Source organism: Eublepharis macularius, chromosome 5 (genome assembly GCF_028583425.1).
Source record: "Eublepharis macularius isolate TG4126 chromosome 5, MPM_Emac_v1.0, whole genome shotgun sequence".
Classification (NCBI taxonomy): Eukaryota; Metazoa; Chordata; class Lepidosauria; order Squamata; family Eublepharidae; genus Eublepharis; species Eublepharis macularius.
Window position 1 is genome coordinate 69546151 of NC_072794.1, and position 144179 is coordinate 69690329.

The 144179-nt window shown below is 41.2% G+C and overlaps 2 protein-coding genes across 2 annotated transcripts; one reads left to right on the forward strand and one right to left on the reverse strand.

Moving 5' to 3' along the window:
• Positions 1 to 318: 318 nt before the first annotated feature.
• FPGT (fucose-1-phosphate guanylyltransferase) lies at positions 319 to 17112 on the reverse strand. Its single transcript, XM_054979626.1, has 4 exons — positions 17020 to 17112; positions 12438 to 12605; positions 10762 to 10854; positions 319 to 2652 (listed from the first exon to the last, which is right to left on the reverse strand). Exons 1-4 carry the CDS (start codon positions 17096 to 17098, stop codon positions 1208 to 1210), a joined length of 1785 nt encoding a protein of 594 aa, XP_054835601.1. The 5' UTR covers positions 17099 to 17112; the 3' UTR covers positions 319 to 1207.
• A 185-nt stretch (positions 17113 to 17297) lies between these two features.
• LRRIQ3 (leucine rich repeats and IQ motif containing 3) lies at positions 17298 to 77922 on the forward strand. The gene is made up of 8 exons (XM_054980374.1): positions 17298 to 17384; positions 28527 to 28827; positions 32142 to 32465; positions 34761 to 34894; positions 45616 to 45784; positions 48846 to 48981; positions 66814 to 67528; positions 77409 to 77922. The coding sequence occupies exons 2-8, from the start codon at positions 28564 to 28566 to the stop codon at positions 77605 to 77607; spliced, it is 1941 nt and encodes a 646-aa protein (XP_054836349.1). The 5' UTR covers positions 17298 to 17384; positions 28527 to 28563; the 3' UTR covers positions 77608 to 77922.
• The last annotated feature ends 66257 nt before the right edge of the window (positions 77923 to 144179 follow it).

Sequence of the window (144179 nt, forward strand, 5' to 3'; positions counted from 1 at the left end):
CACCAGTGGAAGTGGGGGGGGGGGGCTGCTGACCCTCCCCCAATATTGTTCAGTTTCTGAGGTCCCCTGTCTCCCAGGAGCAGTACTTCATGGAGCTCACTGGGAGGAGCAAATTGCCAAAAATTACCCCTTTCTCTTCTGCTGGCAGTAGTTATGTTGGTGGAAAACCACCTTTGGATTCAGCACTCAGAATCTGGCCGTTGACTAAAGTTACAGCACAAACACTCACTGTGTTTATGGTTGTGCTCTTTTCAGTATCTACTTATAGGTAAGATGAGTAAATGAACTACACATACATTAAAATAACAGAAAAGTATGTTTTAGTTAAAGAGAAAGGTACTCTTGAATATTTTATTTGAATAATTTGCCTTATTGCAAGAAATGATAATGCCAGGGTATATCTAGTATATTATTAATATGTCCATGATAAACAACTTTACAGAATGTTCCAGAAGCTTGCACTGAAAGCAACACGCCTTGAAATGACTTCTCCAAATTTAGACCTGGTGAATCAAAAAAAAAGTTTTGTGCGGAAGTATTATTATATTAACTAGAAAAGTGTAATGTTCAAGAGGCACGGCTTCATTGTTCAAGATATGAAAAGGCATATATAGCTTCAGATGTTGTACTCCAGTCTATTTTGCCTTAACTCCTCCCTTGCAAAAATGGCATTCAGTGTGGAGCTTGTTTCATGCATAAAATACAGAATTATGTTACGAATGCACTCACCAACTTTTCTTTTGAAGTTTCAGTACTCAGCAATTTAGAAAGATACTTTCAAATACACAGCTTTTTTGGTCACTTCAAAACAAACAATCCTGAGTAGGTGAAGGTGTTGTTAGAGCTACCATTCATCTTTCAAAAAACTTTTAAGTGGCTTGCAATCAAGCTTCTAATTAATAAGTTCTGTTTCCCACTAGAATTAAAATCCAAAAGTTTAATAACATTCAAGAAAATTTGCCTCTTTGTGTTTTTATAGATTTGAAATATTTCATTAATTTTTTCATCAAAAGAATAGTTTATCTGCATTTTTGCATTATTAATGTTATGCTACAATAACACTGCTAATGCTATTTCATTATTTCTACTTCACTGAAACACAATAAATGTGTCTGTACCATTTGGTACTGGGTTTCTCAAAGCTTGAAAGCAATAAATCCTCTTCAAAACTAAAGAACAGGGGAAGCCATACCATTTTCATACATTTTTACAAATCAGATTTCTCTTTCAGTCTCTGCAGAGTGATTTCTTCATAAAGTTGCTGCCTGAATCTCAACATGTCTTCTACATCTTTGTAGTAAAGCATTTCTTCAATAGACAATAGTTTAAAACCACCCAGCTGAAAAGGTGACATTTTCTTCACAGAGTTTAAAATCGCTAATGACACTTCCACTGAATCACTTAAAGTGGAGCAAACAGGGAAAATCCGAACTGTCCATAAATCTAAAGATGTCTGGTGACCAGAAAAGAGCTGGTCTGAAACTCTCAAGTCCCAGAGCTCTAAGCATTGGTCAAGGCTGACTCCAAAATAATGAAGTAGGTGTGTATCAGACAACTTTGTCACAGTCTTTTTCAAATCATCTTCTGTTCCAAACACCATGCTTACATACATTACTTGTCCATCAATCCTCACACTAATTGTCGTTATGAAAGTGTTTGGTGGTAGGTGTGCTTTGATATCAATGCAACAACCACTGATAACACTGTTAGTTCCCACAGAAACCTCAGATCCCAGCCTGGAGTACTCAACTAATGAGCCCGGTGCAACAGAGCTCATGGGACCAAGTATGCTATGAATAATACATGCTGATTTCTCCAACCCTTCTGCAGTCTTTGGACAGATGCTGAAAACGTTTGGCAGCAAACCCATTTCCCATTTCAGCTTTCTATCAGAAGTGAAATGAAACAAGCACTCGTATGTGGTCCCAATGTGACAGAATTCGGAGTTATTTAAGAGTATAACATTGAGAGGCAATCCTTTTAGAAGACTAAATATTTTTTCTCTGGTTTCCACTAAACACAATTCTTCTTTAGAGACGTTTTCTATATTTCTTGCATAATCTTGTGTTGCTCCAGGTCCCAGTGCCTGCAGAAAGTCACCATAGGCATCTATTTCACAGTAAAGCTTGCCCATCTGTTTATAAAATGTCAACAACAGTTTTGCAGTGGAGTGATCAATGTAAAACAGACTATCTGTATACACATACTCGGAGTTGAAGAATCTTGAGTCTCCCATCCCTCTAGGAGATGTATGACTCATTACACATACTGCTCCAGACTGACGCATGGTCTCAATGCTAGGCTTATGCAGGAAATGGTTACAAGATCGGTATTCAAGTTCATCCTTTTCTGTCAAATGTGAAGATGGCTCCAATACAAATACACCATGAGTCATACCAATGGTCAAACTGGAAGGATGAGCTAAAGCAGTAAATCCAGGCTGATCAAATCTGATTAAGTCTGTTTCTCCAATATTATAAAGTTCAATATCATCTGCACAAGTAATCAAAATGCCTGGATTCATTTGGATGGGAAAATCAATATACATTGCCAGTTTTAAATCCAACATCTGGTAAACTGGGTTTCCAAAAGGCAAAGCTGTAAAAATTTTTCCCAGGGCACTTGCATTTGGTAAACGCTTACTATAGCCACCTTTAAAAAAACAAAAAAATTATCATCATATATAATACACAAACGTTAATCCACATAGACACACACATTAAAAGACTTAGAAGGCTTATGTATAAAACAAATGTCAAGGAGAAAAGGTTAGTACAAGTTGGCTTTCCTCATTCTTTTATCACTATTTCTTCCACTTTTTTCCCCACAGTGAAACAGTTCTGAGAAAACACCATTACTTGTAAGACTGCAACAGCGCAATCCTAAGACTTTCCTGGGAGTAAACCCCAATGACTAGTGAGATTCTGAATGGTCCTGTTTAGAGCTGCACTGTAAATTACCTAAAACACATACCATGGGAAAATGGAGGGAAAAGCCATATTTCCTAAGTGAGATAAGAAAGAACAGTAAAGTTTTCAAAATGTATACTATTCCATGGGCTCAGTTTAGTTCCAATATTTACAAAAATTATCATAAAACTGAGTGGGAAAATAATGACAGACTACTGCAAGTCATGCCTAACATGTCAAAATATGGGCAAGAATGGGTTTAAAGCCCAGGCTCCTTTGCAGTCCCTTCCTATCATGGGATAAGCATCCCAACAGGTAGGGATCGACATAGTAGGCCTATTCCCAAAGCCTACTCAGAGGGGCAAATGGTTTATTCTGACTTTAGTGGACCATGCAATGAGGTACTTGATCAAGTTATTTTGTCAACTGGGATTTCTTGCAGAAATTCTGACAGATAGTGGGCACAACTTTTTGTCTGAACGGATGGAATGTTTGTGGAAATGCTGTTGGGTGATACACTTGAAAACTACAGTTTACCATCCTCAATCCAATGGACTGACTGAGAGGTTTAATGGGACATTGAAGGGAATGCTAAGAGCTTATGTGGACACTCACCCCCAAGACTGAGATGAAAAACTACCGTAATTGCTATTTGCATACAGGGAGGTACCCCAGGAATCTACAATGTTTCCCCCTTTTGAACTTATGTTTGGCAGAAAGGTCAGGGGTAGACATGGGCCCGAACCGAAAAAATTTAACGAACTAGTGGTTCATGGTTCGGAGCAGACAACGAACCCAAACCAGTGGACCACAATGAACTTTTCCTGTTGCCGAACCGGTTCGTGGTTCATGGGAGTCAGAACGGCCCCAGTTGGACTTAGAGAGCCCATATTCCCAGGGAGTGTTTAACAAGCTCTCTTCCAGCCATTACCTAAGTTTGGTCAAGATTGCAATAGGGATCCAAGCTCCAATTAAACTCTCTCTGTCTCTCTCCCCAAAGGCTAGCAAGTAGCAAGCAACAGCTCTGTCACACTCCACCGCTTGCTGAAAGTGAAACTCAGCCTGGGAGCCCAATGCTTTCTATAAGCTGAGGTCCCATTGAGCAACACAGGAGGTCTGTGGTTGGTCATCAGAGCTGCCTGTCAGGGTTTGCAGGGATGAGATTGGAGTGCCCATGGCTACAGAACACCCCTCCCCCTCCCTCCCCCGGGTGTCTTCTCTCAGGTTGTAACCACTTTGCAGCTCTATGGTTGGAAGGAAGACCTGCCAATCAAGGTAAGCTGAGCTTCCATTCAGGTTTCCAGGGTGACAGAAGGAGTGCAGACAGAGTTCAGGCATTCCCTGGCTCCATTCCCAAGGGAATTGATTGATGGTGCCTGACTGTCTGGCTTCATGAACTGCGGAAGAATGCCCCGAACCATGCCTCTAATGAACTCTGGTTCGTTGGCCATGGACGCTCACAAACCACTGTATCGCGATCAGAAGATTGGGTGGTTCGTGGTTTTTTTTGGTTCGTTATGTGGTTTGTGCCCATGTCTAGTCAGGGGACCTCTAGATCTGGTCAAGGAAAGATGGGAAGAGAAAATCCCAAAGGCAAAGCAATCGGTGGTGGACTATGTACTATCTTTCAGAGAACGTTTGAAGGGGATGATGCATGTTGTTAAAGAGAACTTGGCCAAAGCTCAAAGCAAGCAGAGCAGTTGGTATGATAAAACAGCGAGGTCTCGCACTTTTAAGATAGGGGACAGGGTGATGGTTTTTCTGTCCCTGCGCACAAATAAGTTGAAAGCTGCATGGGAGGGACCCCATGTAATTGTGGATAAACTGGATGATATTACATATGCAGTGGCTATGGAGAGGTCTGGGAAACAAACTAAAGTGGTGCATGTGAATATGCTGAAGCCATTCCTTGAGAGGCTCATGATGTTGCATATAACTAGAAAGGAAGGAGAAAATGAGATGCTGGACGATGGCCCCTTAGATGTTCTGGCACACTTCTCAGAGCCTGCACAATGGGAAGAACTGGTGTGGTCTATGGGAATGTCCAGGCACAACAAGGAAAACACCTTTTGGTTGCTACATCAATTTGAGGACCTTTTCCAGAAAGAAGCAGGGAGATCAGATATGGCAAAGCATGGAATTGACACTGGCACACATGGACCCATCAGGTGCCCACCTTACAGAGTCAACGGTAAGCTGTTGGCAGATATTCGAAAGAAGGTACAGGGAATGCTAAGGATGGGAGTTATAAAACCCTCAGTAAGTCTCTGGGCAGCTCCTGTCATACTAGTGGCCAAAACGAATGGCTCAATTAGGTTTTGTGTGGACTATCGAAAGTTAAACAGTAGCACAAAATTGGACGCTTATCCTATGCCCAGGGTAGATACTCTGTTAGATATGCTAGGTTCTGCCAGGGTGATATCTATGGTGGACTTGTGCAAGGGGTATTGGCAGAAGGAACTAGAGCCAGAGGCAAGGGCTAAAATGGCCTTCATTACCCTAGATGGACTGTGCGAGTTCATGGTGATGCCCTTTGGCCTTAGAAACACCCCGGTGTCCTTTCAAAGGCTAGTAAACAACTTGTTAAGGGGCATGGCAGACTGGGCAGTGGCCTACATTGATGACATTGTCATTTTTAGTAAGGACATGGACTCGCACCTGGAACATTTAGCTGAAGTGTTGGAGGCCATATGATGAGCAGGCCTCACTATCAAGCTGAACGAATACCAATTTGGAATGCCAGAGGTGGTGTACCTTGGACATAAAGTAGGGAGTGGGAGAAGCACCTCAATGTGGGACAAAGTGGAGGCTATTCAAAAGTGGGACGCCCCAAAGACTAAAAGGCAGGTCAGAGCCTTCTTAGGACTGGCCAACTATTACAGACGGCTTGTCCCAAATTTTGGAGCAATTGCAGACCCACTCACCTCTCTCACTCCTAGCTGTCAGGTGGCTTTTGAGCAGCTGAAGGCAGCTCTGGTCTCTATGCCAGTACTCAGAGCCCCTGACTTTGACAAAAGGTTCATTGTTGCCACGGATGCCTCAGACAATGGAATTGGGGCTGTTCTAATGCAGGACTGGGATGGAACCAAACATCCTGTGGCCTATCTGAGTCGGTAACTTATTTACCAAGAGAAGAACCTGTCCTCAGTGTAGAAGGAATGTTTGGCAGTTGTATGGGCTCTGGACAAACTTCGGCCTTATTTGTGGGGACAAGAGTTCACCCTCCTAACTGACCATTCCTCCTTGCAATGGTTACAGACTATGAAGAACACCAATTTGAAATTGCAGAGGTGGTCCTGGAGGATCTAGGAATACAACTTCAAAATTGAGCACATTGCCGGACATCATAATGTGATTGCATACTTTCTGTCCAGAACAAACGTGGACACTTAGGGTGTTAAGACTTTGTAAGTTGGGGAAACTTTCTGATTGTTACAAATGTTATGTATTGTTAATGGGTTTCTCCCAGGATACTTGGATTTTGCTATGGGGTTCTCTCTGAACGAGGATACCCTTCTGGCTCAGAATCTATGGAGGGGGAGGTGTGGAGAAACACCATTCTGTTGGTGAATTTAACTTTCTAGGTGCTGCAGGAGGGAGGAGCCAATTCTGGAGTGGAATCTGATTGGAGGGAGAGTGAGTCAGTTGGTGGGGGGAGGTTGGAAGCTGACGGTGGCTGAAGAGAGAGAGATGGCTCTGAGGGGAGTTGTAGGTTTGAGTTAAGCCCGAGGTGACAAAGTATCATGCCTGCCCTATACAACATCCAGCTAGGGCATGAGTATAGAGAAAGAGGGAGAGAGATTAGGGGTTTTGTTTTTTCCTTGTTATATATTGTCTTCCATTCACTACATACTTGTCTGGGTGGAGTTATAATTTTAAATAAATTGTGTTGATTAATGAAAGAATGAAGACCCTCTGTTCCACATAGTTCCCCAACCACTTGGGTCTGCTAGAAGGGGAGAGAGAGGTCAAGGAATACAAAAGGATGTAACCAGAGGGAGGTTAGGAGGTTGTCCCGCCTAACCAGAACCCCATACAGGGACAGTGGTGGTCTAAACTCCTTGAGAAATTGCAGGAGAGATGGGCCTTATTAACTTCTTTTAGAAGGCCATTCCAAAGGGCTAGATCTCCTACAGATAATGTTGGTGAACAGGCAGGAATGGGACATACTTGTGACGATTACCCCCAGTGGCCTCAGAGTAGGCATGACCCCTTTAACAGTGAGTGGCAGCCTTACAGCTCTCTTTCCTTGCTTATGCTTGCAAGAAATATGGCAACCAGAGACAGGGCTTTTTTCAATGGTGGTCCCTCACCTTAGGAATGCTTTCCTCTCAGGGGCTTGCCTGGAGCCTACCTTGCTGTCCCTTTAGGCACCAAAACACTTCTTTTTACCCAGGTTTTTAACCAAGGGTCTCATCTTTTTTAGCTCCCTTGTGGTTAGCTCATAGCCTGTGTACTGTTTTATCAATATCATTTCAGACTACTCTGTTTTTAGCGCTCGTGTTTTATTGGCTGTTTTTATTGATACTGATTTTATTGATGTAGTTTATTCTTATTGATATTGTTTTTTAAAATTATTTTTACTCTTATTTGCATCATTCTATTTTACTGTTTTAGTTCTGAGCTCCCTTGAATAGGTGTGGAGATGGCATACAAGTTTCCTAAATTAATGATCCTGCAGCTGATCCTGACAATTGTCACATTTTGCACCAATTGCGAATTTCCAAATTGTCTTCATAGGCAGCTCTCTGGAGAGTGTACTGTAATAGTGAAGCTTCGATATTACTGTTGCATGGATCAACATGGCCAGATTTACAGCTAAAAAGAGGAGGAAAGCTGATGGGTGAAACATAATTGGGAAATGCTTTTTTGGCCACTGTGGATATCTGTTTCTCCAACAGGACTACAAGCTGTTCATGGTGTCTTACAAAGAAAACCCCATCTAATGCAGAGAGTAAGATTTCTTCCAAAGCAGATGGCTTACTGACCAGCATCACCTCTTCTCTTGCCAGGATTCAGTTTCAGTTTATTATCTTAGCCACAGGACCAAGGAAGTGGCCCAAAATACAGATGGCAGCATCTGCTGGTTTATTTAACGCTATATATAAAGCTTGGTTTCATCAGTTTACTGACTAAACCATCTTAGACATTTGATCTTTATATCTAATCTCCAAGACACCAACACTAGCAAATGATTTACTGAATCAAAAAACTGCTTACAGGTCCAGAATGACCAGTGAGGAGGTATTTGCCTACTTTAAAAGGAGATTGGTCAACAAAGCCATCTCTGTCCCAAAGTTAGGCCTGAAGCCAGACTGAAACACTTCAAGAGAACAGATATTTCTATAACTGCTCAGTTACTATCCAGTTACTCCCAAATGGCAAGTTATATATTGGCTTACAGTTAATTTGAGCATTCAATACAAGCATCTTCAACAAAGATCTAATTACTGATTCCTTAAGCACCAAGGAAACGTGCCTTGACCCAAGAATCCAATCCTTCGTAACACTGTATGTAGCAACTCCTTGTAAGAGCTCATGAGCTATGATGGGCAAGAGTTCAAACTAGATATTGTAGCTCTCTTATAACCCGGAACTCTGTTGACATGAAATGAGCCATACAAAAGCAACCAGATAGGGCAGCAGACAACCCTACTGCAGAAACTAAGTTGGCATCCAGGTCAGATCAGATCTGAAATATTTTATCAGCAAAGAATCACACAAAAATATCACAGCAAAAGGCCAAATTCCCATTTGTCTGTGACTCCATGTTATGAGTTTTCAAAGTCCCAATTACCATGAATAATTGAGCTGCCACCTCACAGGCTTTCAAATGAATTTTAAAGTGTATTGTGTTAGATTTAGCATAAGTTTTTCACCACCATTGCTCCAGTTGCCTTCCAGCCTTTTTCAGATCCCTCAAATCTGAGGTAAAACACAATGCAGGAACTCATCAGAATCATCTGAGAGGGCCCCAGGAAGCAACCACACCAACAGTCTGTGAGGGCCTGTCATTCCAAATTCCTGCCAATGACCCAATCCAGTCGCCATCAAAGTTTCTAAAATCCCTCAGGGCATCTTGGAATCTATAAATTTCCAATACAGGAATGGAACTTACAAGTATGGTTAGTGAAAACACTGCAACGGAAGAAGCATCCAGTGATTGTGTGCAGGATGTTTCCTGGCAGTATATAGTTTTCTGACACCCAAGATACTCCTCATCTTAATATCAGCATTAAAGGATAAAGAGCTATCAAGGGCATTAAATAAGACACTGGATCAAAATAGTGGGTACAGAAGTGCTTATTTTACACATAGATGAAGAAGACCAGTCTGGGCCACAGGCTGACAATGTGACATGGGCTATATTGACAAGACTTTGCTTCAGTTTCTGTAGCAATGCTGATGTGTAGCAATTCATTCATAGACTATTCAGTTCAAATAATACATTTTTATTTAATTCCTTAATTTAATTCCTTAATTATTTAATTCCTTAATTTAATTCCTTTAATTTTTATTTAATGTATAAACCTGCAATCTGAAGTACACTTACTAGGAAGAAAGCTTCACAAGCTGAGTGGAACTTGCATCTAAGTACCATTCTATCATGTTTTTATCTTTCCCTTCTTCTAAGTAACTCAGAAGGGTATACATGATGTTTATATGCAGGGCTTTTATTCAGCAGGAACGTGGTGGAACGGAGTTTCGGAACCTCTCGAAAATGGTCACATGGCTGGTGGCCCTGCCCCCTGATCTCCAGACAGAGGGGAGTTTAGATTGCCCTACACACAGCCCTGCGGTGCGTAGGGCAATCTAAACTCCCCTCTGTCTGGAGATCAGTGGGCGGGGCCACCAACCATTTGACCATTTTCTCCAAGGCCAACCCACTGAGTTCCACCACCTCTTTTCCCAGAAAAAAAGCCCTGTTTATATGTTTAGGATTACACTTCAAATATTAATGTTAAAAACTTCACACTTAATATACAACTGTCTCCCTTACTTCCTTTCTAAAAAGTCCCTTATCACAAATAAAATGTCTATATGTGTAAAGAGAACAGATTGAGCTGTCTCTACCTGGGATATTGTTATACCATCTATTTACCTGCAATAAGACATTTTGACAATTAGAACAATTTTAAATGGTTATGCTAAAAGGCCAAAGTGCTATTTTTACATAAAGTGTCATATACATGGCCCAAACAAAGATATAACTTATAAGGAGAGTTGGATAATTAGGGCTATAAAAAGGAGACAACAGACTCGTCAAGCCCAAATCAAAATCAGTAACTTTCTTGCACAAAGTAACATTACTTAGGAAACCAGCGTAATTATACGGCCACTCCTCAATTTTAAAAAAAGCGTGTATCAGCTTGCATAACACTGCAGATCTTAACCACACTGGGAAGTGTAATTCACTAGGCAAACAGCAGACTTTCAAATTTTGAAGAAAGAAAATATCAATGTGTATGCTCCACATTATGCTCAAATCCAGTGCAAACCAATGGTACATACAGCTGAAAACATGACTATTTCAAGTGTACTGAAAAGTCACCATGTGCTGAAGGCTTGTGAATCCAATATTACGTATCACAAGTAAGGCCCCATCTCCTTTTCAACTCTAGCTATAGTTGAGTGAGATTTTGTTGAATGCTGGTACTGATCACTCTTTATTCCTCTTCCTCTGAGGTGTTGAAGTATCCAGAGGCCAATTTTGATAATCTTTTCAGACAATCTAATTTGAGCTAAATTTTACATCAGGGAAAACCCCAATTCACCTTCATTTTTATCTTTTTCTCAAATTTGTTGTAAAATACATAATACAAGAAAAGCGTCATTCGAAGGAAAAGATTACCAGAGTGGATTAATAAGACAGTAAGAGAATCCCATTTATCACCATAATGCTCTTCCAAGCAACGAAGGACATGGAGTGTTGATCCACCATTTCCTACAAAACATTTTAATTCTTCAGTTAGAATAACAATATTTGAAAACAGGATAAAATGTCAAGGATATTCAACTTGTGCATTTGTCTATTAAACTGGGCTGGCTCGCCATAAGTTTGATGACAAGTTCATCTCTTTTGGAATCTATGTCAGTTCAAATTCCTACTTGGCTATAAAGCTTGCTGAGTGACCTTGGGCTGGTCTCTGTGTCCTGGCCTGACTTATGTCATAGGGATGGGAACACCTATATGCTGTCTTGAGGTTCCTGGAGGACAAGTGGAATAGACATATGATTTGTTTCAGCATTGTTTCAGTTTGGTATTCATATTTCTGTTAGTATTCAAATATCTGCAATCCATACCGTATTGAATTGTTACTGAACATCTGAGCCATCGATTTATTGACTCACATTGTGTAATCCACCTTGAGTCTCAGTGAAGAAGGAGGACCATAAATACACAGATATATACGTAATAAAACAAACTCAGTTTTATATTGGGTGAAAAGATATTGCAAGTTTTGTTCCAATTGTGCGTTTCTTGATAACATCAGTCTGATTTTAGACCATTTATATAAATGCAATATATATGAACGTTTATAGATTTCTATACCTTACTTTAGATAACAATTTAAAAATGATGCTATATTATTAATATATAACTGCAATCACTTCGTAAAAAAATTACAAAAATACAGGATTCTATTATGGTTGTAACCAGAGAGAAACCCAGAAAGTATGGGCCCTTCCATAACTGGCAGCGGGGAAACTCTGATTGTGTATATGGGAATCCATTAGCAGATAATGACCTCATTCGGTTAACTCTGAAACCTAATGACTGCTGTGATGTCAACAGTATACATCAAGTCACACAAGACAGGGAAAGGTTAACCATCTTATGAAGGTTTTCATGATCTTCTGAGAGTAGCTCTTTCCTTATATCAAAGGAGAATTGGCTGAGAATTTTAAAAAATGTTTAGATGTAGTGCTGACCAAAGGGTTGCCACCAAAAACAACCACCACCATCCAGTTCCTCCTCCTAAGGAAAATAATCTCACAATCCAAGTTGCCATAAAATCCGATTAGAACGCATCAAGAATACCTAAACTAGGATAAACCTTAATGAATCTAATCAAATACTATGTTGTCCAAAAGAACATCTGACGCATTAATACTGATGGGAGTTACACACTTGAATCAAAAGAAGCATAATAATTGTATCTGAACATATTTTTGGAAATTTAATTAATATAATTCAGCTTCTAATGGCATTCTGGAAATCTTTCAGCAAAAGAGATACAGCTGTCATAATATGCACCAGAAGAAGAATCTTTTTGTCTGTCTGAAAATTAATCAAATTTTAGTGAATATTTAAACTACAAACTGGCTGAGTATCTGCTCACTAGAGGACTGAAAAGTCAGAGACCTGCAAATCCAAGGGTATTATCCAGCTGTTGTTTAAAAAAACCCTACTAATTTCAATGGAAGGGAATTAAAGCACTTGACTGTGGTTTGATTATGCCTTTTTTACTTTTCTGTGTAGAAATTCGCTTCTAGTATTAACAGGAAATGGTGTAAAGAACTTACCAATTTTGGGTCCAGGGGGATCTACAAAAACATGGTAATGAACACCAAGAGGTAGTTCCTTTCTCTTCAGCTTTTCTGATAACTGTTGTTGGTATGCAATTTCCTGGTTTTTGTCAACTGCTGTTATTACAACTACATCCCAGAATTCCCCAGTCGGTACAACTTTACCTGTTTGAAAAAAATAATGTTATCATAAGAGACGGAAAAACTGCTTATGTTAGAGATGTCCTGAAAGTATGCTGATGCTCTTAGTAAAATAAGGTCCATGAGGCTTGAGAAAGCTGAATTGCTGGATTAACTGGTCCACTAGATAAGTCCTCCAGCAGTGTCTCCCAAGTCTCACCAGCCAAGCCTGAAGCCTATTTAAGGGGCTACTAAATCAGGCCTGCCCTGCCTGCAGAGTGCAACACAATATATCCTGGTGCTTCAGCTATGATCTTCAGGCAGCCTCTTGCTGGCTTTTGGTTTTAACCGAAAATGTTTTTAAACTACTTTTGTAAGCTGCCTTGAATAGGATTGCCAGGACTGTTTGGGGGGACTGTTCACAGAAAATGTTTCCCCAAAACTGGACACCTGGCCCCTCCCCTCCCCCACCACCTGTGCAGTGCCACTGCCAGCCTGGAGAAGCAGCCAGTTAGCCCAGGCGCCCAAGCAGCCTCCTGCAGCTGCACAGTGATATCCAGGAGTGACCAGCCAGCCTGGGCACTCAGGCAGCCTCCTGCAGCTGCACGATACTGCCCAGGAGTGATGCCCGGAAGTGTGAGGGGTCAGCATGATGTCACTTCCTACAGTGATGGCACCATGCTACCTCAGGAGTGTGCACTGTGCATGCATGCGAAAAGTTAAGTCCCTCCACTTCTCGTGGGGTCTAGTATTAGTATGGTCTCCATCTGACAACCCTAGCCTTGAACCACATGTAAAGGTAGGGTATGAATGTTTTAATAAATAAATACATAAGGGTGCCTATTTCCCTTAGTTCTTGTAGTTTAGCTGTGCAATGTGGAGAAATATGTTATAACAAAACATTTTTATTTTATTATTTATTTTATTTAAACCATTTGTATGCTGCCTTTCTGCCCAATTTGAGCTGTCAGTTAAAAGAGAATAAAAATGAACTTGTAAAAAAAGTGCACCTAAATAAAACTGACAATTAAAAACAAGCTAGAAAGATGGTAATAAGGGTACGCCAGACGAAACAAAAGTCTTTACCTGTGGGCAAAAGACAACAATCAATGGGGATACATGAGAAGAGAGAATTCGGTAATTTTGGTGCCGTGATCGAAAAGGACCTTTCTCGGGTTGCCACCCATCTAGCCTCAGATAGTGGGGGCAGTCAAAGTGGGGCCTCTGAAGATAATGGTAATGGTTGTGTAAATTTGTATGGAAATAGGCCTTGTCATGTAGATCCTAGGCCATATAGGGTTTTAAAGGCCAATACCAGGACCTTGAATTGTCCCTGGAACTAGACTAGAAGTTGATACAAATGTAACAAGATTGGAATATTAACTCTGAACCTCTCCAGACTGCATTCTTGCTCCACTATTCAGTACTACTGTAGTTTCTGGACATTTTAAAAAGGCTGCTTGACATCAGATCAAGTTATTGCCATATACAAAGCCCTGCATGGCCTTGAACCCTCATATCTTAAGGACTGCCTCTCCTCCTATATCCCACCATGACAGCTTTGTTCATTTGTTCAGGGCCTTTTGCAGGTGCCACTCTGCAAATGGGCAAGATCTACAACCACTTGTACTCTTAGCTTCCTCTGTTGTAGGCCCCAACTTCTGGAATGGTCTACCTGGGAAGGCCGGAAGGGCTCCCACATTCATTCTGCTAACTAAAATAGATGTGTTCGGGAGAGCTTTTCTATAAAAAGGAATAGGACTGTAACAGACTGGTTCAGGAATGAGCTTTATAAAGGAAAAGGGACTGCGGACAATACAACTGTATACAGGATGTATTTATCTGTTTGTGATATATATTATCCTGTTGTCACTGCATTATTTTTTACTAATGTAATAACATTTCTCTGCATTGCATCTGCACTGTCTATCATGTTATGCTTGTTCATATTTCTGTAATCCTAGTCCTAGTACACTACTTTATAGATGTCTCATCACAGTGACTGTAGCAACCTACACTTTGTAGTCTGTTTTGAGTCTTACTGAGAAAGATGGACTATAAAGTCAGTAAATAAATTAAGAGTGAAATTGTAAATAGAGTTATTCCAGTCTAAACCCTTTGAAATCAATGGGCTTAGACGGTAGTAACTCTGCTTAGGATTTCACGGCATATGTACCATCTTGGCAAGATCTTTCTTTTTAAAAAGTCACTTCTGGAGGAAGCTGAATAATGAGTGTGTGTCTGCTTGATCCTTTTTCCCAACCTCTATTTCCCCACAGTTCGGACCACACCAGTCACTCTACTTGGTGAGATTTACTTCTGAGCAAATGTACTTTTGACTGTATGCAAAGTTCTTTGCAACTTTTCCCACGGGGATTTAAAATTGAAGTATGTGTTGTGCCCCTACTTTTGCATTACTCTCTCCCCTCAATTGCATCCTTCCAGAGTAACTTTTAAACCAAGGAAGTGGCCTTTGGACTAAAGTTACATGCATTTGCTCCTAATGCGTACTTTGACCCTATGCTCCTAATGCATATTTTGGCCCTACGGTACACAAAAAGATTTCCAAGTCATAACCTGGGGTATGTCTTGTACCTTACCTTTAAAAGCATCACTGAACTCAGAAACAAAGAGGCTATGGGCCTCTTTGGGACAGCCACACACTCTCAGCGTTGCCTAATTCACAGGGTTGTTGTAAGAATAAAATGGAGAACAGAGTAACGATGTATGTCACTCTGGGTCCCAAATGGTACAAATGACGTAAATAACAAAATAGGAAATTAAATTATCTTTTTCATTCTTTCCCTATTCCTTGTGTTCCTAGGACGCTGCTGAAAAATGCTTTTGTATTGTGGCAATGCCTACCTATAGTACTTGCATACCTCTTATCTATGAGTTGGCCTTCTGGATGCAATTCAGTTGATCCAAATAGCAAATGTTAAAATATCCACACAGAGATACAACCATACAAAAGCATTTTGGGCAGCCTCATATGTGGGAGTTGTCATATAAGAATCAACCACATACTGACAATTCAAAGGCATCTCACCTCCTCAGGTCCCTGAACATCTAAATTTCCTGCACTTCAAGTATGGAGAAAACTCGAGTGAACAAAATCCACCAACTGTTGATTATTTTTGAAAAAGTCAGTACTTTGTCAAGAGCTGAGAAGAGATATTGGAAGGTGGCAAGGGGAAGATTTTGTTGTCTTCCCAGGGACATAATTTATTAATGCAAGGGGAGTAGATCATGGCTAGGTGCCTGGCTACATATTCAGGCTCTCTGGAAACCCAAATGTTTCTCTACTATCCCAAAATGTAGGGGAGGTTGTTTTGTTTAAAGCACTAACAGCAGGATCCTAAGAACACTTTCCTGGGAATAAGCTCCATTTAATAGACCTGAGTAGGATTCTGCTTAGGACTGCTCTCTTGTTCATCTTAATTTTTGCCTTTCAAAAGAGAAGGAATATTTCCTTGCCTAATGGAAGGAGTCATGTATAGGGCCTCTCTTGCTGCTGGTGAGGTTTGTTGGGACAGTTTTTAGCGTTTTCTGGTTGCTATTGGAGGAGGAGGAGATTTGCAGTTTGAGAATTAACTGTTCCCTCTCCTCATAAACATCAGAAGATTTAAAAAGAAAACCTAAGCTTTACTGAGACATAATTCTTTCCCTCAGGCAAGGAGCAATTTCTATTCAGTTGATGCCCTGCCTGTCAAAAACAAAACCTCATCCCACGTTGGTAACTTGCAGAACTGTTTTCAGGCAAGAGATAATAATGAGATAATGAGACAGAGAGATAATAATGAGCAGAGATAATAATGAGCACTGTTTTGGGATGAAATTGTTCTCATATCGAGAGGGGTGGGGGCTCAAACTGGAATAGGACGCCCTTAGAGGAAGGAGACGACTGAAATAAAAAGAGTTCCTCTTCCTACTGTGTTGTCCCATGTTAAGTATTTGCATTTCCACCCATCAGATCCTTAAAACTCGTCTGTGTTTTTAAGAGACGCGGACGCATTTTAAGCGTGTGTGCTAGGCAAGTTTTCTTAGAAGTCGTTGTATTCAATGGTATTTACTGCGAGGAAACGGTGGATAGGATCGCTGCCCGAGCTTCACACTATCCTTATCAGCTCTGGCGCTCTTGCAGGCTACGCCAACCTATGCTTCTCACAACAAAGAAGACTAATAGGCGTTCTCCCCCTCTGCGTTCTAACACGGGTGGGCGACAAAAGGGAGACTTGCTCAGTAAAACGCCCATTCGACGGAGTTGCCACGGCGACGTGTGCAGTCGCTCCACCCTCCCGGGCATAGAGAACGAGATCGCCTCCAGTTGGTCGCCTCGCTTTCAAGGCCGGCCTCCGATCCGGGGTAGGAAGGCAAGGCAAAGCAAAAGGGAACATAGTTGGGAACCAGCCGCGCAGTGCCGAGTCAGCCAGACCCCCTCCCCGGCGCCCGACTGCACCTCTCAGCTGGGCGAACTTCTTCAGCCGCCTCTGAGTGGCTTGCCGCCGCAAAACCTCCAGCTTTTCTCCAATCGGCATGGCGCCGCTTCTCCTCGCTCGCTTCCGGAGTGAGACATCCGAGGCCACCTCCCCTTCCCCGGTAGCCGTAGCGGGCGGGGGTAAGGAACGAGGTTGCCTGGGTAACCGCTAGGCGCTCCAGGCGGCAGTCCGAGCTTCTGGAGATGCCGCCGCCTAGGAAACGGGCGGGGCGGTGAGTGGAGCTCAGAGAGCGGCTCCAGAGGAAGGAGCGCCGGTTAGGCGAGCCGCAGTTGAGCCTTGATAGAAGCGGGGGAGACCTGCTCGCTTCCTTGTGTTGAGGACAGAGGTGAGGTCAAAGCCTGTTAGGACGCTTCTGAAGTATAGGCTGCTGAAATAATAATAACTGCACGTGAATACTGCTTTTTAGACAGATAAGTGCCCCATTCTCAGCAGCGAACAAAGTCAGTGCAGCTGGGGAGCTGGGGCTGATACCCAAGTCCATCTGCAGAGCTCATGGTGGTAGTGGGATTTGAATCAACAGAGTACTGACTGATGGCAACCCAACCACTGAACCCTTATATTACAACAGCTTTGGTAGCATAGTGATCAAGCAGGCTTTGACCCGCTTAGGACACTTGCACCCACCATAAACCCCCCTTTACAGGTTTTGGGATTTACAGGCAGTCACATCACCCATCTAACCTCTATTTCTTAGGAAGAGAGTCCTAACCAAAATCCGCACTGGGTCTACCCTCTCATAGAGGTTCCACCAGACGGGCAGCCAGTTCCCTCTTTTTACTTCCCCACATCCAGCTACTGCAAAGGGCTATTAGGGAATGGGAAATTAGAGTTTAACTTCTTCTAATATGCTGCCACCATTAATTGAACTTGGCCCATTTGTCGTGACCAGAGTGTTTCAAAAGTTTGTGTATGTGTGTGCGCGCGCGTGCTTTATTTCCCCTCAGCCAACAACTTCACACCAGCCAGGGTTAAAATAGAACAAAGAGTAACTTACATATTTAATATAAAACATAGGAGTGAATTATTTCAAAATTCATAGATAGATTGTGGTTAAACCAGGAAAGATTACTATGTAAGAGAACATGTATTAATAACCAGCTATCTTGGTTGTTGGGGGTTTTCCGGGCTGTATTGCCGTGGTCTTGGCATTGTAGTTCCTGACGTTTCGCCAGCAGCTGTGGCTGGCATCTTCAGAGGTGTAGCACCAAAAGACAGAGATCTCTCAGTGTCACAGTGTGGAAAAGATGTAGGTCATTTGTATCTACTCAGGAGGGGTGGGGTTGAGCTGAGTCATTCTGTAAGAGTTTGCCAGGGTGTGGAATGCTAATGGCGGGAGGCTTCACTGTAACCTGAGGAGGTTCTTTTGCATATGGATTGGTGCTTGATGTGCTAATCTTCTCTGCAGGGCTATTGTCGGGTGTGGAGTGTTTTGTTGGCCTGGTGTTTTTCAGAACTGGAGCCCATGCTCTGTTCATTCTTAAGGTTTCTTCTTTCCTGTTGAAGTTTTGCTTATGCTTGTGAATTTCAATGGCTTCCCTGTGCAGTCTGACAAAGTAGTTGGAAGTGTTGTCCAGTATTTTGGTGTCCTGGAATAAGATACTGTGCCCTGTTTGAGTTAGGCTATGTTCAGCCACTGCTGATTTTTCAGGCTGTCCAAGTCTGCAGTGTCTTTCATGTTCTTTTATTCTTGTCTGGATGCTACGCTTTGTGGTCCCGATGTAAACTTGTCCACAGCTGCAGGGTATACGGTATACTCCTGCAGAGGTGAGGGGGTCTCTGCTGTCTTTTGCTGATCGTAGCATCTGTTGTATTTTTCGGGTGGGTCTGAATACTGCTTGAAGGTTATGCTTTTCCATAAGCTTTCCCATCTGATCAGTAATTCCTTTGATATATGGCAAAAACACTTTTCCTGTAGGTGACTGTTTTTCCTTGGTTGTTTGATTCATCCTGGGTTTGATTGCTCTTCGGATTTCATTTCTGGAGTAGCCATTTGCCTGAAGTGCGTGGTTTAGATGATTAATTTCCTCATTGAGAAAGCGCGGCTCACATATCCGTCTTGCACGATCCACTAATGTTTTCATTATGCCTCTTTTCTGTCGGGGGTGGTGATTGGAGTTTTTGTGTAAGTACCGATCAGTGTGAGTTGGTTTCCTGTAGACCTTGTGACCTAACTGAAAGTTTGCTTTGCGGATGACCAAGGTATCCAGGAATGAGAGTTTTCCCTCACTTTCTTTCTCCATTGTGAATTGTATGTTCAGGTGGATGTTGTTGAGATGATTCAAAAACTCCCTCAATTCTTCCTCCCCATGGCTCCAAATGATGAATGTATCATCCACAAACCGGAACCATACACTGGGTTTGTGGGGTGCTGATTCTAGAGCTGTTTTTTCAAAATGTTCCATGTAGAAGTTTGCTATAACTGGGCTGAGTGGGCTCCCCATGGCCACCCCATCCATCTGTTCATAGAATTCGTTGTCCCATTGGAAGTAACTGGTTGTCAGACAATGATGGAATAAGGCTGTTACATCCTCTGGGAAAATCTGATTAATCAGTGCAATAGTGTCTTTTACTGGAACCTTGGTAAACAGGGATACAACATCAAAACTGACAAGTATGTCTTGTGGATTGAGTTTCAGAGAACTGATTTTGTTGATGAAATCTGCTGAATCTTTGATGTAAGACGAGGTTTTCCCGATGTGGTCCTGCAGGAGATCTGCCAGATGTCTAGCTAATTCATATGTCGGTGAACCAATGGCACTCACAATGGGTCGGAGTGGGACTGAATCTTTATGTATTTTGGGGAGTCCATATAGTGGGACAACGAATTCTATGAACAGATGGATGGGGTGGCCATGGGGAGCCCACTCAGCCCAGTTATAGCAAACTTCTACATGGAACATTTTGAAAAAACAGCTCTAGAATCAGCACCCCACAAACCCAGTGTATGGTTCCGGTTTGTGGATGATACATTCATCATTTGGAGCCATGGGGAGGAAGAATTGAGGGAGTTTTTGAATCATCTCAACAACATCCACCTGAACATACAATTCACAATGGAGAAAGAAAGTGAGGGAAAACTCTCATTCCTGGATACCTTGGTCATCCGCAAAGCAAACTTTCAGTTAGGTCACAAGGTCTACAGGAAACCAACTCACACTGATCGGTACTTACACAAAAACTCCAATCACCACCCCCGACAGAAAAGAGGCATAATGAAAACATTAGTGGATCGTGCAAGACGGATATGTGAGCCGCGCTTTCTCAATGAGGAAATTAATCATCTAAACCACGCACTTCAGGCAAATGGCTACTCCAGAAATGAAATCCGAAGAGCAATCAAACCCAGGATGAATCAAACAACCAAGGAAAAACAGTCACCTACAGGAAAAGTGTTTTTGCCATATATCAAAGGAATTACTGATCAGATGGGAAAGCTTATGGAAAAGCATAACCTTCAAGCAGTATTCAGACCCACCCGAAAAATACAACAGATGCTACGATCAGCAAAAGACAGCAGAGACCCCCTCACCTCTGCAGGAGTATACCGTATACCCTGCAGCTGTGGACAAGTTTACATCGGGACCACAAAGCGTAGCATCCAGACAAGAATAAAAGAACATGAAAGACACTGCAGACTTGGACAGCCTGAAAAATCAGCAGTGGCTGAACATAGCCTAACTCAAACAGGGCACAGTATCTTATTCCAGGACACCAAAATACTGGACAACACTTCCAACTACTTTGTCAGACTGCACAGGGAAGCCATTGAAATTCACAAGCATAAGCAAAACTTCAACAGGAAAGAAGAAACCTTAAGAATGAACAGAGCATGGGCTCCAGTTCTGAAAAACACCAGGCCAACAAAACACTCCACACCCGACAATAGCCCTGCAGAGAAGATTAGCACATCAAGCACCAATCCATATGCAAAAGAACCTCCTCAGGTTACAGTGAAGCCTCCCGCCATTAGCATTCCACACCCTGGCAAACTCTTACAGAATGACTCAGCTCAACCCCACCCCTCCTGAGTAGATACAAATGACCTACATCTTTTCCACACTGTGACACTGAGAGATCTCTGTCTTTTGGTGCTACACCTCTGAAGATGCCAGCCACAGCTGCTGGCGAAACGTCAGGAACTACAATGCCAAGACCACGGCAATACAGCCCGGAAAACCCCCAACAACCATCGTTCTCCGGCCGTGAAAGCCTTCGACAATACAACCAGCTATCTCTTTGCTGCTTCTCTTTAGCAGTCTCGAAACCTCAGTTACACTGCCTTCCAACAGACTTTCAATTGTCATTGACCCAGCATTCCATAAGCTCTCATTGGCTGTTTCCCAGGAGAGGTGGAGCTGGAACCAGTCCTGACTATCACACAGGTGTAGGAGAATTCTCCCCAGATTCCATAGCACAATCAGTTGTATCAGGTATAAACAATGTCTGCATCGTAGATCTGCATATATATATTACACATTGGGGCAGATTAGCCATTAAGACCACTGGGGGGAGTCTGTTGTGGGCCCATGGCCTGGGGAGGATATCCCTCCCACTGAGGCAATGCACTCTCTGGGCTACTCCCACCAGCTCCTAGTGCTCCATACAGGTAGGACAGGTACTCTCTGTTTTGGGGTTGAGTGGGGCCAATTTCTACAGCCATTTCTTCCCCCTCTTACCCCTGTTATACATTTAATTTAGGTACTACACTTTTAACCCACTCTCTTGAGGAACCCAGGGTAGCATATAGTGACCTCTCTATCCATCTTATCCTTGCAACATCCTTGTGAAGTTAGTTGACACAGCTCAATGCAGATACAAAATCAATGGGAAGCTTGTGCCTGTGAAGGGATTTAAATGATCTCAAATCTCCCATGTTCTGTTTGCTACACTGACTGCACTGGTTGAAATGCCATTTGTTTACACACTAGTGTAATGTAGAGATATGAATCCAATTCTCAGTGTTTTCCTGAATACCTGAAATTAAAGGGATGCATCTTAAAGTCAGATTCCCTGCATGTTTACTTGGAACACTAAGTACCTCTCCAGTGGGTGTTACTGCAATGTGTTAGTTGCAGCCTCAGGGTATGTTTAGTACTGAAGTAACTGAGAACAATAATCAGTGATGAATTTCAGAAGTGTATATACATTGTAAAAATTTATTTTAACTGTTTCTATCCTGCTCTTCACCAAAGGTATTTTGGGTGTCTTTCAAAATACTAAAATTATATAAACAATATACTAGCATAAAAGAATCTTAAATAAAATTGCATATGATTTAAATATGACATTAAAATCTTCGCAACAACAGTGTGTTTCCTAATAGTTAATAAAATAACATTTAAAATAAACACTATTTTTTTTATTTGCACTAAATTGGCCCTTTCCACATCATGAACATGACATGACAAGGACAGAGAAAGAATTAAATTCCATGTGTTTTATCTTTCTAAGGTGGTGGAAGAGTGTGCCCTCAAGTCATAGCTGATTTATGGCTACTCCTGATGGGGTTTTCATGGCAGGAGACTAACAGAAGTGGTTTGCCATTGCCTGCCTCTGCAACCCTGGTCTTCTTTGGCGGTCTCCCATCCAATTACTAACCAAGGCCAACCTTGCTTAGCTTCTAAGATCTGACAAGATCAGGCTAACCTGGGCTATCCAGGTCAGGGTATCTTTCTAAGGAACTAGCAGGAAAGCCTTTTTTAACACTCTTAGCCCAACTGTAGTATTAGATGATATGAATCCCAGAGGACAAGAGAAAAGTTGGAAATGTTGGTGACTCTTTTATGCTGAAATGAGAGATTTAAAAAATCTCAAACATTCTTGTGCTGAAATGTCTCTGTGTCTGCAAAATCTGTATTATTACACAGTCTGAAAGTTAATAGACAGTCTATATATATCCTGTTATTTGTTAAAAAGATAACAAGATAAATGGGTGAACGTATGCACAGACTTCCAAGGAGTAACTTTGCAAATTAGTCCTAGGAGGGAAGTGAACAGTAAATGGCAGAGGTGCCCTTCCCCTCAAAAAGTGAGTAATAATGCCCTCCAGGGAGACCTTACATAGAGCTTTGTATACCAGACCAATGCACTCCTTAATATAACATTCTAGATTAAAAAAATTGAAACACACTAGCTCCAGTAAGGTTGCCAGCCCCCCACCCTAGCTGCCACGTATGCCACTGCTTACGTGGCCAGCAGAGGGAAATGGTGTGGGCAGGCAGGCAGGCTGGAACAAGCTGCAAAATGTTGCACACATACTCTGGGGCTTCTGATAATGTCATTTCAGGTTGGAACCAAAGCAAGGTCACAGTGAGGCAGATTCTTTAGGAAGCCACCCAAACATAGCGAAAACAATTCTTAAAGAATCAGTCCTTCTGAGACCCATCACTTCTGGTTTGAATTGGAAGTGATGCCATCGGAAGCACCAGAATGCACATGTGCACAAAGTGAACTGGCACCATCTGGTTTAAAGTTAGGGGAACCTAGCAAATATGACCCCAAAGAAAATATCTGAAAGAAGGCTGTGACAGACAGGAGGCTGTCCTGCCTCTGAGAGACATAACAGCCATTCAGATATATCATACTTGAGCCTATGGGAGTGTTGTCCCAGCATCCAATAACAAAGGGGCAACATGGACAACAGAGAGGGGATGGAATTCTGGAGAGAAACTCAGCAGCAGTTAGTGCGGGTCACATCTCTCTATGCATACAGCAAATGTATTTTTAATATTTTTGTTTAATTTGTCATACAACATATAGGACCTCCCAATCCACACAATAAACCTGTGAGGGAAATTAGGATAAACAATTATTACTGTAATCTGAGGAACAGTTTTTGGGGAGTATATGTTGCCTAATAAAGTGGGACTTCCTTCTGAGTACACTTCCTTAGGACTGCTCTCAGTATGACCGGTTCAAAGTTACTATGAAGGTCATGGTTTTAAATGCAGTTTAAAGAGAAGTAGTGTGCTGAGTAGTATAATCAAAATGGCTTGTATCCTAACCTGATACTGACAGACTGAATCCAAGCGGCCTTCTAAATGCAGTCCTTACATATAAGACAGTACTGTCATAAGCAGATGTGTGGAACTGGCAATAAGACAAACAGCCTGCCCCCCTTTTCTGGTAGTGAAAGTACACAGTGCGGAAGAGAGGGAACGATGAAGCTCCTTCTGGTGCTCTGCGTATTTGGACGCTGATATACCCCCCTCCATTTGTAAGGTGTGTGTATATATGTGTATATATATATATGTAATATGTATATGTATGTTGTTGGGAGGTTTGGGGTTGGATGCCACCACTATGTGGATGACACCCAACTCTACCTTCTACTTGATAAGCAACCAGAAGCATATATCTCTTTCCTGGCCCCGTTCCTGGATGCCGTGGTAGAATGGCTGACGGGTAGCTGGCTGAAGTTAAATCCTTTGAAAACTGAGGTCATGTAGCTGGGAAGGACTTTGATTGTGGAGAATTTGCTGCTCCTCAGTAACTCAACAGGGTCCAGCTCTCTGCTGTGAACTCCATGAAGAGTGTGGGGGCTTGGCTTGACTGTAAGATTTCCACAAATAGGTGTCCATGGTGGCTAGATGCCATTTTCCATCTTCGCCAAGATCAACAACTTTCCTCATATTTATGTCATTCCAACCTTGCCAAGTTGATCCATATGATGGCCCCCTCTCATTTAGACAACTGCAATTCTCTCTACATAGGGCTACCCTTGAAGATGCTCTGAAGGCTTCAAATGGTGCAGAATGCGGCTGCTAGACTGCTGACCAACTTACCATGGTCAGCTCATATAACACTGATTTTGAAGTAGCTGCACTGGTCTCCAAATCAAATTCAAGGTGTTGGTTCTTACTTTAAAGTCCTTCAGGGTCTGGGAGCCTCATACCTTTGGGCCCACCTTTCCCATTATGATCCCCCCTCACTTTGCAGGGCTTGCTGATGGTTCCTGGTCCCATGGTGGCATGACTTTCTTCCATCAGAAAGAGGGCCTTCACGATTGTGGTGCCCTCCCTCTGGAATGCATTGTTGGAAGGCACTTGTGCCTAGCAGGACCTGTTGATGTTTCAGAAACTCTGCAAGGCAGAACTATTCCAGTGTGCTTTTGGGATGTAATATTCTTATTGTAAGGCAGAACTGATTGCTGTATATTATATCTACCTGCAATTTTATGTTATCTGTAGGGTTTTATAGTCTGGGATTGAGACTAGAGCAGTTTTAAGTATTTGTACTATGGTGTTTTTTGTTGTGATTTTATTGAATATATTATGTTGTGTATTAGTTTTAGCTGAGGTAATTGTTGTAAACCACTTTGAAATTTTAAATGAAGAGAAGTGGTATAATAAATAAATAAATAAATAAATGACCCTGCCAGTCAAACTAATTCTTGTCCACCAATGTCAGTGCTTGGAGTGCAACAGAATGAGTAGTATTAACTAACTAATGAGGTAAGCTTACTCATCACCTTAAAACACTTTTTACCTAAACAGTGATATATTTTGACATGTTCAGAAGCATTTTCGGTTCTGGAGTTAAAAAACAAGCATTCCAGTTGACATACTTAAGTTATTTGTTTTTTATGAGATTCAGGTTGTTGTTTTTTATGTAGATCCGGGATCAGCTAGATATGCAGTCTTTGTATTAGTTGAGGAGTGCTTGATGCATTGGTGGTTGAGACTTTTCCTACATCATTGCTCATCTTATAATGTTTCGGCTTTTTTTATAGATACTCTTACTGTCTTTTTTAATTTGAAGAGTCAGATCAAATTTAGTCTGAAGAGGATTATAAGAGTACAAAAGTGCAAATGAAAGGAAATGAAGCAGCGGTGCCCTTTGATATGGTCTTACTACACACAAATCCCGCAATAAAGGAAGTCTTAAAACTAAGACAGAAACCTCTATAAGGAATTTCATGAAAATATCATGAAACTCCAGTCTTGGCCCTTATGAAAAGTCAGTTTTATCCAGACCTTACTATAAGGATTGAAACTGTAGGTGTCCTTACTTCAAAATAAATTTCTGAAACATCTTCAGTAATATAGTAAATATTAATTTGACATCTTTTTAACCCGTGGCAGTACATACTGACCTAATGTAGGTTTATGAAAAGTAATTTTAAATGTAGTCTATTTTAATTTATTTCTCATTCAATTAAGAAAATATACATGTACTTTTAAATGACAACTCTTCACTGGTCTAAGAGATTCTGCCAATCCAAGGTTAGTTAGGGCTTTAGGTTAAGAGACTGTATTTTTAATCTTTACCTATCCAATTTAGTAATGACTTATTACTTGTTTATTTAAATACTTATGCCCTGCTTTTCTTCCTAATGTTTTCACAAAACAGTTCAGAACACCCCTCCTCTGTTTTATCCTCACATCCTTGTGAGGAAGGTTAGGCTGAGAGAGAATGACTGGCCTAAGGTGACCCAACAAGCTTCCATGGCAGAGTGGAGATTCAAACTTGGCTGTCTCCAGTTCCTAATCAAACACTCTAAGCACTACACTGTGCTTTGCTCATTCCTACTTGTTAATCTTGCTCAAACTGAAGTGCTTCTAGAACAGGGCTTGACAAATCCCAGGCACCAGGTAGCCAAGTGCCTAGAAATTTCATTGCAGTGCCTAGAATTTTCAGTAATGTCTCTCACTAGAAGCAGGAAACGTATGTTTCAATTTTCCATCAGAAGTTTTGCTGTATGGCATTCAAATATATGTGCATTTTTGTCTTTGCTTGTTTATATGTCAACTTTACACCATTCAATGGTCGGAGATGAGTTCATTTTAAGAATGTACTCTGTGGTGGTGATGGCAGCAAAGAAACAACACTTTTTGTCTCTAGTATGTCAGCCCTCCTTTACACAGCAGTGCAGGTAACAGGGTGGGACATGAAGTCTTGCTTGTGTGTGGGAGAGGGCTGTCAACCCCTCACTGCACTGCTGGGGTCTGAGGCACTAGACAGATGGCCTTGGTGGCCTGGGGGGCTCAGATGATCCATGGGAGAGCAGGTGGGCCAGTCTATGTGCTGCACTCATATGACTGCAGGGGTGGAGCTCCCTGGCTGCATGGGGTTCTTCTCTTTACCAGTGACAGTAGGGGTCTGGTCAGGTGACTGCCTGCTATTCCCCGGTTGTGACTGGGTTCATTAACCCAGGGAGTACCAAAGAAAAAAAAGAGATGGAGGGAGGGTGTCGCCCCCTTGGATCAGTATTTCCATGTAGAATACAGTTTGGGAGGAGGGAGCATGCATGTGGTGGTGTAAGCATATGTCAGCTCTCTAGCAGTACTCTCATGATTAAGAGTCTCAATTGGACTGGCCCACATTACCTGAAGGCTGATTGAGCTGGATGAGCCATCTGCTTGCAACCTCCCTGCCCACCATCTCCGGGGGTGGAGTTTGCAGTGAGTGGACCTTCCATCCTGGTGGTAGGACACCGACTAGCAGCTGTGAGGGAATATGGGGCAGCTGCAGCAGCTGCTGGAGCAAGGTTTCCTTGAGCACCTCCCTGGCAGGGCATGACTAAGAGCAGTTCTCGCCAGGATGGCCCCTTCATCTGCATAGAGAGATCCTTTGCGGGAGCAGGAGAGTCAGGGTCATGGAGCAGACCACTCCATTGCACCCATCTGGGCGAGGCTGGGGGGGGGGGATGCCAGCCCTGTCCAGTGGGCAGTGTGATGCCAGCACAGGAGGTTGTCACTGGACTGCAAGCATTGAGACCAGGGAATGGCCTCCTGTACACCAGGGGTCCAGCTACCTGGGCTGTGTGGGATGGCTGGGCATCCCTGGCAGAGCTGGGGGGTTGCAGTCCCATGACCTGCCCAGTCAGTGATGGGGGCTTCTCCTGCAGCACTGGGGATCCCCTCCCCCATGGACAGCTTCCCCCTGGTTTGGTGCCCTGATGTGAGTGCTTTGACTGGGGGCATGTGGTTCTTGGTGGCATGCTCTCTTGTGGGGGGGCAGTTGTCAATGGGCAGCAGGAATTGTGGCTCACACATTGGCTGAGCCTTTGCTTGCCACTTATGCACCTGACATGAAGGCAGCATAGCCATTGGGGGATGCTAGTGGGGTTTTAGGAGAACGGCAGAGCGGGCACTCTCCGCAGCAGCCTTGCTGTGTCTTGCCAGGCTCTCATGCTGCTGTAGCTCTCCTGAGAAAGTCCTTAGGGAGCAGATGAAGGGCACCATAGCTATGCCAGCATTGAGTGCCAGCAGGCCTCAGGATTACACTGCCCATGTCCTGCAGATAACATGCAAAAACTGAAGATTTTTTCATTTGATTACATGTTTTCAAAGGCTCTGTTAGGATTTTCTTCTTCCTTTGTGTCTTCACTTTTGTGGCTGGATTGTCTTTTATAGAGCAAGTGGGGCATTGTAAAAAGCAGTTGGATATTTACTTAGCGCATTTGAAGTTTTTCTTTGGAAAGTTGAATAAATGTAACCTACTGTGTCATCTCTTTCCCCCTTAGATCTCTCGTGGATAAACCATAAAAGAGATAAACAACCATGGAGGAGAAATATGCGGAATACCTTGTCTCTGTTTCTAAAAAAATGCTGCTTGAATATGGACAAACAGCTGATCAACATGGATTAAAGAATGTGGAAGATATTGTTATGGTTCGGTTATGTGCACGGTATTTAAAGGATGTAGGGTACTTACAGTACTGTGATTCACTTAAAATATGCATCTTGTCTGGTAATTTCCTTTCAAATATTGATGCACTTGAATCTTGTACTTGTTTAATTAAGCTGGATCTCCATAGCAATCAGGTGAGCAACAGCAACTTTAAAAAATACATGTAAAGGAATGAGTCAGTAAAATAAACTGATTTATGTTATTTATGCTTGTAAATCATTGACGCAAACTTAACCTGTGCACTGTAAACTGCAAATTCTGCCATGATTTAATATTTCTACTTTGAACAAAAGCAGGATTTATGTATATTTGGGCGGGGGGAGGGCGGGAAGGAGAGAGAGACATGTGTTTGGGTGAAATGGAGAAAATTTGACAGAGGACAGAGAGAAGGCAATGCATTCTTTGTCTTAGTTTTCTCCCTGAGGGAAGGAACAGGCCCACGTAGAGATGATAGTAGGCAAGGCATGGCTTCAAGGCTGCTGGTTGACATGGGCAGAGAAGTTGTGGAGAAGCACCTTGCTGTGCTGGATGTGTGTTTAAAGAACTTTCAAAAGAGCTTGCAGTCGCTTTGTCGATCATCTTCCAGGCCTCTTGGAGGACAGGTGATGTGCCAGAAGACTAGATGAGGGCAAATGTCACCCCAATCTTCAAGAAAGGGAAAAAAGATGATCTTGGGAACTACAGATCAATCAGTCTGACCTCTGTCCCAAGGAAGATAATAGAACAGATATTAAAGGTGTTAGTCTGCAAGCATCTGATGGACAACATGATGATATGGGAAGTGAACATGGATTTGTCCCAAACAAGTCTTGCCAGACCAACGTCATCTCCTTCTATGACCAACTGACAGGGTTACTGGATTGTGGGAATGCTGTCGATATAGTTTATCTGGATTTCAGTAAAGCTTTTGACAAGGTTCCTCATGCTGTTCTGATGAGTAAACTGGAGGACTGTGGTCTGGACTTCAGGACGGTTAGACGGAAAGGGAACTAGTTAAATGGCATCACATCTGCTTGGAGGGAGGCATCTAGGGAAGTGCCACAGGGCTTGGCTCTGGGCTCAGTGCTTTTTTAATGTTTTTATAAATGGCAGTCTTTTATAGATGGCAATCTTTGCCATCATCTTTTTTTGGAACTGAAATATAGATTGTTTTTAAGTATGTGGGCCATTGTTTTGCTTTCTGTTTTGTAGCATACAAATCTTTATATTTAATAGAACTAATTATCATCCAATACTTGTTTATGTGGGATATGATGAAAAGCATGACTACTAAGCAATCTGTCATGAAGGTGATGTGATAATGAGGGACACAAGAAATGGAACGCTGATGCTAAAGGATTGAACTGATATAGCTTTATCCAATATAGTTAACCTAAACTGTATCATCAGGTAGATGTAGATGACTTATAAAAATAAGCTCATAGAAATAAGCTTATGAAGAAATCCTAGTCCATGCCTAAGTTAAGGGGTTTAGACATAGAAGATTTTAGATAGAGAATAGCCTAGAATCTCTAATGTAGAAGAGATGCGGGAAAGCGAAAACAATTAGCTAGGGATGCCATTTCCCACTTTTGCCCAAACAAGAAATGTTCCTGTTGCTTCTCATTCATATGCTTAAAGGAGTTGCTGACTTAGAGGTTTACACCTGTTTTAAAGGAATGCTTCTATTTTGGATAAAGATGGGAGCTGATGCTAAGTGGTGAAACTACTTTATGGACTTGAATAGAACACAAAGATTTGGGATAGAATGAAATTAGAAGCCAGTACAATGCACATCAAGGTATCTGGCTAAGGCATAGCATAATTTGGAGGAAGATTCTTGCCTCTGTTACAGCGCAAGAGGCTTGAATTCAAAACAAAGGTTCTTTTATTTTCAGACTTGGAAAGTTAAGTTGTAGGAGGCAAAGTAAGCTGGATCCTAGGCATATTTTAACTAAGGAAACAGGGAGATTGTGTTTGGAGACAGGATGCAATCCTGTGCACACCTGGGAATAAGCCTCATTGAACATCATAGAACTTGCTTCTAAGTACATATGGATGTTCAATAAGTTCACTGATCTGGGCTTAGACAGGAAATTCAACTGTCCAGATTAGATCAATTTAAATTGACATTTTACTGCTGTGGTCATACTGCATAAGAACTCTAGCAATAAATAAAAGACAATCCAAACTAGTAACAACTAGCAGCATTAAAATACTCAAAAGTATCAGTAGAAGCAATAAAACTAAGGCAAGAACAGGCGGTAGCTTTACTGCCAAAGGTATGAACTCCATAAAAGCCTGGGAAAATAAAAGTCTACTTGGCAATGAATGCTTTTCAAGAGCAGCACCAAACAATGACCTTTGGAAAGGTACTACAATATTTATTTATTTATTTATGTCATTTATAGTCCGCCTTTCTCACTGAGACTCAAGGCAGATTACACAGTATGAGATTAGAACAATCCGTATCAAGTGCATTTCTATACAATATCGAGGACATTTCCATAAAAAATGCCGTAGGGTAAATATATACAAGTTTAAAAGACATAGCATTAACAAGAATCCAGTACAAAGTAGAAGAAAGTACTGAAACAGAACATAATCACTTCTAGGATTGACATTAGACAACATAAAGCAAACATAAAGCACAGGTAGTACATAGGTGTACATATTTAAAGCAACTGATAATATGTAAGGCAACATAGTGGTGAAGTCTACAGACCATAACTCATTAGCGAAGCACTTGAGACCCCATGCCTACAATACAGTCCTCCCCTTTGAGTAAAAAGCCTTTTTGAATAATTCAGTTTTACATCGTTTGCAGAAAGCCAGGAGAGTGGGGGGTTCTCCTGACCTCCTCAGGCAGGTCGTTCCACAGGTTAGGGGCCACCACAGAGAAAGTCTGTATACGGGCTGCTGTAGGCGGTCCTGTAGGTATGCCAGACCAAGGCCATGAAGAGTTTCGTATGCAATAACCAATACCTTGAACTGAGCACGGTAACTGATAGGTAGCCAATGGAGTGACTGTAGGATGGGAGTGATGCTCGTGATCCTGCTCGCTCCTAATAACAGTCAAGCTGCAGCATTTTGCATTAATTGGAGCCTTCTAGTTAGCTTAGATGGGAGACCTATGTATAATGCATTACAATAGTCAATAGAAAGTTCTGTCTGATTGTCTCCCATATCCACCGCTCTGTCTCAGAAGGCAAATGTAAAGGTGGAGGCACACAGTGCAGGGCCTCCATAGCTGACTTTAATTGCCTATGGGAGCTAGGCAATAAAAATATATAGTTCAACATATGGCAGGGTTTTTCCTTGTTTCTGGATAAGAAAGCAATCTGCTACAATTAGACCAGATTTATCTCTTAAGCTGCTTGAGTGATTATTTGCGTTGCATTTTTGACAATACAAATAATTTCATTTATCTACTTCCCCTGCCCAAATTGTGTTCTTGTTTCTGTTTCAGATGGAAAACCTTCCTGGCCCTGTGTTTTGGAGGAACATGAAGAACCTAAGTCTTCTGTATCTTCATGATAATTCAGTTTCAAACCTAGAAAATGTTCATTCATTATCTTTCTGCCCTAATCTGATTGCCCTTACCTTGTTCAATACTCCACTAAGCTTGAAAATAGCCTATAGGCACATTGTTGTTAACAGCATAATTTCACTCAAGGCATTGGATTACTATGTCATTTCTGATGAGGAAATAATAGAATCCTGGCAACTCCCTAAAAAATATAAACCATTTACCTTTAATTTTTTTGTTGATTTTTGCCTTCTTCCTGGAAAGGTAAGCAAACTCAAAACTTAATTTATTAGGCATAACTTCATAGGAATATTAAGATTTAAAATATAAATTATACTCATTTGCACCTCTTAGTTTTGATCTTGGAAGTGCAGTTATACATTCAGAGTTTTGGTGTTCTTTCTTCCTTGAAGAGAATCAGCCTACATTTTGTGAAATCATTGTTTTCAGAAGATTTTATCTTTCTCATAGAATGGGAGCCCCTTGTGCTCTGGGTTCAGCCATGTATATATGGACTGTAATTGCCATTATTTCTCACCAGACATCTTACAAATGAATTAATGCTTTAAATAAAACTTAGAATTTTTAAATCGTGTTTAATTATTAGAGATATATAGATGGAGATTACATTCCATATTTTTGTTTACCTGACTTTCTTTAGTACAGTGACATTTAATGAATATAACATTTTTGCTCTGAAGCATACTTGGCTGCCTTCCCTGCTCCCTCCATGACTTTAGAGTTCAGTAAAATTTTTATACTTGGCCCACTGCATGTGTTTCATACTTGGGAAATAATACCTGAATTTAAAATGTGAATTGGCCTATTGAGTCTACAAAACCAATCCAAACATTATGTTGAGTGGCAAATTAGATGAATACATTTTAGCTTTAGGCTTTACCAGAAAATTATTATACACTGAAAATGAAAATTCATTTTCATTTTTGTATAAATAAATAATACTCTTAGGTTACCCATAGTTATTTTCCTAGAAAAACTTTACTTTTTATTATCTGTGATAATAGTACTATAATAACCTGGAGCTATCAGCATCTACAGAAAACTAAATGACTTTGCTGCACTTAAAATGATTGACATTTCTATAATATGTGGGATAGTCTTGCAGACAAAAGTTGAAATATGTATTTTCTCTGAAAAGATAGATAGTGACTCATCTTAGCTCCTAGTTAGAATGTATTTCCCAGCTCAATTTCAATAAACATACACAAAGTTTTATTATGTTTTGAAATTTGTTTGATAAAAATTGCTCGTATTCCCTAGAATCTGTGCTAATAGTGCTAGAAGTATCATTTATTTATTTAGATATTTGAAATTGCTGTATTGCCTAAGCTTAAGAAGGGTGTTGCCGTATTTAAAAATAATACTAAAATATGAAATTTAATATATATCGAGAATACTTGTGTTACTCAAAAAGGCTGGTTCATTAGGTCTAAATCTGACAGAACTGAAGTGAAATAGACTCAGAGCCCACGAAGGTCAAGGTGTATCAATATGTCAAGGAACATAGTATGTTTAAGTAGACACCTGGTGAAACCAAATTTCATTAATAATGAATGTTCTTCCTTCTTCCGTATTGCACGCCTTGCCAAATTGAATGATTTTGAAATGGGATTTGTTAACCATTACCACACATTGTATCAGCAAAGAACCTCTGAAAGTGGGGTCTGAAGAAAGAGCTAAGAGCCATCATCATCTCATTTCATTCTAAACCCCTACACATTATTTCCTAATTATTTCTTATTATTGAACAATTGTTGGGGGAGGACCAGTTTGAATCTTGTGAGACATTGCAGAAAAACTGCCAAGTAACAATTAAAAGTAATTGTTCATTGGGATCTTCCTGCAAACAGCATTTCTATAGCAAATTTGCCACCTGCACTCTGACATTTAGCAACTCTTGAGATTTGGCATGTGAATTTCTTTATCCTTGCTCTTCTTCCTTGGTGACCCATTGGTGTGATAGGGGTAGCTGAATGTTGCCACAAGGCATGAATACTTACCCCAAGGTGATTGTTTTTGCTTGCATCTTAATATTTGCTACTTTGAACAGAATCACTAGAGAGCATAAGGAAATATATGATCCTTTGTGAATAAAAATGTTCAAACATAAGCTCTCTCTGACCAAAGTACAGAGAAGTAAAGCGTAATACAAAATTGTACTTCTGCACACTGTAGGTGCATCGTGTGTTGGAACTGTCTAGTTGCTCACCGTTCATCAGGAAGCAAATTCTGACTAGTGAACTTTTTCTTTAAGTTTTACTCATTCATTTCCTTCCAATGTAGTAAGGTGAGGGTAGTGGTGGTGGATTTTGACTCTGTGTGATCATGATATCTACTTTGTTCTTTGGGAGAATCTTCTGGTTGGGGGAAGAGAAGAGAGGTTCAAACAGGCCTTGAGTTTCTGCTCCATTGTATCTTGTTCAAAGCTGGAAAGCAAGAATTGGAATTGCTTCCAAACATAGTTAGAGAATTACATATTTTAAGTGCACAATCTGCTTTAATCCACATTCAAAGAACACTCTCATTTGGTTTTGGTAGGAAACTACATTTCAGGAAGAAGTTAAAATGGTAAGAGAGATGATTTCCAAGATCAATCACATTCTATCTCATTATTCTCCAATCCTGATTATTCAGAAATGGATAAGAGGACATTTACTTAGAAAAAGATTATGGTAAGTATATTTTCACTTAATCAGGAAATATTTTTATGCAGAGGACAGTTGCCTTATAAAATACCTTACAGTATACTTATAAAATTTCTCTAATGCAGCAAGACATGTTTTCTGGAAATAAATATTTTGGCATTGTTATGTTTATTAGTTTAAATTTAGAAAGTCTTATGTTAGGGACAATTACAGCAAGATTATAGCAGAATGGTTGGTAACTGAAGTGTAGAGTTGCTGATTCCTTGTTCCATTGAGCACATCATTTATTATAAGCTGTTTCTATGTTCTAGGAACATTATTGAAGCTACCCACATTCCGTTAATGTCTGTGGCAAAACATAAGATTTTAATAGTTCTGGAATGATTTAAATGTACTTGTGTATTGAGTTATACATTTATATTCTTCTACTACTGTCATCCTGAAAATTTGTAATAATGTTGCTGCTGCAACATCAAAGTGTTAACAGTATGCTGGTGCAAAGTCGTACTTTATGATGACTAAGATGGAACAGTGTTGGGTCCAACAGGCTGTTCTAAGCACTTATTGGACTAACAGTGAAATCCTAAGCAGAGTTACTCTAGCCTATGCCCATTAGAATGAATAGAATAACTCTTCTTAGGATTTAAAGCACTTGAAATTTGACTGTACATTGTATCATTTATTATTTTTTGAAAACAGGAAACACTAAACAATGTTGCTTGTTACAAAAATGTTTTTAGTATACATAAAGATAGGATTTAAGTACACATTCATACAAAGCCACCTGTATGAACTACACACAAAAAGGGCAAAGTATTTAAAACTGTATAGTTGAAAATTGCCATAAATAATACTAGCAGTGAAGAATTTCGGAGTTTTCTACTTTGTCTTGAGCAAATAAGCTGAAATTATACTGAACCTTTATTCACACTTGTTCATTTTTACTTGCGGTTTGTGTAATCTTTCCTGAAATTATACTCTCGACATCTAGTTCTACAACTGCTATGTGCTTGAAATGAATGGCTGCAAATGGAAATCTAAAATGCATTTTAATTAACAGATTAGTACCTGCTATGAATACATCTTTTCAGAAAAATTAGAGAACTGGTATGACAGACAATTACACACGTTGAGTTCAATTAAGATGTTACATATAGACTAAATGATAAGCATCTTTATTGTAATAATAATAATAACATTTGATTTATATACCACCCTTCAGGACAACTTAACACCCACTCAGAGCAGTTTACAAAGCATGTTATTATCCCCACAACAATCACCCTGTGAGGTGGGTGGGGTTGAGAGAACTCCTAGAAGCTGTGACTGATCCAAGGTCACCCAGCTAGCTTCAGGTGGAGGAGTGGGGAATCACACCTGGTTCTCCAGATTAGAATTAACTACTACACCAAACTGGCTCTTTCTGGAATTGTATTGGCAACAATTCCAATTGGTCTGCTTAGTTTTAACATCTCAGTTTTATGACTTGACCTCTTTTTTATAACCTCAAAGTCTTTTTCTCAAAATAGCATAAAAATGTTATTTTTAATTGATTTTGAGTATAAAGGAGAGATAGTCACGATCAGGATGGATGGGGGGGGGTGGAACAGTCCTAGAAAAGGGCTCTGACCCTAGCCTGTCCAGGTCCTGTCCCCCCAAAGGAAGGAGAGCAGGTCTATTTTGTCAATCTGGAGCAGGAGGTATCGAGCCACAATAGGGAGGCCAAGTGGGGCAGCTTTGCCCAGTTGCTCACTGGGGTGGCAGTGTCCTGGCACTCACTATGGTGTCTGCCCCTCTTTTTGAGCTATGGTTAGGATGGCTGCCATGTACTGTTAGGAACCTAACCCTGCAGCACTGACTGGAGTTACACTCTTTTAAGTTAATTGAAGTCAGTGAGCATGGAAGGGTGTAACTCTGCTTCTGACTGTAAGATACTTAAAAGATATTTAAAGGCAGCTGTGGCCAAGTCGCCTAGCTACCATGTGTTTATCTAGAACACAAGTACATGTTGTGAGCTGGCTTCTGAATCTAGAATATTGCCACCATCTGAACTGCTGTGTAGACACAGTTTTAAATTTGAATGCACAGGACCTTATTAGCTTTTGAATGGCCTTTGACTTTTTGGAACTGTCTAGATAGAGACATAAGAGATTTTGAATGCATAGTAGGAAATGTTTTATAGATTGCCCACCACAATGAAGAAGAGTTTGAACAATGAATACCTTCTATAGCTTTAGATTTTTCATCTTTATCATATATGTTGCTGAAATGATAGGGTCCTCTGATTCCTTTGGACTAGGAAAAAAGTCTTGTAACTGAATCTAAAAAATAAGGTGGTAACTTAATATGCAACGGTTACTAGAACTTAGGTTATATCTTAACAGTTTTCATAGAGTATTGCAAAATCAAGATGCTTTAAAATGGATAATAGTAATTGCAAATATTTGTAGGAGGGAAAAGAAACTGCCATTCTAAAATATAATAGGAGGCTAAGCCATTATAGAGAGTTTATTTTGTTTAATTAGCACAAACTTAAGGCCATTTCCATAAGCTTATGGATGAAATTGCTGTTATTTAGATGTGTGCATGATGTTCTGTCACGGACACACACAGTTCAGGCTTCCACACAGGTTGCCTGCTCTGTCCAGACTCAATATTTCTCTCAGAAATGCATAGACCCCTCAGGCTGCACACAACTTTGCCTGCTTGCCTGCTTTTGTTCTCTCTCTGCTCAGTAACTAAAACTGCAGTTCACTCCACCCACACTCTCAGTCATCAACCAATCATCTCACTCACTCATCCCTCTCTTTCACCCCTACTTTTCATCTGTACCACACCAAGCATTTAAAGACACGCACACACTTAAAATCATTACACAGTCACTTTTAGTTTGCTTTGCTGAGTCTGCCAACTTCTAGAGCAGCTCTGGAATCTTCCATAGTCAAAGCCTGGTTTATATATGAGAACTTTGGACACATTGAACATGAAACTGGAGTCATGTTCTAAATATGTAAGCGGAATTTATTAGTATTCAGCAGAATTGTATAGGTCTTGCTTTGAACCACTTGCATGTTATAGGAAGCATTGTGCACTATGCTCATGGGTTTATAATTGGTCTATAATTTATGTTTTTATTTTATTAATTTAAAACATTTCTATGCTGCCTTTCCACGCAAATAGGATACCCAAGGTGGAGAACATCAAAACATTTTAGCATTAATACAGCTTTCAAAATCAAGTATATCAAGTAAACACACAAATGCATCTAACACCAAAAACGGGGAGGAGGGCCACTAACAGTTATTGGAGGTATGCCAAACAAAACAAAAAACTCTTCATGAATCTCCCTGCAGAAGGAGTTCCAAAGTTTTGGTGCCAAGACCGAGAAAACCCTTTCTCAGGTTGCCAGTCATCTTGCCTCAGGTGGCAGGGCAACCAAAGCAGGACCTCTAAAGATGACCTGAGTGAATGGAGTAGAGTGGATAATAACTATGAATGTACCTTCTTGAGAACTCAGAATGTAAAAATAATTCAGTCATCAAAATAGCTGGATTTTGCTAAATCTCATGGGTACTTGGAGAAAGGTGGCCAGGCACCTCAGTCCTGAAGTTAAAGAGGTTTTTTTCCAGTACAACACATATTTTTTAATATGCCTGTTCAGATGAGATTCAGATTGGTTCAGTGGGTTGGTCGCCTGACTGTATGTTTATGCTCTACTTGCATCCTTTTAACATGAGCTCATGAAATTCAGGCAGACTTGCTCAATGCTGAATATGGCTTCCTTGCATATATTTCCCATGATGCATAAGCATGATCAGAGAACAACAGTGAAATCCTAGCATGATAATTCTGAAGGCACTTTTGTTCATGGATTTACCATACCCATGTTTTTGGCTGTAAATATAAATGAAGTTCTGCACTGCATGTTAAAACATATATCCCAAGCTTCCCTTTCCAGTAACACTGTTAAAGTATCATGTGAAAGTGGCTGTTGAGAGATACTAGAAATTGGTGCCTTGGATTTCATTGGTGGGGAACATCATGTATACAAAACACTTGTGGACTTTATTGTGCTAACTGCATATCAGTTTGCGCACCAAGGAGCAAAGAATTATTCAGTGAGATGTCATAACTGATGTTAAAATTTGCTTTGGTCTTTTCATTGTGATATCTGAAGAAAAGTATATTCTCTAACGTATTCTGCTTTCACGTACTAGGTGAAATGCATCCCACCCCAAATGATGTAAAATTCATGCTTAGCATCATCATTTCTAAGATGAAAAGCACTGACTTGTGCCTTTGTATTATTTGAACACAGATGGTACTCTGTGAAGCATTCAGCAAGGAAGCAAAGCACATCTGTCAAAACACTCTCCGTCCATTCTGACATCTCATGCTGACTAGTAATAGAAAGGTTGTCAGTTTAGATTTGTGGATCTCATCGCGCATTGGGTTGACTGGCCATTTACATAGGATAGGGCTGGACAACTGGCTTAGGAGCTGCCTGTAACTCTTTTGAATAGTTCAAGCGCACTTCATTCAAGAAAATGAATAATAACTAAGTCACCAGTATAATTGTGCCCTGTTATAACATACTCCTGCATCCTCATCTCCACTGCAAAAGAAGTGAGGGCTGTTATGTTGGAAGCAGGTGAAGGATGAAAACTAATGTTCTGTGCTGTAATCAGCAAGATGCTGTAGCTGAAAAGTTTTCCTTGTATTCTTGTGGTTCCTTCTTTAGAGATTCAAAGCATACCAGAAGTCCATATAGTCTTGCTTCCTCCTTATGTGACAATACTTTGTTGCTTAAAACAAATGTGTTGCCTGCTGTCTTTGTTTTGATACACACACTTATTTGGCAAAAAACCTGAAAAATATTTTAAGGGTAAGTTTGTCAAGCTATTTCTGTAATGAAAAGTGACAGATTCTGCATGATATTGGCAGAGAGGTCAAGTTTTCATTGGGGATATGACAATTTTTCATTTTTCAGCTAATAAAAAATGGTAAGATATACTCTACCTTTAGAGCTTGGTACCATGTTGTACATCTACAGATAACCTGAGCCCTACTGAAAAGTTTAATAGGAATACAAACTTAATCATTCATTTATTTTTTCAAAACAGTGATATTGTAGCAATACTTTGTTGATTATACAGGCATATACACCAGCACAAATATATAAGGTTATAGTGACAGTTTTAAAAAATTAAAATATTGGGTTGGCCCCTGCAAAATACACTTTCTACAGCAGCCGCCTGTGAACGCCAAAAGCTTGTAGAGAACTTGTGTGGGCTGAAGGCCACACCAAGTGTCAGCTGCTACAAGGAAGGTAAAGCTATCGCAATTGCTCTTTTTGCCTCTTGCATCAGTGGTGCCTCCGTTCACTGGCAGAGGACCTCTTGCAATGGCAGAAAGTAGGCATATGAAGCAACCCAATATTCTTAACATGCATAAAATATACTTTAAAAGTTTGCTAATTTTTCAGAAGAAGCCTTTTCCTTACGAAACAATAGATATATTTTGTCTGTGGACGTTGGCTGTAAAGAACTGCCAAAAGGTTGTTTAGCTGCAAGATTGTTGCGACCTTTCAAGGAAAGGTTTCTTTATGTAAAAAATGCTATTGACACTCCTGAGACCTTGGATAGGTAAAAAGGTAAAGGTGGTCCCTGTGCAAGCACCAAGTCATTACTGACCCATGAGGGGTCGTCACATCATGACGTTTGGCTAAGGTTAAATAAGCAGAGACTGAAAAGGACAATTTTAAAATGGGCTTTGTAGTATATACTGATATTCAGCAAATTAACTGCAGGCATCACTTACCAGTTCTTTAAATCTGTATCAACTTAGAATGCAGTTCTAAGTCCGTAGAAGTCAAGTTTAACAGGGTGTCATTCTGTTTAGTATTGTACGGTTAGTTGAGAATTATAACAATAATAATAGTTTCTGGTGGGTAGCCATGTTGGTTTGAACTCTGAAGCAGAACAGCAGGATTTGAGTCCAGTGGCACTTGGTAGAGTGGTCTCTACCAAGATTTTCAGGGTGTAATTTTTGAGATTCAGAGCTGCCTTCTTCAGACACTATAATAATGCTGCTGCTTTGTATTTATATAGCATTCTAGAGTGATAAAAGCTCCTCACATACATTATTTCAGTCCTAACAAGAGCCCTATAGGTATTATTATCTCAGTATTATTGTCTCTGTGTAGATGAAGAGGCTGAGGCTGCAAGACTATGGTTTACTTCCTAAGACAATTTACAGTGAAATCCTAAGCAGAGTTACTCCAGTCTAAGCCTATAACGGTAACTCTACTTAGGATTTCATTGTTAGTGAGGTTGTTTCAGAGGCACATTTTAAACTGGGAATTTGCAACTGATTCACGTCAGTTTCTTATCTACTGTGCTATAGTAGTTCTCTTAACCTCTGACGTCCATTCACTAATAATGTCACAGGTGCCACATTTATTAAAAAGATAATGATACAGAGACCAGTTCAAATGATTACAAGTATAAGGAAGAATTCCAGAATATAGAACTGCTTATGTAGTTTCCAGGTTATTAATAGCATATAAGAGAAGCTTGCTGACTCACTAGCGGGCTGTATTGGCACTGAGGTCAGGATGCAGTGGAGGCATGGTTAACCTGGAAGAGGAGGAGCACCCATCTCTCCTCCTGTTCAGCCGCATGGTCAGCACTATTCCAGTTGGATCCCTCTTGGGTAGTCTGAACTTCGTCTGCAGGGTGGTGGCAACCCAGGAGACCATTCTGCACTCACCTCACCAAGGCAACAGCAGAAGTGTCAGCCCCTCATCACCACATTCGAATGACTGGGCAGTTGAAAGAAGACCTGCAGATACAGAAAACCTTCTTGAAGGCCTACAATGGTGTATGATTTTGGTGCAAGCCCATGGAGCTGGGGGCAGCTTTCCAAGTGCACTCTGACACTGCGTGGGGCATGAGTTTTGGGGTGTACTGGGAAGTGTGATGGTGCGCACAAAGATAGCTGGAGGCTTGGAGGGCAGCGGCATCCTCAGAGACCTAACGTTCCTGGAGCTCTTTCTGATTCTGGTTGCGGTGGTCCTTTGGACCAACCGGTTTAGTAACAGGAAGATGGCATGTGTCTCCCTGATGTGCAATCATGTAATCTTGATTTCAAGAATGTGATGGCCTCTGGCTAATAAACTTCGTTGTTGCTTAGTAACAGGAAGGTTCTCTTTTGGTGCGACAGCCAAGCAGTGGTGCGAATGGTAAGCAGACAATCGTCACGCTTGGAGTGAGTCATGCGGCTGGTACTCCTCTGCTTGCAGCATGACATCGTGTTCAGAGCCCGGCACATATCTAGGGTGAAGAATGACATAGCAGATGCCATTTTTCACTTTCAGGAAGACAGATTTCAGGACATGGCAGCAAACGCGAAGCAACACCCAAATTCTCCAAACTGCTCAGCTGGGCGGATGGCAAGGTACTAGAGGAGGCATTTTTAGAATACTTGGCAAGGATGGACAAATTCGGTTACGTGCCCAAGACCATCAGAACGCATGTGGCAGTCATCTCATTTTTCTACAGGTCGACAGATCGGGCAGGTCCAACTAGCAACTTCCTCGCCCGGTGGGCTGTGGCAGGCTCGGCCCACCAGGAACTGCCCCGCAAGGACTCCCGGCGGCCGATCAGGGCAGACGTCTTGCTAAGTATCTTGGGTCACCTCCCTGGATTATGCCACTCATCCTTCAAGATCACACTGTTCAGAGGCTTATAGAAATATCTGAAACCAGGAAACTACGAAATTATGTTAAAAAGGGACAAATTGTTTGTCTAATGTGGAAGAAGGGACTTAAAGATAAGATAAGGTATAGAGTATTAAAAATAGTTAAAGAATTATTGCTTAGATTAAAGGGAAAATACAGGTTTGTTAGATAGATGAATTTAAAATGAGTAAGAGAAAAGGGACAAAGGGTTGGAAAACTGTTGGAAGTCAAAAGAAAAGGGGGGAAAGGGAGGGGGTTAGAAATTGGGAAATGGGAATTGATTGTAATATGTAATTATATGATTCTAATTCCAATAAAAATTTTATTAAAAAAAAAAAAGATCACACTGTTCAGGGCGGGCTTCTGCCTAGCATTCTACAGGGTCCGGGTGGGGGAGCTGGTAGCCGCTTCATCTGGGGATCCATCGGGCAGGGCCCCGGTGGTGGGTGACATCACATTCAAGGGCTGCAGCTTACGGGTCAAGGTCAGGTGATCCAAGACGGACCAGCAGGGGCAGGGAGCAGTGGTATTGCTCTGAGCAGTGGGGAACAGGGCCCCCTGCCCTGTTTGGGCCATCAGGGAGTATCTGGGCAGGTGCCCCTCGGCTGCAGGCCAACTCCTGGTCCACGCTGATGGGAGTTTACTTACAAGGTTCCAATTCACAGTTGTGCTGAAATCCAGCCTCTGAGCATCAGGCCTTCCACCGGTGGAGTACGGCTCTCACTCATTTCGAATTGGGGCAGCAGCTGAGGCCGAGCTGTCTGCAGACTGAATAAAGGTGATTTGTAGGTGAGCTTCCAGACCATACTTGGGTTACATCAGAAGAGACTGCACTAACATTGTGTGATCTAGTTGTAGGCATGGCGTCCCCCTGGGAGAGATGAGTAGCGGTTCAGGGTTATGCAGTTGGACTCCCTGGGGGGCCTGGCGGAAATCCCCAGGGCCGGTTGTGCCAATCACCTTCGGGGACCAGGAAGAAATTTTTCCCACAAGGGGCCAGATTGGCCGGTGCTCCCCTGGGTTTTTTTTCACCTTCCTCTGTTCATCAGAGTAGGGAACCCTGGGGGAGTGGGTGGCTCCAACTTTCTTGGCTACAGCAACTGGAGAGCTGGCGGGAGTTGGGTCTTTGGCCTTCCTCCTGTGGTGGGTTTGAGATATTGGACCAGATCCCGATAGGGTGAGTGAGACATTCAGGCATCTCATCCCGACAGATTGGGATACGGCGGCTGTCCAGCATGGCTGACGGTGGAAGAATGCTTGCTGCAGTGCACCAGCATGGGGCTGGCATGATATGCATCGGATAGTGAGTGGGCCTTCCGATGCCAACAGGGATCCGTCCCATATGCCGGGCCAAGGCTCCATCTAGCTGTAATCAGTAAAGTTGTGGCCATTCCAACATAAGAATGGTGTCTGTGTGTTATTTGCCTGTTCAGCCGCATAGTCATTCCAGTTGGATCCCTGGCAGGGGCAGCACATTTCCCGCTCACCCTCTGCTCTCTGGGCAGCGGGGGGGGGGGGGGGGCTGTCACAACTTTCTGAGTTTAGTGAGTTTGAGGCATTGGGCCAGATCTCGATAGGGTGAGTGGGGCATTCAGTCAGCTCACCCCGATGGATTGGGAGGCAACGGCTGTCCAGCATGGCTGTTAGAGGAAGAATGTTTGCTGTGGTGTGTTAGCATGGGGCTGGCATGATATGCATCGGACAGCAAGTGGCCCTTCCAATGCCAACAGGAATTCATCCCATATGCCGGGCCAAGGCTTCATCTAGCTGTAATCAATAAACTTGTGGCCATTCCAACTCAAGAACGGTGTCTGTGTGTTATTTGCCAGAATGCAGACTGATGTAGCTCATAGGTGATAATATATTTTGCTAATATTTCCATGCCTCTATAGTGCCTTAAAGCGCATTTCATTAATATTTTAACAGGAAGACTGCAGTAGATAATTTTTTTTGATCTTTTAAAAAATATTGTGTTACATTATAACAATGAGCTGCTTATTCTTTGTGCTTACTAAGTAATTGCTGTGAGAATTGTAGTCCTCCTTGAACTTTGAAGACCATTTTCAAACTCTATTTTATTTTACAAAGTTTATACCCCTCCTTTCTGCTCTTATGTTTAAGATTCACCTCCAGTTTGTTCTAAAGTTCTGGAACTTGCTCCCCGCCCCTCAAGTTGCTTTTTAGATACTTTATGGCTATCCATTGTAAGAAGGCATATAATTGACATCTTTATAACGATGGCCTTTCCTCCAAGTGTGTTTCCACACACATTATGTTTCCACAAACATAATAGTGCTTCCCACCACCTCCCCCATCTCATTCACTAATTTCGTGTACTTCCATCCTCCACTGGCACAAGCTGCTCATGCAGGCCCCTGGATTGGACATGTGAGCAGGCAAGGGACTGATGTAGGAATCGTATGTGGGTGCAGCAATCTTTTATTCTTTCAGCAGGGGCCATCACCCATGCATCCTCCTTCTGGAAGTTGGGTAGACAAGCTGTTATTATATTAAATATGAAGCTGAAGGTGAACAATGGGATTCTTTCAACTTGCTCTTGATTTCAGGTAGTCATTCAGTTGCATTTCTCCAAGCTTTTCTTAAATGTTTCTTGAATGTTTCTACGAAGCCTTCCTCAGTCCCCCAGACATTACATTCAGAGGTAACATTCATATGTATAAATATAACTTATATATAACAGTACAGTGACATAGTGTCCTATATTTTAGTATTGTGAGAATAATTATATATTTCATAAAGCATCTTACAAATTAAAATTTGACCCCAATTTTTTGCCAAAAATTTTTGATTAAGCATTTTATGCTGCTTATTTTTAAATAATGTATGAATAATATTTTAAATAATTGGGGAGATTTGGGTTGTGTATGTGTAGTATATCTACAAATTACTAACGGGGAAAAATAAGTGGTATCACTTAATGAGATTACCAAATAGCATTCCATTGCTTTCTTCGTGAAATAAAATCATCAAACCATTGTTTTTATAGCTTGATTCCTTTACATGAAGTTCTGCGACACAAACATTACATCAGAGCTGGAAAAAAGGAAATTTACATTCAAGTCACACCTTCAGAATGTGATAGCAAAAGGTCTATGCATCACATCATTAAGCCAGCACAGCACACTGACGTTGAAAAGCTTACATCTGGGATCCAAGTAAGTGTGCTATTTAAACATTAATTTAACAACTATAGTAGAGAAATCAGCACTTTGCATATAACAGCAAGAATCATTCTGTGCATCCAAGGAAAATTGTTAAAACTATAAAGAATATAAATTGGAAAAAATGTTCTCAGTATTTAATACCTTATTTTTATAAGTCAAATAGATAGTCTGGGGAGTCTGCATGGTTTCAGCCAAACAGTGAATAGTGAATGTTCCAGTAGATCTTGATGATGTTAATTTTCACTATCATATATCAAAAGAAAAGAGTAATTGGCAGTCCTAAATATTTACTTGGAAGTAAATCCACTGATACATGCAGTTCATCTTTGTGGCTTCTCTGGAGTCCCGCAGTAGGACTGTGTATGCACAGGCCAGTCACAGAAAAGGTTTCTAGAAGAGGTTTCCGGAGCTTTCTTGACACTTTCCCACCAAATGTGACATCTTGACAGAATTTGTTCTTTAGTTTTAGTTCAAATGTTCCATGTCATGCAACTTGTTACAATTACGTTTTCTCAACTAACTTTGCCAACTCTTGGATACTCTAATCAGAAACATGGACTATTTGGCCTTGCTACACACTGACAGTCCATACCCTGTCCTTTTTTTATCCTTTGTTGCCAGGGATCCCCTGTCATTGGGGAATACTCTTCTAAGCTACTGGCAAGGTAATCTATTTGTATGTTTTTCCCCTGGCTGTTTTTGCTGTGCAGATTGCTGTGCAAGCAGCAGAAAGTTCTTTTATGGCACATACTGTCCATCCTTTCTTTGGCCCCATTAGGCCAGCTTCACTGTCATCACTAAATGGATCATCATGAGTAGAGGAGAGAATGGACTGTGAGATGCCACGTGCATCTTCTGAGGCCCAAATCCTTCACTCCTCAAGATCTTTTCAGTAGAAAAGGACCTCAGCCTGCCTTCACCAGCAAAAGGATCCTGAACTTTGAGGGTGTTCATTCCCTATCATTCATCTTCAAAGCCCATTCTTTCCCCTTAATGATCATTTCAAAAGTAAAGGGGAACCTAGCTTCCTCTTTGCCAGGAGGACCATGCCTCTAGGCATATATCTTCCAAGCCTGCCTCCCTTCCTCATAATCAATAATCAACCAACCCACTTTTGCCACCAGAAATGTTGAGGGAACACAAATAAAAAATTTTCATCTGTCTCTTCTTATTTATGAAAAAAAAATCACATCTTGTGCCATATACACAGAAAGCATACCAAAATAGTTCATAGGACCATGCCATCTGCAGAATGCCAAGCAGAGCAGTACAGGAGCTGCTGAGATGGGGCTGCTGTCATATCACTAGTGGAAACATTTGAAAAAAGTAAATTGTGTTGGTAGGGATATATATGTTGATAGATACTGAGATGAGTCAGCTGTTTTTTGAATCATTACTTGTTTAGTAATGAAAAGACAATAAAAACATTGATCTAACAGATGGAATGATATAAAATTGAATTTAAAAGCATGCATTATTTTCTTTAGTCTAAATTGATGCTTTTTATTATTATTTTTGTGGATCAAAAATAATGCTTTAGATAGCAATCTGCTTAAAGAAACCAGTGGAATGAGTTTAAATGCTGATGTGTCTAAATTATATCCCAAAGTTAGAGCAAATATTATTAAAGCAATTTGACTAAAATCTGCATGAACATAATAAAAGAAAAAGAATAGGAAATGCAATGATATATTTTAAATTGACACAAAATGGATTCAGCTGGTATGGCAACATCTGCTACTGCTTTTTCTGACGGTGGCCTGTGGCTCTGATTTGTCATGATATTCTGACTATGAAATTCACAAACTTCCTCCTCAGTTAGGAATTGCCTTCTTTCAACCACATTTTCCCTCAAAGACCGAGTCCCTGTGGACAGGTTCTCTTACAGTGCAATCCTAAGCAGAGTTACTCCAGTCTAAGCCCATTAACTGGAGTAACTCTACTTAGGCTTACATTGTTAATTGTAGGTAAATTTCAGTAAAAACTCCAAAAAGCAGAAACTCCTACTGTTTGGGTTATGATTTTGCTACTCTCCCAGTGTACCCAGTATCTGTTGCATCTTTGCAAAGTAATGACAACTACTGAAAACTCACTTAAACTACTTCCCTTGACACTATAACTATTCAAATTATGTATTTCTGTTGTAATTTATTATTTTTTGTGTGTGGCTTCTGCACTTGTGTCATCCTGGATCTGGACTGGGTCTGAAATTTCTTGTGGATATGAGGTATCCTTTTAAAATAAGCATGATTAAATCCTTTCAGTGGTTTAGGGGCCACCAGATTGTATTTGGTTCATGGAACTAACAGAAAAACTAACAGCTGGTTATTTTTGAGCTACAGAGAAATATGAATGTAAATTTAGTTTCCGGTAAATATCCAGAGGATCCAGTTGCTAGTTTTACTTGGCAAGCATCTATATTATTTCAAATAAGAGATTAATCTAATGATAATGGATTCTAATGAATGTCAATCTAACTGTCACGGAAAGAAAAACAACCATGAGCTACAGTCTCTTTATAAAGGATTAGGCACAGCAATCTCACTTGAGTTATAGCTGTCTGTCCTAAATATGGCTGTTTGTGGGCCGAGGTTTTCGGTTTAGTTACCACTATAGTAATTTTCAGATCCCCTAACAACAGCATAAACTTTTGCTCTGACTGAGAGCTATTCTTGTTTATTTGCACAGATAAAGCTAAGGTGTCCTTGTCATCAACAGGCTGCAAAGAAATGTTTCTTGGTATAACAGATGACGAGCGAAGGGGTTGTTTAGTCTAAAAGCTGAAATTTATTCAAGGAGCACAGAGGTGTGAGGTTGGAACAAGTATTCACTCATCCATGCCAACACTGATGCTGCCTAGAGAGACAAATCATTCCTCGAGAAGGAGTGGAACTGGGAGGAAAGGCAAATTTGCATACTTTTTAAAAGCATCATTAAATGCATAGCTATAATGCTGGTAAAAATCTATAGCAAAATCAGATGTTAATGATGGAAGAATTTTGGTGCCTGGATATGGCAATATGTCTAATAGATGAAATGTTGATTTTAACAGGTTTTAAATGTGAAAGATCTTAAGGAGCTTCATTTATATCTGAAAGAATTAAGGCAGCCTGTTCTCTCAGCAGTACTGAGATTTGAAGAGAAAAAAAAGATAGAACAAAAGGATTCAAAAAGGTTACCAAAGATGGGTTAGTAATGTATCGCTTCTGTCATGTAGAACAAATACTGAAAAATGTCTGTAGATTTGCAGTTGTTGATGTTACTAAGGATATTTTAGAAGTCACCTATAGATGACATTTCTATATTTTATACATACAATTGGATATTCTAATTATTATATTCACTATTCATCTCCTACCAGCTGAAAATGTATTGAATTTATTTTAGTGCTATTACATCCACTCTATCAATGTTTACTCTCATAATGTTACTGCAGTTAAAGCCAAATGCTTGTACAGGCTGCATTTTTGGATTTGAGCATGGGAATAGGTGAGCAGGTTTGGGATTAAAAATACAAGAAAAAATGTACAGAATCAGAATTGTTAAAGTATCATTATCAGTGGTGTGTGGCTTGTTAGGTCCATATGAAATTGATGCATTTCTTAAATAACAGAATATAGATATTTGTTCATTCTGTTAGCTTTGACACATGAGAATGAAAGCATTCATTATCAAGTTTCCGTCAGTATTGTCTCCATTAGTGTCCTTCTATTAGAAAAACTGTGTCAGTATTTCTTGTCTGCAGCACACTTGGCACATCTTTGTACAAAGCAGGCTGTTGGCTAAGTGTTTGTAGGTTGGTGGGCATCTGGTCTTTGCACAAGGCATTTGGGTATGAGATCATATCACATGATGTTTTAGCTTAAGAATTGTCCAGGTACAATGTGTGTGTGTGGGGGGGAGATTGTGAGTGCATTTTATCATCTCAGGATTGAATGCACATGCTGCTGTCTTATACTGAATCAGACCATTGGTCCATCAAGTTCAGCATTGTCTACTTCAATTGGCTGCAGCTCTCCAGAGGTAGACCTTGGGTAGAGCTCTTTCAAATCAACTCCTACCTGGTTCTTTTAACTGTTGGAGATTGAACATGGGACATTCTGCATGCAAAGCAGAGGCTCTTCCTGAGTCACAGCCCATTCCCAATTGTTCCATTGCTTGATTGTTGCATTGTTTGATAGTATGTCCTCTTGGTTGATGTATGAATATGGTTGTTTTTCTCACCTCCTTTAAAGAAAGAAAGAAAAAAGAGCACTAGCCCACAAAGTTCTGCATGTATTGTAATGCTGATTCTCAGATGGTATATCAGCTTCAGTATTCTCATCAGCAAAATCAAACACCTTCCCGTAAGTTTAGTTTTTCTAGCCAACCAATTAGTTGTATCACGTTCTGAAAGGGCAAGTTAAAACTAGTAGTGAAGCCGTTTTTAATAGTCCAAGAGGTGGGTGCACACATCTAATGATGATTTAGTTCCGCAGTCATAGGCACAAAGAGGAAGTTTTATGGTAGGCTCAGCATCTCACAGAAAGCACATTGTTATGAAAAAAATCGAGATTAATTGTACAATTCATGAAATGCAAGATAAAAGTACAAAGAAACCCAATATCATGAAGAAGCAGCTTAAATATCCCATACTATGATGACATTCTTTGAACTATTACTTGTATGCTGGAACATTTCCCCATTCTAAAACCCCACTGGCAGCGGCACACTGGTGTGGTGTTGGCAGTGCTAGTTAGCATCCTATGAGCATTCCACAGAAAGAGAATAAGCAACAAACACCCCTGGCATGAGACAGACTACGTAGACCCTGGCAACACACACCAATCAAAGAATAGTGTCCTAATGAAGGACCCACACAGGTGCAGCCAACTCCCACCAGTTGATGTTACTATGGCCCCTTGTCATTAGGCTGGCCTTTAAAAGTTAGGGAGAGGTCACTGAGGATGGACTAGTTTGGGCTCCAGGCAGTAGAGGAGTCAACTGGGGGAAAAGACAAGGATGGGGTGAATCTTGAACTTTCCACAGGGGAGGCCTTAAAAAGAGCATGTAAATAGCCTGCTGCCAAGGGCACTGGACTGATGGAAGGGAGCATGAATGCAAAACATCAGAATGCTATAACAATTAGAAAAATGCTTACCTGTCCCTTGTGAAGGGCTACATTGGAACGGGGCTTCTGCTCTCTGCTGGGGCTGCTCCAGAGAGCTCCAGTCTTGCAAGGCAACAGACGTCATGGGAGTTTGGGAAACAGTAACACAGATTGCATTGGGGTGGGTGGAATTCACCCCAGATTGCTTATGTACCCTGGACCCCTTAATTTGTAGTGATGTTTTTTAGTTTTAATATATGATATTTATTGTTGTTTTAATTGTTAGTAATGTTATAACCTGCTTCAGGCCTTGTTTGATGGAGAGGTGATATAAAAATCTAAAAATTAAATAAAAACCCCTGCCTGCATGGTATTGTGCTGATAGCATGGTACTGAGGTGCAAGCCTGTCTCCCTCCATCAGCACTGTGCACACTGTTGCAGGAGGCAAGGTTGGTAGAGGAATACACGGAGTAGATACATGAGGCTATCAGGGAGAAGCAGTTGTAGCAGTCCAAGTTTGATGCAAAGACTCTTTCTCCCTTGCTTATCTATATGTGGTGCATTGTCCTTGCACCCCTTGTTGGGGAAGTATAGTCTCTTCTAAGGCGTCTGTCTCAGCATGGAGTACCTGTAAGGATTCTGAGCATAACTGTGTTAGGTAAATGCAACACCAATGCTTGTTCACTCCCTTGGGTATTTGTATTAAATGCTTCCTGTGGGGTGTATATAAATTGAATGTTGTTATTGTTGCTGTTGTTATTTATTATAAACTTCAGGTGTATTTCCCACTACATAAGTGCAAGGCTCTGTATTGGCAGCATGGGCCAGAGAGCTCTAATCTCATTATTTATTTTATTTTTATTTATATTTCAATTTATATACCACCCATTCTCAGGGGCTCTGGGCGGTGAACAAGTTAAAATCAATAAAAACAAGAAAACAACAATAGTAAAATCAACATAAAAAACAATAATGAAATAAATTAACCAAGTGCAATGGTGGGGAGAACCCCCCCCAGCCCAAAGGTGGGAGGCCAACATGGCACCACCTCCTTCAACCACCAAATGCCTGGCGGAACAACTCTGTCTTACAGGCCCGGCGGAATGATAATATGCCCCGCTGGGCCCGGGTCTCCATTGACAGAGTGTTCCACCAGGCTGGAGCCAGGATTGAAAAGGCCCTGGCTCTGGTTGAAGCGAGGCGGGCTTCCTTAGGGCTGGGGACCACCAGTAAACATTTATCCGCTGATCGAAGCGGTCTCCAGGGAACATACAGGGAGAGGCGGTTCCGAAGATATGCCGGTCCCAACCCACTCAGGGCTTTAAAGGTAAGAACCAATACCTTGAACCTGATTCGGAATTCAACCGGAAGCCAGTGCAGCTGGCACAGGACAGGTATGATATGTGACTGGTAGGATATACCAGTCAGGACCCGTGCCGCCGCATTCTGGACCAGTTATAATTTCCGGATCAGGCCCAGGGGTAGCCCAGCGTAGAGTGAGTTACAGTAATCTAGCCTGGAGGTGACCTTTGCATGGGTCACTGTAGCCAGGTCCTGGGGCATCAGGTAGGGGGCAAATTATTTATTTATTTATTTATTTATTTATTTATTTAATCACATTTCTAGACCGCCCTCCCCGTCAGACGGGCTCAGGGCGGTTTAACAACAGATTAAAAACAGTAAAAACATTATAAAAACGTTAAAACATCATATCAAAACAATTAAAATTGGCGGGTATAAAATATTAAAATACAGCATTGTCCTGCATGGGTGGTGGAAGGTCTTCAGTGGTATGGCCAGCGAGAGGACAGCCTAGCCCCCACCAAATGCCCGGTGGAACATCTCCGTCTTGCAGGCCCGGCGGAAAGATAACAAATCCTGCCGGCCCCTAGTTTCCTCAGACAGAGAGTTCCACCAGGTTGGAGCCAGAACTGAAAAGGCCCTGGCTCTGGTAGAGGCCAGGCGGACCTCCCTGGGGCCAGGGACCATCAGCAAGTTCTTAGTGGCTGATCAAAGCGACCTCCGGGGAAGATATGGGGAGAGGCGGTCCCAAAGGTATGCTGGGCCCAGTCCGCATAGGGTTTTATAGGTCAACACCAAAACCTTGAACCGGACCCGGTACTCAACCGGTAACCAGTGCAGCTGACAGAGGATAGGTGTTATATGAGCCATGATTGGTGCTCTGGCAACCACCCGTGCAGCTGCATTCTGAACCAGCTGCAGTTTCCGGATCAAGCCCAAGGGAAGCCCTGCATAGAGTGAGTTGCAATAGTCTAATCTGGAGGTGACCGTTGCCTGGATCACTGTTGTAAGGTTATGGGTCGATAGGTAGGGGACAAGTTGTCGAGCCTGTCTTAGATAGAAGAAAGAGGATCTGACAACCACTGCGACCTGTGCCTCCATAGACAAGGAAGCATCCAGGACCACCCCCAGGCTCCTCACCCTTGACACCAGCGTAAGCGGCGCTCTGTCGAGAGCAGGGAGCTGGAGTCCTGCACCCATGGACCCTAGACCCACATGCAGGACCTCCGTCTTCAAGGGATTCAATCTCAGCCGACTTTGCTTCAACCATCCAGACACAGCTCCGAAGGCACGTTCCAGGACATCTGGGGCAGAGACAGGCCGGCCATCCATCATCAGATACAATTGGGTGTCATCTGCGTATTGATGGCACCCAAGTCCGAAACTCCGTACCAGCCTGATCTGACGAAGATGGAAAAATGCAGACTTGGCAACCGCCGTGACCTGGGCCTCCATCGACAAGGAGGCATCCAGGAGCACGCCCAGACTCTTCACCACTGGCAAAGTTGCCAGTGGTGTCCCATCCAGGGCAGGGAGCTGGATCCCAACATCTGGCAGCCCCCATCCCAGCTACAGGACCTCCGTCTTCACCGGGTTCAGTTTCAGCCTGCCCTGTTTCAACTATGCCATCACAGCCTCCAGAGCTCTGGCCAGATTGTCTGGGGCTGTGTCTGGCCGGCCGTCCATCAACAGAAAAAGCTGGGTGTCATCCACGTATTGATGACAGCCCAGCCCAAACCTCTGCACCAACTGGTTGAGGGGGCGTGTGTAGATGTTAAATAACATCGGGGAGAGTGTCACCCCTTGTGGAACCCCGCACACCAGAGGGTGACAGGGTGATAGATCTCCCCCAAGCACCACCCTCTGTTCCCGACCCTGGAGAAAGGAGACCAGCCACTGTAAGGCTGTCCCCCTAATTCCCACGTCAGCGAGGCAGCTGGCCAACAAATCATAGTCGACCGTGTCAAACGCTGCTGTGAGATCGAGTAACACAAGCAGCGCCGACCCGCCTCGATCCAGATGCCTGCAAAGGTCATCTGTGAGGGCAACCAAGACTGTCTCTGTCCCATGGCCAGGACGGAAGCCAGACTGGAATGGCTCTAGGACTCCAGCATCATTCAGGAATTCCTGCAGTTGTACCGCCACTGCCCGCTCAATCACCTTGCCCAGGAACGGGAGGTTCTCAGTTTAAGTTCTCAGTGTGCCTTGTATGAGATTGCTGAGGGACCTGTGACTACTGTAGAGTTAGTTGGCTAACTAACTAAGCCAGTTAAGTGTTTGGGGGCAGGTTGGAAGGTATGGAGGGGGATTTTGTTTTTCCCACTGTATAGCTTTCTGAGCCATGCCAGGTTTTCTCCTGGTGTTCCATTATATCTCGACTGGATGTGTGGCGAGACGAGGCTTAGGAAGATGACTGCCCATGTCACATGGACCACCCAGATCTACGTCAGTGCTGATGCAGCATGATACCAGTGCAGCTTTGGATCAGGGCTTAGGCCAGAGGTTCTGGCCATTTTTTCATGAGAGATAGAGAAGGTAGTTTCATTTTGACATTAGATTTTGTCGAAACTACAATGTTATACTGACGATAAGTACAACAGGGTTTTTCTTTTCTAGTTATGTGTTTGTTTGATTGCTTTGTTGGAAAACACAAGATGGGTTTCCTCATAGGTGCAGTGTTTCCTGTGTAATCTCAAAATGAAGTGTTGAGCAAAATTTTGACAGATGTAAAGTTTCTGGTGTAGAAGGAGCATATATTCCGGTCACACTATGGTCACTTTCACATGTCCTTAAAGGGATGGCCCACTCACTGAACGCTGGCAGCTTTTCCCCTTCACTCCAGACATCTCCATTTTCAAAACGGTTGCAGGCTGTTTGGCTTCCATTTTTTCAGCATCTTTTTGGGTGTGGGAAAACAAAGAGAGTGGGAGTTTTGCTAAACTCCTCAGGTAGACCACTCCATAAAGTGGGGGACACCACAGAGAATGTCCATTTAAGGGCATTGCCCATGTGCAAGGTGGTACCAGCAGAAGGTTCTGTTCTGATGAGTGAAGCTGCTGTGGTGGAACAAAGGGAGAGAGGCGGTCCCATAGATATGATGGACCAAGACTATGAAAAGCTTTGTAGAGGACATCCAATATCTTGAATGGGGCTCAGTAACTGATAGGAGTGACTGCAGAATGGGAGTAAAATTCATGGTCCCCCTAGCTCCCGATAATAGCTGAGCTGGAGTCTCCGAGTTAAATTAGAGAGAAGACCTACAGTGCATTACAGTTGTCAAATCTCAATGTTAGCATGGCATAGATCCAGGTGGCCAGATTGGCCATGTTGAGGTAGGAGGCCATCTTCCAGGCTAGGCTGAGTTTGTGGAAAGCATTTTTTGCAGCCACCTTAATTTGCTTTTCTAGCAGTAGTGCTGGATCCAGTATAACCCCTAGGCTTTTGACTGAGTCTGTAAGGGTCAGATGACCTCCATCGAAAGTGGGAAGTACAGTGTTCAAGATCTCTGTCTTCCCAACCAGCATCGCTTCCATCTTGTCTGGGTTCAATTTCAGTTTGTTTTCTTTCAGCCATTTAACCACAGCTGTCAGAAAGCAACCTAAGATCTGAACTGTATCCTGCAGTGATTTGGATAGTGAGATATAGAGCTAGGTATTATCTGCATATTGATGGCATCCAATTCCATAGCTATGAATGAGTTGTCCTAAAGACTTTACATAGAGGTTAAATAACATGGGGGATAAGATTGTGCTCTATGGAACCCCACAAGATAATTCCCACTCCGGAGACAGCTGATCCCCAACAGTAACTCTTTTGAGTCCAGTCCTTTGATAACCACTTCCGCCTTCAACAAGATGGCTTGGTCTATTGTATCAAAGGATGCAGCTAGATCCAGGAGGAGCAATAATCAAGCATGGCCTTTGTCACATTTGAACTTTGGTTATGATACTATAAAAAACTGATATATATAGTCCTATGTGGATCAACATTATGCTGAGGTTTGACCAGGAGAATAGCAAAAAAATGACTTCAGTTAGCCCCCATAATAGCCCTCTAGTTTACTCTTCCAAAGTCCTCTGATTTATCACTTCCAATGGCTTGGGATGAGTTTTGCTTAAGTTTGAGACTTCTCTTATGGAATACATGTTGCAAGTCAGTGATCTGTTTGTTCTTCATATTGTAAAGTTTTGTTCTGGGCATCGATCCAGCTATAGAAACTCACCTGTTTAAAGATGTACAGCAAGAGATTAACTGTGCAAGTAAACCACTTTGAAATCATGAAAATGTCAAACCTGTTTCCTTTTCGTTCAACCAGTATTTTATTGTCAGACAAGGGTCTACCACAGAGCCTGTGAGAATTCTTTGGATTTTTCAAGGCGTCATACAAGTAAACTTCCCAGCTACGAACTTCCTTTCAAACGAAAGGAAAAACTCAAACTTCACATTTTGCTATCATCTCTAGATAATCTAATCATTGACAAATGTTTTTATAGTGTTTTTAATGAATGAGATGAGCATAGTTGGTATATAATATATCCTAGTTTGCTTAAAGTTTCATGTGAAATTCCTATATATTTCTGAGTTAGAAAATTATTTACGCCTGGATTCAACAAATCCCAAGTGCCAGGTCACTATGGTGCCTAGAAATTTCATTGTGGTGCTTAGTATTTTCAGCAATGATTTTATTGTATTATCTCTCAGCACTTCACGGTAGAAGTACAAATGGTGGCTCCAACCAGTTTTCCATTGGTGAAAAAGGAAGGAAGTGGTCCTGTTTTACCACCAAAAAGGATATTTTTGGGATCATGGGACCTGCATGGACAAATGCTTTATGGAACAGGAGCTGTAATAAGAGGGGAATTGGCTGAGATTGAACACAGAAAGCTGGCTGTATCCAATCTAAAGCTTATTTATCATTTCACATCAGAATGTTTTGTTGTATGGTATAAAAATAAATGTGCATGAAGTTCTTGTCATTGATTGTTTTTATATAAAGTTTACAACATTCAATGATGGTAGATGAATTCATTTCTTAACCAGTTGCTTTCTATGCTGACTCCAATATTCAATTAAAAGTAATAATGAAATTATGAGAAATTAGAGAGAAGTTAGGTTAGGGTGATAGGTTAGATTTTTGTTGTGATGACAACCAGTTCTACCCCTGAATTTATTTATATATCACAACACTTCTGTCATAGCTTTAATAAAATTACAAAAAACTGTGAAGATTCGGCTTTGTAGTAGCAATAATAAGAAAATGTGTTCATTAAAATATGAAACCTTGAAGGCTGAAAAATCTAAATTTTAGGGCTAACTGCTAGAGCCAAAGAAAATTTGTCAAGGCCTGACCAACTGTCCTTTCCAAGTCCAATTTCAATTGTTCCATTATCATTTTCTAGAATTTTATTTGTATAAAATATACAGAAGATGTTTTTAAAACATATTCTTGAAAGAAATGTTTTTTGTTGTTAAATTGATTCAAACCTGATGACATTTTACTGTCATAAAAGGCACTATCCTCTATTTTTCCATTGGACAAGAGCAACTTAAATTGGAGGAAGGCTCCTATGGCTCAAGGAAGACAAAGTTTGTGTAGCAGATTGATAGAATATAGGTTAATATTCATTGGTCATGGAATATGGATCTAGGATGGGGTGCATGTGGAATTCTTCTGTTCCAGTTCATCAGGTGATATAATAGAAACTCTGATTATGTGCGTATGTGGCCGGGGAGTGTCTGAAATCAGTGAGATGCCTGGCCTCAGTTCCTCCACCACCATCACCTGCCCAGTGAAGCTGTGCTGTCTTGTCATTGTTCAAAAACAGTTGAAATGCCTGCTTTCGGCTCCAACCACATTCCGACATGCTTTCTGTAGCACGAGCTGACAATCCAACTATTTCCCAATAGGCTACATCTTCTCTATTTAATGGCCTAAAGAGGCCAAACCAAATGGGTCTGGCTGGATCTCTGGCCCACCAGAGAGCACTTACAGATATGTCCCTCACTTGAGAGGGAGAGAGTTCCTTCAAGATGGGTTTGCTGTAGCACAGTGATTAAGTGGTTTGGCTGTGAATCAGCACTCTACTGCTTCGAATCCCACTACTACCACGAGCTCAGTAGGTGGCCTTGGGTAAGCCACTCCTTTCAGCCCCAGCTCCTCAGCTGCACTGTGGGGATAATAAACACTAACTTGTTCACTGCTCTGGGTGGGGCAGTAATCTCTCTAGAAGAGCGGTATATAAGTGCTGCTGCTGTTGTTATAAAGAATGGAATTTTGAGGATAGGACTAGTAAAGGCTGTCAGGAGCCTGAAGTCAGATTGCTCCTTGGTCCATTGCAGAAAGCCCAGAGATAAGAGGGCACAGGGAGCTACATGTTGGGAGGAAGAGGACCCAGGTGAGCCAAAACTCCTCTCCTAAGTCAACAACAACAACAATAACAACTTTATATACCGCCCTTCAGGATAACTTAATACCCACTCAGCGGTTTACAAAGTGTGTTATTATTGTCCTCACAACAATCACCTTGGGAGTTGGGTGAGGCTGAGAAAACTCTGAGAAGCTGTAACTGACCCAAGATAACCCAGCTGGCTTCAAGCGGAGGAGTGGGGAATCAAACCTGGTTCTCCAGATTAGAGACCTGACACTCTTAACCACTACACCAAACTGGAGTAAAGGTCTAAGATCCCCTTCCCAGAAGCAACCCTGGATCTTGTTTCCTTTGAGAAACTTTCATCTTTCTGCAAACCTCTGCACAGTGTATATATTTTATATTGACATGTCATAACCTTGCTGTCAAAAAGTCACAGAACATTACTTTCATATCACAAAGTGACCACAGCATTTTATATTTATTATGTTATTTGAAAACCCTTGGTATCTGGATTTATGACCAGATACTTACTGCACCAGAAGAGTGAAGGAGCATCTTCAGAAAGTAAAGGAACCTCTTTCTAGCTTTCAGCATTGTTGAGACCAATGGGACTATCAAGTAGCTTTTACTGAGAATAAGGATTTAGGCAGAGAGTTTCTAGGGAGGCCAGGGGTAACAAAGTGACTTACCTGGGAGAAAATGTTGCTTCAGTTTTGCTTGGACCATAAAATCAGGCTGTCTGAAATCATTAAAGAAGTATACTGAATTTTGATTTTAAAAAGTTACAGAACATAAGAAAAAAAAAGAAGGTGGAGTTCTTAGGATTTTAGCAAACCCATGGAAGTATATTTAGACTTTTTGAGCCTGTGGACCACCCTATGTAGCCTATGTTAATGATTTAACAAAATTCAAATGGACAAAATTGTCATGAGTATTTTATAAAACTCTTCCAACATTGCAATTCTCATTTATTTTTATTAACATTGTGGACCATAAAGATTTCTATTGATGTGTAATGAGAATTTCATTATTAATCTGTTATGTTGTGTTAATGAAGGGGAAATTCTATGCATACAAATGTGCTAAACTACTCTGATGTTTAGCAATCTATTACTACAATATTCTATGGAGAAAACTTATTATAATTACATTTTCAGTTGCATCTGCACTACTTCTAATTATTTTAATGTTACTTTTGCGCAGTGCATTCTGAAGGCATACAATGTATGGTTCGTTGTAATATGCTAAACACCATATTTTGGCAACCAAAAGAAACATTTATTCAGTCAAATATAAAACAAACTATTTACAATAGCATAGCAATGACATTAGTATGATACTCAAGCTCCAGTTGCTGTATAATGTGAGATTTTTCTGGATCTTTAATTCTGACCTGAGTTATTGATTACCTCTCCCATCTCTGTTAACAATACTTTGATAACTTTGATGAGCCTAAGAACTCTGGTTTATCTTTACTAACTTTTTTTTAATCCAGCATTTCTACTGACAGAATCCAGTACCGGATTTTGTATAAGGGCTTGTAACGTTCTAGAGCAGTTTTCTTCAGTTACTTTAAACTGTTATTACCCAAGTTTATTTAAACCAAAAATATGCCATACATGATAAAGAATACTTAGACTTGCAGTCAAAGTTTGATGACTAGGGACAGTGTAGCTGGTTGGAGGTGGTCTAGAACAGGGGTGGGGAAAGGGGGGGAGTAGCACTGCTTCTGAAAATGTGAAGAGTGAAGTATTCTGAAGAGAGTTTGGTGTTGAACAGAAAGGTGGTTTGGCAGAACAGTGGACCATTCCTGTATGACGCAGCATGAAAGGAAACACCAAAATGGAATGGAAATTAAGGGGGCCAACAGCAGGTGAGCCTTTGTGAAGAGAAAAAGAAGAGGGGGAAAAAAGAGAATAATACCTTATTCATGTATTATTATTATTATTATTTTCACTAGTCATATCAGTAGGCAATAAGGCATACAGCAGACTTTCAGTAGGATCTAAAGGACTGAGTGGAAAAGATCTTTTTATATCTCCCTTCCTGTGGCATCTGTGCTTACTGCTCTTAAGGAACAATGTGGGGTGCAATGTGGGTGCATGTAATGTGTGTGGGTGCGTGTAGAAGGAAATAGGCAAAAATCACCCCTTTCATATAAGAAGAACATTCTCTTATGGAAAAAGGCTTTGCACCCAACCTTCTCTGTCTACATACATAAAGTCAAGAAATCATTTTTTCTCTCTCTCTCTGAGACAGAAAATGACACCCTTCTCTAGCTGCCACACTTAAAGTGATGATATTATGCTACAGCTGACAGACAGAAACGCTGAGAAAATGATTGTGCCACAGATCTTGTACAAAAGTGGTATATTCTCTCCTTCTGATATTTTGTATTTACATTCTTCACAGATTTACCAGAATACTTTAAAACTTATCACATAAAAAATGAAGTGAACATTTCAGAAAACAGTAATGAAATGCAGTGCCCTTATTTTAGTTATTTGGAATCAGTCACTCACTTGCATTGGAAGTAGTGCTTCCAAGCCACACACCCACCCCTTGTATTGACTTTTTGCTGCTGCCTTTCCTCACCAGCCCCTGAGGCTGTGAGGTGGTGGTGCTGTGCTCAGGGAGCCTGCTGTGGCAGAAGAGATCTTGCCATTGTGGTACATGCCCTGGTAACATCTAGATTTGATTACTGTGGTGTTGAGCAATTACTATGTGAGACTGCCCTTGAAGACTGTTCAGTGGCTACAGTTCGTGTAGAATGCTGCAGCCAGCATGCTGACTGGAATATGTCATTTCTCTGGTTCCCATTTAACTTCTAGCTTAAACTCCTGTACTGGTATTGATCTTTAAAACCCTAAATGGCTTGGGGCCATCATACCTTAAGGATTGCCTTCTCCTATAGGAACCTATCCATCTACTCTGAACATCTTTGATGTCCCTGCTTCAGGTGTCCCTGCCGTCTGAGGCCAAGAAAGGCCATTCTCAGTCATGGTACCAAAACTTTGAAACTTCCTCCCCAGGGAGTTTTGTCAATCTCCCTCTATCATTGTCCTCTGCCAGCAGGTAAAGACTTTCATTTCCTTTGGCTTACCTCTCCCCCACCCCCCACCCCCCGTCCCAGTCAAAGATGCCAGGAGCACAGCTTGCTTCCACCCAAGCCAGGAATGAATGCACGCAGGGCGCCTGCTCTTTATCAAACAGAATTACAAAAGTGCTAATGAGAGACTGCTCTCACCTCAGTCTTGGATAGCTGCCACCAGTCCTTTTGCTTTATTCAAAGCACAGGAGCAAAAGGACAAAACTCCTGGCCCTTCAGGGAAATTAATCAGAAAGTCTACCCTGCAAGATTGGTTTGCATGTAGAGTTTCTCAACAAAGTTTTACCTGGTAGGTGGTTTCGGGTCAAGGCACCCACTTCAGCCTTTTGAGGTTTAGGAGTCAAGAACTACATAGATTAAAAAATATAATTATTTATTTGGTGCAAAAATATTTAAAAAGAACAAAGACGGGGGGACAAAATAACAAAAGCTATAGCAATAAGCTCTAACTACACAATACACAGTATTTTCAGAAGGCAAACACAATTAGGCATAGGTGCAAATTACCTCAGATTCTCTTCCATAGAGACAAACAGGACCATAGGACTAAGTCCATATCAGCAGACAAAATGCTGGTTGCAATGGAGCAGCCATCTTTCAAAGAGAGACTAAATTTTCTCTTTCTTAGCCTCTTGCTTCTACGTGTTGCTAACTAACTTTATGGGTAAGGGTCTAAATTGGCCCAGGCCTGTTTAGCCAATCAGAACTAGAGATGGGCACGAATCGAATTAAGATCCAAAAAACGCATGAAACAGGCCGGTTTGTGGAAGCTTGTTTCCACGAACTTCCACGAACTGGTCTACTGGTTCGTTTGGGTCATAAAGGAGCAGTTTAAATAAAATAAACTTTTCCTGTGGCTTGCAAGTGGCAGGTCCCTTTAAACTATCAGCTGGCAGGTGGCAGGGAGGATCCCCCCTTGCCGCCTGCCAGCTGATAGTTTAAAGGGACCTGCTGCTTGCAAGCTGCAAGGCCCTTTAAACTGCGCAACCCCAGCCCCGGCCCTCCACCCACACTTATCTTGCCCTGCGGGCCTGTGGTGTCCGCCCCCTCCTCCCACGAGGGGCGGGAAGGCCATTTTTGGCCTCTTCTGCTGCTGCGAGGGCCCGCAGGGCGGCAGAGGAGGCTGAAAACGGCCTTCCCGCCCCTCAAATGGTGGCCGCGGTGGCCATTTGAGGGGCGGGAAGGCCATTTTCAGCTTCCTCCACTGCCAAAAACAGCCTTTCTGCCCCTCAAATGGTGGCCATGGAGGCCATTTGAGGGGCGAGGAGGCCGTTTTCAGATTCCTTTGCCACTGCGTGGGCCCGCAGGCCTTTCTCCTAAACCAGAGATTTCTAAGATGGTCACAGTTTGAAAAGAAAAGCCATTTTCTTTACACTCCCAATAACTATTACTGGCCCTGCTCCCTGGTTTGAGTGTTATGTGTTTGTGTTTTAATGTTCAAATGTTTTGATGTTTGCTGCCCTGGGGACCCTATTTGGTTGGGGAAATGGCATTAAAATGTTTTAAATAATAGCCATAATTGATGATAATACAATTTTCCTAGCTTTGCAAAATTAACACCTGTAAAAAATAAGGAATCCCAGATCCTAGAATATGAACCAATGGGATAAACCAGATATTGGACTTTGGAAAGATAAAAATATAGTGGATAACAAAGCATATATTTATTTATTTTCTTTATAGTCTGCTTTTCCTGCTGAGACACAAAGTGGATTGCAAAATTTAGCAATGTACCTGGAACATTATTGTAATAAGATTGAATTACCAAAGTTAGAAAACAAGGCAATAAGACAGTGTGAGACATAAGAAATGCAAAAGCCAGATTACATAAATTAGAAAAACAATGCAGTGAAAAAAAGAAATGCAAACAATAAACAGTGCCATATACTACAGCCCTTGACCCTTTCTTTGTAAATGTGTCTTCCTTGGCAAGTTCAATTTTACTAAAGCCCTTTTCCCTTTATAAAAATGCCCTCCTGAACAATTCTGTTTTATACCTTCTGTGGAATGATAGAAGTATGGGAGCAAAAGAATAAATGATTTGCCTGAGCTCCTCAGGCAGACCATTCCACAAAGTAGGAGCCATAGAGGAGAGTGCACAGACGGGGGCAGCTGCTGATCTTACCCATTTGCAGAGTGGATAAAGACAGAATACAGGGAAATAAGCAAGAGGGAAGGAATTCCAGATGAACATAGCAGCACAAGGTTCATGTGGTGCATGGGAAGTAGAGGCAACATCCAATGAGTAGGCAGGTATAGTCTCATGATATTTGTGCGAGCTATACCATAGGAGCTCTGGGCAAGAGTTGTTCAGTAATATTTCTGTAATTTCTTCTTGGTTCTTTTGTGGGATCTCAGGGAGGAGTCTGAAGACACTGAGCCCCAGGCAAGCACTACCGTTAGAGAATGGTAGTGATGGCTGATTGCCAGAAATAGCCAAGAATGAAGGTTTCATATCCATTTTAAAATATAAGATAGAGCCAAAATTTATAAACAATGTCCGCAATCCTGCAAACTTTAGTTGTTACTAAGACCCTTTAAAAGAGATGGGACTTTTACAGTGCAATCCTAAAAAAACTTATACCAGTAAAAGCCCATTGATTTCAATGAGCTTAGATTGGAGTAACTCTTCTTAGGATTGTATTGTTAGTCTCCAGCTCCTTCCATTGTGGAGATATAAGGAAAAAGGCATACTTTTTAAAAAATTGCAAAAAACCTTGTAGCCCAGAGAAGGGGAAGTAACCACTTCTGGTAGATTAGGACAGGGAAACTGGAGGGAAATCTGTCATGTGGAAGCTGCATTGCTGCTGCACTTTTTCTGTAGCTGCACCAGCAATGGGAAGACCACAAAACCCTGTCCTTGTAAGGAACACACTAACTGTGTTAGGGTCATTCTGTATAAAATAAATGAACAATGAGAACTATTGATCTGTCTACTTTTATTCTACCCCTCCTGCAAGGAACTCAAGGGAGCAAATGATTTTCCAGTCACCCACCCCCCACCCCATGATTCCTTGAGTATCCGTTGCTTATATGTGTGTGTTAATATTAAACAATGATACTGTTATACTTGTCTTCTTTTCCAAGCAGTGAGCCATGGGCTAATCCTTACCCAGGCTGATTCTAAGAGGAGAAAGCACTGGAGACTTAAAGTATTTTTGGTGATGGTGAAAGTGCTGTTAAGTTGCAGCCAACTTACGGCGACCCCATAGGGTTTTCAAGGCAAGAGACTTCAGAGATGGTTTGCTATTGCCTTCCTCTGCATAGTGACCCTGGTCTTCTTTGGTGGGATCCCATCCAAATACTGAGACCAACCCTGCCTAGCTTCCAAGATCTGACAAGATCGAGCTAGCCTGGGCCATTCAGTCTGAGCATGGCATTTTAGTACTAATGTTATTTATAAATCTACAGGTTGAATCCAGACTAATTGGCACTTTGCACCAATTCCCTTTTCCCAAGGCAGACTCCTCACATCATTCCTAAGGGTCTCCTATCTGCCAGGAGCAGCATTTCTTGGAGATCAATGAGCTGCAGTGAGAGGGGAGAGGCAGGAAAGTTCCATTCTGAAAATTTGGTCTACATCAAACCATAAAAGCTGACATGACTTCTGCTGAGCCAGGCTCAGACGCAGCAAATGAGGACCCAGATGAGCTCCAGGAAGAGACCGAGGTTTCGTCTGAGGCAGATTAGGGGGCCCAGGAATCCCCAGTACTACAAGGTTCAGAGCCCATGGCTCCTGGGGCCATGCTCCAAGAGCCTGAGTCAGGAATTATTCAGTGGAAACCCTGGAGCCCCCAGCTCCCAAACAATGTGCCTGAGAGCCTGCTATTGAGACTTTGCTACTGAGAGACTCAGCAAACATTCCAGGAACAGTGACAGCTATCCCACAGCCAGGCCTGGCCAGGTCCAGGATCACCAGCCCTCCAGGCTTTGCCACCACCCAGCAGAGCAGCAGGTACGGCTGGTATCTACAGAAGCAGCCCAGTGGTGACACAGTGCCAGGCTTGCAGCCTGTGCTCCAGCTCTTGGGCAAACTATGAGTCAAGTGGATGTCTGCCCAAGAGCTTTGCAGGATTCTGGCTCCATTTAAGCCTTGACAAGATGAGTCTCAGCAGCTGTCTCCAGAGCAGGTGGGGCTGCTTCCCTCTGAAGCCTATTTTAGGCTGGAGGGGAAATCTTGCTGAATTAACCAGTTTGTAAGGGTCTAGCTCTTGTGCTCTGGACTCAGGCTGGTCAGGAAGCCTCCTTTTGCTGCTGCGCTTGGAATCAGGTCATAAGTAGAGCACAGATGGAAGCACAGAGACTCTTTTACAGTGCAAAAAATATGCTACCCTGCATCAGATCTCAAGAGAGAGGAAAAGTATCCTGTGCCTGCCAGGTGTTTCAAGTCATCAGCAGGGGTGGCTTCTCTTTCTGTCTCTTTCCTTTTTCAGTCTCACACAGATATCTTGCCCCTCCTTCAATTAGGTGAGATGTTCACGCCCTTATGGGCAAACCTGATGGGTACTTGGCTAGAGCTCTTAAGCTATTAAGACCCATTGAAGGGACTTGGGCAGATCCATTAAGGAGATCGTATCCTATATCTATATGAAGAAGTGAGCTGTAATCCATAAAGTTATGCTTTATGGAGTAAGAATCATGAACAATAGAAAAAAGAGGGCCCTTATGTTTAACTTAGAATAAGTAAGACTCTGAATATGATCCATATTTGTGGTGGAGAAAATCAGAACTCAATCTGTAGTTTAGTTTTAGGGGGTTTTTTTCTTCTTTCTTTTTTTCTTTTTTCGCTTGTTTAAGTATTGTTAGTGTGTCATCTTTTTAGAATATTTTTAACTTCTATTTTTGTTGTCTATAGCTTTTATGTTATTGTTTATAGTCTAAATAAAGGAAAATGCCATGATAAAAAAAGAGGTGAGCTGTGACTCACAAAAATTCATATTTAAATAAATGTTGCTAGTGTTTAAGATGCTATTGGATTTTTGTTTTATTTAGCTCTATTAAGTGACAAACTTCTTTTCCATGTGGAACAGACGGATCTTAAGCTTATTACAATATGTTGTTAACATCAAAATGTAAATGTGAATAAATTAAAATATTTGAGAGAATAGTAACTATAACAAATTTACTATTTTGTGTTAAATCTACTAGATTGGAAACAAACTAAAATGAAAGATGCGAAGGAGATGGCAAGTCAGTTTAGGCTTTCAGTAGCTAAAATGCCTTTCTATTCCAAGACTGTTGAACTGCAACAGTATCAAGAGAGACAGAAATATTTTTCTGATAATGTGTATGACTTGCATTTTTTAAAGAAAACTCCTCCAGAAATTAAGCCCATGCATGATCCAGGTAACATTGAGAGGAGGGCCTTCGTTAAAGCATATGGATCTATAAGGCTTCGCCCATTGCATGCTATTGATAAAGCATACCTAGAAAATCAAGAAATGGACATTTTGCTTAAAAAAGAGCGGCAAGTAATGCAGATGCAGATTTCTCAAAATGCAGCAAAAGAATATTCTTATCAGTTAACTGAAAAAAGAACAGAGTATCTTCAGATGAAATATGAACAGGAAAAATTTGTAATTCGTGATTTTTTGAAAGAGCGCCAAGAGGAAAGAGCAACATTAACTAGAAAAATTAGACAAAAGCATGTTAAATTTTTAGAAAGCAAGGAGGCGAAGACAGTAGAACGTACATTTATTCACGGCTTTAGTGGTCAGCATACTTCTTTGACTAAAGGCTTGTTGATACTTGATGGTTGGAGGAGTCACCAGGAATTCATAGCTCAAAAAAGTGTTATTGTTAAAAGCTTTGTAGAAGAAAAGAAACAGCGTAAAGACATGTTTAAACATTATCAGGAGCAGAGGTACGTTGCTTTTCTTGATTATTCAATTTGGAGATACAAATGCTAGACAGAAACCTGTAAATTTTTCAGAAGTATGTTGCTTGGTTTTTAATTTTTTTTGTAGTTTTACCTGTTGAAAAAGTGTAAAAAGTCTGATAAATTACATGATCAGTGAGTGCAAATATTTAGAAATAACGCAAGACAACTTTTAGACTTGTCGAAGGCTTTCACGGCCGGAGAACGATGGTTGTTGTGGGTTTTCCGGGCTGTATTGCCGTGGTCCTGGCATTGTAGTTCCTGACGTTTCGCCAGCAGCTGTGGCTGGCATCTTCAGAGGTGTAGCACCAAAAGACAGAGATCTCTCTCTCTTTTTTTAATAAAATTTTTTATTGGTGAGTAAATAAAATATTACACAAATTCCCCATCTTACCTAAATTATATCAACCCCCACCCTTCCCCCCCTCCTTATAGACGTCCAACAGCTTTTCAACCCTTAGCCCATCTTATTATTTAAGTTACTCTTAACTATAATTTTTTGAAATCTTATATATATTATATCACTTATTCTAAGCATATTCAAATTCTTCAATATCTCCAATTTACTGATGTATCTAATCTCCATCTCCCTGTTTAACCTATCTATTTTTAATACATTCTTCTTAATACTAATATTAGCTTAGATTAATTAATAACTAAATTTCCCCGTTAATGGTAAAGTTACTTCTCTCTCCCCTTTATAAAATCACACATTAATAATTCTCAAACTGTCACAGTCCTCCTTTCATATCCCATTTTTTTTCTAGGTATTGTTTCAATTTCCCCCAGTCTGCAATATATTCTCCTGGATCAAGATCTTTCAGTTTTCTTGTCATTTTGTCCATTTCTGCCATGTACAACAATTTGTAAATCCAATCTTCTATAGTTGGTATTTCTTGCACTTTCCATTTCTGCGCATACAAACATCTTGCTGCTGTAATCATGTAAAATAGCAATGTTCTATACTGCTTTGGAACATCTTCCATTCCCAGGTTCAGTAGCAGCAGTTCTGGGTTCTTATTTATTTGGGTTTGCAAAACCTCATTAATTATTTCTATTATATCTCCCCAGTATTGCTTAGCTACCTCACAAGTCCACCAGATATGATACAATGATCCTTCATGCTTTTTACATTTCCAGCATTTATCTGACATGTTTGCATTTCCAAGCGCAATCTTCTTAGGCGTTAAATACCACCTATACATCATTTTATAATCGTTCTCTTTAATATTGGTACAAGTTGAAGTCTTCAAAGTGTTTTTCCACAAATATTCCCATGATTCCATTGTTATTTCTTTGTGAAAGTTTATTGCCCATTTCACCATCTGGACTTTAACTGTCTCGTCTTCCGTATGCCATTATTCCTCCCCTTAAACAGTCCGAGTTGTAAACATCCCTGATTTGCCTATATTGAAACCATCCATATTGAGGAGATAACTCATCTTGTGTCTTTATTTTTAATAATCTATGTTCCGTCGACGTTATCTCTTTATAAGTTAAACATTGTTGTTCATTATAAACAGCTCTCGGATCTATTACTTCATATGGTACCACCCATGAAGGGATACCACTTTCCATGTAATTCTTGTATTTCTTCCAGATTGTGAAAAGGCTTCTTCTAATATAGTGATGCAAAAACATAGAGTCCGCTTTAACTTTGTCATACCACAAATAGGCATGTCATCCAAACAATTTTTTGTGTCCCTCCAAGGCCAGGAAGTTATGGTCTTTTAGCGTTATCCAATCTTTTAACCAAGCCAGACAAATTGCTTCATAATATAATCTTATGTTTGGCAGTTGCAGTCCCCCTCTTTCTTTCGAATCTTGTAATACTTTCATTTTCACCCGGGGTTTCCTGCCTGCCCACACGAAGTCTGAAATTTTTCTTTGCCATTTGTCGAATTGTTTGAAGTCTCGGATAATTGGAATAGTTTGCAGCAAAAACATCACGCGTGGTAACACATTCATCTTCACTGCTGCTATTCTTCCCAACCATGACAAATTTAATTTATTCCATTTTATCAAATCTCTTTCTATTTGTTGCCACAGTTTCTCGTAATTATTTTTGAATCTATGTTTTTCGCAGTCAGCTCAATTCCTAAATATTTCACTTTGTTAGTTACCTCGCAGTCTGTTATCTCCATTAATTCTTGCTGTTTTTGCTTCGTCATATTCTTACACAATATCTTCGACTTCTTTTTGTTCACATAGAATCCAGCCAAGTCTCCAAATTCCTTTATTTTATCCATTATTTTTGGCATGTTATCTATTGGATCTTCCACTATCAACATTACATCATCCGCAAATGCTCTGACTTTGTAGGAAAATTCCTTTATTTTTATGCCACGAATTGTATCGTCCTCTCGAATTTGGATCAGCAAAATTTCCAAAATCAAAATAAACAACAATGGAGACAATGGGCAACCTTGTCTTGTACCTTTACTTATTTTCAATTTTTTAGTCAAATCATCATTAACTACAATCGCTGCACACTGGTCTTTATAAATTCCTTTAACTGCTTGTATGAACTTTTCTCCCATTTGCAGCTTTTCCATAGTGGCAAACAAAGTCCCAGTTCAAATTGTCAAATGCTTTTTCCGCGTCCACAAAAAAGAAACCAACCTCCCTATCACAGTGCTTGTCGTAGTATTCAATAGCGTTTATTACTGTCCTTAAATTGTCCTTAATTTGTCTATTAGGTAGAAATCCAGCCTGTTCTTCTGCAATAAATTCCGACATCCATCCCTTTAACCTTTCCGCCATAATTTTCGCAAATATTTTGTAGTCATTATTCAGCAACGAAATTGGCCAATAATTCTTAACATTAGTCAGATCCTGTCCATCTTTCGGGATCAATGATATATTAGCTTCATTCCATGAATCAGGAATCTTTTGACCTTGCAAAATTCCATTGATCACCTCCCTTAAAAACGGTGTCAGGTCATTGGCCATCATTCTATAAAACTTTGCTGTTATTCCATCCGGTCCAGGCGCTTTTCCTAATTTTGTTGATTGTATAGCTTCTTTTATTTCTTCCTCTGCCACTTCCCTATTTAACTTCTCTTTCCATTCCTCTGAAATTGTTGGAAGCTTCATTTTCTCCAAATATTCCGCTATCGAATCTCTGTTCACCTCCTTTTTTTGGTACAGTTTTGCATAAAATTTAAAAAAGGCTCTACTAATGGCAGATTGATCCATCAATATATTATCCTCTTCTCGAATCTTAGTTATGGTTTTCTTCTCCTTTTTTTTCTTTAACTGCCACGCTAAGTATTTCCCAGGTTTATTTGCACCTTCAAACGACCTCTGATTCATTTTTTAAAATTCCACTCCAATTCTTTATTATTCATTGCCATCAATTGTTCCTGCAGGATTTTCGTATCCTGATATATTTTCTTTTTCCCTGGTCTTTTCTTAAGTTGTATCTCTTTGGCTTTAATTTTTTCCATAATTTCAAGTCTCTTTTCTTCCTTTCTCTTCCTAGCTCTTGCATTAAAATCCATTAGTATTCCTCTAATCACAGCTTTATATGTGTCCCATACCTTATAAGTTGATACGTCCTTGTTCAAATTATACTGTATAAAGAACTTGGTTTCTCTTCGTAGCAACGCAATGTTTTCTTCCGTCTGCAGCGAGTCTTCATTTATCCTCCATCTTCTCCTTTTAGTATTTTTTCCAAATCTCCACATGATTGGATTATGATCTGAGCCTACCTTGGGCATTATCTCCACGTCTCTAGTCCATACCACCAATTCTTTGGAGGCCCAGATCATGCCAATTCTTGAAAGTGTAAAATGTCTTGCAGAGTAAATGTATATTGTCTGTTTTTAGGATTTTGTCTCCTCCATACATCTTCCAGACTTTCTTGTTCCTTAATCGCAAAAAACGATTTTGGCAAAAGTCCTCTCTTTTTCTGTGCGCTTTTAGATTTCTTGTCTTCTTCCAAATTTGTAACTCCATTGAAGTCACCTGCCAGAATTATTTGATCATAGGTCAATTCGTCTAGTTGTTTCTGTAAATCCTTGAAAAAAATTTCTTTTCCCCATTAGGCGCATAGATTCCAATCACCAAAGTCTTCTTAGAATTCCAAATTATTTCCACTGCTATATATCTGGCTTCTGTATCACTTAAAACTAGTTTTGGCTGCAGCTCTTCCTTTATATAAAATACAACTCCTCTCTCCTTCTTTTTGGAAGCTGCTGCAAATTCATTTCCAAGTTTTGCAGGTTTCAAATATTTTACATCCTGCTTTTTGATATGTGTCTCTTGCAAACACACTATGTTACATTTTTGTTTTAAAAGCCAGTGGAAAATAGTCTTACGTTTAGAAGGTGAATTTAGTCCATTTACATTCCAAGATATAATTTTACACTCCCATGATCAAATGACCCAGGTATCCAGAAATGGGAGTTTCCCCTCGATTTCTTTCTCCATTGTGAATTGTATGTTCAGGTGGATGTTGTTGAGATGATTGAAAAACCCCATCAATTCTTCCTCTCCATGGCTCCAAATGATAAATGTATCATCCACAAACCAGAACCATACACTAGGTTTGTGGGGTGCTGATTCTAGAGCTGTTTTTTCAAAATGTTCCATGTAGAAGTTTGCAATAACTGGGTTGAGAGGGCTCCCCATGGCCTCCCCATCCATCTGTTCCCATTTCTGGATACCTGGGTCATCCGCAAAGCAAACTTTCAGTTAGGTCACAAGGTCTACAGGAAACCAACTCACACGGATCGGTACTTACACAAAAACTCCAATCACCACCCCCGACAGAAAAGAGGCATAATGAAAACATTAGTGGATCGTGCAAGACGGATATGTGAGCCGCACTTTCTCAATGAGGAAATTAATCATCTAAACCACGCACTTCAGGCAAATGGCTACTCCAGAAATGAAATCCGAAGAGCAAACAAACCCAGGATGAATCAAACAACCAAGGAAAAACAGTCTCCTACAGGAAAAGTGTTTTTGCCATATATCAAAGGAATTACTGATCAGATGGGAAAGCTTATGAAAAAGCATAACCTTCAAGCAGTATTCAGACCCACCCGAAAAATACAACAGATGCTACGATCAGCAAAAGACAGTAGAGACCCCCTCAGCTCTGCAGGAGTATACCGTATACCCTGCAGCTGTGGACAAGTTTACATCAGGACCACAAAGCGTAGCATCCAGACAAGAATAAAAGAACATGAAAGACACTGCAGACTTGGACAACCTGAAAAATCAGCAGTGGCTGAACATAGCCTAACTCAAACAGGGCACAGTATCTTATTCCAGGACACCAAAATACTGGACAACACTTCCAACTACTTTGTCAGACTGCACAGGGAAGGCATTGAAATTCACAAGCATAAGCAAAACATCAACAGGAAAGAAGAAACCTTAAGAATGAACAGAGCATGGTTTCCAGTTCTGAAAAACACCAGGCTAACAAAACACTCTATACCTGACAATAGCCCTGCAGAGAAGATTAGCACATCAAGTACCAATCCATATGCAAAAGAACCTCCTCAGGATACAGTGAAGCCTCCCGCCATTAGCATTCCACACCCTGGGAAACTCTTACAGGATGACTCAGCTCAACCCCACCCCTCCTGAGTAGATATAAATGACCTGCCAACATCTTTTCCACACTGTGACACTGAGAGATCTCTGTCTTTTGGTGCTATACCTCTGAAGATGCCAGCCACAGCTGCTGGCGAAACGTCAGGAACTACAATGCCAAGACCACGGCAATACAGCCTGGAAAACCCACAACAACCAACTTTTAGACTTGTTTTGCATATGCATGTTCTGTCTATAAAACTAAATTTAACAACAGGGATAAGAGATGATCATACAATGATGAAACTGGGCTTTCAAGAGAGGAAGAGCTTTGGGGCAGGGCTCTATGAGAAAGAGAGAAAAAGTGAGACAGGGCAGGGCAAGGACATGGGAGAAGCAGGTTGGGAGAGAGAGAAATGGTGGAATGATGGAGGGGAGCGTGGAGATTCATATGTTGCATGGGGGAAACAAAACCCACAATGGGGGGGCTAAAAGGGGATCCTTTAAAATATGATCACCTGGTTTTGCCAGTGGTGGGAACAAGGTTTCTCGGCCTTGAGTTACTCCAGAGAAATGTTAATTGGGAAGGAGATGACTTTATCCTCTCAGACTGAGGATTGTTTTATCTAGTATGATTTGTGTTATTCTGAACATTTTTTGTGTGGAATGTAATGACAGATTATTGTCCAACAAATGCTGGTAGTTCTTTTGGTGCAATTGTGGGGAGATCCCATGAGTTGCAAGCAGGGACAGACTGAACTGCCACAATGGCCATGAAAAAGAGCCCCACCTTGCCCCCTCACCTGATAGATGGCCAGAGCCTGTCATGCAAGGCTGCAGCCACCTCCCTCCCTCAGTTCATCATTGCTCAACTGGCTCCATCAGCAATTGCCCTTGGCCAATGTGGCCATGTATGATTACTGATGGGGCTAGTTGGGCAAAAAGGAAAGTGCTGGAGCCAGGCAGGGCTGGACACCACACCATTTGCATCTGTATGGCAGCATCTTTGCTGGGCTGGTCATTTTTTGCACAGTCTGGGAGTAGTGGTACCCAGGGAGGCCAGGAACTACCCATATGCCTCTGTATCCTCTCTGGCATGCTTGCCTCCTGAGCAGTGGCAGGTCAGAGGGCTCAGGACTGGCAGCTCCCAAGTTACCAAGCAACCAGGATTGTTCCTGATGGCAATAAAGGTCAATCTGGCCTTGGTAAGAAGACGTGCTACTCTTTTAGCTTCATAGGCTCCAGGAGTATAGGGGTTCGGGGTATAACACCCAGCCTCTAAATAATAAGAATCACTTGCTCAATTTACTCCAACATTTCTCCAAATCAGTGTCCCCACCTCCCCCAGGCTCATTTCCAAGAAATCAATATACCTTTGATGGTAGCCATGTTTAGTACACCCCTCCCCCCTCCAAGCAACTGAAATAACTCTTGACTTTTAGAGTTTTTCTGATTTGTTTGTTGGTTGAACATCATAGATATAAAATTTTGATAACTCTGTGATGTTACTCATAAATCTGTCATAGCCATTCTTACTGATATGGATTACAATAGAAGTGCTGAATGTTTAGGAGATAGCCTGTAGGACTGTATAATCTACCTTGCACTGTGTAATCCACCTTGGGTCTCAATGAGAAAGGCAAACTATAATTAAATTAAATAAACAAACAAGATTCCTTTTATTTACTGTACACATCCAGTAGGAGAGTCTGACTACACAAGGATCATTATTGTAGCTCACAGATAAGATGCTGCAAACATTGAACATAAATGTTAAGCTTTGATGATTAACTTATGTTTCATCAAAAAAACCCTCACATACATTAGAATATTCTTGACATCTGCTAATTACATTTTTCTGTACAGGTTTTTCTTGATTATAAAGACGTTCAAGCTTAAAGTGGCTTCACATTTTACACAAAGTGGGGAAAGAGGAAGATTAGGTGACTTGAGCTTTCTGTTTTTCTTCCTTTTTCGAAATATGGGATTTGAATCTCTCAGATCTTATCTGACAAGAAGATACATGAGTTATTCACGCTCCTTGTCCCAGCTTCTTTGTAATCTAGGAAGCACACACAGTTCTGCTCTGAAATCTAGTAGAACAGTGATGTTCCATGTTTTTGCCTTTTTTGTTAATTTCATGATAGGCTTGCAAGTATCCAGTAGTCCCCCCCCCCCAAAATATAAACTAAACCTTTGGCTTCAGACTTAGTAACATTTCTGCTTCTGCATCCTTGCCACCAATAAAGCCTGAGCATATCTAATAGGCCCATTTACACCTGAATAATCACATTGTCTTTAAATTATAGCATTAGTGATATCTGAGCAACTCTGCTGTTTTCAGCAGTTTTTCATTTGCTTAGCTGAATTCAGCAAGTGGTCTTTTGCTAAAGGTGATGTGAGCTGGCACTTGTTCTGCATTTTTTTCCTTCTCTAGCATCATGAAAAGTGGACAGGAGTTAGATTTTTCCATTTGCTGGTTGTATTTTGTAGGATAAGAGTAAGGTTAATTTGTTATCTTGCCTTCATTTGTTGTTACTGCTGGGAAAGGAAGTTAATGGAACACTGATGCAGTGTGTCAAATTAAAAGTCAGGCATAAACCATAAAGGTGAATTTAATTAATCAAATGCCTTTGTTTCATCTTTGCATGACTGAGTGCAATTTAACATTGGAGTGAAACGGATAAATGAAATATTAACATCAGGCTTGATTGAAACATAACTTCTTATTAAAAGTATTCCAGCTATATTTATTTTTGCAAAACAAAAAGGACATTTTTGCAACACTGGGTATGACCCAGTAAGGGTTACTCAGTCTTCAACCAAAGTTATATTTAAAGTTTTGCACCATCAGCCGCTGCCTCCATCCCCCAGGTCTCAAATTACTTTCTAAATTCCACTGACGTTACAAAGCAATTTAGCACACGAAATGATTTGCTGGAAAAATAGTGATTATGCACTGAAGTTCAGCTACTTGCCTTAGGTGTGTCTCTTCCACCTGGGCAGGAGGAGGAGGAAGCAGGAGGACTTTGGGTGGTAATGACTAGCGTTGAGTCTTGCCTGAGGGTCTTGTGCTGCTATCCATGGATTTATCTCTTTTTTCTGGATATGAATTATTGGGGGGGGCTGAAGTAGAGTTGGTACAACGGGTCTTCCCTTAGGTCCATGCTGGACCTTTAAAGAGGGATGACTGGAGTCAGCTTGGTCCTATGTCTCCTCTCACATTGTTAGATGGGATATTGTAATCATCAATCTGATGTAGAACTAACAAATACTATGGAGAGTGACAAGGACATTGAGGTATCCCAGTAACCTCTGTGGAAGAGAGATAAATTCTGTTGAAACAGATGAGTGGACAATCATATCCATGGCATATCATGCACCATTATTTAGAGATATGCTAAAATTACAATCCAGTCCTAAAGAGCATCATACCCTTCTAAACCCAGTAATGTCTGTGAACCGAGGCAGATCGTGAGAGGGAGGGCAGGAAGGGTTACATCAACGCTTAGTTCTTGTGGCTCCTTCTTACACGCCCAGGGTAATACTGGTTGCCACTTTGGGGTCAGGTATCAATTTTCCCCTGATGGTGTTTTGCCATTTTCTGGGCATGAAGTAAAGGTCACTGGGTGTGAGTGCAGGGGGGAGGTATTTGTGCAATTCCTGCATTGTACAGAGATGTGGACTAGATGACCCTAGCAGATGTGGACTAGATGACCCTTTCCAACCCTATGATTCTATGATTTCAATTGACTTAAAATGGAGTAATCGCTTCAGATTGCACTGTTAGTGTGTCAGCAATTTTCAGTGTTTTTTTCTCAAATGTGTACAGTATAAGGAAATATAGATTGTTTTCTTTTGAGTTGCTCAGGAGAAAGGTGAGAATATAAATATTTTAAACAAATAAAAGGTTTATACGTGTTATTGCAATTAAAAGGGTTGTCACATGAAGTTTTGAATCTGTTTGAACACTGGACTTACATTTTTCCTAATCAGATATTCCAGTTCAAATATTGGTTGCTATTGGAACATAAAATTAACATGGGATACTTTTAATATTGTGTTTACTAAATATGCCAAAATTAATATGTGGATAAATCAGATTGTTCAAGTTTTAGGGCACTGGAAAATTTTCCAATTTATATTCCGCTGGAAAACCCACATGACTGTATGTAGGTTACCAAAAACTGCATACTATATAATTAATGGAAACATTTATTCCTGTGGAACACAGTTTAATTTTCATGTTTCAGTAATAGTCAGAAAAGAATGCCTGGAAGTGGTGAAACACTGTGGCTTCTTCCTTTTTCTTCAGACAACACATGATACAACTGCATGGTAATGCGGAGAAAATATTTAGAAAATATATGGCTGATGAAATGGCTAAGGAGAGATTTAAGCAAGCCAAGGCAAAAGTTGCAGCTGTGAAGAAACCCAGAAAGAAAATAATGTACAACTTGCCAGTAATTGGCAGTTCTGGCAGTGCGTTGCCTATAGCCGAGTATGATGCTTAAACTGATAATGTACAAATTGGGAAGTGAACATAAGCACAATTGCAATTTGTTATTTGAATGTTACTTATAAAAAATGTCTTATAATTTTATAATCTGATTCTGTTATTCTTGTAATATACTTGAGGCAGGGGAGGGGGTTTGATACAACAGGATAATTTGAAACATTTCAGTATTTACATGGGTTTAAATAAGACAACAGAATTAGTCTAGTGTTCTAATTGTTAGCAAATGTTGACTTTTTAACTGCAAATGTTTCTAAGAATAGATACAATTACCTATCTAGTGAGCTTTAAAATTAATTTATTCAATGCCATATAAAATAATTCTGGAAAAATTCACTGGTGCTAATGTAGCCCAAGTAGCACAAGTACAATTAAAAATGTTGACTACACTTCTTATAGACAGGACTACTGGAGCTTTGCATCAGTGATTCCTCAGTAACTATATATTCAACAATGCCATAAGCCATTAGCTCTAGATGGAATGTATTTTCAGTTGCACTCTGGCTATGCCTAATGCAATAATTTGGTCCCAGCTGCTAACTTTCATTAACACACTGTGTACTTTGATTAGTTTCATTAGCTGCTTTCCTATGTGTAATTAATTATGCTTCTAGTTGATTCTGCTTTAATTCTTTGTATATATATTTATCCATGTGTGCTGAGCACAAGAAGAGAATATATAAACAGTTGCAAAGAGAGGTGTCAAGCCTTCTCTTCCCACTCCCAGTTCACTAAAGAAAAACTCTTATCTGAATAATTTCATAAAGACTTCTATCATTTTGTACATGTATTTTATTATGTATTTTATTATGTATTATTTTATTATGTATGTAAGTAGGTATGCTTGTATGTATGCACAAAATGTGCTAGCATCAGGGCCACTGAGGCAGCTAACAAATTAAAAACATGCATAATAAAAACATGTCTGAAAAATCATTAAAACCAAACAAAAACACATCATTAAAAAAAATTAAAACAAAGCCAGTATAGATGGGACAAGACTGGAGTTATATAGTCCCTACAACTCTTTTCAGTCAACATTCTGGCTGCAGCATTACTTACCAGTTGAAATTTACAAACACTTTTTCATGCAAACAGAAGGCCATTTCCCAAGAAAGCTGTAGCATCACCCATCTGGAACTGGCTGATTCCCACCCTGTTCCCAGAAAGGATGAGGGTGCAAACAATGTGGAGCCTGAGACACAAAGGATTATAAAACCGAAAAAGAACAAGGGAGGGGCAGAATCTTCTTCACTACCTGTTGGGATTCTCCATTTCAAATTGTATCAGTAACATCTAAAGCTGGCCCAGGTATGTATAGAGGAGAATCTATGTATGAGTAGAATAAAATGAGGTGCTTTGAATGTCCTTGGAATGAGCTTAATAAACATTACGTCTGTATTCAAGAACATAATGCCTGGCTTTATCTCTGTCTCCCTCCCTCACCTCAGAGGAAAAGTCCTGCTGAGGCAGAGTGGATTTGGGCAGAGGTCTGCTCACCCTTTTATCTCCTGTGCAGTGGGTGCAGGCTCATTTGGCCAGGGCAGGGGACACAGGGACCTTGTAATATGCAAATCAGTCTTTATTTAGCAATAAATGTAAAACATTCCCAGGTTTTTCCTTTCCCCACAGCTTATACTTTCCATGACCATCATCCATCAATTCGTTTTATTTTTCTGACTTCCTCTCCCTTATCCTTATTTTATTTCCTGCCATCTTTCAGTTCTTATCTTAGGGTAAAGCTATACAATACAATTTCTAATGAATCGGATTTGCTTTCCCTGGAGCCAGACAGCAGCTGGTGTTCTAAGTCTGTGAGGGCCCAATTTGGCTACAGAAAACAGCATGGGGGAGTCAAGAATTCCTCCTCCACCCATGCAACAGGCCTAAGGTGAATCAGGCCCCTGCAGACTTATAAAGTACTGTTTCCCACAACTGCTTTGTGACTTGGGAAAGTGAGTTGGGTCTGGGGAAGTGATCTGACTCATTAGAAATGGTATTGTGTTGTTTGTTCCTTATATTCTAGGCATTTTTGCTCAATTCATCTCTTGGTCTATCAGCTCTATCCTTAGATGATTTATCCAGTCTGTTTTCCTTATTTTTGCTCCAAGGCTCTAAGGAGAAAGATAACTCAGAATCTTCTTTCTGTACAAAGGTCTGCTGCACTGGTCATATGTAGAATGCTATGGTCCATCTGTTCTCAAGGATAGGAAGAGGGGAATATAGCTAGTTGGTGCTGCGATGCTCTGACTTCCTATTGTTTTCTGAGCTCAAATCATAGATGCTGGATTTTGACCTTTAAATTTCTTTGATTGCCTCTACCTACAACTTCCCACTTATTAAGGTATGTGGGAACTACCCTACATTTCAGTTAAGAGATAGGACAGAAAAGTGGAGACCTTTTTTATACTCCTACCATTTTGTATTAAATCCCATTTCCTTTTTAAACTATAAATTAAGCACATTCTTTTGTTATTAATTTATTTCTGTTTCATTTTTTATACTATGTTATTTTTCCTTGTGTATGTAAAATTGTCCTTTTTTGTAACATTTCTTTATGATCTGTTGCCAATCTTATATCATTCTTCAATTCCTGCCACCATCCAATCTCCAAGATGGCCCAGGATTCAGCCTATAACTCCATTTTCTCACAAGACTACATGGTGGTGAACAGTTACCTACATTTTTTTCAAATGTATACACTTTCCAATCCCTTTCCAACCTTTGTAAGTTTTGCAAACACTTTCTTGCCATAATTTTGGTTTCTGTGTTAGTCCTCTTATTAAATTTCTGTTCCCGGTGGTGTCAATTTAACTTATTCCTCTTTTCAGAATATTATTCTTCTTCTTTTCTTTAATCTGTAAAATTGTCAGATTATATTATCACCTATAATGGGGTCAGAAAGAAATTTTACTCCAGGATAGATTGGTCAGACATCCTAGAGTTCTTTTTGCCTCTGAGCATTGAGCAGTGGTCTTTGGGCAAGGGTGGGTGGAATAGCTGTGATTTCCTGCATTGGGCAGGGGGTTGGACTAGATGACCCTTGGTATACCTTCCAGCTTTGATTCTATGATAATACTAGGAGAGATGGTCTCTGGTCCATCTTCTCTCTCTCTCTCTCTCTCTCTCTCTCTCTCTCTCTCTCTCTCTCTCTCTGTGTGTGTGTGTGTGTGTGTGTGTGTGTGTGTGCGTGCCACTGTTAAGGATGAGTTAAGCCATCAAGATGGTAGTATTTGTGGGGAAAACTTCCATTAATTTTGACCCCTTCTGTTCAACTGGGCCAGAGGCAGATAGTGTGTTACCACCAGATCCATGACCAGTCTATCCTGGAGTAAAATTTCTTTCTGACCCCAAACTGGTGATTGGCATTACCCTGGGGACATAAGAAAAGGTCACAAGAGCTGAGCACTGGCTTATCCCTTTCTGCCCTCCCTCTCATGATCTGCCTAAGTTCATACTGAGAAAATTGTACACTGGAAAAATCTAACAACTGAACTTTCTCTGGCGGTAACACACTATCTGCCTCTGGCCCAGATGAACAGGTCAAAATTAATGGAAGTTTCCCCCACAAATACTACCATCTTGATGGCTTAACTCATCCTTAACAGTGGCACATGAAAGGAAGTTCGCTCAGTGCTGAAGAGACACAGATCATAACAATTTATACTTCTGTCTTTCTACCAATGAGATGCCATCATCCACGGTGAAGAATTTACTTCAGATACTTGAGTTTTGGTTCAGTACCTGGTTTCTATAGTTAAAAAAGTCATAGCAAACATGGTTGGAATTTCTGATTGAGATCTTGGAAAGACTAAATAGACTAATGGCCTGAGTCAGTAAAAGGATTTTCGTATGTTCTCCCTCTGAGGCGGAGGACATCTTGGGTGATTCCCACCATCCAATCAGGGAGGCAGGAACTAACTTTCTTCCTCTTCCTGTCTAGCCTGTGGGACCACCCTCTCTTCAGTTCTTTCCTCCCTCCAGGGAGAGCAGTTCTATGCTAGGCTAGCTCTGCTACCTGCATTCCATTCTTAACTCTTAGTCTATCTATTCTGCTTAGCTTCTGCTAGATTTCTTTTACACCGCCTTAATCTTTTCTATTGCCTAATTCTTTCTACTATTGACTGCACTTTTTTACTGTGCCTCCTGTTCTTTGTCTTCTTACTTTCACTTTCCTTTTTCCCTCTCTTGAGGGGAAAAAAGGCAAAAGGAGCCATGGCATCTAGGGAGTCTTCGGACTCAGAAGACAGATTCTTAGAACCGACAGCAGGTTGCTCACATGGAACCGTCCTGCCGATGGCGGAAACACAACCGTCCGGCGCCGGCAATCCTCCAAGGCTTGCATGGCCCCCCAGCAAGAAAAAGTCTCAGGCTGAACCTAAGCCTCTAAAACGGCCCCGTCTTGATCGCCGGGAGGCAGAAAAGGCAGCGCGCCCCATCCAGCTGGCTGAGGGCGATGCTGATCGGCGGAGCTCCATTTTGGCAGGAAACACTGCAGTGGCAGAACCTTTCCCGCGCAAACCCGAGGACGCGGTTGCCATTCTCCCGGCAGGAGAAGATCATCTTGAACAAAGAGGCACCGCACAGAGCTCCAGCCAAGATGGGCCTGAGGAAACCGTGAGTGACTCTGACAATAGCCTGTCTCCTGCAATCCTGTCGGCCATCCTGTTACTTTGCCAGTCAGAAGCACCTTGGCCCTATAAAGATCCCAGGAATCTCCTTAACCCCTGGCACCACGTGAATGTGCCCATGCCAAACTCCTGGCTGGAGATTTTACAGCAGGCCTTTCCCCTTTGGACTTAGCCCTGCCTTTACAACAGGATTTAGCCCTGTTTTTCCCTGTCAGATGGGTAATGCATAAAGGGTGCAAATTTGCCGGTGTCTTTGGATTTTTTTAACTCATAAGACTAACCAGGAGGGAGGAAATAGTGGTGTGGGTCTACCTCCTCCTCCCTCCATGAGTAAGGCTGTAGCTCTGTGGAAGAGCTTCTGCTTTGTATGCAAAGGATCCAGGTTTGTTCCCCATTAACTCCGGTTTAAAAGATCAGGTAGATGAGGGGAAAAACCTCTTTCTGAGACCCTGGTGACCTGCTGCCAGTCTGAGGAGATAACACTGACCGATGGTCTGAGTCAGAATAAGGCAGTTTGTGATATTTATCAGTCAGGGATCCCCACGGAGCAGGGGGATCGCCCTCGGATAGAGTCTGTAATGACAAGGAGAAGGATGAATTCCTTCAGATGTGGAAAAGGAGGAAATATCCCTACCAGAACAGTCAGCCCAGCTGTCTGAATCTGAGGTCTACCAGTATTTACTATCTAAGACATTCTCAGCCTTAGAGCGGTAGAAATTACCCTTGGGGGAGTAGGACCCTTAGACTGGGAATACCAAATCCAGCCCAGGGTAACAGAGTCTCTTCCTAGTGGAGGTTCCTCAGAAAAGGTCCTCCCATTTCCAGAATATTTAGGGAGAAGGTTCAAGGCTGAGTGATCTAAATCATACGCCAATCAATAATCCCCAAACTTGGTCCCAAAACAAAACAAAACACACTGTATTCACTACCTTTCTTTGCTATGAGTTGTTGCAGGTACCTGCGATGGAAACTCCAGTGGCTACACTTCAGTCATCTGGGCTCTGGTCAGAAGATGGGTAAGGATCAGTCAGAGACCGCTTAGACAAGAGGAGAGAGGCCATGCTAACAAGAGCTCACGAGGCCGTGACCATGGCTATTAAGGCTACAGCTATTGTCTCAATTGCCTCAAGAGTGTCAGGAGTATGGATCTGGAAACTGATCCAACTCCTCCTGTACAACAATAGCTGCCAATACCTTCAAGACAGGCATCATTCTGAATATATTTACCTTTTTTCTTCCAGGATTAGGGTCTGGACAGCAGTAACAAGCTGGCACGCTTGACTAAGAGCATGGCTAGCAGATTCACACTCTAAAAATATCGTCCTGGCTTACCTCTTTCGGAGAGACAAGCTATTTGGGGTTGCCCTGGGAAAGATCTAGATTGAGACCTAGGACAGAAGAATGTGTTGCTAGAAACTCTCAATCTGAAAGGCGATCCATTGGCCCTCAGCCTTTTATTCACAACACACGCTACTAAGGTCCAAACAAGATTCCAAATGGCCATCCTGGGGTTAATTTAGGCAGCCCTTTATTAATGGGGGGTCCTTTCAAGACCCCACTTGTAGTATAGTGGTTAAGTAACTGAACATTGATGCAGTACTCTGCAGGCTCAAATCTCAATGCTGCCATGAACTTGCCACATGGCCTTGGATAAACCAGTCCTCTCCGTCCAAGCTCTCCAGCTGTATTGTGGGGATAATGCTTACCTTGTCTTAAGATCAAACAGACAGTTCTCCACACGTGGAAAGAGATTCAACCTTAATACCCAGATCTCTAAGACAGGACTTGCTAGCTGTCCCTGTGAGAGGCCAACTACTCTTTACCATCAAGCCTAGGTTGACAAGCAGGCAGGCCTTACAAATAGCCTCACAAGGCTATTCCATACAATTTGAAAGCTGCTCACCAGAAAAGGGTCTACTCAATCTTCTTCTCAGTCCCTAAAAAGAATAGGGACTGGAGGGTGTTATTAGCCTCAAGTTTTTTGAACAAGTTTATCAAATTGTATCACTTCTGAATTGAGACTCTACACTCAGTTGCAGTGACCAATCAATCAGAAGAACACATAACATCTACAGATCTCACAGAAACATACCTCTGTGTACCAATTCTGACAGCCCTTCAACAATACCTAAGATTTTATGTTAAAAACAAAAACAAAACCAGCAGTTCTGAACCATCCTGTTTTGGCCTGTCCACACACCAAGAGTATTCACAGAATTCATGATCAACCTCATCATAGTTTCAGGTACAGGGGGTATTCATGTTCACTTGTACCCAGATGATCTCCTGATCGGTTCAAGTTCAAGAGAAAATCTCACCACAACACTCAATTCACCATTCAGGTCCTACAAGCTTGAACACCTGGGTTAGATCACAGTCACCAAAAGGGTTTTTTCTATTGCTCACCAAAGAAAAGGTCATGAAGACCAAACAGCTGACTGAGACTGTCATCAGAGTGTAAAATCACTTCTCACAACACTACTGAAACTGATGGGTTGGCTAGTGGCCACCTACAATGCAGTACCTTTGGGGTCATCTGTAGGCAAGACCACCTCAGACCTTTCTTAGATCTCATTAACAACAGATCATGGAGAAGACATCTTCCCGTTCAGATACCACTTCAGATCAAAACCCATCTGAGCCAAGGTCAACAACCCAATGCAAAGCAAAAGATTCATGACCCCTCAAGAACAACAAATTTACAGGAGTAAGAATCAGGTTAGACATGTCTTCCTATCAATGACTTAGAAAGGTGAGCAATTTGTCTGGCCCTGTTCCAGTTCAGAGATCTGTATGGACAAGGTTGCAGACAAAACATATATAAACAAGCAGGGGGGATTCAAGACCTCGAGGCGACACAAGGTGGCAGCAAGGATACTTACCTGGGAGGATGGTCACCTAGCTTTGATCAGAACTGTACACATCAAAGGCATATCCAATGCCCAGGCAGACTGGCTGAGGGGACAACAGGGGAATAGTCCCTCAAGAAACATCTCATAACATTGCACTTCGCAACACCTCATAGACCTGTGTGCGTCCCAACACAGCCATCAACTACCGGGGTACATGACAAGATTTGTTCTACCCACAAGCAGATGCCCTGACATTGCAGTGGCCATTAGGCCTCCTCTATGTATTACTACCCTTACCAGTAACACCACGCCTTTCCACCCTCCAACAGATGGTGATATTTCCACTTCTCATCATACTGACTTCTCTGGTCAAGTTACAGCAGGGACCGATTTGGCTCTCTCATTTAGACTTACTCTGCTTAACCGTGTGGAAATAGAAAGGAACACCTTCCTAAGATGGGGATAGTCCTGAGTGGTGGACAACACTCTCCTAGCATTCAGAAAACAAGAAGAGTTGTCTTTAAGTTATGACTGGTTTCAATATAGACAGGTTAGAGATCTTTACAACTCCGATTGTGCAAAGGGAGGGATAAGAATGGAGAACTCGGAATTAGAGGAAGTAATCTTACAAGAAGACAAAAAGGAAATCTCTAAGGTCTACAAGGTGTTGTTAAAATGGTACACTGAAGATGAGACAGTTAAAGTGCAAATGGTGAAGTGGGCTATAAATTTTAACAAAGAAATAACAATGGAGGCGTGGGAATACTTGTGGAAAAATACGTTGAAGATCACAACATGCACCAATATTAAAGAGAATGTCTATAAAATGATTTATCGTTGGTATTTGACACCAAAGAAAATTGCGCTAGGGAACTTGAATACGTCTAATAAATGCTGGAAATGTAAAAAACATGAAGGATCTTTGTATCATATGTGGTGGACTTGCAAAGTAGCTAGGCAGTACTGGGGGGAAGTAATAAGAGTAATAAGTGAGATTTTACAATTTCAAGTTAATAAGAACCCAGAACTCCTGCTACTGAACTTGGGAATTGAGGACATTCCAGCACAATACAGGACATTGCTATTTTATATGACAGTAGCGGCCAGACTTTTGTACGCGCAAAAGTGGAAAGTACAAGAAGTGCCAACTATTGAGGACTGGATTTACAAATTGCTGTACATGGCGGAGATGGATAAAATGACAAGAAAACTGAGAGACCTTGATCCAGGACAGTTTAACACGGATTGGGAGAAGCTGAAACAGTATTTGGTGAAAAAATGGGAGGTGGGAAGAGAACTGTGGCAGTTTGAAAATTATTGAAATATAACAAAAGAAGAGGGAAGTGACTATACCGGGGGGTGGAGAGTTAATTGAAAATTTCTAAGCAATTATTCTATTTGACTACTATACATAGTATTAAGTAATAGAGGTGTTATTATAAGATCTATAAGGATAGAAATTAATTAATTTCATCACTGGCAGATAATTGTATAATGGAGAATTTACATAATCAAAATGAATGAATGCAAGAAAGGGGGAAAAATATATAGTAGCATACAGAATATGGGTTAAATTGATTGACTCATGCTGAATGTGTATATGGGTTAAAATGATTGACTATTTTTGGCAGATAGTTGTATAATGGAGAAATTAGATAACTAAAATAGTATAAAGATAAGATATGTAGAAGGAAGTAAAGAGTAACATATGGAGTATGGGTCAAATTGATTGACTTATATTGAATGTATGCAATGCTTATAATGTACTTAAAGTTATGTATAATGAGGGACAAATTGTTTGTACCATATAGACGAGACTAGAATGAGTAAGATAGAGTACGGGCTACTAAAATGACTATTGAAGAATATATGCCAGGAATGTATTATTTAGTTGATAAGTTAAAAGGGAAAGGAAATAGAGATAGCACTGTGTTATAATAGATAAGCTTAGAAGAGAGTGGAAAATATATGTTTAATAGATAAAATAAGTTTGAAATGCGTAGGGGGAAAATAGACAAAGGGTTGGAAAACTGTTGGAAGTCAATAAAAGGGGGGGGAAGGGAGGGGGTTAGAATTGGAATATTAGAATTTAAAGGAAATTGATTGTAATGGTTATTAAATGTTTCTAATCCAATAAAAAAAATTTTAAAAAAGAAAGAAAACAGTTTATGCTCAGAATTTCAAAAAGAGTCCAGTGGCACCTTTGGGAGTGGCCAGCTTTGTTGTAGCATGGGCTTTCGGGAATCACAGTTCTCTTCGTCAGATGCTCAGAATTTACAACTCTTTTTGGGAAGCCCTCACTCAGTAGACGTTTTACACAGCCCTGACCAAACATCCATTTGAACCGGTCAAGGATGTTCCCCTGAGAAGGCTGAGAATGAAGACTATCTTCCTTATTATGTTCGCATCTATCAGAAGATTTAGTCAGACCTGAACTCTGTATCTTTCCCAATGGTAAGGTGATGCCCCATACTGTCTTCCAAAAGCGTATTCCAAACTGCATAGTTTGCAAGAGATAAGGCCACCATTTTTCTACCTGTACCCTAAATAGACTAGTGAGAGGCTCTGACACAACCTAGATGTCAGAAGGAGGCTCAAGGCCTATCTGCTCCAAACAGTGCAAATTAGAAAGTCAGTCTTATTGTTAAATATATCTCCCCTCAATTTGGGGAAGAAAATGTCTTCAGCAGCGGTAGGTGCCAATAGCAAAAAACAAAAAAAAAACAACCTCTCTTCGTAGAGGTTCCTTGTGGAATGCCGGCTCACTCTTTGAGGAGTGCTACTACCAGTGCAGCACTACACAGGAACACTTCTGTAGAAGAGGTCTGCCAGGCAGCAACAAGGTTGTCAGTCTTGACCTTATTAAGATGCTACAAATCAAATCTATCTGATTCGGCGGACACTAACTGCAGTAGAAAAGTACTGCAGTGCATGATCATGGACGACGACCACATCCCACCTGGAAACTGCTTTGGGAGCACCCAAGATGTCCTCCGCCTCAGAGGGAGAACAGACCTTTGGACACTTACCGTGAAGGGTCCTTCTCCTCTGAGGAAAGGAGGACATCTTGCCCTCCCCGGGACTCCGTCCTACTCTATCCTGCTGCCTCATTCTTCTTCCTCCTCCGGGTTATGCTTTATTTACAGTACATGTTAATGCAACAGGTGTTTTTTCTCTCAGTATTGACAGTTGCTGAATGATAAATTCAATGTTACTGCTTTGTGGAGTCACCTGAACTGAAGAGAGGGTGGTCCCACAGGCTAGACAGGAAGAGGAAGAAAGTTAGTTCCTGCCTCCCTGATTGGATGGTGGGAATCACCCAAGATGTCCTCCTTTCCTCAGAGGAGAAGGACCCTTCACGGTAAGTGTCCAAAGGTCCGTTCTCCTCCACTTACCTCTTTCAGACTTCTTTGTGCCCTTTCCATTCCACTGACTACATGCTATCATTAAAGTTTCTGGTAGAGTTCTCTGGCCAGATCTAGGATCTCTTCTCCATCTTTCTTCTTAACATCTCACTCTCCATGCCTTTGTTCTTTTCTAGTTCCCCTCATACCTCTCTAACCATTCCTCATTTGTCCTTAACCATTTCACCAAAAGCTATCATCCGCATGGATCAGGTATCCTCTTGAAAGCTGCATACATGCAATATCGTTTGTCATATGAAGCAAAGTCTCGATGTAATGTTCTTTAAAGGAATGCAGATTTTTTTTGCTTTTCTTCTGATTTGTTTCCGGCATTTTTCATAGATGATTGCTATTAGTTCTGAAATGTATTGTATTTTTCTGTGCTCAATATATTGTGTATTGATTTGTATGTTTAATAGTACCAGATATGCCTTGGTTATTTCCTCATCGCTCTTTTATTATGAAGCATCCCACTAGTCATTTTGATTAGTTATAATTAGCACTTTCATTTTTTTGTTATAAATTGAAGAAAAGATGTTACTTACCTTTCAGATCTGTTCATGCTTCAGATAATATTGCTTTACTGCCTTGAAATACAATTAAAGAGGGTCTGTTTTGCCTCTAGGTATATATCAAAATGCTGTATTCTTTAGAGAGCATCTCAATAGCTGCAGGGTTCTCTGCACGTTTCTCATGTGCTACTTTTTGCAAGTCACTAGAAGATCTTTTCTTTCTAATTTTCCTTGGCAGGGTCATGGATAAAGAGCAGGGCAAGATCTTTCATCTTAGGAAGGTGTTGGATAAGTATTGTTGCAGAGTAGAAAATTTGCACAGCAGATAAAGAATCACAGACACATGTGTGTTCAGCTTCTATAATAAATGTTTACTACATATAGGAAGAATAATAAAGGGTACATTGGAGATAAAATAAAGAAGAGCTAACTTAGTTCCTACATCCTTACATCCTGGAGATGACGGTCTAACTAACTGGAGAGCAATGGCATCCTGAGTAAAGGAAAGAATGTCTATTGCCCCCCAATAAACCTGGTCAGCCAATAATCAATCCTAGATCTGTTCATTAAACATGCAACTCCCCTTTTTCCCTGGTGGGAAGAACAACTCAACATCTAACTGGTCTTATGCAAACTAGTTATCTCTAACTAAACACAAACAAATTAACTCTTTCTTGACTGAAGAGAATGACACTTGTAAAAATTCCAACAGAAGGGCTGACATTTATGGAGATGGACCAATGTTTATAGCAACAGACTGGGAAACCCTCATTGCTCCCAGAGCTAGATGTTTTTGCATCCTTCAGGAAAGATAAGAAATCCCTCTGATGTGCAAACACCTGTCTACTGACCTATGATTTCTGGAAAGTCTGTGTACCCTGAATCCAGGTTGGTTAGGATCTTTTAATATATGTTGGGGGGAGTGACTTTTTGTGTGACTGTGGGGGAGCATGTCTGCATGATTGACAACTGGAGAGAATGTTTATGCATACACCCATTTGCATCTTCCAGGTGTGAAGGAACAGAAGACACCAGACAGTAGTTTTCAGGTTAGATTTGAAATATCCTTTTTAATTTTTTTTGTTAGTATCTGCACCATATGTTCTGTAGCCTGTATACTTTCTAGAAATGTTGATAGTAGAATAAAGCTTGCACTTGTTTAAGAGGTGAAGTGACTGCCGGGATTTCTTCCTGCAAGCCTTGCCCAGGTGCGAAAGTTACCAAACAGCCTTGTTGATACTCCTTCTGGCATCAAACTGGAAACAGGTGGTGACAGCAACTGAAAGAAAAGGCCTTCCACAGCTCTAGAGGGATGGCGAGAGATCCCTACTGAGAAGGCCAAGAAGAAAATAAGGGGGTTGTGCCACTCGCAGAACAATGAAAACAGGCAAAAGGCAAAGATGCAAGAGAAGTGTATTTTATTTTGCAGTAAGAGTTCCCTATATGTTTTACTATAAAGCTTCTTCAGGAAAATATGTAACATAATACAGAGATGGCCTTTCAGAACACAGATCCTGCTGCTGCTGGCTGCACCTGTGCAAGGTGGCTGAGTCTGGTGGTTGCATTGCCAGCGGTTCAGTCCTCAGCAGGCTGTAGCAAGAGCTGACGATGCTGATATTGTCTGGTGATAAAGGAATCTTGGCCTTCTTCATACCAGACAATCTCTTTCAGCAGATCAGGGTCATTGCTGGAGACACTGGGATGGTATATGAGGCCTCAGAAGTGGCATGATCAGTCCTAGATTGCTGGCATCCCTGAATTCTCATCCACAGCCTTCCCTTATGGTCTGCTCCATTCACCAACCTGGCTGTGCTTCAGTAGTGCTTCAGGACCTCCGCTGGCTGCTGGGAGGAGAAGGCAGGCTCCTGGCCTGGCCCTGCCTAGCCTTTACTACCATGGGGGTGCAGGTGTTGTCCTGAGGGCCAAGTGGGAAGTTCTGTGTCCTCTCAATTGCCTCCAGTTGGCCACAACATCTTGGCCTCCCAGGGAAGTGGGCTTCGGTGGAACTTTTGCCCATTCCAGGCCCTCGCTGGGGCCTGCCAGGTTCTTCACCTCCCACCTTTCGCCATAGCACTCTTGTCTCACTCTCCATGCCACCGTTGGTCCTCTCTCTGAGCCACCTCCACCCTCCTCCTCCTCCTCTGCTTCATCGATTAAATCCCCTGCCTCCCCAGCTTGGCCCTGACTTGCTGGTGGTGTCCCACCGCTTCTTCCAGCCCAGCCGTGTTCTTTTTTGGTCATGTCATTGGAAGTGCAGCAACACTACTCGGGACTTGTGGGTTCAGATGGGGCTGCGGAGCCTGAGGCTGTGCTCTGGAGCTCATCTGCCACACCCCTGGTGAGGGCAGCAGAGTCCCTTGCTGCACCGAGGATCGCTGTGCCATGGACAGTAATGCCGAGAGCTACTGCACCATGAGTGCAACCCCCATACTAGGATATGGTGACTATTTAAAAGAAGAAATTGTACTTTGGAAAAAGTAAGATTAAAAAATAATGTAGAGATTTTAGTCAATACTCTGAAGTCCCATCTGCATGCCGTAGGATGTATCACCATCCCCACCACTTGGAGTAGTATTTGCTTCTTGTGGTTTTACATAAAAATGCTCAAGATGGAAAAATGGACTTGCGTCTAGAGTTGGTCTAGGTTTGGGCTTGGGATAAAAGGTTCAATTTCTTTGTGTATGTAAAGGATGAGATAGAATGAATTGAAAGAATTATGGTGTTCATGACTTCTGTGCATCCCCACATGGGTCTGCAAGTGCATAGGCCCATGTGTTCCTGCACCAAAGACTACTCAATGAACAACAATTACAGGTAAGTGCAGCTCTGTTTACTCAACATACAGCGTTCTTGAAAAGCTCTGCTCAGGCTGTACAACAGTTCCAAGACCAGTGTATGATACATAGTGTTGGGCATGATGTACTCAGTACTTAAAGCCAATTCTTTGCAAGTCTTTTTTTCATTAGAGAGGTGACTTGGTCCCTTTAGCTCTCAGATCTTCAGCCTTTTTGTTTCAATGAGTTTGACAGGAATCAGCAACATCGATGTATTGTCGAAGGCTTTCACGGCCGGAGAACGATGGTTGTTGGGGGTTTTCCGGGCTGTCTTGCCGTGGTCTTGGCATTGTAGTTCCTGACGTTTCGCCAGCAGCTGTGGCTGGCATCTTCAGAGGTGTAGCACCAAAAGACAGAGATCTCTCAGTGTCACAGTGTGGAAAAGATGTAGGTCATTTGTATCTACTCAGGAGGGGTGGGGTTGAGCTGAGTCATTCTGTAAGAGTTTCCCAGGGTGTGGAATGCTAATGGCGGGAGGCTTCACTGTATCCTGAGGCGGTTCTTTTGCATATGGATTGGTGCTTGATGTGCTAATCTTCTCTGCAGGGCTATTGTCGGGTGTGGAGTGTTTTGTTGGCCTGGTGTTTTTCAGAACTGGAGCCCATGCTCTGTTCATTCTTAAGGTTTCTTCTTTCCTGTTGAAGTTTTGCTTATGCTTGTGAATTTCAATGGCTTCCCTGTGCAGTCTGACAAAGTAGTTGGAAGTGTTGTCCAGTATTTTGGTGTCCTGGAATAAGATACTGTGCCCTGTTTGAGTTAGGCTATGTTCAGCCACTGCTGATTTTTCAGGCTGTCCAAGTCTGCAGTGTCTTTCATGTTCTTTTATTCTTGTCTGGATGCTACGCTTTGTGGTCCCGATGTAAACTTGTCCACAGCTGCAGGGTATACGGTATACTCCTGCAGAGGTGAGGGGATCTCTGCTGTCTTTTGCTGATCGTAGCATCTGTTGTATTTTTCGGGTGGGTCTGAATACTGCTTGAAGGTTATGCTTTTTCATAAGCTTTCCCATCTGATCAGTAATTCCTTTGATATATGGCAAAAACACTTTTCCTGTGGGAGACTGTTTTTCTTTGGTTGTTTGATTCATCCTGGGTTTGATTGCTCTTCGGATTTCATTTCTGGAGTATCTAAAACGAGATCCCACTTGCAAAATCACCAGGCTAACAAATGCGCTGATCAAGAATTCCTCACTACATCCCGACACGCACAGCAAACTATGCAAGACAGAAGCACAGCCACCTAGACTATATGGACTCCCCAAAATACATAAAGATTCAGTCCCACTCCGACCCATTGTGAGTGCCATTGGTTCACCGACATATGAATTAGCTAGACATCTGGCAGATCTCCTGCAGGACCACATCGGGAAAACCTCGTCTTACATCAAAGATTCAGCAGATTTCATCAACAAAATCAGTTCTCTGAAACTCAATCCACAAGACATACTTGTCAGTTTTGATGTTGTATCCCTGTTTACCAAGGTTCCAGTAAAAGACACTATTGCACTGATTAATCAGATTTTCCCAGAGGATGTAACAGCCTTATTCCATCATTGTCTGACAACCAGTTACTTCCAATGGGACAACGAATTCTATGAACAGATGGATGGGGTGGCCATGGGGAGCCCACTCAGCCCAGTTATAGCAAACTTCTACATGGAACATTTTGAAAAAACAGCTCTAGAATCAGCACCCCACAAACCCAGTGTATGGTTCCGGTTTGTGGATGATACATTCATCATTTGGAGCCATGGGGAGGAAGAATTGATGGAGTTTTTGAATCATCTCAACAACATCCACCTGAACATACAATTCACAATGGAGAAAGAAAGTGAGGGAAAACTCTCATTCCTGGATACCTTGGTCATCCGCAAAGCAAACTTTCAGTTAGGTCACAAGGTCTACAGGAAACCAACTCACACTGATCGGTACTTACACAAAAACTCCAATCACCACCCCCGACAGAAAAGAGGCATAATGAAAACATTAGTGGATCGTGCAAGACGGATATGTGAGCCGCGCTTTCTCAATGAGGAAATTAATCGTCTAAACCACGCACTTCAGGCAAATGGCTACTCCAGAAATGAAATCCGAAGAGCAATCAAACCCAGGATGAATCAAACAACCAAAGAAAAACAGTCTCCCACAGGAAAAGTGTTTTTGCCATATATCAAAGGAATTACTGATCAGATGGGAAAGCTTATGAAAAAGCATAACCTTCAAGCAGTATTCAGACCCACCCGAAAAATACAACAGATGCTACGATCAGCAAAAGACAGCAGAGATCCCCTCACCTCTGCAGGAGTATACCGTATACCCTGCAGCTGTGGACAAGTTTACATCGGGACCACAAAGCGTAGCATCCAGACAAGAATAAAAGAACATGAAAGACACTGCAGACTTGGACAGCCTGAAAAATCAGCAGTGGCTGAACATAGCCTAACTCAAACAGGGCACAGTATCTTATTCCAGGACACCAAAATACTGGACAACACTTCCAACTACTTTGTCAGACTGCACAGGGAAGCCATTGAAATTCACAAGCATAAGCAAAACTTCAACAGGAAAGAAGAAACCTTAAGAATGAACAGAGCATGGGCTCCAGTTCTGAAAAACACCAGGCCAACAAAACACTCCACACCCGACAATAGCCCTGCAGAGAAGATTAGCACATCAAGCACCAATCCATATGCAAAAGAACCGCCTCAGGATACAGTGAAGCCTCCCGCCATTAGCATTCCACACCCTGGGAAACTCTTACAGAATGACTCAGCTCAACCCCACCCCTCCTGAGTAGATACAAATGACCTACATCTTTTCCACACTGTGACACTGAGAGATCTCTGTCTTTTGGTGCTACACCTCTGAAGATGCCAGCCACAGCTGCTGGCGAAACGTCAGGAACTACAATGCCAAGACCACGGCAAGACAGCCCGGAAAACCCCCAACAACCATCAGCAACATCGTAAAGACATGCAAGACATTCATCTCAAGGGGCTTAGTTTGAGAAACTTAAACAGGGTTTTAGTTGAGGTATGAATCTGAGCTGAAAATTGCCGGAGTTCCTTCCTAGCATTTGAAAGCCCAGTAAGAGAGAAGTTCTTCTGCTGATCCTAGTAAGGCACAGACAGTGTTGCTGTGACTAAGAATGACCAGACATGAGATTGATGCCAGAGTCCCGAGAGATATATAGCTACCTTCCCCTTACAGTTCAGCTGCAAATCATCATCCCTTCTAGTTCTGTGATTGCAGGCAGCTTTGGAACTCCCAACTCATCAACCTTTAAAGGTGTCCACCTACACAGGAGGTTTTGGTAATTAAAAATGTAATGACCTCTCAGAATAGAGATCTGACACATTGTGATGCCTCTTTTCACTTGCTGTCACAGCACTTGTCACATTGTCACAGCATTACTTCATGTTCTTAACTTAGAGTATGATTTCACCTATATTGATGTGCAATGGAATCTTATTACTACATTTCTTTTACGTTTTTTCTGGGGTAAAAGATGATAGTGATCCTTTTAGATTGCAGTCTGATATTGCAGCATTGTTGGTGGATACTGATTTTTCTGGAGCTTCACACTTTAATCAGGTTGTAATCTATATACCTGATCAGGAGCTAGGGATGGTGCTGCATCGTATCTATATGAATGAAATGTTTAATGGACATAGGAAAAGTCACAAAGCAAAATCAGAACTTAAAAGTTTTTCTTAGTTTTTCTTTATAATTGAGATAATAGAGGATATCCATCCTAGATGTTATCATAGCAGGCAGTGTAATGCTGTCTTTTTGTATTACTCTTCTATATATGCATCGGTTCTTAGAGGTTTTTTGTAGGGGTTCCTAACCTTGTTGGAATTTTGAAAACAAGTAGTAGGTATCATAACAAATGACTGCCATGAGGTCTGGGTCCAATTACAAAATTTTGGGAGGTTCTGTAAAATATTATGAGGTTCCAAACAAGTGTCCTTTTATGACAGAAGCAGCTGTTTTCAAGTGCATGCACCCTGCAGAAAACAGATCATGCCTCTTAGGCTCTTCTGAAGTACTTCCTGTTCTAATGAAATGAAGCAAAACTAAGACTGGCTCCTGCTCTGAGGAAGTAGCAAGTGAGCTCCAGAAAATACATTGGCATGTGTCATAATGCCCAGTGTAACCATACTAGGGATCATTTATTATTATTATTATTTTAAATTTTTAAAACAAGGGTACAGAAAAGAAAGGGGAAAGGGGGAGAAAAGTTTTAAAATATAGTTTTAGAGTATACAGCACAAACAAAACTTGGGTGTATTTCCTCTCTTCATCCTAAAGAACCTTGTTATTTGGGCTCAGACTTCTCCTACTTGTGTCCGCATTGCAGAGTTGGGAGGTACTCTTGTTTCCATCGCTTCCAAAAGGTGTTAGCGAGGAGTTGAACTTGCCTCCATTGCTGCTTGAACATAGCCTTAGAGATGAAGTCTCCTTGAGGTGCAGGCCAGGTACCTGTCTTCTGTGTCAGCAAGATGGCTGGTGTTAAGATGGTAGGGTTCTCAGGATCAGAGGATACTGGAACTAAAGGTCTGGCATTGATGATAGCAGACACCTCTGCCAGGAGGGTAGCCAAGGTCTCATGAGTGAGAGAAGGTTTTCCTGCTAGCATAGAGTTTAATATTCTGCGGGCAATGCCAATCATGCGTTCCCACACTCCTCCCATATGAGAGGCATGGGGAGGATTGAAGATCCATTTACAATTCTGGTCACTCAGGTAGCTGCTGAGGGTTAGATCAAGATCTGTGCTTCCATTGATTCCCAGCTCCTTGCAAGCGCCAACAAAGTTCGTGCCACGGTCAGACCTCAGTAGCTTGACAGGTCCCCATATGGCAAGGAATCTTCTGAGGGCATTTATGAAGCTGGAGGCATCCATGGATTCAATTACTTTGATATGTACCGCTCGGATGCTCAGACATGTGAATAGCACTGCCCATCTCTTGCTGTTGGCTTGTCCTCCCCTGGTCTTGCGTGCCACTACATTCCAGGGGCCAAATACATCAAGTCCAACATTAGTGAAAGGCGGCTCAGTGCTGCGTCGATCTGGTGGCAGGTCAGCCATCTTCTGCTGCTGATGGGAACCTTTGAGCTTCCGGCATTGTATGCAGGTCTGTAGGACTGCAGCGATGCATCTTTTTGCTCCCACAATCCATAGGCCCGCTGCTCTGATGGCTCCTTCTGTGAAGTGATGTCCTTGATGATGAACCTGCTCATGGTGGTGGCGCACCAAGAGGACAGTCACGTGATGTCGAGCTGGAAGAATGATAGGGTTCGCTACTGTAGAGCCTACATCAGCTGCCTTGAGACGCCCTCCTACCCGAAGTAAGCCATCATCATCGAGGTAGGGGTTCAGCTTAAGTAGCGGACTGTTCTTGGGTATAGGCAACCCTTTCTTGGTGTTTTCGTGTTCTACGTAGAACTCATGTTGTACTCTCTGGAAAATCAGTAGCTCCGCCCTGTGTCGCACTTCTGACGAGGTTGGTTCTGTATTCCGGTGGCGAGCAAAGTGGATGAGGCGTGCCATTCCTAGAACAAGTGGCATCCATTTGGAGAATCGTTCGAATCTCTTTGCTTCTAGATGGCGGTCGGTCTTGATTCCCACTTTCATGCAGGTGACTTGAGGCCGAATTTCGTTGTCCTGGTCTGGGTCTAGGAGCTCATAGTGTTCCTCCTCATGCTGTACTGGATTGACCGAACGCAGGAGGAAGTCAGGTCCTTTCAGCCAGGAGGACTCAGCCAGCTGTGAGGCAGGGATAGACCGTGTTGCATGGTCTGCCGGATTCTGATCCATAGGAACATATCACCACTGGTTAGGGCATGTGGATCACCGAATACGCTCTACTCAGTTGCTGACATACACATAGAACCGACGACTTTGATTGTGTATGTATCCGAGTACTACTTTGCTGTCTGTGTAAAAGGTAGTGGTATCAAAGGTAAGGTCCATCTCTCTCTCTGTTATCTCTGCAAGCTCCACAGCAAGCACAGCACCGCATAGTTCCAGACGTGGGATGGTGTGTCCCTGTAGCAGGGCTAACTTAGCTTTCCCCAGGATGAAGCCCACGTGGACTTGGTTCTCCCCGCCAACGACCTGCAGATATGCTACGGCTGCAATCGCTTTCGTGGACGCATCTGAGAAGATATGTAGCTCTCTGCGGGAGGCAGCGGCGGCGGCAGGTGAGACTGGTACATAGGTTCGTGAGATCTGGATGTCTTGCAGGCAGATGAGCGAACCTCTCCAAGCCTCCCATTCCTTTCTTTGGTCGGGGGGAAGAGGCTCATCCCAGTCTTTGGTACCTAAGGAGAGAGTGCGTAGGAGGTGTTTTCCTTGGATGGTCACTGATGCAGCAAACCCCAAGGGATCAAACAGGCTGTTCACTGCTGACAGGACTCCTCGTCATGTGAACTGTTTCTCTTGGGCTGGTGCTCGGAAGATGAAGGCATCCTTCTTCAGGTCCCAACTCAGTCCAAGGCTGCGTTGGAGGAGGGGAGTGTCACCACCCAAGTCTAGGTCCTGTAGTCCTTTGGCATGGTCTTCTGGAGCAAATGCTTCCAACACCTTCGTGCTGTTGGGTGCAATTTTGCGCAGCCTAAGATTAGCTGCAGCCAGCATTTGTTGTGTTCTCTTTAGCAGGTCCATGGCTTCTTCTGGAGTGGGTAAGGACTTCAGTCCATCGTCCACATAGAAGTCCCGTTCCACAAATTGCCTTGTGTCCAGGCCGTACTTCCCTTCTCCTATGCGTGCAGTTTGATGCAACCCATAGTTGGCAATTGCTGGGGACGGTCCATTGCCGAACACGTGGACTCGCATGCGATACTCGGTAATCTTCTGACTATGCAGTTCATCACTGAACCATAAGAAGCGTAGGTAGTTGCGGTGATCATCTCTGACGAGGAAGGAATAGAACATCTGCTGGATGTCCGCCATGACGGCTATGGCTTCCTTTCTAAAGCGGATGAGTACACCAAGAAATAAAAGATCTTGAAGGGAGCTATATCATGCTGAAAATCGGATTCCCGGATGGGAAGTTTAGTACTTTAATATAACTATATGCACCAAACAATGCAAAAGAGAAATTTCATGAGAATTTTTTGAAAAATTATTGGATTTTCAAGGAGAAATTATGATTTATGGAGACATGAATGGAGTATTGGATTTAAAAAAGGATAGAACCAAGAAAACAAAAGCTTCCAAAAATGTTTTTCAATATATGGAAATGTTACATTTAGTAGATGCCTGGAGAACTATAAAACCGAAGTCTAGAGACTACACCTTTTTTCAAACAGACATCAAACATATTCTAGGATTGACATGTGCTGGATATCTAAAATTTTAATGAGGACTTTAAAGAAGGTTGAGATTCAGCCAAAATTTTTCTCAGATCACAATCCCTTATTGACAGAGTGGCAAGGAGGTGGATTTAAAGGAGGAAGACAGAATGATACTATTTTACTGCAAGAAGATGTTTTAAAGAAGTGCAAGAAGGAAGAATTTTTTTAATGAATCGCACCGATGGAGTCTCTATTACCATATTAGGAATCGTTGCTGTACTATGAAAATAATACAAAAATAATCCTCACGAAGGCTTCAGCAGATTAAACTAATGCCGGTTTCACGTGATTAACTAAATAATTACTGAAGCAATTATACAAGAACTAGTAACAAAGCCCGTTGTGGGGAAAAAATACAACTGGCTCTAGAAAGGGGAGGGCAGGCAGGCAGGCATTCACTCCTCCTCCGTCACTGATTCCAGCTGGTGAAGGAGGGGGGTGGGCATTGTCTTCTGCTCCACACCTGATCTGCCTGATCTTGGCCATGTGAAGGGGCCACCTGCTACCTGATCCATGCTTGATACATGCTGGGTAAAGGGGGGGGGCTTACATTCTGTTCTGTGCCTGACTACGGCTGGGTGAAGGGGGGCAGGTATTGCTGCCTGCTCTGAGCCTGATCCCAGCTAGGTGAGGTGGGTGGGCATTGTCACCTGCTCCCTGCTGGGTGAAGGGAGGAACAGGCATTGCTTCCTGCTCCACACCTGATTCTGACAGGTGAAGGTGGGTGGCGGGCTTTACTATCTACTCTGCTCCTGATTCCGACAGGTTGAAGTCAGGGAGGGCATTACTGCCTGCTCAGTGGCTTATTCTGATAAGTTGAAGAGGGCGGACATTGCCACCTGCGCTGCTCCTTATCCCAGCCAGAAAGGCATTGCCACCTGCTCCACTCCTGATCCTAAATGGGTGATGGTGAGGGGTGGGCATTGCCACCTGCTCTGCCACTAATACCAGCTGGGTTAAGGTGGGGGATAGGCATTGCCACCTGGGTTAAGACAGGGGAGCACTCCACTCCTGATCTCAGTCAGGTGAAGGAGTGTGGGCATTGCCATTTGATCTACTCCTGATCCCAGCTGGGTTAAGGTGGGGGTGGGCATTGCCACCTTCTCCGCTCCTAATACCTGCTGGGTTAAGGTTGGGGGTGGCATTGCCACCTTCTCTGCTCCTAATAACAGCTGTGTTAAGATGGGAGGGAAAATTCCACCTGCTTCGCTCCTAATACCAGCTGTGTTAAGGTGGGAGGTGGGCATTGCCACCTGCTCTGCTTCTAATACCATCTGGGTTAAGGCGGGGAGTGGGCATTGCCACCTGCTCTGCTCCTAATACCAGCTGGGTTAACGTGGGGAGAGGGCATTGTCACCTACTCCACTTTTAATACCATCTGGGTTAAGGCAGGGAGTGGGCATTGTCACCCACCCCGCTCCTAGTACCATCTGGGTTAAGGCGGGGAGAGGGTATTGCCACCTGCTCTGCTTCTAATACCATCTGGGTTAAGGCGGGGAGTGGGCATTGCCACCTGATCCACTCCTAATACCAGCTGGGTTAAGGCGGGGAGAGGGCATTGCCAAGTGCTCCCATCCTGCTCCTGGTCTAGTCACACCAGGACTAATTATGGTGTTTTGTGTTTATGGACTGGTTAATCTGTAATTGGAGGAGAGTGTATCCATCCTTACAGTTCCATTGCATGCCAAATACAGGCATAATTTGTGTTTATGTATTACAACACTTTGATCTCATTGGTGTTTTCACACCAGATATAAATAGTGGTTTAATTTGTTTACTTTCCCATACAGGGACGTTTGTCTTTATTGGCCGCTCCTATTACCAGCTGGGTTAAGGTGGGGAGAGGGCATGGCCCCCTGTTCCACTCCTAATACCAGCTGGGTTAAGGTGGGGAGAGGGCATTGCCAAGTGCTCCCATCCTGCTCCTGGTCTAGGCTTCCCACCATGGCATGTTTTCTGGAGGGACATGGTGCCTTACCTAAGCTTCACTCCATGGCAGCACCTTCTGGTGGTGCACCAGGATATAAAGTGAGTTGTCTGAAACACGCTTACTCAATTATATAGTAAGATGCATGCAAAAAATGTCATAAATAGTGGCTTGGGTCCTGTCATTTTCCCCCTTGCACCTCTCTCTGAAGCTTGTGAAGGCTTTCTTTTGCTGCAGCACTTACTTCTTCTGCCGGTAGTAGTACTGCGTGTGAAAGATGATTTTTTTCCAAGGAGCCCTAAGTCACACAGAAGTGCTAAAGGCAAAGAAGGAAACTGCTGCAGTGGAGGAAAGCATCTACAGTGACCACAGAGAAGTGAGAGAAGAACAATGTTATAGGAGCCTGTACCTTTTCCAGAGTATAGGATCATTCGTGTATATGGAGGACAGTGATTCACTGCAAAGACCTGAAGGACTGAAAGGCAAGCTCTTCCCTTAATGAACATTACTAATCAAACCTTGAAGCTCCAACAAGAACCAAGTATATGTGCTTCACTTCCAATGTTAATTATACATGTTTTCTGTGAAAAATTAGAAGACAGACAGAATGGAAACTCTGGGCTCAAAACAAACTCTGGAAGACTTAATTGGAATATGCAAATCCCTTTCGTTGCTGATACAGTAGTAGGTATAGCAAGTTTTTCAACACCATCCTCCTCCTCCTTATTAGAAGGCAGGACATTTGCAAAAAGGGAAGATTAACCCTAATTGATTTAGCAACAGAGGCAATTGTGTTTTCTGCTTACTTCTCCTTCTACCCCCCCACCCCCCCATTGGCCAGTTTGTTCATAGACAGAAACTGTAGCAATGGAAGTATCATCCCCAGTATTAAAATGATACAGAACGGCATCAAGCAGTATTTCCATAATGAACTTTGTATGTGATTTATTTCATCTGCTTATAATTGGATTTTACAAATGCATCCATAGATATACTTGACTTTGGTTTCATTTTGTGTTCATGGTTCATATGAAAATATGTAAAAATAGTGCTCTTAACAGGACAATAATTTATAGATGAGCTTCAGAGATCCTAAGTGTGACGTAGGGCTCAGAAACCATACAGTTATTTTTTTACTGCCTTTTTTGGCACCCTTCCTACAAGGACCCCATTTTAGAATAAAATTGACTGTATTATCAACACAATTTCCTACAGATTCTGTTGAATCATCCCAACTCCCTTAATAACAGGGTGCCTCACCATGTGCTTCTCTAATCTTATTACCATCATACTTCACCTACAGAGCTTTAAGAGAAATTTCCTGTTTCTCTAATCCTTTACATTTTTTAAAGGCTAAGCTGAAGCGATGTATTCAGAAGCTCATTGCATGTGGCATACTTCGTGTGGTTGTGAATTATTGTTCTCCCTCGTTGAGAGCATTAATGAATTGTTGCATTTTGACATCTGTCTGTCAAGTTTTTCTAATGCAATCTACCAATTTATTTATAGACTGCCTCACAGCTTGTTATTAAATATGTTTTTAAAATAATGCAAAACCAGCTTTCATGAATAGTTCTTCTTTCTCATTATTTCAAATGTATCTTACTTTTTGGATATGAAAAATGGACATGTCAGTATGAAAATGACCAAATTAGAAAAATCTGAAATAGACAGAAAGGCTGTAGCTGTGTAGTCTTGAACTACGTAAGCAGTGCCCACGGTGTAGAAGGAATCAGATACAGATTTGTGTTTGTATGAATGGGAGGAGCATCTCAGTCCTTGTTAATGAATGGTACAAATAATGTAACATGTATACAGCACAAACTTGAGAACCACTATTAAGAACTCTGGGTAGGAGACCTTGACTTTTTCCTTTCTCCAAGAATCAGTTTGTTGCTATTCCTAGCCAGTGCAGAAAGGATTTTAAATAATGTGACTGATAGCTGCACTTTGATACATGTTCATCTTTCATGCTTAAGCAAGAAACCCTGATACAGTCATTTCCTGGAGTTTTCAGTATGTCTGTCATATGAGATGCTCTAGACTTGGCTACTATAGTCATTCCTACTGTCTTGCCTCTACTACTGACCTTTGGGGTAAAGTTGCTAAACTGGCTGCCCTTCTGCTTTACTAGGTATATTTAGAAAACAGGTGTTTCCATCAAAAAAGCTGTGTTGTATCTCTGGTTGTGTCATCTTTCTTCAAGCCATCTGTGAAACAACAGATTATTTGACCCACACAAGTATGGAATAATAGATTCCTGGTGGTGGCACTACTTCTGTCTTTACTTGTGGAAAAGAGCAAGAGCCCAGTGGCACCTATAAGACTAACAAAATTAGTGGTAAGGTATGAGCTTTCATGAGCCACAGCTCACTTCTTCAGGTACAGCTAGAATGTGAGTTCATCTGTCTTTATCTTGGAGAGTGGAGTGAGAAGCCGAATGATAATAGCCAGTGAATGACAAAGGCAGGCATGATTGAATAGGGTGGGATATGCAGAGGGGTAGTGGGTGTGGAGAAATTAGCATTGGTAATGAGACCGGAAGCCTTTGTCTCAATTCAGTCCAGGTTGATTCATAGTCTTGAGCTTTGTTATCAGTTACAATTCAGCAGTCTCTTTTTCTAAACTCCCTTTGAAATTCCTCTGCAGGAGAATTTCTACTTTTAGATCAGCAACTGAATGTTCTGGAAGGTTAAAATGTCCCCCCACTGGTTTTTGAATGTTTTGGTTCCTGACGTCAGACTTATGTCCATTAATTCTTTGTAGAAGGGACTGTGTGTCCAATATAAAGAGTGGAGGGGCATTGCTGCAACGTGATGGCATAAATCACATTGGAGGATGGGCAGGAGTATGAACCCGAGATAGTATGGCTGATGTTGTTGGGTCCACTGTCAATGTTGTTGGCTCCACTGATGATGTTACTTGGATTGATATGAGAACATGAGTATGTCTCTACTGGGTAGTGCTAACAACTTAAAAGGAAACTTCATCTTATTGAATCTTTGCCTTTTTAAGAAGAGACACCTTTGATAACAATGGTGCCATTGCAGAATGTACGGCTGTCTTCTAACTGTGCTGGAACTTGTAACAAGAACTGGAACTCTTGGATATGGTAAAAACACCACTTTTGTGAATATGAAATAGGAGCCTTTCTTCCTCTCCTTCTCATTTCTTTGTTTCACAGGGGAAAATAAACTATGAAGATGATAAATCACTATCCGAAACAATCTGGTTCATGATCTGGCTTTTATTTCTCTTTTGGCTTTGTTGGCTTTGATTATGTATGGAAAAACAGACCTCCTGGCGCCTGAAGGATTGCACGATTTGGTCCTCACCTTTCCAGATTCCTGCTTCCAAGGTGGTTTGCCTGTGTTTACTGTTTATAGGTAAACTTCAGGAAGAATTGGTGGTGACTGCCTTAACCACTGGTACATGGGTTGATCACATGATGTAGACCCCTAATGTGATGACTCCAGATCTGTTATGACTTTCCATTCCACTTTTGCTAGTGATGAGTCATCTTAAATTGAACAATTGGGTTTCAGCTCCTTCTCTAGTGCTTTCTTTCATCCACTAAACATTCATCACTTTTACATCATCGCCTATTCCCTCTTCCCCTTTTGTTCAATATATCCTTTAACCACTTCCACCTATACATCACAAACTTTTCCTATTCATTTCTTTCCCTTTCAGTTTTTTTTTTTTGCTCTATTATAATTATTTGGCAGAGTGAGTTTGAATCCTTTGTGCTACCCTTCTACACAAAGATTGCTGTGTCTTTATGGAAGTAAATAATATATTTACTGATTTATCAAATCAACTCTCTTGACTGAGTTAAAAATGTAGCTTTTATTCTACCAAAAAAAAAAAAACAGTTTAAGCATCTTCCTGAGAAAAAGGAACATCTGAAAAATGTCCTTAATGAGCTCAAAAAATCTATACTGTACTAAGAGAATGCCCAGCTCTTCAAGTAGTCATTTAGAAGAGCACATGTAGATTTCACAGAACATCATTATATTCATTTCCTGTGTAGTATTTTTCTTGAACTAAGCAGCAATATGTAGGGCTGAATATAGGGGCAAGCAAGCAGAAAAACTACCTGGAGCTCTGGGGGCACCAGACACAGGCTTTCTGTTTAACTACCCACCTAGCAGCTGAAACAAATACTAGGAACAGTTCATTTTCACTTGTAGCAGTGGTAATGTTGACAGATGTACCAGTACTGCATTCTTCTTATTATTATTATTTGTGTGAAAATTTATATAATCAGTACCCATTCAATAAATGGTACATATGAGTCATTACGATCTCATCAGTACCAGAAAAGTAATGCAAAGTGACCTTAGTAAGTATCAAAAACAGACAAATGTTGTTGTGAAATGAGCTACAAATGCAATAAAAAGTACCCTATTCTAAAGCAGACCCCAGCAGAGGGGATGCTTCAAAGGGACTCCTTGACAGGGCACAATTTGATCCATAGCCAGCCCTGAAAATGTGCACCCTTTCCCTCCCAGAAACTTCACTTGTCTTTGGGGCTGTCTGCAAAATTCATTGGACGTTCTACCTGAGAAGGAACCTCCAAATTTGCTTCAAATTTTGTTTTAGGCAAAATATAATTTCAGTTGAGGATCTTCTGGACTCTTTCAAAGTAATTTCACTAAATGTTACAAAAGACTTTCAACTTCTCTTAAAGTTTCTCAGATGTTTCACTTGAGAAGTCTGCAGTTTTGCTTCATATCTCATCTTAGCTGACCCTTTGGTGCCAACTCTATTTTGAGGTCTCAATATTGTAAAATGTTCTTTCCCCTTAAATACAAAACTAATATCATTGATGTGAGAGCATACATTCATGAGATGTAGCTTTCATCTTAAAATATGAATTTTCAGTAGGGCTTTCCAGTAGATGGCAGCATAATTCAGTCTTTTTAAAAAACCTGTATTGAATAACTTGAAAAGAAAATGTTCCTTAATTTTGAAAGAATTGTTAATATTTGTTCAGAAACGGTCATTAAGATGCAGTTTGCTAAAGACATCTAGGCATAATGTAGTCCCCCAATAATTTATTATTATTTGATTTTAAGTGTTAAACCACTGGACAAACTGGTATACAGAATGACACTTTTTAAAAAAAGGTTCTGTGAGTTTGCAGTTCCTGGCAAAATTAGTCTTTGTTTGCTTGACCAAGATTTTTTTTACTTGTTACTATGTAACAAGGATCAACACAGAGAAAGGGTCACTGATTTTATATATGGGATTGAGCAGTGTACAATCTTTGTAGTCATCTAAAGGAAGTATGTCATTTAGATTACATTTGAAGCATTTAATTTCAGGAGTCTTTTGTTTTACAGGGAAGGATTGTTCTAATGCATTTAAACACATACAAACATTGCAGGCTCATTGGGCTGCCTACCTAAGTAGTGCCCACTCTGATTGGTAGTGGCTATTCAGGGTCTCTGACAAAGTCTTTCACAGTACACTGCTGTAGCACAGTGGTGATATGGTTTGGTTGTGAATCAGCACTCTGCTGGTTGGAATCCCACTACTGCCATGAGCTCAGCAGGTGGCCTTGGGTAAGCCACTCCTCTCAGCCCCAGCTTCCCAGCTGTATTGTAGGGATAATAATAACACTAACTTGTTCACTGCTCTGGGTGAGGCACTAATCTGTCTAAAAGAGCAGTATATAAGTGCAGTTATTATTATTACTTCCTGAACCCTTTAAATATTAAATTTAAAATATAAACTATTGTCTTGTCTGTTCATGGAACTTGAACAATCCGCAACAACCAACAATTTGTGTTTACACACTAAATAATTTCTAAGCTGAATATAGCTTCTGTATAGGAAATTGTGTGTATGCCATGAGGAATCTGCTACAAATTGGGACTTTTTCTACCACGCTAGTATGAAGCATCACACATATCACAGTGTGCAGGTAAGATACACACAATTTCCTACATTGAAGCTATATTACAAAATATATGGAATATGCTCTATGTAAACTGAACCTCAGTAGCCTAATCCTTCTAATTGCTTATACTTGAAAGGAAAAGATTTCTGTTCTTTAAGAATAAAATGAGCTAAGCAGATGTTCCCAGACTATAAACAAGACCACCTCAGGCCCTAACCTCTGTGGTATTGATTGCCTTTACCCCCACTGGGAGCTCAAGAGGCACCTCACAGAGTCTGGCCTTTCTTCCTTGTAGAAGAAACACAAACATTTTAAGCAGCAAGGCATTCTAAATGGATAATGCAACCATACCAAAGGGCTTTTGGTTCCTGCTGGTTGTTTTTTTTAAAATCAGCTTCAGTTATATGTATTGGGAAGGAAGTGGTGTGACTCTACCAAAGGGAAAATCAGGATCTTTTACTTTTTAAAAAATCCATGAAGATCATCAAATCTTCCTTTTCATTAATGCAAGTTATGAATAATCTGAAGGATACATTTTCATCTAGTTTTTTTGAGGGGGGTGGTGGTGGTCAGTGATTTCCTTGCAAATGAAGAAAGGATAGGTAAATCATGATTAGCTACTGCTAACAATAGATAATAATAATCCTCTGCCTTTCCAAAAACAAGCAGCCCCAGGATAGGACAGTAGCTAATGCTAACAGGCTAGTTCTTGTTTTTTCTGGTCAAGAAGACAATTGTTCAATCCAGCTCACCATTTCAGTTGCTTCTCTAAAAGTGGCACCCAATGCAAATATTTTCCTGATCAAATTATCTAATACCTCCATGTTCCATACATTTTGTATGAGACGGAGTTTCACTAGGCAGGTGCATATGAGACTGCTCTCTGTGGAAGCCTAACAGCTTATTCTATGCACCACTGTGCATCTGCATGGAGAAAAGCTTGGGGCTATAAAGTTGCCATTGGCTTGGAATTTTAACTGTGTTGTGCTTCTACAAGGCTTGGTTTTAATATTTTATAGATAGATTTCTTCTGTCACCTGCCCCGAGCTTTTAGAATGGTCTCACTTAGACATTTAAATCAGGAACAATTTTCTATCTGCTTACAGGTAAGTAGTATTTCTCCAGTTCCTACTGTGTTTCTTTAGCTTGTGGAAGCAGTACTGTAATGTGACAGATAAGCCAAGATCTCACTACCGAACATTTTCTCTAGGGTATATTAGAAATAAACAGTCTGCTTCCATTGCCAAGCTTGAATACTCTCCTTTTTTTTTTTTGAAAAATTTTTTATTGGGTTAGAACATTTTTATTTTTACATTACAATCAATTTTCCCCTAATTTTTCGTTTCTAACCCCCTCCCTTTCCCCCCCTTTTGTTGACTTCCAACAGCTTTCCCACCCTCTGTCCCTTTTCCCTTACTTCTATTAAATTCCTCTGTCTAAAACAGATATACATTCTCCATTATATTAAGCAGTGCATCATTAACTCCTTTAATTATTATACACCCAAACTATACGTCTTTAGATAAACAATTTATCCCATTTTCCAGTTTTGAATAATTCTATATAAACCTATATATCATAAACCATAAAAATTTCCCACATTTAAATCAAACAATTTGATTTGTTCTCTATATATTACTCATTTCAACTTTTTATGGTAATTCTATATAACTCCTCAGATACTCAATCAATTTAACTCTTCTATACATTCAGTTTGGTGCATATAAATCTTGTCAAAGAAAGAAAATATTGTTAGTTAGTCAATCCTCATGTTTAAACCTTATCATTAATTATTCTCTATCAGTTGACCTATACATATCTATATATATCTCAATCAATTAATCTAACTGCTTATAAATTCACATTTCTCTTCCTCCCCCGGTAAAGTCACCCCTCTCTTTTATACTTTTATTATATTTCAGTAGTTCTCAAACTGCCACAGTTTTCCTCCCACCTCCCATTTCTTCTCCAGGTATTGTTTCAGCTTCTCCCAGTCTGTGTTGAACTGCCCTGAGTCCAGATCTCTCAGTTTTCTTGTCATCTTGTCCATTTCAGCCATATACAGCAATTTGTAGATCCAATCTTCAATAGTTGGTACTTCTTGTACTTTCCATTTCTGCGCATACAAAAGTCTAGCTGCTGCAGTCATATAAAAAATCAACGTCCTATGATGGGCTGGAATTCCCTCCATTCCCAAGTTTAGCAGCAGGAGTTCTGGGTTCTTATTTATTTGAAACTGTAAAATTTCACTCATTTCTCTTATTATTTCCCCCCAGAACTGCCTAGCTACCTCACACGACCACCACATATGATAGAGGGAGCCCTCATGTTTCTTACATTTCCAGCATTTATTAGAAGTATTCAAATTCCCTAGCGCAATCTTCTTTGGTGTCATGTACCAACGATAGATCATTTTGAAAATGTTCTCTTTAATATTAATACATGTCGTTGTCTTCATTGTAGTTTTCCACAAGTATTCCCATGCCTCCATTGTTATTTCTTTATTGAAATTTATAGCCCATTTCACCATCTGTGTTTTAACTATCTCATCCTCAGTATACCATTTCAGCAATACTTGGTATACCTTGGATATTCTTTTCTTGTCTTCTTTAAAAAGGGTCTGCTCTAGTTCCGAGTTCTCTGTTCGTATGCCCCCTTTTGCAAAGTCTGAGTTGTATAAGTCTCTAATCTGTCTATACTGAAACCAATCATAGTTAGGTGATAGTTCCTCTTGCGTCTTTATTCTAAGTTTAGATACTTCAATCTTAGTTATTTCTTTATACGTTAAACATTGTCGTTCATTATCCACAGCTCTCGGATCTATCACCTCATATGGAACCACCCACAAGGGGGTTCCTTCTTGTAAGTAAGTTCTATACTTCTTCCAGATTGTAAATAGACTTCTCCTTACAAAATGATGCAGGAACATCGAGTTGACCTTTACTTTGTCATGCCATAGGTATGCGTGCCATCCAAAAATTTTTTTATATCCCTCTAGGGCTAATAGTTTCTTATTCTTTAATGTCATCCACTCTTTTAGCCAAACTAGGCAGATTGCATCATGGTAAAGTCTCAGATTGGGCAGTTGCATTCCGCCTCTCTCCTTTGCATCTTGTAAAACTTTTACTTTCACTCGAGGCTTCTTGCCTGCCCAAACAAAATCTGATATTTTCCTCTGCCATTTTTCAAATTGTTTAGAGTCTCTGATGATTGGTATTGTCTGTAACAAAAACATTACTCTTGGTAACACATTCATCTTAACTGCTGCAATCCTGCCCAACCATGACAGGTTCAATCTATTCCATTTGATCAAGTCTCTCTCTATCTGAGTCCATAATTTTTCATAATTATTCTTGAACAAATCTATATTTTTTGCAGTCAGCTCAACTCCCAAGTATTTCACCTTACTAGTTACTTCACAATCCGTTGTTTCCATTAACAATTGTTGTTTCTGCTTAGTCATGTTTTTGCATAATATCTTTGACTTCTTTTTGTTAATGAAGAAACCTGCCAAATCTCCAAACTCCTTGATCTTGCCTATCACTTTTGGCATGTTCTCCAGTGGGTCTTCTACAATTAACATTATGTCGTCTGCAAATGCTCTGACCTTATATGAGTAGTCCTTTATTTTTATTCCTCGTATTTCCTCATCTTGTCGAATTTGTATCATCAGAATCAGCTTGAATACTCTCCTGACTGATTCAATGCCCCCCCCCCCACACACACACCTATTTTTGTTCAGGCCATGGTAATCCTTGTCACTGTGCTTCCTGAGAGGTTGCATACTATGTTGTTGAAATGGTTATTTTGTCCTTGAAAAGGGTAAGCTGACTTTGTGTGTATAGCAAATATACCCAAAGAAAGAAGGGTTTTAGTTCAGCTAAGGCCACCACCCCATTTCTGTCCTCAAAAAGAGTCCTGGGAATACAGCACTAATAGCTGTATGGTATCCCTGACTGTACAAACAATCAAGCACAGAGTGCAGGGCTGTGATTTTGTCACAGCAACCACTAATTAATTTCTCTGCAAAAGTATGGGAAAACAAGAAACCCAGAAACATCTCTTATGCTATGAGATTCATGCTTGTTAGTATTTGGATTAGAGCTGAATTCTAAGAAATACACAGGAGACCCAAGGGGGAAAAAAGACATTGCCTTATCTACTCTGACTAGCAGTGGCTGTCAAAGGTCTCAGGCCAAAGGCCTTCCTTATTACATGGAAATGTTTTAACTGGAGATGCCACAGACTGAACTGGAGACCTTACAGATGAAAGGCATGTACCCCTACCACTAAACTATAGTGTATTCTCCGTTTATCCAGGACAAATCATTAGCAACACTTCTAGAGTCAAAGGCTGAGTTCATGAAGAAGCAAACAGGACAAGATAAACAAAAAAAACAGATATGCGTTTAGGGCTGTAATGGCAGTTTGGAAGCATTCTCGCTGTGTCTTTCCTAATCTTGTTTCCTGTCTAGGATGAGCTCTGACTGAGGTAACCAGTTCTGCATATATGAAGCTACAGTAACAATAAGCAAACAGTACTGATTGGTTGATTCCTATGACATCACAGTCTACAAGGCAGATTGAAATTATTTTAAATTGAGTTTTTTTCTAATATATAAGATGTTGAATTAAAATGCATGGAATTTCTTAAAGTACTGTAGAAATGGGCATGGCACTCGATGCATGATGGGAATGTCAAGATTAAAAGCTGAGCCACCATGTGATTTGCTTGAATGCACATCTGTCATTTCAGTGATAAAAATAAGAGGAATATTGGCTTGTACTGATTCCAAGTGATCAGCACTGTGTCATTTTTATATCTGTCTTCAGTCATAGACACTTCATTGTCACTAGAATTGTGAAGGACAGCACAGACAGCAAGCCAGTTGGCAAGGATTATGTGAAAAAATGTTTTAGCTTGCATTGATGCATAGTAGCTTCTTTTCTGGCAAAGCTGAAACCATCACAATAGCAACTAACACAACAAGGCAGCTGAAAAATTCAAATTTAAGAAAGCTTGACTCATCCTTTACCCAAATATAGACTATTGTTATGGCTGCTCTCTGATCAATTATTTGTTAAGTTAATGGCCAAAATGGTCAGTTTATGTTTTTTTCAATGGGAACTAATTGTCAGGAGGACTCATCAGAGCTAGGAGAAAGTGAATCATGCCAGCTGAGGGGACAGGGACAGCCCTGTGAGTGTTCATGGAAAAACAGATTTTGAGTGTGAGACACAGAAATAGAAGGTGGTGGACTGCCCATTAGATTCGAAACAACAGATCTGATGTTTTACAGGAAGGCCTTTTTGACTTCATCTGGTCCACTTATAATTAAAACAAAGATTACAAGCACATTTAACTCTTCAGTTCTCTCTTATCCAAAAGGAACTAAAAGTATGGCATGTAAACAATGCTAATTATCCTGGAGACTTTTGTCTCCTTTCCAGTTGGGCACTTTCAGTTAATTTGAAATGAGATTGGAGATATTCATGTTTAATATGTAGCAGGAAGATTCAGAGGTTTTGATTTATTTATTTTTATTTATGTCATTGATAGTTCGTCTTTCTTACCGAGACTCAAGATGGATTAAATAATGTGAGATTAGTACAATCAATATCAAGGACATTTCCATAAACAATGCTATCAGGTAAATAAATACAATTTTACAAAGCATAGCAACATTTTACAATAGCATTAGCAACATATCTAATACAGAGTGGAAGAAATGTTGAAACAGCATAAGCAATTGTAGGACTGACATTAGAAGACATATAACTGTGCAGTAGAATCATACTTGCAGCATAGGTAGTACATAGGAACACATACTTAAAGCAACAGATGGGATATAAGGCAACATAGTGCTGAAGTCTATGGTCCCTAACTCATTAGTGAAGCATCTGAGAAGCCCCTCCCTGCAATACAGCCCTCCTATCTAGTAAAAAGCCCTTTTGAATAATTCAGTTTTGCATCATTTGTGGAAAGCCAGGAGAGTGCAGGCTGTCCTGACCTCCTCAGGCAGGGTGTTCCACAGGGTAGGGGCCACCACAGAGAATGACCATACATGGGCTGCTGTTGATTTCACCCATGTGCAGGGTAACATCTGCAGGAGACCCTGTGCAGATGAGTGAAGTTGCTGTGGAGGAACATAAGGAGGGAGGCAATCCCACAGGTATGCTGGACCCAAGCCATGAAGAGCTTTGTATGTGATAACTAATACCTTGAACTGAGTAGGGTAACTGATAGATAGCCAATGGAGTGACTGCAGGATGGCAGTGATATTAATGCTCCTGCTCACTCCTGATAACAGCTGAGCTGCAGTGGTTTGCCCCACCTGGAGTCTCCTAGTTAACTTAGATGGGAGACTTATGTATAGTGCAATATAATAGTCTTAATGTTACCATAGCATGGACCCAGGTGGCCAGGTCGGTCATGTTGAGGTAGGAAACCATCTTCCAGGCTAGAGTGAGGTTGTGGAAAGCATTTTTTGTAGCAGCTTTTCTAGTAGAGGCACTGGATCCAATATAACCCCTAAGCTCTTAACTGAGTCTGCAAGGGTCAGCTGAACATTGAAAGTGGGGAGTACAATGTCCTTTAAGATCTCTGTCTTCCCAACAAGCATCACATCGGTCTTGTCTGGGTTTAATTTCAATTTGTTCATTTTCAGCCATTTTACCACAGCTGTCAGGCAGCGATCCAAGATTTCTACTGCATCCTGTGAAGATCTGGATAGTGAGATATAGAGTTGGGTGTCATCTATGATTTATGATGCTTGCTACTTGTTGGAGACAAGGTGTTACCCAAGTAGGCGTTCTCCTAATTAGTTGGGGGGATTACCTTAAAGGAGACAAGCGACACGGGGTAATTGGGATCCTTCACCTATGTTTATAAGGATTATTCCCTTAGACAACTCTCAAAGAAGCCAGGCAGATGTTCAACTGGAAAGGGTTTTTTAATTAAAAGAAATAAAAGGGCAAGCATACAGAAAACCACACACAGCACACACAGAAGACTAACTAAGAGAAATCAGGGAGGAAAGGGGGAGAAAGCAGTTTTGGGAAGGTGGTAGTGATTAGTCTGTAAGATAGAAATCATGGAAGCTGCAGCAAAATGACCAGTGTTTCACGAAGAGATGAGGCCCAAATGGATTTGGGGGTGTATATAGGGGGTATATTTATGGATAGAAACACACATACACATTCTGGGAGCCTCACTTTCCTAAGTTATGCATCTGGGGCAAGGAAGGGGTGTTTAGTCAGCCAACTGCTCTGACTCTCCTTTTAAAATATTTTTTCCAGGCTCTCTAAGCTGACTGGCATATTTCAGGACAGGCAGTGTCTTGCACTTATGCTATATGAGGAAGGGAGTTTGTGATTTTATGTCCATAAACTGTCCCTCAGTGGGAGGAGGGGTTTGACTGCTAACAAAGGAGTTGGAGTACCTGGGAATAGGTATTTTGAAGTCCTTTGTTTAATAACAATAACAGCAACAATAACAACTCTGCTTGTATACCATTCTTCTGGACAGATCAGTGCCCCACTCAAGAGGGGAACAAAGTAAGCATTATTATTATCCCCACAATATAGCTGTGGAGCTAGGCTGACAGGAGTGGCTTATCCAAGGCTGCCTGCTGAGCTCCTGGCAGTAGTGGGATTCAAACCAGCAGAGTGCTGATTCAAAACCCAGCCACTTAACCACTATAATAATATCTTACTTAATAACACTGAGGTGTTCGACAGATGCAGCAATTCAGTAAAGCCTTTTAAATGCTGAACTTCCTTGTGGAACAAGTGGGTTTATGTCTGCATAATATACATACATCAGGGTCCCTTTGTGATGATACGGAATTTGCAACTGATACCTGCATATACAGTTTGATATCCAAAAGCAAGAGTTGTAAATAGAGGTGGGCACGATCCAAAAAAAATTAATGATCCAGCTGATCGTGGATCGGCGCCAGCGACGACCCTGAATTAATGATCCACACTGATCATCTCCTGTTCCCGAGCCGTGGATCTTGGATTGTGGATCGTGGATGACAAAGCGGGGCACGCTGATATTCCCAGCTATGTGGGAAGGTGGGTTGTGGCAGCAGCCGACTCTCTCAGTCTCTCTCTCTCCAAAGGCTAGCAAGTAGCAAGCAAGAGCTCTGTCCCACTCCACTGCTCACAGAAAGTGAAACCCAGCCTGGGAGACCACGGCTATTTATAAGCATGGGTCCTATTCAGCAACACAGGAGGTCTGTGTTTGGCCATCAGAGCTGCCTATCAGGGTTTGCAAGGATGAGATTGGAGTGCCCATGGCTACATAACACCCCCTTCCCCCTCCCTCCCCTGGGTGTCTTCTCCCAACTTGTGACTGCTTTGCTGCTCCATGGTTGGAAGGAAGCCCTGCTTATCAAGGAAAGCTGGGCTTCCATTCAGGTTTCCAGGGTGACAGAAGGAGGGCAAACAGAGATCAGGCATTCCCCTGGCTCCATTGCCAGGGGAATAGATTGCTGGCACCTGAGTGTCTGGATCTCCGATCCGAGCCCGGACGCCCCAGGCCCCTCCCAATCGCTGGATCGTTGGCCATGGACAATCACGATCCGCCGGGTCACGATCACGCGATCGCCATTATCGTGGGTTTTTTCCATTCGTAATGAGGATCATGCCCATCTCTAATAGTAAATAATGTTGAAGGCTCTTTTCCTTCCAAATCACACACAGCACACATACAAGGCTAACTAAGAAAATCAGGGAGGAAAGGGGAAAAAGCAGTTTTGGGAGGGCAATAGTTACCAGTCTTGAAGACAGAGGTTCATGGAGGTGGTGCAAAATGACCAGCCTTTCACAAGGCGAAGAGAAGAAGACCAAATGGATTTGGGGGTGCATGGATGGATCTGGAACACACATACATAGCACATGACTGGGGTGTCCAGTTATAAAGTGAAATGGTCCCTAGGGTAAGCTGATGTCTTTGCCCCCAAACCAATGGCTTAACGGCTGTGTCCAGAGGTGAACAATGGAGTTGGGAGGGGTAGACTACAGGTGTGAAAGGTGCTTGATGACCCTTTTAGCACTGGGTGGGAAAAGATACCAGGGCTGTTTCCACATAGCTTACCTTGTTGTGGAAAACAGCGAAATCTCATGCGAAAATGCTGTTATCACATCTTGTGCGATAACAGCGTCTTTTCATGTGATAACAGCGTCTTCTCGCAAGATTTCATGTGAGATTTCGCTATTTTCCACAACAAGGTAAGCTGTGTGGAAATGGCCCAGTTATGCTGAATAGCTTGGATGTTACTTTATTAGGTTGGCTAGGTGAGGGGAGGCAAGGTTAGGTGTTCATGGGATCCTCATTGTTCTAAGTTATGCATCTCTCCAAGGAAGGAGGGGGCTGTTGTTCAGCCAGGCACTCTGACTCCTGGTAATTTTCTAGGCTCCTGTTCAGATGACATCCATTTTGCCTTGGGCCAGGCAGTGCCTTGTGCTTATAGAATATGAGGAAGGGGATTTATGATATTTCATCTATAAACTGCCCTCTCTCCATGAGGAAGGGTGTGACTGCTAAGAAGGGGGGAGCAGAGATCACTGTTGCAAACATGCCCTGTCTTCCACTCTTCCCTTGTATGCTCTGGTGGACTACACTATCCCCGGGGAGTGTTAAGTCCAAAAGCATTTGGTATAATTATTGTTCATGCACACAACTATAAGAGTGAAAATTAAATGGCAGCTATTATTTCATAGGATCACTCACAAAATTGCTGCAGTGAGTAGGAGGCAACCAAAAAATGTTGCAAGCCAAGTGTCCTGGTATAATGGCAGAAGCTATTTCTGAATGGTTCTTCCTTGCTGACCCAAAAATGATGCCTCCTGATTGGGGGTGTTCTGAAGCATCTCCAGTGTCATGGACCTGCCAGGCCCTGGAGACAGCTCTGACTCGTCTGATGAAGAACAGCTGGATTCTGTGCCTATCAGCCATCAGCCAGCGAGGAATCATGGTTAGGAGGCTAACTCTGGCATCCTACCTCCAATAATCAGCCCCATTATCTGACTGAGTTTGTTTTACACACACCAGCCCATGGCTGAAGCAGAACATCCTACTTAAATGAAGTGGAAGAAATCAAATATGGCTTTGGAGAAGAAGGAAGTGTGTTCTAGGAAACACATCAATGGGCTCCATGGCACACACAGGTGCCGAATTGAGGATCACTACAGCAGACAATAAAATATATCTTAAAAGCAGTAAAGCAGCACCATTAATGAATTAAGCAAGTAATTAAGAATTAATTGATGAAGTAATGAAATTAAAGTGAGCAGCATAATATCAGAACACTGTATAAACAGACACACATAGAGGAAATAAGTCACAAGATGTCTGGTATGATAATTTTATTTGGAATAGTGTAAAAAATCTAAAATTTGGCACCAGATGAATAGTTATGGGGAGAGTGTTCAACAGTTGGGGGTGTTAAAACCAAGAACTATCTCTTGTTTCAGCCTGTTCAGCATGCAAGAGCAGAAGTGGATGAAAAGGTTCTCCAAGGAAGATAGTAGAACCCAGATCTGCTTCAACAAGGTTGCTATATGAGTAAGTATCTTTAGATCATGCCCTGGCCCTAAGTGTAGAATAGTGGTTTGGTCAGATTATGACCTGGGAGACCTTGGTTCAAATTGTTGCTTGGCCATGAAGTTCACTGAGGCAGTCACTCTTTCTCAGTCTATTTGTGAATACAAAATGGAAGAGAGGAAGCTATGTATGCCACTGTGAGCTCTTGGAGAAAGGCTAGGATAAAAATGTATAGAACCAGAAAAAATGAAATTGCATTCGGTATTGTACATTTGATATTGATATTGTACTGTATATTTCTCTGTTGCATTTCAGATGATAGTTCCATGCCTGCTTTTGAGATCATATGAGTAGAAAGCACAAAGGAACAAAATCTAGTGGGAATTTCTGTGAATTTCCTGCAAGTACTAAAATATATCCAATAAAAGATATCTTGCCCCAGGCAACTCTATATGAAATTTTGAAAGTTGGTGCCCTGTTCTGGTGAAGGCTGATGTCGTTATGTTGAGGATCACTGAATAGTTGAACTTGCTCCGTTGTTGTCTTATTATACCTTTATGGAATTTTTGTTGTTGCTGTTAAAAGTGCAGGAAATGAAACATATTGTTTCCCCATTTTCACATTACATAAGTTAATATAGAAAAACCTGATGAAACTGCCAGCACTGGAGAGCAGGTAGTTGAAGATATAATGAAACTTACTCTTGCGATATACGGCATACAGAGATCAGGTGAATAATAGAAAATTTCCTTTTTGTATATCAGATTTATTGCCTAGCTGAAAGCTGTCAATACTTTTAGACCACGAAAATGAAAAGAAGTGTATTTCTCAAAAATGAGAAAAAGTTATAACTCATTTAGCAACCTAATATTAATTCTGAGAAAGTGGAGAAAATCAATAATGAAATATTATCAATTATTTTGGGGACGACAAGTCTCGTCTTTGGCTGTCAGCAAACTCTATTTCTTAAATGTTTTCTTACCTTGAAAGCTTATGACGTGGTTTCAAGGCTTATTTTCAAAATGTAGTCCAATAATGATTTACGGGTGTTTTTTTTAAAGTGAAGGGTAAGTCATATGATCAGTGGCATTTCCTATGAAAACACTGGATGGCTGCATTTGCCCTTTTATGACATCTTTAAGTAAAAAGAAAATAGGCATAAGGCACCTTCACAGCGAGTATAAAGAAAATGAAAATCCAACAAGTCTTTTAAATACCATCTTCTACACATCATACAAAAGAGCCAAAAGGCATTTCAATTACAGGAAAAAATAAATATTTTTAAAAGAATTGAGTGTAGATCTCATAAAAATAAGAAAAAAAGATTACTTTATATAAAACTGGAGATATTCATACTTAAAAAAAAATCTTGGTTATTGCCATGGTCTTTGAAATATATGTAACAAAGCTAAATATTTCTTCATTCATTTGTTGGCATGTTATGTTTATAGAATCTATTGTACAGCAGAACAGGTCACATACCTGGGGTGATGATTTCATGGTTACCCTTTTGGAACATCTCTTTTATGATTTGAGTATACCAATTCCGCAGTGCTTTTGCTCTCTTGATTTAGAGCAAAGGCTTCACATTACTGCAGCAAACCCAACAGATTTCTTCATCCAAGATGTACAAATGGCTACTTTGATTGTTTAAATATCAAAAGTTGCATGCACAAATATGACAGAGCTGCGAAGTGCTGTGTGAGGTTTTGCACTTACAGAGGTTGCTGAGGCCAGCTGGTTACACAGCTCTTAATTTAGGTATCTCTTGGGTATTAGAGTACCTTTGTTTGTGAAAGGATCCAGAAGTTAAAGCAGCACCTGATTATTGAAATAAGAAACTGGTTTGAATTCCACAGTGAATTATAGTGGATAGGAACAATTCCTCTGCAGTCAATTCTAGTGCTTGTTCTTGTTCTATTGTGGATTATGTGGGGTGTGTGGAGGATTCTGCTCAGAGTAAATGGATGTTGATTCCATGATCCCATTTTATATAATGTAATTGTGTGCCTGAACATATGAAGATGCTCTGTATTGAATCAGATCAATAGTTTAACTATTATCTACTCCAATAGATATACCGTAATATGAGTCAATCCTGATAATGAACTGCACAATATCTCGTACAAGCAAAAATGCAAGTTGGCATACAATAAGTTTAACTTAGCACAAGCTGCCATTGTGGTCTTTGAAATATGTTTCCTCTTCTTAAGAGCAATAGCACATGCAGAAATATTCTACTTTATCCAAAACAATGTCTCTGTATTAGACATCTTCATAACAGGACCAGTGTGCTATTGTGGCTGGGGTGCTGGACTAGGGTCTTGGAGACAAGGGTTCAGGTGCCCAGTTGGCCGCAAAGCAAACAAGTGATCTTGGGCCAGTAACTTTGAAGGCAGAACCATGTATGCTGCCTTGAGCTCTTTGGAGTACAGACTGTATAAAAATGTGTTAGACAGATAATGCAGATTCAGTTAAACACTGTAACTGTGCCACCACCATCGTCGTCATCATCGTTATTTTTGTGATACGCTCTAGGCAGTTCACACAAAGCTACTGATTTTGTCCTTGGAATGTGGAAGTCATTGCTTCCTCTTTCCATGGTACATAAACCACCATTGCAGTACTCAACAGTATCATTGCTTGCAGTTCAAAGGAAGTACCAAGTACTTAATACTCCACTCCCTTGACTTTTAAAAATTAGTGTTTGGCACAACAGTAGGGAGTTCAACTTCTGACACAGTTGTGAGGAAAAGTTAATTCCTTTTGATTTCTGCCAGTTAGTATTAAACTTATGAGGCATGAAATCATCTAATTCTCAAGAATAAGGTTTTCTACAGAGTTCCCAGTAGAGAACACTGAAGCTTCAAACATATGTGCTTGGTTTTCACAAACCACAGGGACATTTATTTACTGACATCTTGATTTGCTTGCCCTTGAAAGTTCTCAGTAACTGGATAAGTTTTAAAGGCAGAAGCTGGGCTCCAAAGAAGAGGTGCAGAGGAGAATGGCTGCATTTGCTGATTTTGCAGCAGCAATTCCACTGCAAAAGAATCAGGTCATTGTTCATTTCAGGACAATCTTGTCCCTTCTTTAAATTCTGGACATAATGAAAAGCCAAGCTTTCACTAGTCCCTGAAGGCCTTGCAAAGCTAGGGGAGTTGTATTGACTTACAGAAAGTATGATTTGCCTGTAAAATGTCTCATGAAAGCAACGCTTGTGGAGGATTTAAATACACATATGAATGCTTTTTCACACATTTACTAAATGTTGGTTTCAGGTTCATTCCCGTCATCCTCTCCCCCTTATAATTTCAGTGCTTGCTTTGATTTCTGAGTCGAAAGAGAGAAGAGATACCAGTGGATCAGAATGCAGCTGCAATTAAAAGGTATTTTTGGCTTTGAAGCAGCAAAAGGTGCCAGGTGAACAATAGTCATGTGGGTCAGTGGCTGCAATTATAAGGCAAAGGGGATGAAAGAGCCCTTCCTGTCTCTTCCATCTGCAGAGCTGTGCAGACAGAAGAGGGAGGAGATGGCAATTTTGCCCCTTCTCACTGCCACTCAATGACCCAAATAGCTATTGTTCCACAAGGGATCCTGTGACCTTGAAAATCAACTTTCTTGGAATTTAGCAATGACACTGAGAGATCTCTGTCTTTTGGTGCTACACCTCTGAAGATGCCAGCCACAGCTGCTGGCGAAACGTCAGGAACTACAATGCCAAGACCACGGCAATACAGCCCGGAAAACCCACAACAACCATCGTTCTCCGGCCGTGAAAGCCTTCGAAAATACAATGACACCTAAGATTGTGCAAGGTTTTGAGTTCCCCAGACCTTTTCTCAGACCAAATGTTATGGAATAAAAAAAAGGGGGGGGGAGATTTTAAGGAGATTTTTCATGTCATGATGTTAAAACCTCCTCGTGACAATATATATTGAATTTTCTCACAGGCTAAGAAGCTCTAGGTTTTAGGTAACTGCATAAAATCAAGATATAATAAACCAATTAAATAAAGCACTTGAAGATATACACAAATGCATATCTCAGAGAGCCTTGTCTTGCCCTTCCACCACTTTGGTATTGAATTGGCATGCTTCAAAAGACTCAACAACAACATTTGGTCTATCTCAGAATGCTGGGACTTCCTGGTGGTGCAAGACAGCCTCATTCTTTTGACCTCTGGATGCCCTTTCCATTAGGAAGTTGGATGTCTGGTGGAGTAACAATGCATAGTGTGAATCAAAAAAGCCACAGATTAGGGGGAGCAAGGGATCTAAATAACAGGGAGGTAGTGTAATGGAGCTGCAAACTGGGGAGAGGAGGGAGGGAGCTGTTATGGGAGCCCATGGACACTCAGTTCCTGAGGGCCCACAAATACCTGCATCCATGCCTGGTGGCTCTGGACAGATAAACCAGTGGGTGGTCAGGTCACCCCCTCTGGCAAGAGACATTACACCTGCAGACCCACTTGGTAGCATGGTGGGGGGTGGGGAATGGTGGAAAATCAGCATAGCTTCATAAAGTTTTGGGAAATCCTACAGCGTCACCCCAATGCAATGATGTCACTTCTTGGTTCACACAGGAAATGATGTTGTGACATTAGAGCAATGCCAGTTAACATATCCATGTCCCTCATTGCTACTGCTGGACTGGCAACTCTATAAAAATTGATAGGTGTATTTGAGGCAGCTATCATCAAGAACAGGACAGGAGTATAAATACAGTTAGAACAATACCACTAGTAGACTGCAAATGTCCATTAAAACTGCTTTGTAAGCCCTATGAAAGATTATGATAATGGTATCCTCCATGCAACTTCTGGTATGCCATTCTACAATCACCACTGACACTGTAAAAAAGATATAAGATAATGCCAAAGAAGTATGCACTTGGCAAATGGTAGGTAGAGACCATTAAAGAGGACTGTTATGAATACTTACTTTGTTCATTAGATCTAGAGAGAAGCAGTCCTGTAGTATATGGTACCATGGCTTTATAGGTAAGAAGCATCACTTTGAATTCTGTTTGAAAGCAAATCTAGTATGTGCTCATGGCCTTGAAATCACAGCTTCGGTGTATCGTAGGATGTACCTATTATAGCTTTACTACATTCTTCTCACAGAGCCCTATGTCAATGTAACCTTGTATAAACAACACCCTGATTCACCTTATGGTTGTCCTCCTTGTCATTTAGACAAATGAATCCATACTGTATTCACATATGGTACAGTGGTTTTCACAGGATCACCTTTATTAGCAAAGTTTTGTAGATGTAATTTTTCTCCCTCACTATGCAGCCATAACAGGAGAATGCAGACTCACCAAAATAATCTTGCCATGCAATTGTTAAAGGTACAGATAATTTGGAATGCCAGCCATAGGTTGCCCTAAGTTTACTTTCTTTATGAATGAAAATAATACTTGACATGATGACATATATTTTAGTTGAATATTTTCAGGTAGATAGCTGTATTGGTCTGCAATAGAAGAGTAAGACTTGAGTCCAGTAGCACCGTAAAGACCAATAAGTTTCCCTGGGTATGAACATTCAAAAGTCAAAACTGCCTTTGTCAGATTTTAATTGGATAATGATGCATAATAATTAAGTTCTGCAAGGCAGGGTTGGGTTTTTATTACTTGTTTTTTGTTTCTTCTTGTCAGTTTTTTTAAAAAATACACAATTCTGTCAGAAATGATGGATTTGTCTAATCTGTGTTTCTAAAACAGTGATGTGATTCCTTCTGTCCTGAAATGGAACACCTACACATATAGAGTAACAATGCAATTGGATAATCATTATCACAATCATAATGCTTCAAACAAGCTTCAAGGTGACATTATAGTCACTCTGAAATTAATATTACACAGAAGTATTATGAAGTGACATTCATTTCATCCTGGTACAATGGTGACATTAGCATCTAATTATCTTGTAGTGAACCAGCATCAATCACGTACTATAACATGGTGCAACCCTCAGCCTCTACCAGGTTTGAAGGTGGGTAGCACAATGACACATATATTTACAAGACAGTACTAAACGTTTGTCCTTGGGGATGGAATTGTTTGACTTTGTTGGTGCACAACAATTACTCCTTAAAATAGTTCAGTTTTGCATAATTACAAATCTGTATGCTATATAGTGAGTTAGTTTTATCCAAATGCTTAAAACATATCTGTGGTGGATTCTAATCCTTCAGGTTCCCCAAAGAACTCATACCAACCACGTGTGAAAGAACAGGTTTAATATAACAGCAACAGTTACAGCACCCAACTTAACAAGAACCCAGCCATTTCTTTCCAGACATCACTGGGGGTGGGGGCCAGGTCTCTGCTCCAAATATTTAACTCTTTATTAATTGGATCATCTTTTGTAATTCTTTACCACAGCCTTGAACTAGGTTTGCCAAAATCTACATGGGACTAGAAATGGGCACAAACTGGAAAAAACCGAACCATGAGGCTCGTGGTTCATTGCATTTCATGATCCATGAACTTTCACGAACCTTCCCCGGTTCATTTGGGTCATGAAAATGTCACATCCAGGTCAGCAAATTGTCACTTCTGGATCAGCAGATGTCCACTTCCGGGCCAGCAGAAGTCCACTTCTGGGTCAGCAGAAGGTCTGCAGGAAGTCCATCCCCTGTTGCCTAGGAAACAGATTGATTGGCGCCAGGCTGACTGCAATGACAAAAATGAACCAAACGAACCAGCCTAAAGTTTGCGGCGGTTTGTCAGAAATGGGCTCTGACGAACCACTGGTTTGTGAACCATGAACCGGCCTGGTTCGTCATGAACTTTAATTCGTATTTTGGTTTGTGCCCATCTCTACATGGGATCTGGAGTTCTCCCAGAATTACAACTGATCTTCAGACCTCAAAAACCAGTTTTCTTAAAGGAAATAGCAGCTTCAGAGAGTGGACTTTATGGAATTATATCTCTGTTGAACTCCCTCCCTTCCCCAAACTCCCTTCCCCTCTCACTGCCCCCAGATCTCCAGGAATTTGCCAAATTGGAGTCCGCAACCTTACCTCAAACATAAATCATCTTCTATGGAGTCAGTTCATATATTCAACTGTGATCCACCGGGTAATAAGATACAAGGTGAAATATTTGGCTATGCATATTATGAAGTGAAGAGCCAGCTGTTACTTTAGGGTGCCTGGCTCCTGGATAGGGGAGGGCTGCCTGGGAACCAGCTAGCTCACTCAGGGGTGGGGGGTGTTTCTGTCACAGCCCTGGGTCAAAACAAATGCATCCTTTGATCAGCAGTCACCTTGCTACTGGGCAAACGGATTTCCCAGGCCTTTGGGGTCCAGAACCGTAAAAACGGATTGGGTAACTTGTCTGAGATTCTATGTGGGGTGCCTCCTCAAAGGTTGCTCTTCTTTTTTGTGCATAAGTGGATGTGTGTAAACTCCCACCCATCAGTTCCCATTGGGGCTGATATCCAGAAACTGTAAGTTCCTTTTAGCTAGTACTTGTTCTGTCTTTATTTTCATTACCCTGTAACCTTTAAACTTTGTCTGCATTTTATTCTAGAGTTGTGGCTGTAGTAAATAAAGTTATTTAGTAGAGATCTTTGCATCATTTTTTTCTCACATGCCCAAGTACAAAGCCAGGGCTGCTGCTATCCTCCTTGGGGGCAGTTGTTCTCCAGGGCAACTGTTCTTCTTGTTGGAATAGGCGACTCAGCCTGCCTTTGGACACTGAGGGGCACTGCATGTCTCTTTTGAATGTAATGTATAGGTCTAGCAATCTGCCACTCTCTTGTCTAAGGTGGGAACGCCTACTGACTCCTCCTCTCTTGCCTCTGTGCTTCTTGGGAGATTTCACACCTTTCCTCATGCTCTTCTAAGAGAAAGATGTAAAGCCACCATGCTCCTCATGGAGCCCTTCTCTTTGTCCACAAACCCTCTTCCAGCCTCGCTGCCTATATTTTCAGGCCGTGGTATTAGCTTAGTGAATGTAACTCTATAGATAGGTTCTTTCCCTTGATATTACCAGAAGATATTGCTATGGAGAAATCTGCTACAATAAACTGTAAGTTCTATCTTTCTATGAATTTTGTCTGAGGATTAATTAATGCACGTTTGTGAGGGTTTAAACGCTTCTGACTAAATTACTCTGCTATATGTTACTCTGCTAAGTTACTAAACTAAATATATAAAATACCAAAAATTTCTAACAGGGTTAATGGTAGCCCAGTCTTGAATAAGTTCCTCAGGGCCAAAGAAAAGCCCATAGCTGAATCTAGAAGTAAAGAGTTTCAAACTGCAAAGTTTTTTCCTTGACTGCTGGTCTAACAGCCAGGCAGAACAAAAGGACTCAATTAGCACGTGAATGCCCTCACAGGCAACCTCACGAGGAACAAAGAAAGAAATTAGGTGAAAAGTCTAACAGCTTTTTCCCTACCCTCAAGCGTGCACAGAAAAAGCAGAGAAACCTCCTTTTTAAAACGTTTTGGCTAATTTGAGCCAGGAAACTAAAAGTTAAAGAGGGAAAAAGTAAAGTTTTCTAGAGAAGTACTTTGAGATTTCTTGAAAATGTCAGACCAGTTACTACAAATTGATTTATTCAGACAGCTATTTTTGACTAAAATGGAAGATAATAGAGATGTGAATGCTCATATTGAATCTTTGTTGAATCAAATAGATAAACTAGCTACTGTTGGTCAGATTCTAGATGAAGATTTGAAAATTGCTCTGGTTTTAAGCTCACTACCAAAGAGTTATTCCAGTTTAGCAAAGTCTCTTACTGAAAAAAGGGCTACATTGGAGGAAGTGCTAGATCAGATAAGATCACAGTACAATGAACAGAGATCTTATCCTCAAGAAAAGAAATGCAAGACTGACTCATGTTACATGGTCAGAGAGGTCAGACCCAGAGGGGCAGGACCTAGGCAAATTGATTACTGGCAAAGAGCCAATCCTAGAGAAAGGCAGACTCCTCCCTTCTGCCACAAATGCAATAAGCCCGGTCACCTCCAGAGGGAGTGTTTTAGCAACAGAAGCTACAGCCACAAGGGCAGAAACAATTATGCTGCTGCAAGCAGGAACCAACAGGCAGAGAGAAACAGAGAAGATATTTCAAAAGCAAGAGCTAGTAATTTTAGAGGTTTTCCTCAAACAAGGGCTGATAGTAATTATCATGTGTCTCATATTGCTCGAATAAATGATAGCCCACAGTGCCCTTGGGTCCTCGATAGTGGCGCCTCAGCGCATATGGTTTCAGATATTAATCTGTTTTATGAATTAGATACCAGTGCATCTAAGAACGTTATGATGGCTAACGGGACAAATGTGAAAATTGCTGGGAAAGGCTCTATTATGCTTCATAGCAATAATGATTTCTCTAAAAAGATAATTAAAGTAGAAGAAGTTTTATACATTTCTGATTTAAAGGCAAACCTACTAAGCGTACCTGTACTATCACAAAAAGGATTTTCTATACACTTTGAGAATAACAAATGTACAGTTTCTCGCGAAGGAGAGATATATTCCACAGGTAGTCTCAGAAATGGAGTCTTTGAACTGGACTGCCAAGGAGAAAAGGCCTACAAGGCAACAACAGCTACCACAAAAGGAGAACCAATTGAACTTTGGCATAGAAGATTTGCACATCGCGATATGCAAGCCATAAAGGAGCTGCAGTCTAAGGACTTGGTAACAGGTATTAATATAAGTGCATGTGGCAATGATGATGAATTATGTGTTTGTTGTATAAAGGGAAAGGCAACTCGACCTTCTGTTCCCAAACAAAGCCAGAGATGCTCAAGGCAACCACTTGAACTAATCCATACTGATTTATGTGGTCCTATTAAACCAGCATCAACAGGAAATAACCTTTATATATTGTCTTTCATTGATGACTTCTCGAGATATACAGTGTGCTATTTGCTGAAAGAAAAATCGCAGACTGAGCAGAAACTGCGTGATTATGTTTCCATGGTGTCTAACAAGTTCAACAGGAAACCTCAAGCCTTTCAAAGCGACAATGGCGGTGAGTACGTTTCCCATGCCACACAGAGATTTCTCAGGGAAAATGGAATCCAACATAGATTCACTGTTCCCTATAACCCCGAACAGAATGGGGTCGCTGAGCGCAAAAATCGTTCTATCATGAATATGGTCAGATGTATGCTAATTGATTCAGGACTTCCCTACAGACACTGGGGAGAAGCGGCCATGACTGCAATCTACTTACAAAACAGATTGCCCACTAAAGCTACAAACAAAACTCCTTATGAGTTATGGCATAATAGGAAGCCAAGCATAGAACATCTTAGAGTATTTGGATGCAAAGCATATGCGCATATACCAGAAGAAAAGAGATCTAAACTAGAACCCAGAGCCTTAGAAGGCATCTTTGTAGGATATGCTCCAGGATGTAAGGGATATAGGATTTTTAACCCAGAAACTAACAGTGTTACTACAAGCAGAGTTGTGCAATTTGATGAGCGACAAAGGAGCAACCAGAATGCTGCTACACGTGACCCTTCAGAGGGAGAGAATGATGACAGCCAGCTGCTGTTGTATCGGCCAGATGACATCGCTACGCAAATGCGACCAGATATCCAACCCGGTGATGAGGCAATGGGTGCAGCCACTGAGCAGATGCAACCAGAAGCCCGACCAGGTGAGAGAATAAAGGCGGAAATTCCCAGGCCAGTAGATGTGCCTGAGGAGCCAGAGCCCGCTGCGGAGGCAGAGGTGACTCAGGACCTTAGGCGCTCTCAGCGCGTCAACAGAGGAGTTCCAGCCGAGAGACTGACCTACCTTGCAAGGTCGTCGCCACCACAAGAACCAACTTCATGGGCCGAAGTTCAACAAATGCCTGAACCAGAAGCAAAGAAATGGAAGGAAGCAGCACAAGAAGAAATAGATGCTCTGCACAAGAACAAAACATGGACTCTCACAAAACTACCTAAGGGTAAGAATGTTATTGGATGTAAATGGGTTTTTAAAGCTAAGAAAAATGAGAATGGTGCAGTTGAGAGATACAAAGCTAGATTAGTAGCCAAAGGATATTCTCAGATTTATGGAACTGATTATGATCAAACTTTTGCACCAGTTGTAAAATATTCCACAATCAGGATGCTTTTAAGCATAGCAGCTTCTAGAAACATGCAAACAGAACACCTGGATATAAAGACTGCATTTTTACATGGCGAAATTGAGGAAGAATTATATATGAGTCAACCTCCAGGGTTCATAGATGAACAGAATAAACACTTAGTATGCAAACTTCAGAAAGGACTTTATGGTCTTAAGCAAGCTGCCAAATCTTGGAATGATAAACTGACCAAAATGTTACTTGATCTAGATTTTAAACGAGGCAAAGCTGACCTCTGTCTTTACAGTAGATACAAGAATGAGAGATGGACTTTTATTTTGTCTTATGTTGATGATCTTATCCTTTGTTATGAAAATTCAAGTGATTGTGCTGAAATTATATCTCATCTAAACAAGGAAGTTGAAGTGAAACGCTTGGGCAATGCTAATTTTTATTTGGGGATCCAGATCGAGAGAGAACCAGATGGCAGTTACCTTCTCAGCCAAAGACAAAAGATACTAGAACTACTGGAAAGTTTTGGACTAGAAAATGCCAATCCAATGCCTACACCAATGGAAGTAGGTTTTCTGAAAGAAAAGGAACCAAATGAGCCTCTACCAGAGAACAACGGGTACAGAACTGCCATAGGCAAACTTCTTTACCTAGCAATGACAACAAGACCTGACATTGCAACAGCTGTAGGTATTCTATCCAGGAGGGTAAGTAAACCCACTGTGAATGATTGGACCGGAGTAAAAAGAGTAATGAGATATTTAAAGGGTATTGCAGATTCTAAACTAAGGCTGCCAGCTAGTAAAAATCCCACACTATTGGGATATGCTGATGCAGATTGGGCTAAAGATAATTCAGATTGGAAATCCACTACTGGTTATGTGTTTTTCTATGGGAATGGACCTGTAACTTGGGCCAGTCGTAAACAAGAAATTGTGGCCCTTTCATCCACTGAAGCAGAACTTGTGTCAGCTTCAGAAGCATGCAAAGATTTACAAATGCTTTTAATGTTACTTAAAGATTTTGGCATTACAGAACCTTTACCAGTTAACATGCTAGAAAATAACCAGAGTTGTATAGCCCTTTCTCTTTTAGAAGGAAATACTCCGCGCACAAGACATATTGGGACACGACAGCAGTTCGTGAAGGAACTTCAAGCACAAGGAATTGTGAAGCTGCACTACTGTCCCACTGAAGAAATGACAGCGGACATCTTTACTAAGCCGCTGCCCAGAGACAAGTACCAAGGTCTACGAAGTGACCTGAACGTTGTGAATGCTGACGACACTCTGAGTCGAGAGGGAGTGTTGGAATAGGCGACTCAGCCTGCCTTTGGACACTGGGGGGCGCTGCATGTCTCTTTTGAATGTAATGTATAAGTCTAGCAATCTGCCACTCTCTTGTCTAAGGTGGGAACGCCTACTGACTCCTCCTCTCTTGCCTCTGTGCTTCTTGGGAGATTTCACACCTTCCCTCATGCTCTTCTAAGAGAAAGATGTAAAGCCACCATGCTCCTCATGGAGCCCTTCTCTTTGTCCACAAACCCTCTTCCAGCCTCGCTGCCTATATTTTCAGGCCGTGGTATTAGCTTAGTGAATGTAACTCTATAGATAGGTTCTTTCCCTTGATATTACCAGAAGATATTGCTATGGAGAAATCTGCTACAATAAACTGTAAGTTCTATCTTTCTATGAATTTTGTCTGAGGATTAATTAATGCACGTTTGTGAGGGTTTAAACGCTTCTGACTAAATTACTCTGCTATATGTTACTCTGCTAAGTTACTAAACTAAATATATAAAATACCAAAAATTTCTAACACTTCTGACACAACGATGGACCTCAAACTATTGGGGGGGGGGAATATCCAGGGATGATGGCAGGCAAAAAGGGACCCCAGCACCCTAACTTGCAAGGTTGGGGTTGGTGGGAGGGAGATTAGAACATGCACCTTCCCAATCACAGCGTCCAGGGCAGAGGCACCATACCAGGGAGAGAGAGAAAGAGAGAAAGCCTCCTTGGTTGGCTGGGCTGAGGCAGGCAAGAACACAACTATCATACTCGCTTTGATAATTTAACTGTGAATCATTTCCCATGATATCAGGTCTTGTAACTGACTCCTCCAATATGTGTGAGTTAAACATTACACAGTTAGCTCTTGATGTTTGATATCCAGACTCTTAGAGTGTGTTCTTTCTTCCTTGCAGTGATATTTGTTAATATCTATCAGCTGGTGTAAGACTTGAATATCAGCTGGTGTAAGACTTAAAGTAAGTCCTGTGTCCGGAGCAGAAACCACTTAGAAGCCACAGGAAGTTTTCACAGAAACATGGATTTGTATAGCATTATGAGATATTTACTTCTTCTCCAAAGAAAGAAATCTTATGCCCTTGGCTGATGTTTAACTATCCTCTTGTTAAAAATTCTTAAATCAAGGACATTTCACCAACATCTCTAGGCAACTTGTTCAGTTACTGAATTATATCAACAATTTAGTAATCTCGTGAATGAAGTCTTAGAGTCAACCCATATTTTTTATAGAAGACCCATAATCTGACCTACTGATATTTTCTTTAAAATTAAAAAGCAGCCATACGGAGTTCCTAATTTGTATCAAGGACAAGGACCACCATACTGGGACACATTTTGGATTTTTTCCCCTCTTTGTATCTCTTTCTTAACAGAATTTTACAATCCTTCAATGTGTGTTCATAGTTTGACACTCAGAGATCTCTGTCTTTCAGTGCTACACCTCTGAAGATGCCAGTCACAGCTGCTGGTGAAATGTCAGGAACTGCAATGCCAAGACCACGGCGATACAGCCCAGAAAATCCACAACAACCGTGCATTCCCTGTACTTCCTCCAGTAAAGTTTCATAATACATGGGCCACATAGATGAAGCATAAAACCAGAAAGTGGCTATAGATGCATTCCCATTGGAGGTACAGTAAGATCTGCTATGCAGAGCTGAACAGGTCTGTGGGTCCATGCAGAGAGAGCTACACAACTGCATCACAATAATTAAAAGGGGTATTTTTCAAACCCAAGAGGGTGGAGAAGCTGCTGCCAGTCCAGCTAGTGAACAGCAGCAAACCAGTATTATAAAGATGCATGGTTCAAGAGAAAGAGGGGCAGTTATATAGGAACCCCCCCTCCCAAAAACCCCTTTTCTGTAGTACAAATTCAACTTGAATCTCACTCCAAAATTCACAGAAATGGGTGCTTGTACTTGATAAAGAGACAGCTAAAATTGTAACTGAATCACAAAAAAGCATGTTATTCAACTGCTATATCCAGGAGTATCATTTTTTTAAAGAATTAAAAATCAGCTCATTACAGAACTTGATGCTGAGTCATTGTGTGAGATAAGAAGAAGACAATCTTTATTTCATTTACCAATGGAATCCTATGTTATCATAATTCAGAATTCGTATCTTATCCTTTGCTTACACAGAGGAATCAACAATGTCAGAAGAACTGATTGGAAATGAGAAAAACTTGGTGAATGCTTTATTGAATATCATAAATTTATTGAATATCCAGCAGTACCGATTTCTTTCTTTCTTTCTTTCTTTCTTTCTTTCTTTCTTTCTTTCTTTCTTTCTTTCTTTCTTTCTTTCTTTCTTTCTTTCTTTCTTTCTTAGTTCCCTTTTGGATGAACTATTGTGGTCATTAGATTCTGAGACTCAGTATTGCAACTGAGGGTACACTCCTGCAGATGCAGAATTGTGAAAAGTGACCAGCGGAAGAGGCTGAAAGAGAATGCAACCAATAAAATACAGGAAAGTTTCAACTGCTATTGAATTGCCTCACTAGATAGCAGCATGCTCAGAATAGCATTGTGTGGAGACAGCTAGTGGGAGAAAGTGGAGCTGTCATAGAAATCTGTGGGGGCCCTCTGCACCCTGAACTCCTTGAGCACAGTAGGCAGGATTGGACTTTTTAATTTTATATTTAAAAATTGCTATATCCTCAAGGGCACTGTCATATGTTGAAAAATGAATGACTTTTTAATTTCAAGATTTTCATATTTCTTTTTAGTTGTTGCCAAAATCCATTCATTCATTTCTGTCCCAGATTTTCCTGTCTTATGGAACCTCTCTCCTGTTAATGAGCATTACCTTACAGCCTTCATTCAGAAATGCAGACATATGACTTGACATTTTGCTCCCATGGTACCAATAGCTATGCCACGTTGCCAAAAATCTCACCTTTACATCTTTATTTTCTTCCAATCAGTTTTCAATTGTCATTATACTGTCAGTCTTTTGCTGGGCCAGTCATTATGCTTAAAACTCACTTAAGGCATTGCCTTAATATAAATGTTCATGATCATTAAGTTTAGTGTAAAATTAAATTGTTAATTGCATACTTTATTAATGAATAGTATCAGCTATCTGAGCTCTTAGCATAATGTTATCAATATACTGCTTAGATATTCACAGAGGCAACCTTATCATTATTCACAGTGAGACAGAGAAACAAACATCAAATTTAATTGTGTTACCGGTCTTCGGAGCTATAATCTTTATACAACAGCTAATGCTTTCATTACTTATCAGTTCATGTATAATTATGCCACATATTCTGAAAGAGTTAAGTTTTTAACAAACTAGACTAGATATTTCTTCATTGTTTACACATCAATTAAAATAATAAATGTAGAATAAATGAGAATGAATGTGTTACTTGAATAATTAAGCATTATCTCAAACCATAGGAATGTGAGGTGCATGTCTAGATATATGGGTGTGTGCATTTGTATCTTTCAAAATGAAATTCCCTCCAGTTTCTATATTCCATCAATTTGACTGGGCCTTAATTTTTTTATCACGTTTAGAACATTTTTGAAAATGTCACTCTTGTTTTATGCCTATCTTACCCCGAAAAATACTGAATTACTTACACAATGTTGGAAAAGAGGTGCTTTAAATCTGGTTATCTTGGTTTTGAGCGTGAGTATATGTTTGGAAGTGACATGAAACTAAACTAGAGAAAGGAAGAATATTAAGGTAATGATTTAAATAACTGTAATTAAAGACTTCTTATATTGGAATGTCTGAGAACTCCTATCAGCTTTAGCTCAGATCCAAGGATACCTAACTTTAATCTTAGGTTTGCTAAAGCATTATTGATAAGGGAATGGTGAGTTTTAAGGGAAGGTTTTACTTTTACTGTGCTGATCCATGTGCCTATGCTACAACCCAAATACTTGCTGTATGACCAGGAGAAAAATACCATCGAAGCTCCAGGTACTGAAAGTATTATGTAGACAGTTAGCTTTGTTAATTTATTAGTATTTGATCTGCTTGAGACTATTCTGGAATTCTAACTATTTTATTATTTTGTTATTCAATAAAAGTTTTCTGTATTTTTACAGCAATGAGAAACACCTTGGAACCAAGGAAAGGTTTTTCTGGCAGTTTTGCCAGGTTTGGGGGGAAGTTGCTTGGGGTTCCAGGTTTTGGAGTTGGGAACAATATCCCTGCAAGGGGGTTTAGGTCCCCAAGTTACATCAAAGTTACTTTTTACATACTTAAAAATATTGGAAGACTGGTTATAGCACTGACTGCATGCCCATACATACAGATTGCCTTAGGTACTATAGAGAAAAGGTGGGGATATCCACCCACTCCAATCAGAATAAAGAGGCAGACTGTCGCAAACCCTCATCTAACTCAGATTTGGGCAGACCTTCCTCTACTCTGAGATAAAACTTCTCCTCACTATGCGTATGAAGCTGAATACTGGGATGGGAAGCCTTTAGTAGCATGGTTGATGTTTAGCTTCAACTTTCTTTTTGTCCCACCCATCAGAAACATATAAGTGGTTACCAGCCAAGTCTAAGTAGGGGAAAGATCAGGGGGTTGCGCTTCCCTTCACAAGAAACTGGCACACAAGGCTTGTGGAGATTCAAAATGAAACAGAAGGTTTATTTACAAGTAGGTAAAATAAGAAGGCGTGTAAGCAGGTGTTTAAAACTGAAGCAAATTACAGGTTTATGAACTGAACACTTCACTGGTGTGAGGCACAAAACACTCAGTATGGTTCTTAAGTTGCTGGCTCGTATGAGAGATGTTGGTGTTATCAGACTTAAAAGTTGTTACAGTAAGCTCTTTCTGAGGTTGGCACTACTTCAAGTTAGGTGCTCCTATTTTCACACACACACACAGCATGACTTCCCCTTTTTGCAGACCGTAGAGTACCTCACTGAGTCCAACCTTTTCAAGATACTGGGCAGGCATTATAGTTATGCCTCAGCTATAACCCTGTTCCCGTGGCTGAAGGGGAGATTCCTTTCTACCCACTTCCTTGGCCCACTACAATTCCCAGATCTCTTTTGTCTTCACAGAAGTTAGTGCTGTCTTTCCCACTTTAGTCCAAGGACTACAAGTGCTTCATGAACGTAATGATTTTTCCTTAAAGGGTGCACCTTCCGTTCCTTCCTCCTCTGGTCAGTAGAGAGGAGCATGAACCAGAATACGAACTAATGTTCGTCACAAACCTGGCTAGTTCATGCTTCACAAACCAGCGATTTGTGGAAGCTCGTTTTCTACGAACTTCCACAAACTGGTCTCCCAGTTCATGTTAAACCGCAATGACATTTAAACCCACAGATCAGAGCTTGTCAAGGAGATCCCCGACAAGCAGCTGATCCAAACTGGTGGAGGTTTAAATGCTCATTTCCCTGCTGCTGTGAAGGGGCATTTAAACCCCCAGATCAGCTGCTTGTCAGGGATCTCCCCAACAAGAAGCGAATTATTTAAACAGCAGGGGTTGGCTGCCCAGCCAGGAGTTCCCTGAAGCAAAACGTGGAAAACCACAATCCAGGGAATTGAATACTCACTCAAGTTAACAAATTAATTTATAACCTTCTATTAGATAAGTGTACAAGTGCAGAATCAATATAAACAATGTTAATGTCTTTAGCAATTAATATAAGCAATGTTCTCCTACAAAAATACAGTCATACAAAAATACTTCCATACAAAAATACATGCTATAAATGATACTCTATCCCACTATAGGCAACGGCCGGGCCATGGCCGTTTCCACATCTTTTCCCCCTCCTGAAAAATGGCGCAAAACTTACGGAACGACGCGCCTTCATGGCACAATTTTCCGACATGACTTTGTTCATGGCACGATAGCATCAGAAAACATGCCACGAAGTGAATTCAGTATGGAAAATCACGCTATGAAGGTGTGCCATTCTGTAAGCTTTGCGCCATTTTTCAGGGGGGTGGACGTGTGGAAACGGCCCATAAATAACCAAAAGTTCAACAACACCATGGATTGTATATTCTATTCTCTTATAGGTGTGTGCATCTGTGGTGCTCTGTGTAAATGTACAAAATCAAACAAGTAAGTGAGGGACGGGTCAAAGACCAAAGTCCAAACTGAACATTCACTATGTGAATGTTCTTTCTGTAGATGGATCCAGAAGTGTCAGGACTCAATCCTTCTGAGAAGCCAACAAGTGGCCAGGCTGAAGTTTGCTTGTTTCATATGTTACAATTTCATCAGGGGTTCTCAATCCATGTCACCCCAGATCTACAAATTAAATCAAGCTAAATACAAGATACACATAATAACCGGATTCAAATTGGAGTGGTGGGGAAATGCCCATTTAAACAGTGGGTGGGGCTTGGCTGGCCAGCCAGGAACTCCTGGCTGGGCAGCCAAGCTCCGCTTTTAAAATGACCAGATGCTTGTCAGGGATCTCCCTGACAAGCAGCTGATCTGGGGGTTTAAATGATCCTTCCGTGCTGCCACGAAGTGGCACAGAAACAGGCATTTAAACCCCCACTGGCTTGGATCAGCTGCTTGTTGAGGAGATCCCCGACAAGCAGTTGATCCACACGTTTAAATGCCCCTTTCCATGCCGCTGTGAAGCAGCATGGAAAGGGGCATTTAAACCCCACGAACCACGAACTGGTTTGCAAACTGGGTCAAGTTTGTGAAAGTTTGTGGTTTGTGAAATGCCACAGACCGCATGGTTTGTTTTTTCCCTGGTTCATGCCCACCTCTGGTCAGAAGCCAGACTCCAACTCCTTTTACTCTTCAGTTTACTCCTACTGTCAACTCCTCAACATTCCATTACCAACTGCCATTTCAGGCTAGCTACAAAGGGGGGGCATGGCAATCATCCTCCCCTCTTTACTGTCCAGCAATCCCAGCATTTGAAGCATTTGGGAACCGTAGGGCTGCTTTATTAAATTGTAACAACACAACTGTCAATATGGCAAGGGCCTAACTAGCGGTACAGATCAGGCTCTGGGGTGTCCCCTGGACCTCCACTATGACCTGTCTGGGTGAGCCCCACTGCCCCAGGTGCAAGCCATGCATGTGCATGGCTGGGACGAGGCTGGCCAGGCAAGGTGGTTCCCCCCCTTAAAGCTCCCATTGCCCAGCTGTAAAGCTGGGGGAGGACTGGCTTGTCCAGGGGTTCCCCACCAGGCAGTCTGTCCTCGCAACTGGGCCATGAAGCAGTCAGCCGCTCCTGACAGACCCCAATTCCCCACCAATGAGGATATGGCAAGGGTGCTCATTGGCCTGCTCACTTTCCTCAACTTCTATCCTGCCAACCTGGCTCTATTTGAATGCCTTCTATCTGCCCTCCTTTTTGTTTCCCCAGGCTTAAGGCCTGCGCTGCCAGTTCCCATGGACAGGTACTGGCACTTGCTTGCAATCTGGCTGCAGCAACTTTTTAAAAGCAAACATCAACATCTTTGGATCTCATTTGTTCATGTGGAAATGTGAAAACTAACAATTATCCTGATAGAATGCTAGGGGCCTCAGACTTCAAAGAGGAATGTTGTAAGCCTATCTTAGCTTTGCTTTGTGTTGCTATGTAACCAACACCCTACATATTACACCATATTAATCCTTAATAAACATCTTTATTACAAGGGCTTTGTCCTCTTTTGGAGTATCCTACAAACATAAAAGCAGTGTCTGGCAGGCCCTGAATTTAAAGTAAGACAGTAAGATAGAAGGCCTAAGAATCAAGTTTATAGGATGACAACCCTTACTGAACCTATGACATGCCATACATGTGACTGATAGGGTTGCACTGAAATGACGTTTCACTAACACTACCCTTGTAAAATGTGCCCCCTCCACCAGCGGATCTTGGGAACATTGTTTTTGGTATGTTGTTATTCACACTGGAGGCTTTACAGACAGAACAGACACTACTTGCTCATGCACATCTAGGTAATCTGCCTGAAATTCAGGTGGCAACAGCAGCAGCCTGAACCTCTTTGCAGATATGATTGGTTAAAACTTCAGTTTAAATCGTTTTTTAGTTGCAGTCATACAGCCAATTAGATTTACCTGTGTGTCAATTTCATATCGCACAAACAAAGCTATTTCAGTTTGAGAATAATACTTGCTCATTAGAAGCACTGGCTTCACACTGAGTGAGCTTCATTTGACCTTGGTGACATCACATAGCCAAAGTGATGTCACTTCTACTAGAAAATGCTATTTTTCACACACAATTTAAATGATGTAGCTGTTAATAGCAGTGGACTGGCACAGAAAGACCAAGTTTTAAGGGACTTTCAGGACACATTTGGAGCCCCCTCCTGGGCTCTTTTTTATATCAAAGATATTTGCTGAAGAGATTAAGAAAGCCGAGCATTATAGCCTGGTGTTGCTCAATGGGTTTCTGATGTAAATTACATAATAATTTTAACGTAGCATATGTAGAGCATTTATTTTAAAGCTGAATTACACTGAACATTTTCATAGGCATAAAGCTATTGATTGAACAGGTAAACATATTTGAGTAAACATGTCTAGATTTTAATGTAAACATTTTTTTCTCAGATTGCACCCACCTCTTTTGGGAACTGATCTGGTTCTTCAGCTGAGCCACCCATGCAACGCTTTGGAATGGCACAATGTAGAGGTACTGCTGCATCACAGGTGCTTGTCTCACTCCTGGGCATTGATTGTGGGGAAGGTGATAGACAACACCTCCTGAAGGCCAAGGGCTTCACCAAGACCCATCCAGTGATGTTGTAGGAGGAAATTATGGAAGTACTTTGCTTGAAATGGCAAAATACTTTGAACCAACTGTAGCAGACTGGGGCCCCCAGGCTGTATTCCCTGGGGTCCCTCTTGCTTTAGGTATCAGATACAAAAGTTCAAAAGCTGGGAAGTGAATTCTCACTTTCCAGGGTAGAAATGCCACCACTTGCGTCTTTGACTAACCTGCAGCTCAAGACCAAACAGCAAGCCTCAAGCCCTTTGGGTTTCAGCACACCTAAGTCAACCCTACAAGGTAGGCACTTTACAGGCTAAGTCCAGAAACAATTACTTGGGTAGCTTTTGGCAAAATGGTCCAGGTACTGGATTCAGATTGAAGCTGTAAGTAACACTAACGCCACAGATGTATAATTAATAACATTTTTTAAAAGAAGTGCAAAATACAACTTATAGAAATGTGGAATCAGGAGAAGCAAAATAACGACAGGCTAATTGCCCCCCCCCCCCCAAGTTGGAATAAAGAGGCAGACACAAGACTTGGGTACTAATGGACCACAACATTAGCTACAACAACTGCAAATATGACAAGGGCCTAACTAGCGGTACAGGTCAAGCTCAGGGTCACCCTTGGAACTCTGTGTTGACCTGTCTGGATGAGCCCGACTGCTCTGGGTGTGAGCCATCCATGCGCATAGTTGGGACCTGGCCAGCCAGGCAAATGGTTCTCCCCTTAAAGCTTCAACCACCCTAAGCCATGGAGGCTGAGGAAAGGACTTCTACAGGGGATCCCACCAGGTAGTCTGCTCTCACAACTGGCAGCCATGAGGCCTGCCAGCCAATCCTGACACATCCCAATTTCCCTAACAATGGGGATGTGCCAAGGGTGCTCACCACACACCCCTCACTTTTCTCCAAGTCTATCCTGCCAGTGACCAACCTATTTACAGCTCCACCTTAGACCAATTACCATGACCTATGCACGTAGTGCAAGGCAGGCAAGAAAAACCTCTCCCCAACAGCCAATTGGGGACAGGAGAAAAAATTCCTACCTAGTCCTGGCAACAACAACCATCTAAACCCACACTGCTACAGGGCTGGTGGGTGGGCTGAGCATGAGGCTGCAACAGCTGAGCTGGAGGGAGGGGGCAGAGCCGCCTTTTAAGGCACCAGGCTCTGCCTCCCATGCCAAGTATCTGGATGGCTGGGAGAATGCTACCACTTTCCCTTTCTGGGGCAGCAAAGGCGGCCACAGGCTTTAGCAGCCAGTGTCTGCTGGCTGGGAGGGCTGAATTAGCTATGCTAGCATAAACTTTACAACTTGCAAACCTAAACCAGATGTAATCTTTCAAATAGGTCTTAAAATCCAGACAGGAAGTTCAGAATCTCAAGTACAGAGAATAAAGAAAAGATGGTATCTAGTTGCAGGACTCCACCCATAGCATAGCAGTCGGAAACAGAAGACTTGATCCTCCAGGCAGAAGTTACCCCAAGAAGGACAAAAGTTAGACTAAGAATACAAGCTTTAAGGCTATCTACTTGCAGTGTAGCCTCACCAGCTTGACAAATCATGAAAGGGCTTGACCTGTGACTACACACTCTGCAGTTAGGGTTGCCAGCCTCCAGGTGGTGCCTGGAGATCTTCTGGAATTACAACTGATCTCCAGGTGACAGAGATCAGTTTCCCTGGAGAAAATGGCAGCTTTGGAGGGTGGACTCTATGGCACCCTACCCCGGTGAGCCCCTTCCCCTTCCCCAACTCCACCCTCTCCAGGCTCCAACCCCCAAATCTCCAGGAATTTTCCCACCTGGACCTGGCAACCCTATCTGCAGTTGCTTTCTTCACAGGTGGGGGGAAACTAATCAGTCTGTTCCTATAATGCCATGTGTTGATGAGATGAAATGCAAGTGCTATACTTCCTCTAACATTCTGTCCACCAGCTCATCCACTTATCTAGCTTGGAACTCACAGGGCCATCTCTGCAACAGTTTTGCAGAAAAAAACTTTCTTTTCCCCAATTGACTGCACCTTAGCTAGGCCAAGAAGCTTGAACCAAAGTGTGTGAATAGGCCAAAAAATGAGCTAGGCAAGTGAGCTTCTTGACACCAACCTTGTTTTGAGAGAAAATTCAGAAAAGTAGAGAAATTATTGGTAATGTCAGTTTGATCTATGCCATGAATATTCTCATGCATAGTTTGAAGTTCCCCAATGTACAGCAGTAGTTATCAGCACAATTTAGCTTCTAATAAACATACATCAATACAGTATTTTTTAAAACTATAAATAATGCATAGAAAATAGAGCAGATCATATTTACAACTATAACCGTCATGTAATTTTGGAATCAACCAAAATTCTGGATCAGGACAAACAGCATCAAAAGTCATCATTTCCCCACAAATATTTTGCCTAAAAATACTACAGTCCTTTATTTGCCCAGTTCTGCTGAGCACCAGAAGCTGTGACTTTGCTGTATTTTGGCACTGGAAAACATTTATCTATTACTTCCATATGTAATTAATTGGGAAGCGGTGGGTGGTTGAGTTTCTTTTTTTGTCTTATAGCAATGTGTGGGTGATTGTTCCAAAAACAGGCAATGGATTAGCCAAGTGTCTGTTAACTAACCAACCACTGCTGTGCTCCTATGTTAGGCATCTTAATGCGGAAGTCATAGGACATCCAAACCTTATCTTTTGACTGTGTCCATAACAAAGCTTTAATGCAGTAGGAAAAGTGGCCAGAAAATGATTTAAGTAAGAATAACCATTTGTGAAAATACTCAATACACTTTAAAACAAAATACAATATATTTTTTGCCTGGTCCCTCCAAGAAGCATGCGCTTCTTTTCTGTGAGATTTAGATTTACCCACCCTTGATGTATCATTTTAATAAAGCATAGCAAAATTCAATACATTACAGTTTCTCTTCTGCTTGCTGCTATCTAGCATGTGAATGGAAAATGGAAAGTTCAATAATTCATAAATAGTATCTTTCCTCTCTTGCTCTCTTTTTCCTTGCAAGAAAGTATTCAGAAAGAGTGAGTATAATATTGCCATGTACTGTGAGCTCCTTCTCTGCCTGAAGTAAATCCCTTTAGGAAGAACAAAGCTTAATAAACAGGAATGTATGAGAAGCCACCAAACCCTTTATTCCAGGCAGATAGCTAAGGCTCCCCTGTTATTTCTGCTCAAACTCATTTAATTGTCAAGGTTTTAAACGTTCTCTTCATACCCAGTTCCTTATGCCCCTTGTCATGGCCTTTCTCTTGTTCTGTGTTCATGTTGTTATTGTATCTGAGCTGTGCTATCCATTCCTTTAACCCTCAATGGTTTTCTTGCTTAGATTCAGCTTCTATAACAAAATATGTTTACTTATTTACTGCTTTTGCTCCCCCCCGTCTTTGCCCAAGATGCCACTATGCATTCAGGGAAATAATTTGCTGTTTCGCATGAGTGCATAACATCAGCTTCCGCATGACACAGAAGAGCTCTCTATAAGAGGAGTAATGGAGCTCATGTAATGCCTTCCTCTAAACTACCCTCTGTTATCACAGAATTACAAGTTAATAGACTTCCCACTGTCAGCAGCACAGGACTTGGTGATCCAATGAGATATCTGGCAGCAATTCTGCACTTTCCTGGAAAAATCTCAGGCATGCTTGTAGTCATATATATACTAGATGCTGGAAATCACAAAGAAAAGTTGGGCTGAATGTTGTGGATCTGATCATTTCCAGTTATGCTCTGAGAATCTAAACCTCAACATCAAACTTCTCCTAGCTTTCAAAAAAATCTGCTGTATGTTCATCTTAGTCCAAGAAGATTATATTGTTGTCATATGACCAATTACTGCTTCTGCAGTTGTGTGTGTGTATAAGATCAAGTCTGAAAGCAACCAGAGTGCAAATGAAAGACAGTGGCTAAAGCAAGCCTTAATTTCTCAGTTTCAGTCTCCTCTCCCTCTGTAATGTAGAGAAAAATACTGGATACCCTATGCATTGCAGCAGTATTGAATATTAAGTACCTTAAACACCTCTTGGTTGGGACACTAAGGTCACTTTCTGCAAGTGGAAGGGAGGGGGTGATTTTTTCTGATTTCCCCCTCCCACTGCAGGATTCTGCCTTCCTTCCTAACCGATTATTGGGGGGGGTCTTTCCCCCCTCCCAGAATCACCATTTGGGGGACCTCAGTGGGTTTCAGCAGAAAATAAGAGATGGTGAAGTTGTTTTTCTGCTGGGAAAAGTGCCCTGTCTTGACTAAAACTGACTTTTGGATCATCTCATATTTTTATATTTATGCAGGGCCTTTTCTTTGGTCACACACCTGTTCCCTCAATCCTGTGTACTACAATCCCATTTTTCCTACCTCAGGCAAAAAATCCATTGAAATAGCCCCACAATTTGCAGCGAGATATATTCCTCCAGATAAATAAATATAGACTAATTTCTCTCATTTGTTTCTGCCCCATTTCTAATTTTTCACCTCAGAATATATTTTTTGGCGCTCTTAATGGCCTTTTAGTTCCAAATCCTCTTGAATCTTCCTGTTCCACCATGATTTTATCATCTTGATATGCTGAGTAGCAAAAACAAGAAAACTGCTTTTGCAGATTTAGGGTCCAATGCGTTACTATTATCTTTAATATATGTCTCAATTTACAATTGCTCACATACTTATAAAGCAATAAAAACATTAACAAACTGCCAGTTTTGTTTATTTTGTTGTGTAGGTTGCTTTATAATTATAGGATGATGGTAGCAACCGAGTGTTAAGACTAGCTGTTGGATTTTACTTTATGTGTTTCTATAAGTACTAGAATTAGTAGAGGAAGTTAGCACTCATTGAAATGTAATTTCCAACCATTCAGTAAAAAATTCATGAGATGGCAAGATATTATTAAGTGAACTCATCAATGGATTAAAGAGTTTTAGTGGATTCATCTTCTGCCTTGTATTGACTTAATTGGTTAACCAATCCATAACATTTAAGTACATTTGCAGTTCACGAAAACCTAAATAAAGGTGTTTTCTGAAACAATGAAGGATTTGTAAGATTACCTTCAAGTTAATAAACAAAAGTAAGCTCTGCTTATTCAAAAAAGGTACTGTCTAATATTTTGTAATAATAATAATAATCAGTACTTGCTTTTTCATACCCTAAATTCTATTTTAATACTAATCCTTTTTCATATCCTAAATATTCCTATACAATAAACAAATATCATCTGAATTCACAGCCTCAACAAGTAAAATCTGTTTACTGATTAATAAACTATAGTTCTGATGTATTACCAGTTCTTGTTACCCCAGAATTTTATCTAGGGTAAGTGAGCTGGCCCAGTGGGTGCAAGACCATCCCAGGATGTGATTAACTGAAATGCTTGTTTTATTTAAATTGTATTTTGTATCATTTGTAAGCTGCTTGTCTTATTTAAGTTGTATTTTAAAAATCTCCACTGAGTAGAAAAGGAGGATAACAATAGTTAAATAAATAAAATAATATAAAACTTTTTGGACTTTGT

What these genes read in the sequence shown, in the direction of transcription:
- LRRIQ3 (XM_054980374.1), top strand. Translation starts at nt 28,564, where the DNA reads ATGGAGGAGAAATATGCGGAATACCTTGTCTCTGTTTCTAAAAAAATG. An exon ending in TTTGCCTTCTTCCTGGAAAG is followed by an intron (nt 32,466 to 34,760) that starts GTAAGCAAACTC and finishes TGGTTTTGGTAG; the next exon opens with GAAACTACATTTCAGGAAGA. An exon ending in AGCTTACATCTGGGATCCAA is followed by an intron (nt 45,785 to 48,845) that starts GTAAGTGTGCTA and finishes TGATTTTAACAG; the next exon opens with GTTTTAAATGTGAAAGATCT.
- FPGT (XM_054979626.1), bottom strand. Translation starts at nt 17,098, where the DNA reads ATGCCGATTGGAGAAAAGCTGGAGGTTTTGCGGCGGCAAGCCACTCAG. An exon ending in TCCCCCTGGACCCAAAATTG is followed by an intron (nt 10,855 to 12,437) that starts GTAAGTTCTTTA and finishes AATGTTTTGTAG; the next exon opens with GAAATGGTGGATCAACACTC. An exon ending in TGTCTTATTAATCCACTCTG is followed by an intron (nt 2,653 to 10,761) that starts GTAATCTTTTCC and finishes GTTTTTTTAAAG; the next exon opens with GTGGCTATAGTAAGCGTTTA.